The 144,179-nt window shown below is 41.8% G+C and overlaps 1 long non-coding RNA gene across 6 annotated transcripts; it reads left to right on the forward strand.

Moving 5' to 3' along the window:
- Nucleotides 1–8,003: 8,003 nt before the first annotated feature.
- On the forward strand, nt 8,004–100,369 carry LOC120404708. Of its 6 annotated transcripts, none has more exons than XR_005598126.1 (7): nt 8,004–8,177; nt 10,891–11,093; nt 42,766–42,871; nt 96,003–96,134; nt 96,712–96,954; nt 97,070–97,149; nt 99,000–100,369. It is a non-coding gene; the product is annotated as an uncharacterized LOC120404708 (long non-coding RNA). The 6 variants fall into 6 exon arrangements; XR_005598125.1 differs by lacking the exon at nt 8,004–8,177 and adding an exon at nt 8,220–8,285; XR_005598127.1 differs by lacking the exon at nt 8,004–8,177 and adding an exon at nt 8,275–8,351.
- The last annotated feature ends 43,810 nt before the right edge of the window (nt 100,370–144,179 follow it).

Raw genomic sequence — 144,179 nt, forward strand, 5'->3', positions numbered from 1 at the left:
CTGACTAATATGTGTAAACAAAGGACAAAGACTGTGTGTATGTTGTTTCTGCCAAGCCAGATGGGTTTGTTACTATAATGGAAACCGATAAGAACAATTAAATTGTTACTGGGCATGGTGGGAGTATAATATGAGTGCACATTTGAAGACTGCCTCAACTCCTATTTCACGGCCAGGTCAAGCAACCAGTTGGGAGGGATAAGGGGGGATGAGGGAAAGGTATAAAACACTAAAAGGCCAAAGAAAAGCCTGGCCTTGGCCGGTACACAACCTCATTCCTTACCCCTCCCATGGGGCACAAAAGAGGTGGGATGAAGACTGCAGATTCACGACCCCCCAAAACAGAACATGATCATAAATTATAAGAGATGGGACCGAGGGGGTGCATTTCAGGTACAATTATGCCTGCTAAGGATGGGGAGAATGGGACACTGGGAAACAAGGCTCTGCAGCATCAGAGCTATGGATACACTTGCTTGAAACTAACCCCAATAAACACTGAATTGCCTCGGACTTCTGGTCTTCTGCTTTCTGTCTGCATGACAAGAACCAGGGGAAAGGGTGAAGGGAACGCCCTGTAACAGTCTGTTATCACCGTAGAAATGCAGAAAGTAAAAACATCATAACAGTTCCATTCAGTTATATTTCAATATCTTTGGCCATAAACCTTCATGGACTCTAATTAAAATATGACATTCTCACCAGTCTCTTTTGCCTGGTTGGGGTCTATCGTTTAAGCCCATTACTTTGCTTTCTTCATTCATGTAGGGATGTCCCTGCTGATGGATAATCTCAGTAAAAGAATCCATAAAGAATTATTAATAATAATTAAGCCATAGATGATCCATTATAGCGAGAAGACTTGTTCCTGCCAAACATAGACCAGATTCCACACTCCATGATACTAGGTAGATTGTCTTCACTGAAGTGACTCCTGATCTATTCGGGTGTTACTGAGAGCAGAATGTGGCCAAGGTTACTCTACAATGTGATGCATTCTCTGGTGCTGGCTCGACACTATTCTTTTAACTTACAATTAGAAGCAGAAAACCATGACGCCTGGTGCTCCATGGTTGAAGTACCATGTAACACAGAAAAATTGTGAGAAGAAGGGGGTACAGGAAGTCCATGTACTAGTGTTTCATGTCTAGAAAAAGAGAGACCAGTCTTCAAGTACTATTAAGGTCACAAATAAAAATACATCAATAATTTCAGTGCTAGCACCTAACAGTAATTCCCCACAGTATAAATGCACCATAATTTAGCATGATTTCTATTCTGCTCTCAGAGGCTCAAGACTTGAATAAAGAAGGTGCTTCAGATCAAAACTGAGGAGCAGTTAACTCTAAACATGGAGAAATACTTTCCCATCCATTGTCATTTTGAATAGCTTCCCACTTACCTTTCTGGGGTATAACAAAATATTGGTGATATTTCTGGAATTGATACAATGGTATTAGCCAGCCAGCAGTTCTGATATAGGGCCTGATCCAAAGCCCATTGAACCAGTGGAAATCTTTTTATTGAGTTCAGTGGGCTTCAGATCAGGCCCTTAGTATCATTCCTGAAATTGTCATCTTTTGGCTATTAAATGTTAAATTCCAGGAATTACTATATGGCAAGAAATATTTTGTCATATGCATGTTTAGGTAAAGGTACAGGTAAATATATATTACTAAACCAACTGTTTTTTCTCTCTCCTCCTTTTTTCCATATTCCTTCCCACTGCAATGAGGAGCCAGTAATGTTTGAGTTTCAGGTGACCCATAGTGTTCACGTGTGTTTTAAATTACACATAACAAGTTTACTCATGTCTAAGGAACGAATTGACAGAGCACTAGCTGAGTAAGAATATGATTAACATCAGAGAGTTTCTGATTATTCAGAAGTCTTTTATAGCTAGTGGTGGTAGGAAAACTTCAAAAAGTTTCAAAAATTGGATGAAAAATGAACCATTTCTATTTACTTATTTGTTTATTCATTTATTTTGCAAAAAGGCACACACACCCATTTTTCAACCAGCCGTAGCTATACCTGGGACCCACATCACCATGCACTTGTTAAGTAATTTTCCTCACTCCCTCTTCTGTCTTTAGAAACCTGACTTGACTGGATGCAAAGACTTCTCTTCCTCAGGGGGTCTGCTGTAATTTCTGCTATGGTTGCTATTGAATTTGTATGGCAAGCTACTTTGCCACACATCCAAGTTCTACTGACAATGACACTTAACATAACTCCCGTGTTCTTTCACTTCTGCCACGACTGTACCTTTGCGCATACTTACTGTAATTTCCTTTAAAACCCCACTGATCTTCTGTATTGTGACTACTGGAAAATATTTAGTGTTGGGACAAACAAATCTAGGTGGGTCTGAAAGAGATGCCCAGTTTTGGGGAAGGACGTTCCTAAGCCAAGAAGTTGAAAGAAGATCCCCTAGAGAATCATGAATGTCTCGAGAAAGGGCTCCTGGTTACCAATAGCGTGTAGTTGCTCCTGCACATTTCCCCAGGCCCGGAGAGGGCAGGCAGAGCACTGTATCAAAAGATAGGTTGAAGAAAAGGGGTGACTTGAGGGGATGCCTGTGAAATCTGTAGGAGCCATGGTCAGTGGATTAAATCCAAAAGTAGAAAGTAGATTGGCATTGGTACAAGAGAACAGGACCTCAGTGAATTCAAATAGTTTTGCGTGATACAGAGGTAAAATAGCTTTTGTGAAATCAAGTGATGTGTGTCTGCCGGCCGCATGAATTACCCTGCCCTGGACTACTGTGGAGGCTGACCTGTTTGGCTATCCAGGACTGTGAGTTGATAAAGAGCTTCTTTTATGTACTGGAGGATTATAGTCAGTGTTTTCATTAGCCCATGTTATCTTTGAAAAGCATACGTGCAGAATCCCGGAGAATAGATTGGGGACAATATTGAAACCAGTGAGATGTAGCAGCTGCAATGAGGAAAGGGTGATAGCTATGACAGCATCACACAGACATTCTGGTTGATTGGATACAAGATATTTCTGTATATGTGTATTTAGGAAAGGATTATGCTTAATTATCAGTATTTACTGTAGGTATTGAGTAAAGATATAATACAAGTGGAAGGTTTGCAAAGACAGACAATAATGTACTTCATGGAGAAATATCTATACGAAATGAGATTGAAAAGATTTTGATGGATTAGTTTAAGAGGAGACAAATAAGAGGGGACATGATAGAAGCACTGGGTACAAGAATACAAAATTGGGTACTCCCATTTACCTTTTTTATAACTCAATAAAACAGATTTTTAAAAGTGCATTTTTGAGTCATAGACCTCTTTGCCACAGTATATTTTTGAAGCTAAGAGCTTAGTAGGACTCAAAAAAGGACCAGACATTTATAGGCGAAAGAGAAGATCCACAGTTACATTAAATAGGATAATTTTTTGTAAGGATATAAATTCTCATGCCTCAGGCTATAAGCCAACCACTGGGTGACAGGGATTGAAAGCCATTCCCAATGAGCAAGTTAGTCCATAACTGTCCACTGAGGAGTTTCTTGCACCTTTCCATGAAGCGAGTGGTGCTGGCCACTGTCAGAGAGAGTATACTGGACTAGATGGACCACCGGTCTGATCCATTATAACAATTCCAATTTAAATTAATAGGGCAAGATTCAGCTCTCAGTTACATGAGTGCAACACTATTGACTTCATCAGAAGTGACTTCTACGTAGAGCAGAGTTTGACTTATATTTTAAATAATTTGTACACAAATACAAGTTGGCACTAGATTGAAAAAATAGCAGCCTGCCTTCTTGTAGCCAGAAGGTTCCAACAATCTCAGCCATTTGAGTTTACTATGCTGGAGGGCAAGTGTGCAACTCATTAGTGTTTATTATTTACACTGCAATAGCACCTGGAAGCCTCTGCCATGAAGCAGGACTCTGATCTGCTAGCCAGTGAATAAAAACCTAGCAAAAGGATAGTCCCTACCTCCAAGAGCCTACGATCCAGTTTGCTGTATTGCTCTGCTACCTCAATGAGTGATTTTGGCCCAGCTGCAGACACATGCTTCTGATTTTATCCAAACCAGGCCAACACATTTTGGGAGTGTTAAAAATATTTCCTCATTTCCAGAACAATAGCCGATTAAAATAAACCAGTTGGCTATTCAGCTACAACAAAAACCACCAACCTGTCCTTGTCCAGATTTTATTTCAATAACCCATTCACTTCAAGAGTGAGTAATAAGAAGATTATTTTTAAAAAGGAAAAGGAAAAAAATTCTGAGCCTGAAAGAACCACTTTTGTTAGTGCAACATGTGCATTGCAGCAGGGTTAGTAATAGAGTTATCTGTGTCGACAAAGGAAAGAGTCTAACAACCGAAAAGAAATCCCAATGGGTTTGAATTCCTTGCATAATTGTTATTTTAATTGCCATGTTCAGAAAATTCTTCTGAGGTTCCCCAAAGCACCACTACCCTCCAGGTGAGACTTTCCACTGTACTACTGTTGAGTCTTCTTTCCTAAAGTCACTTTCTTGTTTCATCATGTTTACAAAAACTGAAAGTGAGAGCCAGTTATGAATCTTCTGTTATTATTTGAGTCGATGGCAGATGCTAGGATGGCTTTGCTGTGTGGTACAGAGTTAAACTCAGTGGGAATGATTACAAAGAAATTCCATTAGCAATATTTAAATGCCAGCTTTGAAAGGCACTCAATAATATGTGTGTTGGCGCTGATCGAGAATAGTACCTTTTAAAAATGAAAAAGTAATGTGACTGTTAGTTTAACATGAAAATATCAAACTGTGGGCAGTCTCTTGTCAATTAAAGAATCTGGGCTATTCCTAATGGGAACAAGGCTGATGGGAGAAAAATGTGGGTACTAAAAATTGTAGATGTGCAGAACTACTCAGAGATAATTTGTCCTGGCAAATAACACTGCCAGCCAGTTTGGGGGTAATACAAGAAGCTTGATACCTGTACTGCCTTGAACCATTCTTAGCGGAGGAGGAGGAGGAAGAAGCAGCAGCAGCAGCAGCAGAGCTCCTTAACAGCTTGCAAGGCTTAATGGCAAGCAGGGCTGCATTAATACTGTGCTCAGTGGAGGCAGGTTTAAAGAAAATACTTTTGCAATCTCAAATACATTAAAACAGAAGAACCCCTTGTGACGGTTGGTACCTTGGGGGAACACCCTACACCCCCATGTTCATCCTTATAAAATGATTGTGTGGTATCCAATGGAAAGCTTGTCATGTCGGGTGTCTTTGGAAGGCTCATGATGCACTGAGCATGGTTGTTATAGTGATGTTATAGTAACTGTTGTTACAGTAATGTTATAGGTTGTAATTTCATGTATATAGTTATGAGGCTGAAAATGTGTCCTCATGGCTTAAAACAGGCCCAGGCAAAACTCTCCAAGAGCAGAGAGGCAGTTCACACCTCATCAGGGCATGTATGGGACAAACCCAGCCCAGCCTCACAGGAACAAAGGACGCTGGCCTAGGCAGCAACAAAGGATCTGTTGGACTCTCGAGTGAGTCACCCCCCTTCCTTTGGTCAGATTGGGACTGCAATGAGGTAATGCTCACCTGACACTGGGTGGGGGCAGGGGGAGAGGGAAGGGGGCAAAGCCAAGAGGGAAGAAAGAACATGATAAAAGGGAGCGATGTTTGCCATGCTCTTCCTCTCTCTTCCACCTCCATCAACAGACATCACCACCAAGTGACTGAAGCATTGATCGAATGGAAGAGCCTGGCTGAAGGGCAACCAGCCAGCCTGTGGTGGGGAGCATCTAAATTTGTAAGGGCACTGAAAGTGTTAAGATCATCTTAGAATGCGTTTTGCTTTTATTTCATTTGACCAAATCTGACTTCTTGTGCTTTGACTTATAATCACTTAAAATCTATCTTTGTAGTTAATAAATGTATTTGTTTATTCTACCTGAAGCAGTGTGTTTGGTCTGAAGTGGGTCAGAGACTCCCCTTGGGATAACAAGCCTGGTACATATCAATTTCTTTATTAAACTGACAAACTCATATAAGCTTGCAGCATCCTGTGGGCATAACTGGACACTGCAAGACGGAGGTTCTTAGGGTTGTGTCTGGGACCAGTGTCATTTGTTGTACAATCCAAGGAGCAGCTTACATGCCAGGAGTGGAGGTTCTCACAGCAGAGCAGGGTGAGGCTGGCTCCCAGAGTCAAGGATTGGAGTGACCTAGCAGATCACCGGTCCAGATAACACCAGGGGAATGTCAGACCCCTCCTCCTGGATTGGTGATTTACCTGTGAGAGGAAGCAAAGTCCTAGAGAGAGAATGCAGGACAGAGGAGGGAATGGATGAATGAGGTGCTGTCAGGCCTTGTTAAGGGTAGGTCTAGATATAAATAAAATACATCTCTGTCAACTGCATCCCTTCCTTCACCTACGCAGGTTACAGTGAAACAAAAGTCTAGTTAGAAGAAGTTCACTGAAAAAGATCATCAAATACAACTGTTTTCTGTTGGATGAGAGACAGGTTTATTGCTTGCATTTAGCAATGCATATTTCTCAGGTTAAATTAGTAATATTTCTGTAACACTGAATTATTAATAATAATGATAAATGGGAGGTAGAAAATGAAAAGAAGAACAGAGAAGGGAAATCTGAGGCCCATGCCCTTGTGATGGCATGCCTTCATTCCTGCCCCCCACCTACCTTGACCTTAAATCCTCTCTTCTTCTCTTCCATCAATCAATCAACCAGACAGCAGCACAGCCTGACCAAAATGCTTCAAATCTGAATAGACTAGACAGACAATGGGTGGAAGAAAGGAAGTACTGATATCTTAATTTTTTTATTGAGAACTGAGGCACACACCCACCACAGTCACAGCATGTGCTCCTAGGGCCCCTCTCAGGTCCCTCACCACCCCCATGGTGGGTGCCAGCCCATCCAGCATGGGGCAGGAGTGGTGACTGTGGGCGGGGGCCCCCTGTGCTGGTGGAGGGTCCCATTGGAAAATGAAAGGGTCTGAGAGGGAAGGGCAGGCTCAGAGTCAATCTGCCCGGGCAGTCGCGATGGGGGGTACTAGGACCCTGCGGCAGCAGTTGCTGCAGGGAGGCAGCATGGAGCTGCAAGGAAGAGACAGGGACTCTCTACTCCGGGGCTGGGAAGGCGGAAGCAAGTCGGGACCAGGGGATACTTGGGGGAGATCACCTGGGTTATAAATATCTCTGTGCCAGCGGCTTTTTTTTTCTTCACCACTTTCTACACCCCTTGGCTTTGTGTGCCCAAGGCAAGTGCCTCACTTGCCTTGCCCTTGTTACGGCACTGCTGCACCTTCTGTGCTGCTCCTCTCAAGAGACTCTGTCCCAAGAATTTTCTGCCATTCTGACCAATACTGCACTTTCCCCCCTCTGGTGATGTAGCCCCATTAATGTGAGTTTTCCATGGTGTATTGTTGATGGTCCACTGCCAGGTCATCTTCTGTCCCATGGTCACTGCCACTGAAAGGAGAATGTGGAGGAAAACAAAACACCTTTGGCCTCAGGAACCAACATGCTGCTGATCTGATCCCTTAGTTTTGGAAAGAAAGATCTGAAAAACAACCATGATAAAATTATGACTACACTTTCCTTTTAACTGCAGTAAATGCACCTGCAGGCTAATGCAACAGGAATACCTCTATAAACCTAAATCTAGCACATTAGATTTCTCAGGCTTCTGCTACAGTTTTGTGCCCAAATCTTGATGCACAGGAAATACGGGGATTTGTCTCTGGAAGACCAAATGCTATAGTGTGCAAAGATAGCTTATTCTTGCTGAGGCATGAGCCTCTGTGTTCTGGAAAGGGCAAAGTAATTTACTAGATTAGGTATGATAAGTGGTTGCAGTCAGGCAGTTCTGATTGGGAGGGCCACAGCTGTCTTGTGCATTCCTTATGGTCCAGGAGGTGTAGTAAGCATTTCAATAATTAGTAAGGGTTTTTTCACACCCCTCTTTTATTTTGGAGTCTGGTTTTACTGAACCAATTTGTTAGGGTAACTGGACCATCTCCTGATTTATTCAGCAACCCGGGAAGAACACAGTCTGCATCTGAAAGCAGCTGTGGCTTAGTTGTAGGAGAACAACAAATGCCATTAAAAACCAAACAAAAAAACCAAGCAAGTTGCACTTTGCAGAATCACAGAGATGGACAAGACCTACAAGATCACCTAGTGTAAGGCAGGTTTGTTAATTCTCAAGCCACCTGGTTTCAGATAAAATGAATAATCTCTAGATCCAAAATGGAGTCTGTGGGAAAGCCAAGGCCCTGTATGGCCTTTTTGTAAGTAAATATTATATGTTTTTTATTCTTGCCTTTGAAAATGGAGTGGCTCCCTTTCAGGCATTGGTAAGTAGAGAAGGCAAATAGTATGGTCCCCGCTCATAATATAAATTAGGGTTAGTAGGTCAGGAGGCTTTGGAGAGTCTAAACTCCAATAAATCAACATGGAGAGTTTGAGTCATACAGATTCAGCTTCCACTTAGTGTTAGAAATAAATGCTACACTTTAGTGGTTGGGGTTATACTTCCTTAGGAGCAAAGTGGGTGGAAGAGTGTAACTGGGTAACTATCTACACCTATCCTGGGTTAAAAAGAGTTTGTTTGCTAAAAAGAATGACATGTAGTTGCAGTCTGAGTTCAAAAACACTGGCTCTTAAATGGGTGGGAACTGAAAAATGGAGAATTCATTTAGCACCTGGAAGTCAAGAGCAGTTTTACAATGAATCTCTGTCCACACTAGTTTATATATAATATATTTAATATCTTGACCTCACTGTTGCACTAAAGTACATACCTGGTTTAATCTGCCCCCCAACTTGAAAATCCAGAGACCCAGACAAACACCAGAAACATGAGTTCTAGGCATTGTAACTTGTATGGATGGTAAATAAAGGGATTTAGGTGGTACTGCAATCCACAAAGCTCCCACTCAGTTGCAGACTAACTCTGGAAGTGCCTAACCTCACCCAATACTTCAAGTTTTACTATAAAAGATCCCATGGAAGCTAACTTTCTGCTTCTGGTCCTACACACTGCTGCCTCATGCCTGTCTTCCATCTATACCCCACTGTGGTCCTCAAACTAGGGGAACACCTATCTCATTGATCTAACTCCCTTATAACTGTTAGCCCAGTGAGTTGGGTACTGAGCCAGGCAGTGAGAGACCCTGGTTCAATTTCCCACTCTGGGGTTTCCACTGCTCAGGAGAGTTCCCTAACCACCAAACTATGGGCTATTCTAATGTGGGCCTTTCTCAGTCTCTCTTGTTGAAGCCATTCCACTCTGTATTAAATATTGAATGAGTCAGAGAAAGAGTGAGAATGACTCCATAATGCAGCTTAGTAAGCTAAGCACAAACTGTCAGGGGAAACATATTAGTGATAATACAGAAGAATGGAAACTTTAACTTACAGTCTTCCAACAAAACAGCTGGTGGAACAAGCATTGATTATTAGAGAAGGTTGGGAGTCATGATGTTAAGATGCAAATCAAATTTCCCCCAAGACTGAGGGTGATCAGATCCACTCTCTCTGGATCATTAGAGAAAAAGGTCAAAGATGTATCACTGAGCTCTGACTCCAAACTTACCCACAACTGAGGGGCAGAAGGGTTAGATCTGAGTTCCGGTTTGAAGATACCTTTATATTTTAGCAAACTCTGTGCACTTAGCAGAAGAAAAATTATTACTTTAAGTTGCAGAAATTTTAGGCAGACCAGGAGAAGCAAAATATTCCTCATTAGCTTGCTGGGGTGTGTGGAGCTCTGTAATTAGAGGTGCTCTGTTAAGGGCAGCAGCAGAATGTCACTAGTGTATTTACTGTGGAGAAAACTTGTCCTTCTGAGTTTTAGGTATGCAGATTTCCATTTTATCTTTTTAAAAGAGGGAATGAGTGTTTTTCAACCATGTAAATACATGGTTGTATTTACCCTCAAGGCACCACATTAAGCATGTGTTCATTACAAAGGAGTCTACTTTTTTATTAGCATGTACTTCATTAAAGCAGATCTATTGATCAGAAGTGTTTCTAAGACACTTAGTTTTCATTAGAGGTGGAGTAGATTTGGTGTGGTGTACTGTGGTTTTATTAACAGTGTACTAGATGTGTGTGTGTTTCCTCCAGATGGTATTGCTCACTGTTTGAACTGTAATTGCATGTCTGGCCTGTACCTGAGACCCAGGCAGCCATGTGGGAGGAGAAGTTATTGGGCCAAAAGCTTGATTGACCTGCCAGGATAATCAACCCCACACCTAGAATGCCCCACCTATGGCTGGCACTGCCCAAACAAGCACATTGTTGGGAGGAAAGTAAGGGAATTGTCTCCCAGCAGTAGAAGCAGATGTAGGCATGAGCCCCTCTGTGGCTCTCTGGAACAAAGGGAAGAGAGCTCCATTTTGCTTTTGAGCAAGAGAAGCCTGGCCAACTAAAAGCACACAGCTGTGCAGTAGGTTCCCCTCTCAGACGCTGGCCTCACAACCAGGGGCGGCTCTAGACCCAGCGCCAAGCAGGGCGCGGCGCGGGGCGGCCTTCCGGGGGGGGGCGGCTTGGCTCCCGCCCGGCATGCCGCCGGGCGGGGGGTTCACCGGAGCCCGACGACCGACCGACCGCCGCGGCACAGAAGCCGGCGGCCCTCCCCCTTCCCGCGCCCGCTGAGCGCCGCCAGCATGGTCGCGCAGCCCCCGCCCCGTGGCCGGGGACCTGCTCAGGCAAGCGGGCAGTAGCTCAACCGAGCCGGGGGGGGGAAGAGGGGACCCACCGGGGACCGCGCGGAGCGGGGCAGCGCAGCCCTCTGCAGGCTACTTACTTTCTAGCCTACTAGCTCACAACAGCCATGTTGGAGAAGGCATTGTGGGTAAAAAGGATTCAGCTTCTTACTCTCTCCCCTAGCATTTAGCCAGAGCTAATAGGGAGAGACAACAGGCAGCCTGCCCTGGACTGGACAAAGGGTAGAGGAGAGAAGGAGCCCTCCAACTCGACTTTCAGACCAGCCCTGGAAGCCAAGGGAAAGCCAGGGTTTGAGCAACTTGAGGGCCTTTTCCATGCCAAGGGGTGACCTTTTTCCCTCGCCACCCTGAGAGGACAACTCAACAGTGAGTACTGTGTGTGTTACACTTAATAGCTAGGCATAGACAGCTCCAGTCTCCCCATACTGGGGGGACACAATCAAAAGGGGAGGACACATGACTGCCCAGCAACCCCCCGGCACTGCACCCAGCCCGGGGCCGCCGAGCTCTCTTCCTGAGAGTGTGTCCCCCCTGGGGAGGCGGCAACAGGCTGCCCCCTGCCTGGACCTGCCTGCTGGGGACAGGGGCCAAGCATGTTGGTGGGCAGGTGCAGCACGAGAAGGGTAGAGGCCCTCTCCCTCCCTCCCGGCAGGCCAAGCAGGAATCTGGGGAACACTTGACCCCGCATGCCCGCCTCCATGTTACCTATGTAGCTATGCGAGGGCTCTAGGCTGAGTAAAGAGATGGTTTGTGTGTGTGCACATATAGGTGAAAGCTCACAAGGGGCTGTAACTGTCAGGCCTGCAACCTTTATATGATTACACGTTGCCAGCTTACCTTTCAGTCAGCCCCCTGAGGCCCCTGCACACCCGGACCAGGGGCAGGCTCTGGGCTGGCACCCCTCTTACTGTTGTAGTGGGGTAGTATTTATGTTGTTAGCGGTGACAATCTGAGGAAGGGAGTGTTTGTTGTTTGGTTCTCAAGCTCCCAGATCAGGGATCGGCAACCTTTGGCACGTGACTCGCCAGGGTAAGCCCCCTGGGAGGCCGGGCCGGTTTGCTTACCTGCCGCGTCCGCAGGTTCGGCCGATCGCGGCTCCCACTGGCTGCGGTTCGCTGCTCCAGGCCAATGGGGGCTGCGGGAAGTGGTGCAGGCCGAGGGATGTGCTGGCTGCCACTTCCCGCATCCCCCATTGGCCTGGAGCGGCGAACCACGGCCAGTGAGAGCCACGATCGACCGAACCTGCGGACGCGGCTGGTAAACAAACCGGCCCGGCCCGCCAGGGGGCTTACCCTGGTGAGCTGCGTGCCAAAGGTTGCTGATCCCTGTCCCAGATTGATACATGTATAGTTTGGTGCATGCACTTGAGCAAAGGATGTTTTTGGAAAGCTATTGAGTTTTTAACAAACAGATAATTGTTATTACATGGATCCCTGTCATGGGAACCAATATTTAAAAATATGCATGTGGAATATGTGGCATTTAAAAGTATACAGGTGGGTTTGGTTATATGGCATATACATAATCAAATACATATTAAATACCTGGTACTTAAAGATGGTAAAAATTATATATTTTTTTCTTTTTTGGGTCACTTCTAGCATTCAAAATTAACACAGTGTAAACTAAATCCAAATGTTTGAGATTTTGGCACACCTTGATGCACAGACTATCTTATTAGACTGTTAGTTTTGAAACAAAAGTTATTTTAAAAATATTCATAGACTAAACTAGTGCAATTAAGATTTAATTGCCAGATGACTGCATTTCTCAATACCATTCAGACAGCACCTAAAGTTTTAGATACTTTGGAAATGTAGGCTTGATTTTTTTGGATACCCAGCTTGAGACACTGCAAAGGGACCTGATTTTTGGAGGAGGAGAGGAGCTCAGTTCCCTTTAAGGTGTCTCAAAACTCCAGTCACTTTTGAAAAATTGAGGTGAAGTGCTAAGCACTTAACTGTGTTCCAAACTTACTGAGAGCTGTGAGACACAGCTGGGTGGGTTCTATATGGGAGGATATTGAAGCTGATGGGGGATAAGAAATCAGACTGGAGGACAAAGAAGCCTTTGGATCTTCTCAGGTCTGTTAGGTGTTCATGAAGTGGTTGTTTGAATTACTTGTGTAACCTCAACTTGTGATTTCCATAGTGTTTAGTGTTTGGGCTTTTTTAAGGGATGTGTTCCATGTTATGCTGTCTCTTGAATGGCACTTAACCATAACTTACTTAAGTATTCTGTTTAGAAACAAATAACTAGAGAAGCTTAGTTTCATAAATGGCAGGAGGACACTCTAGACTGGCAGTGCAGGACAGTTATTGATGAACCTTCCTGCTGGGCCCCAAGCACAGAGACTGCTGCTCATCTCCTGTTACATTTTGAAAGTTCCATCTTTTGGAACAAGTGTGTGTGTCAGTATCCAGAAGCAAGTTGTCCTCATCTTCAAGGCTCTGCCCTCAGCTGCTCTTGTCATCTCTTACTCCCCTTCTTGGGCCATATTCTGTGCTCGCACCTCTGTTCTTTGACTCTGCCCTCTTGACTCTGCCTTTTCTCATGCCATCTTGCCCATTTGGAGCGGTCTCCCTTGCCTTGTCTGTCAAGCAACCTCCCTCTTCTTTTCCTTTAGCGTGCTCCACCTCCCTACCTCACTTTGGCTAGCTCTCCATCAATAATCCTGCACCCCTGTGCTTTCTGTTCCTGTGCTGGTGCCTGATCATTAAACAGAATCAACTTGACTCCCATGGCAACAAGAAAGAAATGCTTGCAGGACATGACATAACTCCTTCATCTCCCAACCAAAGATGATGGCCATCTTTTATTGAAAGAGCTCTGTGCGTCCGACTGAAAGCTGTTTAAGGAGAATCCTTATCTTATTTGTCTGTATAGGCCCCTGCACACCAATGTTGTTGTGTTAGTAAAAATTCATTCAGACTGACAGAGACTGGGGACTATACCGCCAGTTTTGGGAAGATTTTAAGGCCTCAGTGCAGCTCGGTATGCATTTAAGTACATGAGTGGTTGCATTGGTTTAACTACTTGTGCTTAAAGATAGGTTTATACTTAAGTACTTTGCTGAGCTGGGGCCCCACTACTGGGTACAGGGCCTATTTCTTTAACTCCTGCTGCTTTTTCCATAGAAAATATTTGGCCCCTTAGGAGTCAATGGTGAAGGCCTGAGGAGCCTTGCCCTCCAGTCCCTCAGGTCATCTCATTTTAACTATCCTCTTCCCTCACCACATACGTCCTCAAGACCTCCTATTATGGTCACTCACCTTCTGAGTGAGGAGATCTAGATTTCTAAGCCAGTCAGTTCTCCTCGACTGACTTTAAGGACTGTCCTTTCAGATCCCAGCTATGCTGACCCTGAAGTGCTTGCTGGAGGCATGACTGCGTTAACAAAACAACTGGAGCTGGTAGGAAAAGTATACTGAAGAGGTTTTAAAGCCTGTATTTTATTTTGATGCGGCCAGCAGTGATGAGTTGACATGCTGTTTTTTATGATTTATAACTAAGAATGTTCTGAAGTTCTTCATTAAAGGGTTAAAAATACAGGGTCCAATCCTTCAGTCCTGATGTGGGGGGGAGGGGGGCTCCCATTGACTCCTGGGTGTTCCTCAGACAATGGAATAAAAGCCTGGTGGCAGAGTGTTAATCTACCTGAGCCAATGCATCTGGAACATCTGGGAGAAGACAGCCTAAAGAGAGGTGCCAGGTGCTTCTCTTTGTTTAGAACCTTTGCTATCCACTTGCTGCGTATTCATTTACAGGCAGCAGGAGTTGCGAGTGCCACAGTGGTGTTCTCCTGGGACAGACAAGGGAGCTGGTGATGGCACCTTGTCAATGACAGCTATAAAGAAATAAAACTTTATACAACAGCCCCACAATGGTACTAAATTTATAGTGGGAATACAAAATACGTGTTTAGCTCATTGAACAAAGTTAATATCACTTCTCTATCTGGCCTATCTTTGTTGATTCTTAAATTAAGTTTCTCTTTCTAAATTGTTTTTGAAGATTTAAAGTTCTCTCCACCTGTGTGTGTGTGTGTGTGAGATTGTTTTGAGCTGTAATTACAGAGGCTTATTCTTCTCCTCTGTAGGCTGAGGGGGTCCCTTAATAGAAACAAGCACCACACTGAGGGCCAGAGAGCAGACAAGAAGAAAGGCTTCCTTTTGGCAGAAGTGTCTTTTATTCCACAGGGAAACAACATTTCTTTGCAAAAGACTCTTCTGACTTTAAAATAATACATAATAACTATAAAATTACCAAATGTCGGGTAAACAAAGTTATTAAGGATGACCTTATTAGTTCTATCTGCAATTCACAGAGCGAGGTAATTGTCAAGTCTCACTGTTATTAGGTTGAAATAATAGTTTGGGGACCATCAACATTAAAATTTCATTATGATGGGACAAAAAGGCTCATGTATAATCAATAGTAAGAATCCATTATTATTGACTTGGAATGAATGAAGCATAAACGCATTTGTGCAGATATGAACCGTTAGCAATCTTTTGAATAATAAAGAATTAACACTACACAGATAATGTCATTCTGGGAATTGGACTCTACCTTAAATTAGTACTTGTCTTTTTGTTATAGTCTGAATCACATCCCTTGGTACCCGCCATTAAGCTGTTTCTCAAAATACTTTGTGTCTACGATTTTGTATTAATCAGATTTGGATTGCAAAGAAGGTAAAAGAGGAGGGGAGCTTAGCAAATTGGGGTTGGGAGGTGCTGTGTTGCTGTAGAATGCTTTGCTGTTTATGGCTGAGCCCAAGTTCAGCAATGGTCTTGGGGCACTGAGGGTCTAGGCTGAAGGATGTTAACAACACTGTGAAAATAAAAAAACATAGGTGAAGTGGGAGGGGAGGGTGGATACGTGTCTGAATTATCTTCTGCCTGACTTTAAAGGTGGTACTTCAGGCAGGTAGCTTATGTGAAGGAATAAAATATGTAGGGGATATAGAATGGCAAATGAAGATGAGAAGTGTAGTGCCTGTGGAATACTTCAATTCCAGGGGAACCTGCTAAAACCATAGACCTCATGTACTGTACATGATGTGCTGAGACAGGCTATTCCCACCACATCCTTGTGCATCTCTGTGGGATGTATAGTTACACAATATTTACTTTTCTTCTCTCTCTCTCTCTCTCTCTCTCTCTCTCTCTCTCTCTCTCAAAAACAAAACACCAGCACCACAAGTTTTGGCCATTATGGGCTAAATATGTGTGTGTCCATATATATTCAACATTCATTTGTCCTACACCCAATAAATAACATGTCCCTGAAAACTTGCTTTAATCTATATTTAAACCTCCTTTAACTTTGCTTAGATATTGAGTATAATTCAGAAGAGCAACAGCTGACACCATCCAGGAGAGGTGACCCTTGCAGATGCATTGGGCTCTCACCATAGCCATCCTATGACTGTAATGATTTACCCTTGACTGACCCCCTAAATTCTTGACTATAGGGTTCTACCTCTCACTGCCAAGACATGTGATGTAGTCTGGGGAATCTGAACTGCTTTTGACTGTAAGTCACCCCTTTATTTTGATTTGTTTTTTTCCAACTTGAGGAAGAAGAGTAGTTATAAGCCGGATTCTAATGGAACAACAAACCACAGTAGCAACTTTCTGTAAGATGGGAACAAAGATGGATTTCACTCTCCTTCTCCCTCCCACTTTCAGCCCCTCTGCAGGGGCTAGAGAGAAGAAGAGAGGGCAGTGAGCTGCCCATCATTTGCTCAGAGGAGCAGAGTTGCTCCCACTCAGCAGCATGCACAGAGGGGGATGCTAGTCCGAGCAGGGATGCTAGGAGTTTTCTTCCTGCTCACTGCACTGCAGAGAGGTGGAGAGAGGAGATCTGGCAGATATGGCAATTTCCTGGAATATCTGCGAAAAACTTTCATTCGTATCTTTGGAGTCCGTTGTATTAAATGCAAAAGACTATGTATTATTATGGATCAGGATTGTATGTAATCTTTCCGGTGGGGAGATAGGATATGAACCCTGGGAAGTGTCATGAACTGCAAAGGACTGTGCTGAACAATGTGTCAGACAAGAATTGACTTTTGGGACAAACATTGTCAAGTGGTTTGCCTGGGGAATCTGTAGGGCGAGGTGAATGCAAATTACCCACCTTAGCCTATGCAAAAACCCAGCTTTTGAAGCGTCGTCCTGAGAGGAGGACCATTATCTGGTGATTATCTGTTAATGGAATCTGAAGATCAAAGGCCTATGCTGTATGAAGGAAGGACTAACTGGTGGTGGTTCTGGTTCTGGGCTAAGGCTGTTATCACTTGTGATCACAGAAAAACTCTCTTGTGGGGTCTGAAGGACTGACTCTTTCCAGAGCCCTTGCTGGAGTGTGAGGTAATCTCTGGTAAGCTCATGAGCATGCATATAGGTTCTTTTATTGTTTTTAATGGTTTTTTTTTTTAGAAATGACGTAATTTTAGCTGTGAGCAATTACACTGTATATAATGTTCAGTGAGAAAGCAAAGCACAGACACTGGCCTGTTTAGGCAGCCTGACTTACTGGGGACATCACAGCATAGACAGGTTAACTGTGCAGCCTGGAAAAACCCTGGCCAGGAAGCGGAGAGATGCAGACCTCTAACCAAGAGAGGTGATGGCTGAGGAGCCAGGATCTTAGAGTGAGTGCTCTTGAGGGACCACAGAGTGGGAATATAAGTGCAGTTGCCCTGAACCGTGACAGGAGGTATCCCAGACCTTAGCTTATGCACCTTCCTGGGAGAAGGAAGTCTATTCTGGTTTGTCTGCCCCCATCTCCTCTAGCACTAAGAGAAGGAAGACAGGAAAGGAAGGCCTTAGATCCTCCAAAGTCAGGAAGGAAAGGTCCTGGGATAGGATAGTGGAGAACTAGAGATGGCAAGTGGGGGAGATCAACCAGAGAGAGGTAAAAGAAGAAATCTGGTACAGAGCGAAGGGATCTGAGGAGAACCAGAGAGGAGAGGAGGCATGGAGGACGAGAGGGGAAAGATTCTGAGGGGAGAGAAACAGGGATGGCAGGGGGAGAGGGAATTGGCCTGGGAAGAGAATCTGAGAGCGTTCAGGACAGAGAGAAATCTGGGAGGAGCTTGATGCTTTGGAGTTGGGATAGGATCTTATTTTCAGGGGGAACAGCCTAAATCATGGTCTCAAGGTCAATGAAGATGCATTTAATTCGAGTAACCCAAGCCTGTTTGTTCAAGTGGTGGTGTCCTATTTCAGCATCTACCCTTCTTGTGAGCAGGGAGTTGATCTAATGGTAAGAATGAGGTATCTTAGCTGATGGAGCTTGAGGTGAAACAGAGTTATGAGAAACTGAACATTTTTGTTCATCTGCATTTTGGAGGTGTGAAGTCTTTTGTTAATCTATGATGTAAGTCTTTGGCATTTTCTTTACTTGCCTGAGGTGAGACATAAAGGACACAGTCACTTTAAATGCATGATGATATGAAAAAAGAGGGATTTTATGTGGTGTTTTTAAATTGTAAGTCATGTCTGAAGCTACAATTCTTCAATTTTTTTAAAGTAAAAGGTGCATGCAGGGCACATAAAAACATTAGAAGTGATCTAAGGCGCACATGCCACAAATCAATGAATAAGTTGTTCAGAATAGCACTAACAATGAATATAACTGAACATGTATAAATTGAGGAAGGAGGGAATCTTTTTTCCTCATCTTGTCAAATCCCCTGCTGATTTATAAAATAGACAGACCAGTTGCCAGAAAAATCATCAAAGTATGCCCAGAAATTATACAGTAGTTTAAAAATGCAATGCTATTGTATCCACAACAGAGTATTCATCACAGACACAGTTCTATAATTACAATTGTTAAGCATAATTCCCCAAAACCAAATCTCCTACTTTATTAGACTGAATGATCATCACTAAAGAGTCTATCTCTACCCAGAAAAATCCTATTTTTCTCCCACTGAGTTGCCCCAATCTGTTTTCCTTTTAGTGCTAAAACTAATTTGAAGTAATCCATTTCAAAGCTTATATTTTTGAGCATAACTTCATTCTCAGTTAAAAACTTGCATATATAAACCCTGAATCTCCTGAATTACTTTTCATATTTAAAGCTAGAAAACATGCATGCTGTAAAACTTTCAGATCTCTTCTTGTGCTTCCTCAGGGTGCCTGCTTCCCTGCTGTGTTGTTTGATCCCTGTTGACTCCTGTGTGAATGTTTGTTTGCATTAGCATGGGAAAGTTCTCCCTGTACCATTATCAAGAATAAGTAATATCTGGGATGAGAGACACATACCTGAATTCTTTTCATCGGCAAATATATTTCAGTTCTGCCTTTCTTTTCAAATATTTCAGAAACTTTCAGGCAAATGATGAAGGCACAGAGCTTGCCATAAAAATGTAACATTTCAAGTAAAAGCATTTACTGGTAGGTCATAATTGTTTTTAAGTACTCTATGTAAAGGGGGTAAAAGCAATGCAATTTACAATAGTTTCAACCAGCCATGAGGATATTTTTTGTTCATAAACTGTATTTCAGCGCTGTTATAAATACCCAAGAGACAATGGCTTTGCACACGTTTGTTTCAAAACCTATTTTTCTTCCCTTTTTGTGGTACCTCTCCCCTCATTGTATTCCTAGTCCCATGCCTCTGGGACTTGCTTTCTGCCAACTCACCATTCCTGCTTCTACCCCCTCTCCCCCGGATGGTTACACTAGGCAAGGTTACACTGTTTTCCCCCTTATTCTCATCAGATGATTGCCCAACTTCACACCCTAATAGCACTGTTATCCCTGTTAAACAGGTACAAAGGAAGGCTCCTCTTCCTGCTGACAGAAGAGCCTAATTGAAATAAATGGAAAGCCTCCACTGACTTTGGATCAGGCCCCAGCTCTCTGGCCCCTGCTGAGGGTGACATTAATGCATCTCTGTAGATCAGATGGCAGAAAGTACTTCTACAGTAAAGCCTCCCACTCATGGGGCAATTGTTATCTCTGTATAGGGTGACCAGACAGCAAATGTGAAAAATTGGGATGGGGGGTAATAGGAGCCTATATAAGAAAAAGGCCCAAAAATCGGGACTGTCCCTATAAAATCAGGACATCTGGTCACCCTATCTCTGTAAAATACCCAGTCTTCCATGGGGCCAGGGAGTGTGAGACTGGGGGCCTCTATTGAACCCCAACACACCAAGACAAAAACAGTAGATGGGTTGAGTCGGTCTGTATTTGTAATTTCTAAGTATTTCTCCATATCATTAGGAATATGCATTTCGTTCTCTATATGCCAGCTATGATCACAAGAGTTTAACTGTGCTGCCACACCAATATCTTTAATGCTGATTTTGATAGGTATCTGGTTCTCCATAGATGGAATAGTACTTTAGATGTTGGATGGGGAGAATAAAAAGAGAAATACAAGATGTCTTGATAAGTAGTTCTGGTACTTCAGTAGGCAACACTTTTCCTTCTGAATCATTACTCAGCCAATGCCCTATCATTTGTAATGGGGCGTTTTTTGCTGTTAGGGGCACTTCTGGATGAGATGCAGAACCAAGATTCTGAGAACTTTAGATCCTCAAACATTCCATGATGCTTCTTCGCAAGAGTTTCAGTGGGATTTGGTGTTGTGCTATGTTACTATTTGCCAATTAACACCCGCTGACTTCACCACAGAAGTGGCTACAATTCAGTGACTGAATTGAAGTGACCTGAATATAGTTTGCAAAGTTATTTTGGATTCTTCTGGGGTGAAAACTTTTTATATTAGAGAGATTATAAATTATTATTATTATTATTAGGATCTCTCTCATTAGTTGCTTGATCCTGCTTAATGGCTAATAAAATTGATTGCCAATTGATACTAATTAATGAGCTGGGGTAACAGGGTTCTTGTCCCAGAATCAGGCTCCACAGAATTAAAACTAACAAGTTCAATATCTTGTAGGGAACCTTGGGAGGGTGGGTCAAAGACAATCACACTGAAGGCACAGTGAAGCCTTGGCAATTTTTTATTAGAACAATTAGTAAAGACAGAAAAGTTCCAAACCACTAAACAGATAGGAGTTATATAGTACTAAGGACATATTTGGTAGTATTCCCTGCATATGCTTGTATACTTATATACTCACTCCCTTCCTTCAGGACCTGGTGGTGAGAGACAAAGGACCAGCCCTGCCTCTTTCATGCCAAATGAGTCTGATAGTCCAGATTCCCCAATGCCCAAAGTTTGGTGGTAGATAATAACGAAGACCTGATGGAAAGCTAACCCCCTTTACCAGGGGCGGCTCTACAAATCACGCTGCCCCAAGCAGCGCGGAGCGCCGCCCCTCTTCTCCCGCGGCGGCGGTCCGGTTCCCCCCTTCGGTTTTGAGCTTGCCTGCATGCCTGTGGGCAGGCCAGGCCCACCCGGCCCGGACAGGACCAGCCAGTCCTGCCTGCGGGAGCTCAACCGGAGAGCGCGGAGACGCGCGCCGCGCGCAGTCATGACTGCGGCGCAGGTCCGCTGTCCGGGCCCGGCGGCCCGACGCGCCCACGAGCGAGGAGCTCAACCGGCTCAAAACCGCCCCCGCCGGCCGCCCCCGCCGCCTGCGCCTGGCCTGCTTGGCGCTAGTCTAGCCCTTTACATGGTGGCTTGGCCTGTTATAGGGCCTGAGCACTATCATGAATATTCATTCTGATGCCCAGCCTTCTGTGTCTAAATCTAACTTCCTCACTCTACTAATATTGAGGCGCACTTTCTTATAGGCTAACATATTAATGCCATTTAACTCATTCTCATATACATCATCTATTGCTCAAGCAAGTTTATGGTTAGACACCTGCCAACAATTCTATCCTAAAATATCCAAGCCCCAGTATTTGTTCAGTGTTCCTGCGATTGCCTGGTACCATAATATACCAACTCTCTCTGTCTAAAATCTAGGGCAACTGTCAGGCCATTTTATCTATGCTAAGGGTCACAGGCCTACTATACTTAACTATACTCATGCTAACTTGCTTAAGCCAATGTCTTACAAGATACAAGCCTGTAAGTTCATTGTGCTATGGCTGAGTAAAATGAAAGGCTAAGCTAGCTCTGTGGGCTACAATAGAAGGGAAAACCTAACATTTACCTGTATTCCAGAATCCTACGTGGGGAAAAATATAAAAAGCTTGTCTATTCTTTCTTTCTTTAGGCAATTGATAGTAACTGGTTCTGCCCACTGAAATGAACTGAGGCTACCAGACTGATCTAAACTAGTTCTAGTTCTGCCTGGACTCATACCAGATCAGAGTTCTGTGACCCTGGTTTTATTAGTCAAATCAAGTTTGTTAGAAATGCAATCTTAATGTCCTTCAAATGAAAGAGGTGTGAGCTGTTGAGAAATGGAAAACTACAGTCTTCAAAAAACAATGTTTTATTTGTATAAGTACAAAAAATCTTAAATTTAAACTTTATATCTTTTATCACTTTTATAACTCAGAAATGCCAAACTAGGTGTGCTTGAATTTTCAGACACTGTCTCCTGAGGCTGAGACTTTGTGCTGTATGCTAAATTTTGACTTTTGATGGGCAAAAATCTGAAGGCTGAGGGAAACACATCTGCTCAGATTAGCATCCAGAAGTTTGTAGGTCCTTGTCTAAACTTATTCCAACCTCTTTGACCTGGCAGTTGGTCTGGAAATCTCATGAGGTCTGGCTATCTTTCTGATTTCAACTACTTCAGAAACATTTCTTATGCAACATCTTTTCCCATCTGACACCAGTAAGTGCCTATGAGTGGTCATTAAGGACCACTGACTTCAACGGGACCTGGATCAGGCCCTACAACAGATGGCAGAGGGGACCTTAACCCCAAATTAACCAAAAGTGCTTTCAATCTGAAAAAGTTCCTGTCTGGTGAAGTTTGAACTTTGGGTAATTTTATCTAAATTGGTGTATAATTTTACAGTAACTCAGAATAGCGACTCCTCAAACATACTACATTTGTTTACATTTCTCAGTTAAATTTTCATGAAAAATGACTTCACGGTATTTCATAACAGCTATTCATTCTCCCTGTCATATTTGAACTCCCAATATGATATTCATTATTTTGTGTAATATATTGAGTTCTCAGACATTTTGGACAAATAATCATTCATTCATTTTATATCCAATAATCTGCCCACCTTTAAATCCTAGTTTCTCTATTGCTGCTATTATATTATGTTTTATGTGCATTTCTTATACTTTTATAAGCGTGATTTTTAGGAAATGTACACGTGCCACTGCATGTACGAAAAAGCAAGTACAATTTTGTATCTAATTTGTGTGCACAATTACCATAACTGAAGGTGGAACTTGAGTAACTGCATGTGAAGATGGTCAGAGGCATAATTGTGTGTGTACATTGCTGAAAGTTAGTCCTAATGTCTTGATAGATGTACACTCACCAGTCATTTTATATAACGATGTCTTTATGTTTAGACTCCCAGTTTTTTGGTTTTTTAAACTGAAAACTGTCAGGTTAAAGTAAAGTATCGGAGGGGTAGCCATGTTAATCTGGATCTGTAAAAGCAGCAGAGAGTCCTGTGGCACCTTATAGACTAACAGACGTATTGGAGCATGAACTTTTGTGGGTGAATACCCACTTCGTTCAAGTAAATGGGTTAAAGTAAGTATTTTAAAGTATTTTAAAAATTGAGACTGCTGTACCTACTATACAAACATCACCTGCAATTTTGGAAACGGACACAATATTAAAACAAATATTAACGTTCATCATTTTGTGTGATTTTTTTTTTTGTTTAAATTTTTCATTTATCTCAGTTTGGAGAGGGACTACATTGTAGTCCGTTTCATTTCTGTTTCTAGCCAGGTTTTCTTTTGGTATATGGTGCCATAGCCCAATGTGACAAGGTTGGAGTTGCACCTATGTCTGCAAACTGCCCGCAGAAGTTGCTCTGAGGGTTGTTAGAAGGACCCTGCTGTGCTGAGGAAGTGTTGTGATCTTATGGCAGTTGTAAAGTCATCAGAAGCCCTTTCTTGGAGGATATTGGGAAAAGATTTATGACAGTTTTCAGGGGATCATCTTTGGCTGGTAAATAGGGAATGTGTATTAGCCTTAACTTGACCCACTGGATTTTTTATTTTTAGATTCTGATCTTTTTGCCCAGTTTTGTTTGAACCCTGGTGGATTCTCACAATTATTGGTGATGTGTACTCTAGAAATCAATTAGTAAATATGTAGTCCTGCTGTGTGTGTGTGTGTGTGTGTGTGTGTGTGCGCGCGCGCGCGCTGTTTGGGCACCTGTTGTGTAAGAGCACTGCGTGTTTCAAACTGACTGAGGGTGAGTGACACTCAGTTTGCTAACTATCCAGGATCATAGTTCTTGGCCCTAAAAGGAATATACAGCTGAAGATAAGACAGTGTTTATACCTAAACTTAAAATGATGGCCAAGTTTTGAAACTGGCCATATCACTGCATAGTAAAGGTCTACTCTACATTTGATTCCCATGAATATTAACAGGAGAAAATTGCCCACATCAACAGGAGAATAAAACTTTTATAAGCACATAGACTACTTTGATTTGTGAGTATTCTGTATACATATAGGGTGGGATTTTCAAAGATGTCTTGGGGATTAAGGCTTTCATTCTTTTCTAATGGGAATTGGGCATCAAATTCCCATGCATGGCTCTGAGTGGTGAGGATTAACGCTGCTAAATGTTCTCACGTTTATTTTGGAGGAAAATTGTATTCTGGTGGCTTCTTCCTTTTTATTTTTAGACCAGTCACTTTTCTTCCCTCCCTGATCACCTTTCACTCTTCAGAGCATAAGTGAGGCCCAAAAGAGCTTGTAGAACTGACGCTTCTTTGTCCGAGCCTGAGGGCCACTGAAAAATTCTTTGGGTTCAGTACTGTGCGTGCGCTTTTGAAATGTCTTTGTTCCGTAGAATCAACTGTCTGAATCAGCTGTGTCCGTTATATTTATTTAAAAGCCAGGGGAATATTGTTAACCAAAATATCAGAATTGGAATACATTCAATCCAAAGAGAATTTTTGTCTCTGCATTCAAGGCATCAAAATTATACTTCCATCAAAACATAACAATTGTTATGAATGATATCATAATACTGTGAACTGCTTAAGAGCTTCCACTTTAAAACTGTAATGGGCCATGCAGACAGAAGGGAAAAAAAGGCTAAAAGCATAAATTGAAGATAATCAATGTGAATAGACCTTACCCATTGTGCAGTTTGAATAGGATAAGCACACATTATCTGGCATAATTGGTTCATGTGATTTTTCTAATTGAAGAGAAGAAGTAATTAGAGCCTAATTGAAGCAAAGTAACACAATGTCTGTCAGCATTTCTCCTGCTACCACACATTATATTATTACCTGTCATCTTTTACTTTGGTTGGACCAAAAAAAAAATTACAATGAAAAACCTTGGATTTCTACTAGCCGAAGCAAAGATACAGATAAAAGAAACTAAATAAAAGCAAACAAGATTGGGGTTAACTGTCTACAAACTGGCCTTGTGGACATTTCCAAATTGAGTGCTCTCAATTTGGAATAATTAGGAGATGTCACATTTTACAGAATTCCAGTTTTAAATTTAGGCTACTTAAATCTGCCTCCTCCCCCATAGTATTATGTTCTTCACTTGGCTCAGGGCTCTGTGCTCTCCTCTGAAACTTTTTGTTTTCTAATTAAGGCTATGTGAAAAGTTTTGCATTCCAAAATTAAAATGGCAACATTTTGCTGTTTGGGTGCAATGGTGGAAACCACATTTTCAAATTTCCCTTCTGTGATTTTTTTTTTTTAAATAATAACATTTTTTTCCCTCTCTGCATCAGTGGCAGCAGTAAGTGCTGGTCTAGATATGATGCCGTAAGTAGGAGTTGCCTGTGAGATGAGGGTTAGGGACGTATGTTGGAGGAGATCAACCCTAATGTTGTAAACTTTTTGGAAGACTAATGTTTTTGACTGATGGAACAGATCTTGTCTACTTCTTTTCAGAAACGTTTGGTTTAACTTTAAAAACCTGCACCATCCTTAGTCGGGTTGAGACTCCATGAGAAATTCCCTTGAGTAAAAATGCCATGATAGCCTCCCATACACTTCTTTCATGGCTGTAGGATAAAAAGAGATGTAACTTTTTTTTTTTTTTTTTAAATTACAGGTAACAACTCTGTTGTTCCTTCATTGTGGTAATGCTGCTGCTTCCCTTGACACTTATTTACTTTTTCAATTTTTCCCCTCAGAACCTAAATATCCCCCATAGCATTGAAATAATAGCCTAGTAATGAGTCCCTGAATATAAAGGTCTGAATACTGGGGTATTTCCCATTCCTATTTATATCACTTAGATATACGAAATGGAAAGCCAAAGATTTTCTGCATAAGCAAAATTCCTTGGTATGTTGGAAGCCTGCCAGTCACACTAAACCTGCATTTTGAGTCAACATGGGGTAGTGAATAACTCAAGTGCTTAAGCTGGCCACAGGTGGTCTCAGTTGCTGTATTCTCCTCTGGAAAGGGTTTGTCACTGCGTTAGCCCCAGTAGTCTCCCACCATTAATTGCACAGATTGAATTAATCTTAATAGTATTGCACTCCCTCATGGCTGTAGACAAAAGCCTTATTCTTTCCATATGTCCAGTTGCTCCCATAAATAGATCATTAACGCGTTCTATGGGTGGAAATGGCAGCTGCTCCTGTTTTCTCAATCCCTTTTTGAAATATTTTTTTTGGGTATTTTCCTGAAGTATGTTCAGCCTGAACATGGAACAACAGAAGGAGAAGAGATGGGGAAAGTGGTCAGCAGCACTGAACTTACTGACCCTTAATACCCTTTCTTGGAGGTAGACAGACAGACAAAACACGAGAAGTTGTTGCTTGTGACTACAGCATGGCAGTTAAGGATATTACAAAGCAGCCAATTTTTGGATCAGTATGTGGCGGAGATGGGGTTGAGACAACTATGGCCTGATTCAATAAGGTACTTACACTTATGCCTAACTTTAAGCACATGAATAATCCCAAAGTTAAGTACATATTTCAGCGTCTTGTTAAAGCAGGGCCCAGATAAGTGCACAGAGCAGCAGTGGAGGACCGATGGGAGTACAAGGTGACTCTTAAGAAGTTTTAGTTTTTTAATTGTGTATCTGAAGGCCTTAAATCTTCTTTGTTGCCTTTGCTTTAGTCCATAAATCAGCACTGGTGGCTCTTGTTTTCCATCTCCCAGTGTTTTTCTTAAGTGTGTCTTCCAAGCTGATACCTCTTTCAAAGCCTTAAACCACCTTTTTCTGAGTCTTCCTCAAGGTCTTTGTCCTCTGACTATTAGTTCTTGTATTGTCTGGCTAATGTATCCTGAATCTTGTCGTATCACATGATCTGACCATCTCAGTTGATACTACCTGAGCTTTTCCATGATGTGGGCTACCTGCATCATGGCTTGTACCACTTCATTGCATAATCTATGCGTAGGGCCCTACCAAACTCATGGCCATGGTTCACAGACCGTGAAATCTGGTCTTTTTTGTGTGCTTTTACCCTATACTATACCAATTTCACGGGGGAGATCAGGTTCTGACCCCAAAGGAAGTTGCAGGGGGGTCACAAAGTTATTTCAGGGGGGATCATGGTATTGCCACCCTTACTTCTTCGCTGCTCTCAGAGATGGGTGGCCTGAGAGTGGCAGCTGTTGGCCAGGCACCCAGCTCTGAAGGCAGCACCCTGCCAGCTGCAGCGCAGAAGTAAGGGTGGCAATACCATACCATGCCACCCATTTCTGCGCTGCTGCCTTCAGAGCTGGGTCACTGGAGAGCGGTGGCTGCTGACTGAGGGCCCAGCTCTGCAAGCAGCAGCACAAAAATAAGGGTGGCAAAACCATACACTGCCATCCTTCCTTCTGCGCTGGTACTGGCGGCAGCTCTGCCTTTACAGCTGGGCTCCAGGCCAGCAGCCACCAATCTCTGGCCACCCAGCTCTGAAGGCAGCACCATAGCCTGCAGCAGTGCAGAATTAAGGGTGGCAATATCGCAACCCCTGCCCTACAATAACCTTGTGACCTCCTCCATAACTCCTTTTTGGGTCAGGACCCCTACAATTACAACACTGTGAATTTTCAGATTTAAATAGATGAAATCATGAAATTTGCTATTTTAAAAATCCCAGGACTGTGAAATTGACCAAAATGGACCATGAATTTGGTAGCACCCACCTGAGCATTTTCATTTTCATTTTGGCAGGGGGAAATAGTTCCTTCTCACTGACCGGCATTCCAACCTATACATCAGAGCTGGCCTACGCTTGGTCTTGTACACTTTGCTCTTTAGCATACTTGGCATATTCTTGAGAATTCCTGTCAAGTCCCTCTATTTGCACCAAGTGCTTTTCATGTGGCTCCTAACGTCCACATTCCCATTTCCATCATAGCTCACCACTGAACTGAGGAATCTGAATTGTTGCTCAAACTTTCTATACCATCTAGTTTTACTTACTACTTGATGTTTCTCTCAACAAAGCATTGCATGTAGTCCATCATGTGTTGACTGATTAGGGAAAAATGGTTTACTAAGGCAACCAGTTATTATTTATCTTTATGGCTCAACATGATGTCATGGGCAAAAATCATGCTCCATGGAGCCTCTCTCCAATCCCTTGCATCAAGGTGTCCAGTATAATTGCAAATAGGACTGGGCTTAAGGCTGATCCTTGATGTAGATCTACCCTCACAGTGAATCATTTTGTTGCCACAGCTGCTTCTCACTACTGTTTATGCTACCTTCGTACATATCCATGATAATCTGCCCATATGTCTCTGGCAGATTGTGCTACCGCAGGCATCACCATGTAATTCTCTATGAACTGTCACTACCTTCTCTAAGTCCATTTTTGGAGGTCCTAAATCTATTGTGGAGGTCCTAAACCTATTGAATTAATATGGTTTCGCCCTGTTGAAGTTTCTGGAATGCAAACAAGAGGTTTCACAAGGTCACCGCTGAATTTCTCTGCAACTGTTTTGTGAAACACCGATCCCTCTGAAAGACAACTATAACATGGCTCTGTTGTAAAATGTACCCAGCAGGCACATATCTTTGGGGGCATGGGAAGTAGTATTGTGCCATTGACCTGAACTTCAGTTGAGAATAGTGGTGACCGATGGTGGAAAACATCTAGAGAAGAGCAACACAATGATTAGTGGTCTGACTGATTTAAATAAAAGAGAGTATGCCGACTGTGAGGATTTGCCTGGAACTGGGAATAGCAAGAGCAGAGTTGAGTGAGGTGTGCAAAGAGAGGAGTATTATGAAACTTGATCACTCCTATATCAAAAAGAGAATGTAGTGCTCATGTGCAGTGGTTGAGTCACCCTGCTGGAAAATGAACACCTGCATTTATTTGCAAAACATACCGGGGCAGAGCCTCAGCTGATGTAAACGGGTCTAGTTCCACTGAAACCCTTTGTGAAGTAGTTTTGTCGGTGAGAGCAGACCACCATGAAACTCTCCTGCATGGCAGCTTGCATCCACTTGTAATCACAACTTACTGTGCAGCTTCCCACCATGCCATGAAAAGGATAGAGACATGTTGACCAAAGACATAGTTCTGAACCAATAGAACAAACTGTATGTTCTCTTTTTCATTCCTGTGGCAAAGCACAGAAACTCATAAGGAACCAGTTCCTCAGCTGGTGTAAATCAGCATTGTTAAAGGATCTATGCAAATCCTTGCACTGAAACTTTCTCCCAGTTTGCTACAGGGGAAAGATAAAATTAGCCTCTACAAACTGTTGAACAGACTTTGAATTGAGTCTGAATATATCATTCAAATTTAAAAAAAAAAAAAGCATTTCTCCCATGAACTCTTTCTTCTCAGCATGACAATAATACAAAACCTGGGCACTGCGATGATGATCAATGCTACCTTTCAATCTTTAGCATTTGTGCTGTTTCACTTTCCATGCTGTGGCATTGTAGGTGGAATCTGTTACTCTCCCATCTGTTGTAGATCACCACTGGGGCTGGGCTCATTTACGAAAGTCGCATTTGCTATTTTAAAGTACATGTTTTGCAGCAAACCTGTAAAAATGATTTGTTCCATCATGTCACTTTTTTCCCCAACACAGGGGATAGTTACTTTTTTATAAAACGCATTAAACAAAGAAAGTATTAAAACATTGATGCACCGGATGTGAGCATGTCAAAAATGTGTCCATTTCATTCATTAGTCTCTTAACATGACAAATTTTCATTTTCATTGCTGGGCAAGTTGCAGTTGTCCTGTACAAGAATGTATCTTCTCTACATGGAATAAAACCTAAGCATGCTCTAAGAGCACTGGCAGTCTTGCGCTGCCTCAGGGGCCCAATGGGGTTGAAAAGAATCATGAGAGGGAGTGCTCAGCAAGCATAGAGCTAGCATACCTGGGCCTGATCCTGGGCCAAATCCCACTTGGTGTTGGTGTAGGGGGCCTGCCTGGTGCGGGGACAGAAAGTACTGTCCCCCCACACTATGCTCTAGCTAGGCTCAGTTGGCATATGGTCTCTAAGCAACCCTGGGAAGTTGGCGTAAGTTAGAGCACCATTCAGACTACTTTAACTTGAGACTCAAGGAGCCATAATCAGCTCCTTGATAGTCAATAGATCCTTTTTTACTTTTGCTTTGTTCATGTGCTGTCACAGAGATTGTTAATTATGCTTTAGGGTACTGTAGTCAAACTTTTAGTAAGTTTTGTTTTTCCACTTATTTAAAATCTGGATTGCAATGGCAATAGACGTTAATGGATTATGTTGATGTTTGTGTCTATCCAGGACATACTTGAAAACGAGAGCTCTGTCTCAGTATATTTTTTGTGGCTTAAAAAAAAAACTTAATAGAGCATCTATTTCACATCTTGTTATGAAAGATACTGTTTTCTTCATTGACAATATACACAATTACCTCAAGTTATACAAAATGAAATACAGATTTCAGTGAACACTTGACCTTTGAGTCCTCCATTTAAATAAATAGTTAGTGTTCAGGAACACTAAATATGAAAAGTTTGCTAACAGAAAACCCAAGGCTACTCTGTTTTATTATAAAGTCTATGAACACTGCAAAGAAAGACTCTGATCTTTGTGTGTATTCTTCTTTCTGTTTGACAGTATGTCTCAATGAGGTTGCCCCACCAATGCCTCAGTCAGTTGCCCTTGAGGCATGTAGCGCAGATGTTTTGAACGTGTACATATTTAAATATTTCTCTGCCTGGCTGGCCTTCAGTGTGGGTGGAGGTGGGAAAAAGATCAAATAGATATTGTCTGTGTTCCCTGAATGCTTTTCACCTAGTTCTCCCAAAGCTTGCAAGAAGCCTTGTGGAGTATATTAATGTGGAGGAGTAATCTCGAAGGAAGTCAAAGGCCAGATTGTTTTTATTTTTAAATACAGTGAGCCTCATTCATCTGTAAATTGATAGAAAATTAAATTAAGTGTTTGCATGCATTGTAGGTTGATGGAGGTCATATTTAAACTCGCCTTTACAATTACTTTTACATTGCAGGCTTCCTTACAAAGCAGATACCGCAGGTGATCTTGCTTAGGGATAAATGTGGCAAGGATAGTGAGTCTGTGAGGATTACTGTAGAGAAGTTGTAATTTTTTGATGTCTGATTATGGCAAAAACAAGAACCCTGTCTTGAGCGCCATTCAGGTTCTGCCGTGTATTGTGGGGAGGGTAAAGCTTCACTTACCCCACAGGAGGTTTGGAAAGGGATTGTGCCCAGCTCTCACAAGAGTAATACTGGGAATGGGGAGGGGGAGAGGGAAGTAAGAAAAAGAGCCAGGCCCTAATGTCTTACTCATCCAGAGAAGCACCCTACTTCCCCAAGTAGCCCATTTCACTTCAGAGGGTGAACTTGTGGAGCAAGGCGCTACTCAGTGCGAGTGAGGGTATTGGAATCTGGTGCAAAATAAATGAAGGTAAAAATGTAGATCAGCAACAGTTGATTAACAACTGTCCTAGAAGGGCATCACCAACCAAAAAGATACTTCTAGCGCTGGCCATATTCTGTGGTGCTCCTCCTTTTAGAGGCTTTCAAAACCACCTGCACTGGGTGTGTTATCTGTGTCATTATACATAGCCACCAGCTGTTCTGCAGGTAGACAAATTACCAGCTCGATGGTTTGTGCAACTACAACATTTAAAGAAAAATGCCTTCAGAAGTGTGGGAGAAAGACTTCAAAGGGAGCAATGTATAGCTTGGGCAGATGGTAGGATGCATGCACAAATAGTAAAACTAGCTCAGCAAAACCTACTTAGCTTAAGAGGAGGTGTTCTGCACTGAACATAAAGTGGGCAGAACCTGGTCAAGAGGCTGCTGTGAAGGTGAACCCAGGAACGGGGTAGGGAATTTTAAAAAGGGAACCCAGGAAGGAAGGTCTCCTTCCATGTCCACACTGAAGTTTGCAGTTATGATTTTTATAACGTTAACCCCCCCACCCACTTCCCCGACATTGTACCCAGCACAAACTTTCATGATAAAACAAAATGATTTCAAAAGATCTATTGTGGTCTTCAAATTCCTCCTTAAAACTCACTTCTGCCTACAAGGTACTGCTGGGTAACAACGGCTCGCAGGTGGTGAGGCACAGCAGTTGCCTCTGGGACAAGATGTGCTGGTTCTACTGTTGCTTCTCCTCGACCTCTTCTGCCCCCTCCCGCACCTTCTGTTTTGTCTTCCTTGTTTGTTTACAAAGGCCTGGTCTACACTAGGACTTTAATTCGAATTTAGCAGCGTTAATTCGAATTAACCGTGCACCCGTCCACACCAGGAAGCCATTTAATTCGACATAGAGGGCTCTTTAGTTCAAATTCTGTACTCCTCCCCGACGAGGGGAGTAGCGCTAAATTCGACCTGGCTATGTCGAATTAGGCTAGGTGTGGATGCAAATCGAACTTAGTAGCTCCGGGAGCTATCCCACAGTGCACCACTCTGTTGACGCTCTGGACAGCAGTCCGAGCTTGGATGTTCTGACCAGCCACACAGGAAAAGCCCCGGGAAAATTTGAATTCCTTTTCCTGTCTGGACAGTTTGAATCTCATTTCGTGGTTGGACATCGGGGCGAGCTCAGCAGCACCGGCAGCAATGCAGAGCTCTCCAGCAGAGAAGTTCATGTAATCTCTGAATAGAAAGAGGGACCCAGCATAGACTGACCGGGAAGTCTTGGATCTGATCGGTGTGTGGGGCGAGGAGTCTGTGCTTTCGGAGCTGCGCTCCAAAAAATGGAATGCAAAGACCTACGAGAAGGTCTCCAAAGCCATGAGAGACAGAGGATACAGGCAGGATGCAACGCAGCGCCGCGTGAAAATCAAGGACCCCAGACAAGGCTACCAAAAAATCAAAGCAGCAAATGGACGCTACGGAGCCTGCCACCACTGCCCCACCAGTGACCGTGGACTCTGACGATGGGACAGTGTCGACGGCTAGTTCCTCGGCGATGTTCGTGGAGGGGGGAGATGAGGAAGGGTTTGTGGAGGACGAGGCAGGCGACAGCGCTTACAACGCTGGTTTCCCCGACAGCCAGGATCTCTTCATCACCCTCACGGAGATCCCCTACCAACCCTCCCCGGCCGTTAACCCGGACCTTGAATCAGGAGAAGGAGTAGTTGGTAAGTGCTTTAAACATGTAAACTTTTATTCTTAATATAACTGCAATCTGAAGTATGTGAAAAGGAGGTCTCTCTCTCTATATATATGGGGATAGAACAGAAATCCTCCTGGGAGATCTCCACGAAGCTCTCCTGGAGGTAATCGAAAAGCCTCCGCAGGAGGTTCCTGGGGAGAGCTGCCTTATTGGGTGCTCCATGGTAGCACACTTTTCCGCGCCAGGCTTTCATGAGGTACTCAGGGAGCATTGCCTCCCCGAGCACGGCTGCATAGGCCCCTGGTTTGTGCTGGCTTTCACGCAGCATGCACTCTCTATCTGCCTCAGTGACCCTCCTCAGGGTGATCTCGCTCGGAGACTCCTGCATCTAATTAGGGGAATTACTGTAATGTTACGCCTGGTCCAAAGTATTTTTAAAAAATCTCCAGACAGACGGCGTAGCAGAGACTCAGCACGCTGCTGTGTGACAAGTGTAACGGAAAGCGAAAGAGTCAAATGGACGCTCATGGAGGGAGGGGGGACTGAGGATGCAAGCTATCCCACAGTTCCTGCAGTCTCCGAAAAGCATTTGCATTCTTGGCTGATCTCCCAATACCTGTACGGTCAAACACATTGTCCGCGGCGGTTCAGGGCATAGCTCGTCAATGTACCCCCCCTCCCCCACCCCCAGAAGGAAAAGGAAAAAAAATAGTCTCTTGACTCTTTTAAATGTCACCCTATGTGTACTGAATGCTGCTGGTAGACGCGATGCTGCGGCACTGTACTGTAGCATCCTCTCCCCCCCCACCGCCTCATAGGTGGCTGATGATGATGATGACGGATATCAGTCTTATTGCACCATCAGCCTTGCTGTAGATGGTGTAGTGCAATACGACTGGTACCCGTCCTCGTCATCAGCCCATAAGTAGATGGCCTGCTAACCATCTTCATCATAGCAACAGGGGGCTGAGCTCCATCAGCCCCCGCCCTTCATGTGTAAAGAAAAGATTCTGTACTGCCTGGACTGTCATAGCAGCAGGATGCTGTTTTCCTCTCCCCCACACTGCTTAATGTCCTGTCTAGACAATCATAGCAGCTGGAGGCTGCCTTCCCCTCATTTCATTTCAGTAACAAGTCACTGTTTCTTATTCCTGCATTCTTTATTACTTCAGCACACAAATCAGGGGACACTGCAACGGTAGCCGGGGAAGGCTGGGGGAGGAGGGAAGCAACAGGTGGGGTTGTTGCAGGAGCACCCCCTGTGAATGCCATGCAGCTCATCATTCCTGAATAATCTGACACGGAGCGGCTGTGCTCTCTGGTTTTCTGAAACACTGGATCTCTACTACACTAGCCCCATATTCTATGCAGGAATTATTCTATTTTTAGATACCATAAAAGAGGGATTGACTCGGGGAGTCATTCCCAGTTTTGTCTTTTGCACCCCCAGCTGATCTTGGCCAGGGGCACCTATGACAGCAGCAGAAGGTATAATGCAATACAGCTGGTAACCATCATCACCTTGCCAATTTACAATGGCATGGTAGATGGTACAGTATGGCTGATAACCATCTCTGCTATCATGCAAAAGCAAATGAATGCTGCTGTGTAGCGCTGCTGAATCGCCTCTGTCCGCTGCATCTAGTACACATATGGTGACAGTGACAAAAGGCAAAACAGGCTCCATGGTTGCCACACTATGGCGTATGCCAGGGCAATCCAGGGAAAATGGGCTCGAAATGATTGTCTGGCGTTACTTTCCCAGAGGAAGGAATGACTGACTACATTTACCCAGAACCACCCGCGACAATGAAATTTGCACCATCAGGCACTGGGATCTCAACCCAGAAGTGCAAGGGTTGGGGGACACTGCGATGGGGTAGAACAGGGGCAGAGTTTATGCTTTCAGGATTGCCTGCTGCAGGAGTGCAGACGAGATAGGTGCTGTGCATGGTGTTGTTCACAGACACAGACTAGACTGTGCTCATTGTTCGCAAAAATGTATCTTTGCAAGGAATTCACTCCCTTTTTCCCATCACACAGCTTCGACTGTCTCCAGACCTGCCACAGCATCCCCCTCACAGAGGCTGGCAAAGATTAGGCGGCGAAAGAAAAAGACAGGGGACGAGATGATCGCTGAAGTTATGGGGTGCTCCCGAGCCGAGGCAGACCAGCAGAGCCAGTGGAGGGAGACCCTCTCTCTGTACCAGCACTCACACAGCGAACGGGAGGAGAGGTGGCATGAGGAAGACAAGCAGGCGACTCAAATGCTGCTTGGACTAATGAGGGAGCAAACGGACACGCTCCGGCGCCTTGTGGATGTTCTGCAGGACCACAGCCAGGAGGACAGAGCCCCCCCTGCAGTGTATCTGCAACCGCCCTCCCCCGCCACAAAGTCCCATACCTCCCGTCACCCAAAGTAACCAGAAGGAGTGGCGCCAGGGGCCATGAAAACTGTCACCGCACCCCAGCAGAGTGCTCAAGTACCCAAAAGCTCTCATACCCTAATTTTTGAGAATTCCTTCCCTTCCTGACTCACCCAAGCCCCAATCCCAGTTTCATCCCCTGACTGTCTGGTTAATTATTAAAAATACTTTGCTGTTAATTACTGTTTCTGTCATGCTTTTTTACACAACGCTGTGTTTGAACGGGTGGGTGGGTGGGGAAGGGGGTAGGGTATTGCATAGGACAGTCACCTTTAGCAGGGTACAGAGACGGGGGCAGGATCAGCAGCAGGTCACACACACAGTGCAGTCAGTATGGTCGGTATGGGAGGTGGTTTCCAGGTTCTGTGTGGGTGGGGGGGTACGTGACTTTGTAGCGGGGGAGGGGGGTTACAGATCTCATGCAACGGTCCCTGTCCTGGACCACAGAACCACGCAGCAGAGGAATCTGTATCCGTCCTCCCCCGCCACAAGGCCACATAGCCCCCGCACACACGCACACAGAGTCCCAAAAAGGAGGGATGGCAGGCTCCGTTGAAACAACCAGTCCGGCACTGCAGACCGCTCTGGGAGCAGGAGCCTGTCATTCCTCGAGTTTAGAGGTGGTCTTTACATCACCGCACACCCTACCCAGCACAGTCCGCGTCCCAGTTTCAACCCTTTAACGCAAAGTCATCAATAAAGAAACCTTTGTAAAGTTACAGTGGAACATGTATTTTATTTTTAAACGTGTGTTGGAAGTGGGGGAAGTGGGGTGGACGGGGTATGTAACTGCAGATGCTAGTCAACAGTAACTTGGTAAAGAAACAGGGGCAGGTTCAGCTTCTCTGTAAAGAAACTGAACAGTCATAGGTCACGCTGCTCGCTGCTTGCTGGTACTTGAAGAGTTCCTTGTCGCTGTGCAAGGCGCCTGCATAGGGCTTCACGAGCCAGGGCATTAGCGGGTAGGCTGGGTCCCCGAGGATCACTATAGGCATCTGCACATCCCCAAGAGTTATTTTGTGGTCCAGGAAGAAACTACCTTCCTGCAGGTGTCTAAACAGACCACAGTTCCTGAAAACACGCGCGTCATGAACCTTGCCTGGCCACCCGACGTTGATGTTGGTAAAACGTCCCCTCTGGTCCACCAGTGCTTGCAGCACCATTGAAAAGTAGCCCGATTTCTCAGCAGCTGACTGTGGAAGAGGTGGACAATAAGGTGCGAGGAGGTGAAAACGGCCATAACTGCAGCGGGCTCCATGCTCGCAGTGCTGTGGTGTCCGCGCTGTCACTGACCAGAAAAGTGCACGAACAGATTGCCTGCAGGCGCTTTCAGGGAGGGAGGGCGTGATTGACGGTTCAATGATGACAGTTACCCAAAACCACCCTCGACACATTTTTTTCCCCAGCAGGCATTGGGGGCTCTACCCAGCATTCCAATGGGCAGCGGGGACTGGGAACTGTGGGATAGCTTCCCACAGTGCACCGCTTCCAAATTCGACGCTGGCCCCATTACTGTGGACTCACACAGTCGAATTAGTGTATTTAGTGTGGATACACAAATTCGACTTCATAAGGTCGATTCCACAAATTCGACTTAAGTTGATTCGAAATAGTCTTGTAGTGTAGACATACCCAAAGACTGTAAACTCTTTGGGGCAGATAGTATCTCCTATGCGTGTTGTACAATGCCTAGCACAGTTACCCCTGATGGGGGCCCTGTAGTAATAGTAATTAATTTGCTAGAGACAATGATGCTTTAATGACTCAAATATTGATATATATTTGTTAAGTCCCTACATGCATGCCCATGTGCACCATAGTGGTTCATGCTGTAGCATTTATCTCCCCTAGTCTTCCAGGGGCTAAGGGTTTTGTTGAGACAGCAGGTCAATTCCACAACAACATACTCTCTGGACTAAATAAGGCATTGAGGAGATCTGAAGGGAATTCTATCTAGACATCTTTAGGGATAAAGATGTTAATTGCAATGTCAGGCCTTGAGAGTTGGGGATGGCCTTAAACTCAAGAAAAGCAAGTGATTGGATTAGACTCCACTGGATTGCAGGGCCTGCCTCTCATGGAAACTTTGCATCTGGCAGGTTGGCCTTGCCCTTTTCTGCAGCAATGGAGCTAGAGGGGGAAGAAGAGAGGATACATCCATCTCTTTGCCAGATAACCCCTCAGATCCTATATGTGCACAAAGGGAAGGCAAGAAGTCAAATCTTAATCTTCTCTTCTGGCAGCTCGGGGAGCCTTAAATTGTAAGACTTTTTGAAGGTCAAGTGTATGATGGGGGGTGCAGAGACTCTTGAGATGCTGAAGAAAATCCCCTTATTTGGGTGCAAAAAGCTCCTGCAGTAAAAATTAAGACTGAATTTTCATCCCTAACTCACCCTTTTATGAACTTGAACCTGAAGGTGATATGATGTCTGACCTGTAATACTTAGTCATAATGTACCAACCTAGGTGCAGGAGGTCTACATTTCCTGGGTTTTTCAGATTTAAACTAGAACTTTAGAGCCGCAATCTGAGCCCAGCCTTTAATATGCCTCCATAAACTGTGGTCAGGTGCAATCAGATACTTAGACAGCTACGTGTCATGAATTGACAAAATGTGCCTGCAGATAATTGCAGGTGTGAAAACTGGAGGTCAGTGTTTGGAAACCTGGCCCTCTGTTGTTTTAAAGTAATTTTCCATGTGTGATATACGGTACTACACTAGCAACATACCCGACAAGCTGTCAATTATTTGGAGAAAGCATCAACATTTTGCTGAAGGTACCAAAATTGAATGGCTAGAAAATATTGTAGAAAAATAGAGGTGGATTCACTTTTTTTTCAGGTGATGAGGCTACTCAATGGAAAATGCAATTTACTGTAGACAAATTTAAAAAAAAAAAAGTCTGCGAGCAATGAACCAAAACAGGGAGTATGCATTAAATAGATCAGTCATGCAGCATATCGTCGAGGAAAGGGATTTAGAGGGTTTGTAGAAAAATCCTTGAAACCATCAGCTTGGTGTATGGTGTAAAAATAAGGCAAGAGGCATTGTATGAACAGAGGGATATTAGATGGATCAAAAGAAAGGATGATGTTCATCTGCAAGGCATTGGTTAGAACACTGCAATGTGTTTATGGCCACCGCTTTACAAGAAAATTGTTATTGCCATAGAAAAGGTATAATGTAAAGGAAACAACTGGAATGATTAAAGGTATTAGGAATACTTTTTGGCAGGGATATATTAAAAATATATTTTAAAGAAAGGAATATACTTGTTCTTATTGAAGAAAAGCTGGCCATGAGGTGACCCTGGCCAGGAGTATTAGAAATGACTCTGAAGTCAGAGGACAGTGTTGAACAAGATAAAATGCTTACAGGTTTGAAGTGTGGTTCTGCCCTGAAAAGTGACTCTAACAGTGCTATTGTAGCTGGGACTTACATCTGCTGAGGAACTGACTTCCACTGTATTTAGTCCAAATGTACTCTCTTCCCGAGGCTTGACTTTATTAGTAACTCCAAAGAACAGCAGCATAAACCTCAGCTTATGTTGTCTTTTTTGTCTTCTTCAAATGTTTGTTGCAGAAACTCTGTCTTATACCTCAGTTCTCTCTGGCCATATCTAAGGTGGACTTAACTAGTTACACCTGCTGGAACAATGAGTCTGCAGGAATTGGTCAATATCTCCCTGTAGAGTTCTAACTCCTGGTAACAGTGAGTCAAAAGAAGATCCCTACCACCCTCTTACTGGGTGATATTTTGTCTTTATGGAGAGTGGCAGGTTTCAATCTTAAGGTGATTCAGCAACTCACATTCTTTTGATGTGTAGTCATATTGTTTATAAAATTATCAAAGGCAATCCTATATATTTCTTTGTATTTCTTATATTTTAATTTTTTTTCCATTTTGCAGTGACTTGGAAATTCAAAAAGTACAGTGACTTATGAGTAAGGCTAAGATTTTGTCACAGTTATTTTTAGTAAAAGTCAGGGACAGGTCACAGGCAATAAACAAAAATTCACGGAAGCCTGCGACCTGTTCCTGACTTTTACTAAAAATATCCTGGAGGAGGAGGGGCGGGGACAAACAGAGTGCTGCCAGGACTTGCAGCTGCTCCAGCCCCGCCACTGATCCTGAGGCAGAGGCTGACTGCTGCTGATCCAGCCCCAGGGGGGTTGACCCAACCCAAGCCGGTGCTCTGGCGGGCCTGGGACTGCTGTTCTGGTGGCCCTGGGGCTGGCGGCCTGTCAGCTGCTCCAGCACTGCCCTTGAAGAAGTCACAGAGGTCCTGGGAAGTCACGGAATCCATGACCTCCGTGACAGAATCATAGTCTTGCTTATGAGGAATATCGTTTTATTTTAAAAAAATATAATTTCTGGTGTATGCTGAAACTTGCAGGTTGGAAGCCCAGTTTATGAACATTTACAATTATTGCATTTATAAACGTGGAGAGAACCTTAAGTATATTACACGTGAAATCATAAGAGAAGGGCTGATAGTGGTGATAGGGTCCATGCAGTGACTGCAAATTCAAGGAGAGGGAAAAATCAAGCTTATTTCACTTACACAGAGCTACTTCTGACTTGCAGAATTGTGAGGAGAATCAGGGTGCATGCTTTTAGCCTTACTGTAGTATACATTTAATGTCTCTCAAAATAAGATGAAAGGATGGTTAAAGATGTACGACTACTGGTGTTCTTGGGCCAAATTCAGAACTGACTCTAAAGGGAGAATTCTAATCTTTATAGTCATTCAAATCTGGAGTTAATGGGTTTATTCCTGTGGAATTACTCTGGATTTAGATTTACACCAAAGCAAAAGAGAGAAAAATCTGGCCCTAAGGGAGTTAAAGTACATTTGTAGAGGGATTTTAACTTTGTACGTCTACCTTCTTTTATCTCCTACCGCATCCGCATTACACCAATATGCTTTCTTAGACTTGCACACATTTACCAATATGTTGTTTACACGCCCACCTACACATTTATCTCTGAATTTAACTCGTCTGTGTCTTGGTTTGTTATTCAACAGCATTTCTTTTGCTCACCCCGCCATCCCTTCAGTCTACTTTCTTTTAAGTCCCTAGTCTCTCTTTTTTTTCCCTCTGTTTCGGTATTACTGACCCTGGAGTTTCCTGGATCACTGACTCTTCTTTCTACTCTTAGGTCTTGATCCAATTCTCCACCTTGCCTTAAAGTCTAGGTATTACAGGCAGTCCAAGTGATCCTTTTTCTCCTGTAAATCAGAGGTAAAGCCTCTGGGAACAGCCATGGAAATTCCTTTAGCTGGCTAATACAAATCCACCAATAGGAAAGAGATGTGGTACAAAAACAGTGCATAGAATGAGTCCATTTAAAAAAAATCATGAAGTCCAATATTTAGGAAAATAAAGCATTTTCAACAATATTTTGCCTTCGCACCAACCAAGAAATATATTCATGTAGAGCGACATAACATTCAGTGGAGTGTAAAATAGTTTATGTAAAATTGTCCTTCCTATGAAAATGTATCAATGAAAAAGGAAAGTGTAGCAAAAATTGCATAAACCAAAGCTGTTTAGTTTCTCCATTAACAGGCTTCTACATGTGACCAAATCAGTTCAGAGAACTAAGTAAAGACGCTAATTCTTTAGGATTGCTAGAGAAAATACAGTAGGTATAAGGAGAGATTACAAAAATGTTAGGAATGTCAGGATCTCATAAAAGATCAAGGCTCTGATCTTATGCATCATCTTGCTGATCTGGTATGAAATAGCTGTGTCTGTTTCTGAACTCACCAGGGACATTAACTTTGGGGAGAGGTTCCACTCAAGTCAGCATTCGTTCACAGTTACCATACAACAGCATCCTCCAAGATACTGCAGCCCCCTCCTCCAGCGGCTGCTGCTCCCAGAAAGTCACTTTAAAGAAATGTTTCCCTGTGTGCAGAGGTGCAGAAGAGTTAAACACAGCCCCAGGCTGAGGGTCGAGATGCTGTGTCCCCACCAACTCTACATACCAGCCACACACCCCCTTACACCCCCTCTATGACCTTGCCACCACATGAGAGAGGAGTGGACAAATATGCAGGGGACGCTCTGTGTATGAGTGATTTTGGCCAGATGATCTTTGTGGTAACTGTGGGTCATGAAATCCTTTCCAGTAGGTGCTAGGTAAAGGTGGGTATTGTAGGCATGTTCTCTGAAACCAAGGCTCATTTCCTGGGGTCTAGCATCATGTTGAATAGGTCTCTTGAGAGCATTCATCTAAAATGGGACGTTTTTGCCTTTGTGGTTCTAGATGTCAGTGTGTTTATACCATCAAAAATGCTTTTGTGGTCAGAAGAATCCTACTTCAGCTGTTCTGTTGCATCCACACCCAGCTCATTAACATCCCTCTCATCTTTGAAGGCCTTCCAATGTCTTGTTCTGCTGGAAATAACAATGAGCTTTGTGTAGTGCCACCTTTCACATCAGCTTTCCAAATTCAGCTTAAAAATTCTGTTGTATCAGTGACTGGAACAAAGAGTGTGCTAATCTGTTCACTGGAAAAAAAATCCTCTCCCCGTAACCAATAAAAACTGGTCATCCCTCTGGTGCCAATAACATTAGCTAGATGGTTTATGTTTAGTTTTACCAATTTCTTCATAATTTCTCGCCTTTTGTTATACAGATTTTTTTTTAAATTAACCTGTATCCCATCATGTAGTAGGTTTGGCAGGCATCCAATTCATGCTTCTGTAGCTCAGAGGATTCATGGAATCCAGCCTTCCTCAGCACAGTGAATGTTACAATGCTTTGATAATCTTGGAAGGATGTATCAAAATCCTGGATTTTAAGTTATTGTGTCTCTACCCCATATCCACATTTGCCTTGCTTGACTGACAGCAGAGCTTAGAATCCATACAAAAGTTAATTTTATATACAGTATCTCCAGAATATCTTCAAGCACTTGTCATTCAACCCCCAATGGGTTTTGCTGAATGCTGCAGTTGCTTACAATGAGTGTTAGGGTACTTTTTAATGCAAATTTGCCTTCACAGATTTCTAATGCTTGGGGGCAAATGTAAGAAAATAAAGCCCAGTGATGACCTTGAGGAAGTTGTGGATCTGCTGCATGCTGCTGACAAATGTTAGTTGCAGATTCAGGTGAGAAGAGTGATGATGTGTGCTGCAAAACCTTTTATTCCTCTGGGCCCTGGATGCTTTTGATATCAAGATTTGCTGGGTACCCAAGGATTGCTTTGGCAGTGCCTCTCCAGCTTTAGGTAAGGAGGCAAAGTCCAAAAAACATCTTGACACATGACCAATCCAAACCTGACATTGCAATGTCAGGCATATTCCATGCTGAATACACATTCTCAGTGCCCTCATTTTTCATGTTAGTCAGTAACATCATGTGCTACATATTCCCACAAAAGAGGTTTTGTCAGCATCTTCTAATAATACTGACCATATCCTTAAGTACAGGCGAGTCTCATCTTACCCTGGGGTTACGTTCTGCTGTCAGCGCGTAAAGCGAAAATCGTGTATAGTCAAAATTACATTGAGTGTAGTGGTGGGCGGAATCACCCGCACTACAGGTACAGTATTTAAATATTTTTTTTGCTGACTGCGCAAAGCTGAATTCGCGCATGTCAAATGTGTGTAAGGTGGGACTCGCCTGTACTGCCTTAAATATACTGTACCAGGCATTTTGTTCCAAAGGAGGTGGGTTTTAAACCGATAAATTGGTCTTTTCTGTAGGCTAATGTAATACCCGTGTTAGTAGCTGCTCAACAGAAGAGGTATGGAAGAGTTGACCCTATTGTTTCTATACCTACATAACACCAAATCTTGTGGAATAAGAAACATGACTCTGACTGCTTCTCTGAATGCAAATTTTGTCATACTATTTTCTAGGAAGCGGACAGTAAATACAGGACTTGCTGATGGCTTTGTGTAAATGGGGACAGTATTTGATTTAATAGAGGATTTCATGATTGTGTATATATATATTTTTTTCTGAATTCCTTCTTTCCTCAGTAGCTTGCTGGTTTATATTAAAGTTGTTTTTCTCTGTCACTGAGTTCAGCGCTGCACTTCTTTTTGTACACACTACAAGGAAAATGCACAATTCACTTTCCTCACTTACTCATCTATGTTTCAAACGATAAGCTATGACTTGAGCATATCCTGTGCTGGCTGAAGTCAATCTGAATTTTTGACTGGCATTTGATGCCCTCTGCTGAAGGCCTTGCTTACACCCCACCTGAAGGTGGTTCTTTGGGGGAGAAGAGAAGGAGTTTAGACTTCCAGTAGCTGCTTAGAGCATCTCTCTCAACATTTCAAGTGGTTAAAGCTTCACGAGTCCTGTCCCAGAGGGATGGGAGGTCCTGGAGTGGGGGTTGGGTGCTGCCCCCATGGGGTGATAGTGTGACAGATTTATGTTATCACCGGACACCTCAGGCAGATTGGTCAGGCTGAGGCTGTAGGATTCTTTGAGGAGGGGATGAAGGAGCACATGAAGTGTTTGTTTTAAAACGTTATTAATAAAATAACAGCAATGAGAGCAGGGGCTTCCCATGTCACTCAAAGGAAGGAAAGAAGTGTTAGTGCCTGTGCCGTAACCCACTTTCATACTCTCACACGCACAACCCAAGGCTGGCCAAGCCTGGGTGTAATGTAAGAAGAGGAAGGGGAAGGGTGGGCGAGAGTTTTGTCCTGTGCACGGGCTGTCCAGGGTCCGCTATTGATCTCCAACTTGCTTTACCTCTCAGGAGGGTTTTAAGTTCTGGGGTTTTGGGGGGTGTTTTGTTCAGGGACCTCTGTCCCCCGTGCTCTTTGTACTAGTCCAAACTGGCTTTTTGCGGCATCCTTAGCTTTCCCAAAACACACCAGCTTCAGGGACACAAGACTTTGTTTTTCCCCTCGCTGGTCTTTGCCATTTTACTTCTTTTTGCAGCCCCTGCAGTTCTGTTCAGCTGAATTCTCCCTTTTCATGGCTGGTTGGGGTTGGAATCCAGGCCCCCGTCTTTCTTGGCAGGCAGCTGAGAGTTGGTTGTGTGCCGTGGCCTTGGGCTGGAGTTAGTGTCTTATCTTCAGACCTAGCTGGAGTGTTGAGTTAACCCAATCCCTTCTCCCTTCCTCTATGGGAGGGGGAAACCTGCAAAGGAACCTTTTACTCCACATTCACACCTTTAACCCTTCCTGAAATGCTTTGCAATGCCTGCACCAGCATTAGCAACATACCATACTGATCTGCCGCCCCAGGGAACCCCCTCAGGGAGGGGGCCATTGGAGTTGTGACAGTCTCCCCCCGCCCCCCGAACAAACATTTTGTTGTGAGGGGTCACCATTTCAGTTTTTACCCTCTCTCTCTGACACGGTGGCTAAGGTCACCGTTGGCCTTCTACACAAACAACAATATAGCACAAACAAAATTATTAGGGTGGCAACCATTGCATATACCAGCCAGTGTAGTGGCTTTTGGCTTTATTAGTAACCTAGCAGAGCACAGTTCCTTGCTCGCATAGATGTTTTATTTGGATGGATGTGGTAAAGGCAGCTTTTTTTAAATTAAATGTGTGCTGCAACACTGTAAAGGAGGAGGCATTTGTTTGGAACCTGGTTCGTTGTTTTCGGGTGTGCATTAATGGAAGAAAAACATGGGGTGTAACCCATGAAGTGGTGAGTGCACCCTGCACTACCATGCAGTGGCAACTCTGGTGGCTCCTGTCCTGTGGGGTTGGCTTCCCACTCTGGTGTTGCAACCTGGGCTCTGGCACACAGGTCACAGCACTGCTCAGCTTTGGACCAGACCCCTGACGGGGGAAGCCAAGTCAAATTTGAGTGAGTGGTGTTGCAACCTTGTGTGCCAGGTCTCACACACTCAAATTTGGCCTCCCCCAATCAGAGGGGCCTGGGCCAAACCTGAGTGGCACTGAGACCAATGTGCCAGGGGCCAGGTCGTAACACCTGGAGTGTGGAGCCAAAGTCAGACAGGAGCTGCTTTATCTGGGACTGGGGGATATTGGAGGTTCAAAGTGTGGCTGTCCTGAGAAACCTGGGACTGTTGGGGGTATGCTAGAGAGGTCAGGAAGGATCAGCTGCTGGTAGAACTAACAAGTATTGACCGTCCAGCAGTTAGGACAGTGAGCAGGCAGGAACCAATCATAATATAGTAGGGAAGGTAAAAAGAGCTAGCTGCTTCCTCTTGGGGGCCAGCTGGTTCTGGGAAGGGAAGTCCCTGGCTTAAGCCCAGAAGCCTGGACTGGTCAGGGGCCTAACTCTGACTGTACCTTTTGGCTGAGCCAGCAAAAGATTTTGTTTTACATTGTGGAATTTAAAGCCTGCCTGGCCACTGTAACGTTAGCTGACTGATTACAAGGTGCTCCGCTGCTTCACGTGAGCCCATGACAGTTCAGGTATTTTTTTCCTTAAAGGCTCTCAAGCCTTAGGCAGCTGTATTACAGTGTGTGTGCCAGCAGGTAGGTAGAAGTGGTTTAGGATTATTAAAATGGTTGGGAGGGAAATCGGAATGATTGGACAGAGGGAGATAAAGGGGCAAAAATAATGGAGACATTACATTTATGTGCCTTTTCATGGGAATATTTAAAGGGCAGCTAGTATCTCTTAGAAAATAATGACAATATGATTGGGCTAGCATGGCATACTCACTGTATGTACAAAAGCACCACTGGAATGCAACCCATGATGTCTTGAACCTGGGGTTTGCAAGAGGAGAGCGTAAGTGTGAATTATTGTAGGGGGAGTAAAACAAGTGGTTTAAACAAAGGAAAAAATACTGGTTCTATGCCCTCCCCTGCAATTTGAGCCAAAAATATATTAGGCTCACGAAGATAATGAAGAGAGATCTGATAATCTGGTTATCGTAGCATAGGGCCTGATTTTTCAGAGATGATTACCCAGGGCTCTCATTAACAAATGTCTGCCAGAACCTCTCCCTTTGGATGATAACTAAACGTCTTTGAGTTTTAGGAGCTATTTCAGTCATTCTCAGTATTTTATTAGTGGTGTAATATCGATAACTCATTCTTACTCTTCTGAGAACATACTTAGTGAAGATGACACAGGCAAGGGTTTGATGTCACTGCACAATACTTGCTTTCAAACTTGCAAAGTGTGGGGGAACTAAAGCCCCAGACTTAACAACAACAAAATAGCTTTTTACAGCGTAAAAAGGACACAATGTATGAAAAGTTGTCCCTGGAGAAAAATTCAAGACTGTTTTTTCTTTGGCTTTAACCTTCTGTGCTGAAGGCAAACAAGCTAGGGTACAAACAGATTGGGAATTAATTGGTGTAATTAACATTTTGTGATTATAATGGCTTCTAATCAATACCCTATGCAAATAGCTGTATTGATGTGTTGAACAAAAGCTGTTAGTTGTGTTTGGATGAAAAAAGATTTTTTTTTAAGTCATAATGAAATTCAAGCCATTCAGCTCAGTTAAAGTCCTGACCACATCCTTTTCAAGGTAAAAAGCAGATCCTTTTGTGACCTTTTTAATTAAAATGGCTCTGATAGCAGCTCCTGACTAAACTTCACAAAATGAGATGAGTGTTGGCTGAAGCCCTTCCCTTCTCCCCCTCCCTCCTGGTTAACTCTCTGCATTTTATCAGGATGGTTTAGAAAAGATAAAGGGCCTGATCCAAAGCCCATTGCGGTCCATGGGAATATTTTCATTGACTGCTGTAGGCTTTGGCTCAGGTCTGAAATACAAATGACTTTTGTGGGATAGAGGGAAGTGTCTAAAGCTACAAAAAGCCGTTAGAAACCCATCTTCTGATGAAAGTCAATGGGACGTGGGTGCTTTTGAAAATTTCCCTCTTAATTGTTCCCTTATTTTTTACCTATGGAATTCTGGTCAGAATGTTGCGTGACTTGGTGCTCACAAAAAGGGCCAGAATGATTGTGTGAGTGACTGCACCTAACAATGGCAAAGACGGTGCATGTTTCCTCGCACTGCTGTGCTTCAACCTCACTTGGTAGAGGACCACCTCAGGCTCCATAGGAGAAATCCTGGCCCCATTAAAGCCAATGGCAAAATTCCCTTTGGCTTTAATGGGGCCAGCATTTCATCTCATTCAGTCCTGGCATATCTGCTGGTGCTACTCACATGGGTGCCTGCTAACTCCAGTTTTTATGCCCACATGCAACTGGAGTAAGGTCACCCTGGTGTTTTCATAGAGGCCAATTAACCGCCATTGAATCGTACCCACTTTCCATCACTGCAAACTTTTGACGCAGTGGAAAAAGGCTGTATATCAGCTAGATTGACACTAAGGTCCCTTTACATCACCTTCAATGTTTAAAGGGACCTTAAATGGGTGCAAATGTCACTTGTTCCTGTGGTGACACGTTATGACAGAGTGCTGGGCAACAGCAGCTGAACCAGCATTTTGATCACAGCAATTAGTTGCCTGGGCATAAACCTGATGATGATAGCTGTGCCTCATTGTTAGATTGGGGGATGGGCTGGAGAGAGCTACAAGGCTAGCTAACCTGTTACCCTGGAGAGTGGAAAAGGCACAGAAGGAAATGCCAGGAGGAGAGAGGGTGAGAAGAAAGCCAGAGATAAGGAGGCTTTCAGTGTTAGCCCTGAGAGAGATTGCCTACCTCTCCTATCCTTGACCTAGGGGACAGGATGAGATGCTGTGGTAAATAAGTTGCTGGATGATGCTGTAAAGGTTGTGGCGGAATTGTGTAAATAAGCCTTATGTGGTTTTTACAAGCAGAGTCTCCAAGTGGGCTGTGTGTGCAGAAGACGACAGGTGTGCAGGGCATGCCCTGTTACCATTACACACCTCTTTATACTAATAGAATGATATAAAGGGGCGTTATGGTCAATGAAAATCTGGCCCTATTTCTTTACCAGATTCTGTAGCCATCTGTCACCAGTTCCTTCACATTTCAGATAGGATTTGGAGAGGGGTGAGTATCAAATATATGGATATTATTACAGTTGTGGAATAAATCTGAAACACAGAGAAATGTTTTGCATGGATCATCTGTGTAGATGTGCAGAATAGTGATTTGGGGATGGATTCTGTGAGGTGTAAGTCTTCAGATTTCAGCGAGCTCAGTACCTGGCAGTATTGGCCATTTATATCTGTAGACCTCAGTAACAAGTAGCTTGGGTCAAATAAGCTTTGACATCTCAATTGGTCTTTGGTCACATCACAAAACAACCACATGATTGGCAGCCTCTGTTCAGGAGTGTCCAACAACTGTGCTGAGGCAGGACTGACAGGCATTGGCAAAGCTGTGGAGGGAAACAAGCATGCTTGCAACCCGGCAGCATACTTTGCAATAGCTAGTGCTATAACTCTTACTTTCAACCGAATTAGCATTAGTGTTTTTTTTTTTTAATGTGACTGCATAAAACAATCTGGCATGCTACTCCTGAGGTCTCAGACCCAGGACCAAGTACCAATCTTGTTTAGAGAGAGCCCAAAATACTTTCCTAATATTTTTGCATTTTCAAAGAAAAATCCACCTAAAAACCCTACTCATTTGAATGCCTTATTGGTTTAGGCATTCCTTTGGTTGTAGTGTTGTAAATTTGGTGGGTGTGTTGTTTTTTTTTTGTTGTTTGTTTTTCTTGACAGAGGTAGACCCGTCTCTTTTGAGGATAATCTGATAACCTCACTTCCCTGGTACTATGAAAGGAGGTGGATTATGCCACTTAGCCAAAAATAGCTGATTGGGATTTCACCCAGTAAATGTGTGTCTCATCAGCATTCAGCACGGCTGCCAAAATTTGCTATAACATGATGGAGAAAGAAGGGAAGCCAATTAGAAGAAGAAAAATTAACTATGCATTGGATCTGTTTTGGATTCCCAGTCAACCTAAGGATATTGTGGGGAGGCTGTGGTTTTTGGCAGCTGAGTAGGAGGTAGTTGAGGCTTAAGGCACTCACAAAGCGGGAGGAGCAGAGCTGGTTTAAGTGCTTTGCTAGACAGGAATAGGATTTGGGATTTAGTGCCTTTAGAAACTGGGGCCTTAGTCTGATAAAATGGCGTAGTTGCCCAAACTGATTGCAGACATGGAGCGAAGAATCTGAAGTGGTACAGATCATATTCCCTTTTCTTTCTCTCTGCCAAGCTAAGGACCTTGTTCTCATTTTATGATAAGGCCCCTAAAAGTCTGGAACCATAAAGGAACCTTAATGCAGTTGTAGGTGCCGAAGCAGTGAAAAAAGGGCCTTAGTTTAAATGAGAAGCCCTAAATGTCTGCTTTTAGTCTTATGCCACAGGATGCATTGAACAGCAAATGTACAGAAGAGAGGCATCTGAAGACACTTGCCAAAATAATTCCGTTTGTGGATACATTCGTTTTGAAAACACCTTAAATGTGCTACATGATATAACTGATAGCAATGTGGAGTAGGACCGCATACATCTAACATTTATTCATCATCTAGCAGTTATTACTATTAAGTTTTGTGTTACACAAAGCAGATCAAACTCCTTTCCTAGAGATAATACACCAAATGTTGTATCAGCAGAAAGCATTCCTTGCTAGTATGCATAATTTCCGAGAGAGATACTTCACCTTTTAAAGAAAAAATAGCCAGGTTTAGAAGTTCAGGAAATCAGCTAGTGGGACATGGATGGCAGTGTTTTGGTTTGTTTTATTTATTACATTTTTTTTAAAGCAAAGATGGCCTCAACTACTTCAGTGGTCCAATAAGCTCATCAAGATACAGCTTTATGATTCCACTTTTACTATTTCTTGGTGGTCTGGATTGTAGTCCCATTCTGAAGTGCAGAATTTGCACACACTCTGTAAGGTAGAATTCTGGCTAACAGCACTGTTTACTGATTCTAAAGCACTTATGCAAAAGTGTAGTTGTTCAAGAGCTTTCCCTGCTGTGTCCTTGGCACAGCATAAAGTCTCCAATATTCAGTAAAGTGGAAATATATTTGATGGTTCTACTAATATTTATAGCTTTTTTCCCCAAAGGAACTTAAAAAAAACCCTCCAAAAGCCTCTTTTCTTGAAGGTGTTTTTGGTTTGGATAAGGAGGCAGAGGAGGCTGACCTGGCCATGATCTTTATCTGCCTGCTACCAATTGAATGCTGCATTTGAAACAGATGAGACAAAATGCTGTTAATGGCTAAGCTGGAATGGGGAGACCATTATCTACTTTGGGAACAATCTTCTGTTCATTTACAGGATTTGTTCTGTATTTGGGTCAAGTGAAAGTAGCTTAAAAGTGTAGTAATTATTAATCATTTTCATTCTTAACCTAATAACTTATCATGTGTACATGTTGTGCTATGTACTTTTTATAGGGCCAAATCCTTATAGGCACTCCTCACTGAGCATCTTCTCAACTAGAATTAGTGTAACATCACCCCACAACTCTGGTTATTGGGTGGGGAATGTTTTTCGGAGACCATGAATTCTGCTGAACCAACGTCTATAGAAGACAGTGCCTAAGTGGGTATCCTCATGTTTAAAAGGTACCCATGTATTCCATTAACAGTGTAGTAAGTAATCCCTTGGGTGCTTTTGGAAATGTTGCTTGTAATGCTTTGGTTTATATTAATCTTTGTGGCAATGATCCTTGGTATCACCAAGGCTCTACTGGAAATAAAATATATTTACAGCATAAACACCTTTAATAAACTCAATTAATTTTTTAGAATTCTTTCCGGAAGGAGAATACCAAAACCAGTGTTGAGCATAAAATATAGCACATTGAAAAGAATTAGCTTGGGTCCATAAATAAAACTACTTGATCAGAAACCTTTCTTAAACAATACTGATCAGGTATAAATGTACGGTATTTTGCAACCCATAGAGAGCTGACACAGTGCAATGTTATTCTTACAATGCAGAACATGGAATGGCAAGCATACCATTTAGAATGTGGAATGGGCCATTGTTTGTGACCTGGCACAAGCCCCCCAGGACCTTGTAAAGGCAGTTGGATAGAACCAGCAGTTTTTTGTAATATATTTATATGTTCTACACACAGTTTGTCTTGCTGAACTGTGTAAGTGCGAGGGAACTGGGCAGGGGCGGCTCTAGGTATTTTGCTGACCCAAGCACGGCAGGCAGGCTGCCTTAGGCGGCTTGCCTGCGGGAGGTCCCCGATCCTGCGGATTCGGCGGCACGCCTGCGGGAGGTCCGCTGAAGCTGCAGGACCAGCGGACCCTCCGCAGACATGCCACCAAAGGCAGCCTGCCTGCCGCCCTCGTGGAGACCGGCAGAGTGCCCCCGGTGGCTTGCCGCCCAAGGCACGTGCTTGGCATGCTGGTGCCTGGAGCCACCCCTGGAACTGGGGTGCAGTGATTGAGACAATGCTTTATATACATACAGGGAAGACAGGCTCTGGAAATCCTAGAAATGCATCCAAAAGTTCTGGAACTCTGAATAACTAATTTTTGCATCCAGCAAATCTTTTAATTTTTACCCGGCTCTGCCACAGGCTTCCTGGACCAGTTGTCTCTTTCACTCACACAAACATTCATAAAATGGTATTTCTGGTGCTTCCTAGGAATTCACCCCTTGAGAAATACATACAAGAAACCACACTGAGCCTACCATGGAACATTGTGCAACAACACTCTTTCCCCACCCCCCACCTCCCCTTTGTTGACTTTTCATTATAATGAAAGTACACCAATTTGTTCCTACTCTTTTTGGAGTTCCCTTCCTGTGTTTTCCTTCAGTGCTGCCTTGTAATGTGTGTGGGGGCGGGGGGGGGGGGGCATCATACTGTCCTTGATTCCCTTTTTGGCTGCTTCACCAGTACATGGGGGAGGGGAGGAGGAGCTGTGGCCAAGGTGATGTTGCAGTGAGTGGAAGTCCTGCAGCAGCTGTAGTCTGCTTTTTTTTCTCTCACCATTGTCTACTTCTCAGTTGAAACCTAGATTTGAGGAACTGATACTCTAATCCTGGGGATGCAGCCCCAGATGTTCTTTAGAGCAGCCCCAGGGCTACTCTAAATTACATTGGCTGCAGGCATCCTATAGGCTGCTTGGACGTTGGCTGCTGGGAGACTGAGGCTCCTTACACCTGGCAAGGGGAGAAGAACACTAGTCCTACTTGCATGTGGCGATTCTACAGTATGAAGCACCATCTCTGTTAGGAAAAGATGTCCTAAAATATTTCCTTGATGCTTTTCCCTGTGATAATTCCATTGTTTTACATTCACAGTTAAAATGCTTTTTAAAAATTGTCACTTTTTAAATAAAAGGTCATGAAATACAGTAGACAGGGTTTTTTTGTCCTTAAGTGGTCAATAAATTGCTGTGTGCTTTGATGGATGGTTAAAAAGAGTGTTTTTGTGACAGACACATGAACAGATCACAGAAGATTAAGTAGTAAAAGCTTCCTTCAGAGCAAGGGGATGAAAAGCATTTATATGGTGGACAGCTTAGAGATGGATATCTACTGATTGTTAATGAAATTAGACAGTGCAAATCAAGTGAAAATGCATTAGAACTGATGCTTGGCAGACCAGCTGTTTACAACATTCCTGTGTATACCGTATATTTTGCCAAGACCTACTAAATGATGAAATTACACAATAATTAGAATTAACATCAGAAGAGGGATTTGCTAAAAAATTTCCATGTGTTCACCCAAGTGTGCTCAGTTAAAAAAAAATTACTTAAAAAAATTAATAAATAAAAATAATGAAAAATCAGGATATAAATGCTTCCTCTTGGATATGCTGGGAGATTACTTCCAGTTCACATTAAAAATTAAATTGTACAAACAATGGCCTCCATCCTGCAAATATTTATGCACATGAATAAAGTTACAAACGTGCATCAGTGTTTGCAAGTTTGGGGCAATACAGGTTGGGTTTAACCTTCCCCATTCCCTAGATCAGCACATTCATCTGAAAGGTTAAAAGTCACTGTCAGCCTAATGTATGGTACCACCACCATCAAGTATGGTATTTTTATGACTGTAATGCCAATTAAGCTCCCACTGAAATTTTCATCAAAATATTATTTTTTGGATGGCAGAAGTGCCCAATGGCTCCATTTAGGATTATGGCCCCTTTGCTCTAGGTGCTATACAAAGAAAGAGTCCCTGCTCCAAACCTAATTTGAATGAAGATGCAACAGGCGAGTGTGGCAAAGAATTGGAAGGAAGCGTGGAGAGAGGAAAAGGAGAATAAGATTGCTACATACTGTATTTAGGGATTATATGCTGCAGTCTAGCTAGTGTACAACTTGATGGTTCTGAGTCATCTCACATCACTTGGACATTGCTACCCACGCTCTGATTTTCAGAGATGTTGAGCTCCTGAAGTCCCCATTGACTTCCCTAGAGCAGTGGGTACTTAACTCTTTAGAAATTTAAAATCTGATTTGTAAAGTTTGGCACCCAACATTCAAGGATATATTGGTAAATTCAAGCCTAAATGCCTATGGTTTAGCACCCAAAATTTGACCCACTTTTGACAGCTGACTTGCCCAGACACTAAGCATTTGTCCTTTACAAAAGTGGAAGTTCAGAGCACATTTAGGTTGAGACTGTCAAAGGTGCCTACGGGATACCCAATTCCCACTTAATTTTAATGTGAATTGGACATTCAGATTCCTTAGGTGGCTTTGAAAATCTCAGCTGTAAGCCTTTGAGCAAGAAAGATGGAAGAAAGTAGCTGCATACATTGTACTATCCAGCAGTTTATATTTGAACAGGATAATTGCAGTCAAACTTACAGTGAAAGCATTTAAAAAAATCTGCAAACATTATTGAGCCAAATTCATCTCTAGCGTAACTCCATCTAAGTCAATGGACTAGTTACATCAGGGATGGATTATTCAGACGTGCTGGGCCATGAGGAGATGGATACTTTACCAGAAAACAGTTTTAGAGCAAATGGGTTACATAAGTACAAATATCCAACCACGTTTATAAAATGTCAAATGACAGAGGCAGTATTTTTTTTTAATGTTTTCCCAATTGGTTAAAACTTTACTAATGATTTTAGTTTCTGGAGAAAGTGTATAGACCTAGGTCAGAACTGGTGCAGGTAGTGGAAACCTTCCATAAAGAATTGCTAACAAATGGGATTTAACACTCAAGAGGCTCAGATGGCCTATTAATTCTGGTTCTGGCTTTCTTCCAAAACAACTGTGCTTCTCTTCTAATTCATGGCTAATTTCTATCAGAGGTACCAAGAGACCATTTCTTTTTTTGACAGGAAGCATCCACATTGCTTAAATGGATTCATGTGAGGAGCTTTAGCAAGCAGACATTGATTGGCTCGTCTCTGGGGCCTAGCAAAGGCCTGATGGGTAGTAGTTTGACATAGGTAGCAAATGAAAAACAACCTCCTATAAACAGGTCTGAACTTTCGGGCCTTTGTTGAATCCAGCAGCTAAGGACCTTTTCAATCCCTTTTAATTAATGTACTGATTTGACTTAACTGAGATTACATTTATAATAATGAATTAAAGTAGTAATAAAAAAACCTCCGGAACACACATGCAACAGAGAAGCCAGGACCAAATTCAGTATATTGTACCTTTTGTATCTCACCCTGTACAGGCTAAGGATTTTAAAAGGAGGGTCTTAATTTTCTATCCACTGATATCTACACTTTACATTTTTAGTGTAAATGGGGGCCAGAGTGGCAAGGGTTAAGATGATCTGTACTTCCTGTACCCCTAGCCTATTCCTTTCTCAGACCTACTGTACCAAATCTCTTTCCTCTTGAATGATTCTACCGCTCTCCTAAATTCTGATGCTACCTCACCCTTGTTGCATTCAATAAGCACTTGATCCTGTAGCATGGTTTATGTTTAAGCCCCATTAGAGCACTGACATCAGGGCAGCACTGACCGCTGATGGGTGCTTACCAGTCATTGTTACTTCTAGTGTGCTGACATTCAGTCCAAAAGTTTCTGGTGTTTGCGGGGCCTATTCACCAGATCAACTGCCCCACAAGTAAATGGGTTAGGAAGGGTGGGGAGTAGGTGAAGTCACAGCTTCCTGCTGCTATGTACCAGGTAGTGCACCTGCCTGGTGATTGGATCCAAACAGAGTGGGGAGTATGCTATGTCTGGTAGTTGGCTGGCACATTTCCCTGTTCTCTGCACAAAACAGAAGCTGCCGAAGAATTATGACTCAGAGATATGTCTCCAAGTAGTATTTCCATTCTGGGGGGCTGAGTCGTCAGCCTACAGTACACGGTCATCAGACTGCCAAGAGCTACAAAAGGATTTCTCAAAACTGGGTGACTGGGAAACAAAATGGCAGATGAAATTCAATGTTGATAAATGCAAAATAATGCATATTGGGAAAACATAATCCCAATGATACATATAAAATGATGGGGTCTAAATTAGCTGTTACCACTCAAGAAAGAGATCTTGGAGTCATTGTGGATAGTTCTCTGAAAATATCCACTCACTGTGCAGCGACAGTCAAAAAAGCAAACAGAATTTTGGGAATCATTAAGAAAGGGTTAGATAATAAGACAGAAAATATCATATTGCCTCTATATAAATCCATGGTACGCTCACATCTTCAATACTGCATGCAGATGTGGTCACCCTACCTCAAAAAAGATGTATTGGAATTGGAAAAGTTTCAGAAAAGAGCAACAAAAAACATTAGGGGTATGGAACAGCTTCCATATGAGGAGGGATTAATAAGACTGGGACTTTTCAGCCTGGAAAAAAGATGACTAAGGGGGGGAGGATATGATAGAGCTCTATAAAATTATGACTGGTGTGGAGAAAGTAAGTAAGGAAGTGTTATTTACTCGTCATAACACAGAACTAGAGGCCACCAAATGAAATTAATGGCAGCAAGTTTAAAACAAACAAACGGAAGTATTTTTTTCACACAATGCACAATCAACCTGTGGAACCCTTTACCAAAGGATGTTGTGAAGGCCAAAACTAAGAATTAAAAAAAAAAAACTTGATACATTCATGGAGGATAGGTCCATCAATGGCTATTAGCCAGGATGGGCAGGGATGGTGTCCTAGCCTCTGTTTGCCAGAAGCTGGGAATGAGTGACAGGGAATGGATCCCTTGATGTTTACCTGTTCTGTTCATTCCCTCTGGGGCACCTGGCATTGGCCACTGTCGGAAGACAGGATATTGGGTTAGATGGACCTTTGGTCTGACCCAGTATGACCATTCTTATGTTAACCTAGTGTAATTTGTTAATACAACCTCTCACTGTACTTCATTGCCACAAGAACACCTTCCAATTCTGACAGAGACACTGTAGCTTGGTGAGCACAATAGTAGAGAGAGCCCTGATCCAGAACAGTTCAGATATAGATCTGATTCGAGATCCGAACTTCCTGTATGGGGCCCAGCTGTATGATGACTTAGGAGAGAGAGAAAGGTAGATGAGAGCAGTAAGAACTATGTAACTCACATGCCAATGGATTTACATCAGGGATGAATTTGGCACACTGTAAGGTGTGTGTTTGCTTAGCTATGCATTGTACCACACTGCATATGAAAATAATATGCAAAAATTCAGCTTGGAAATGAGCAACTGATTTGTTGTTGGTAACTGGATGCAGAAGCACAGGCGTCACTATAATCTTTATTTTTGTATTTTCTATTATAATGATAATAGAAAGGAGCTAACAGGTTTTTTTTTCTTGATTCTTCAGTTAGTTCAGCCTCTCTCTCTCTCTCTCTCTCTCTCTCATTAACAATTAACTTTAAGAGTATCTTCAAAATCAACTTGGCTTCTGATACCGCAGACTGGATTTATTCTGCTGAAGTATATTTTGAAACTGTTCTCTCACAGATTGACTGGGTGAGACGGAATAGACATGACTGTTTTTACTGCTGTAAATAAAAAACACTGCTAATGTGAGCTTGGCGGGGGAAAAAAATCAGTGTGATTGCATTTGTCAGTATCTTTTTAAAAATACTGGATTATTTGACCGAGCGAGGGCAAAAGCTGAGTAGAGATGCTATATGAAAGTCTTGGGTGGGATCCATTGGGAGTTCATTAAAAAGTAGTTACACTTAGCTACCATTAGGTTTTTAGGATTAGGAGCATCTTTACATGTATAAAAAGTGGACGTTGAGTAGTAAACAACATGCATTAGTCTGGCAGCTGGTTATGTTAAATAATAGAAACATGATTTCTATTATAACTCTGGTTTGCAGTGTAGCTAAGATGCCATTTAATTGTAAAAATTAGGTTTGGGGGAGAGAAATGCCTATTTTAAATGTTAAAGTGGTATAAGAAATCACCATGTGCCAGTGATCTTCTAGTTTAATTTTTATCTTCTTACTTAAACATGGATAAACCAATTTACTGTCAAATGTATTTTTTTAAAAATCCTCCTCCTGCTGAGAGCTTTTATGGCACATTTGATCTTAGAGCTACAGTCAATTTTTTTTATATGTACACATTTTGAAGCCATTTTTATGTTAGAGAGCATCAATAAATAAACATGTACATTAATAAATGAAATTTTACTGGCTTTTGATGCTTATTTATTACTCCAAAATTGGTTGAGGTTTTAAAAATTAATTTGGAGAGGGGATTAGTAGGTTATGTAGACTACTTGTTTAAAGAAGTTTTATTTTAGGGAAAATTTAAACCACTGAGAATATGAAGTTTGAGTGGATGCTACAAATTTGCCAACTGTTTTAATTGAGGGTTTATATTTTTTATAATTAATGTATGGATTCACAATAATAAGTGATTTTTAGTTCCGAATCTGTTGTTGTCCGTAAAAATTTTCAACAAATATTGGTCAGTTTTGGTCCTCTATGTCTTATTTTTGAGCCTGATCTTAAAGGTGCTTCTTATGGGCCAGGTACCATGAATAGTGCTATTCACTTCATTAGGGCTAAAGGTAGCAAGCATTGTCTGGTTATGTGTTTGGAGGACTTCAGCCTAGCTTAAGGCTGAAACTCTATTGGAATGAATTAGAAGCAGGATCAGGCAGATGCATCCTCAGACAAAATCATTACGGTGTTTAGATCTGTATGCTTATGCAAAATGCCGCTCAAAACCATTTTCCAATATTGATGAATGCTAAGGTATACAGGAACAGCAGGAGCGTTATGGCACTTGCTCTGGATGTGTATGAAATATGACACTGCCCCAGATTCAGGGGCAGATAGTGGTGGCAAGTACCTTGGTTTATAAGACCCATGGTTAGAGAGGGGCCCAGAAAGAGCACTAAGACCGATGAAAAGCACCAGATGGCAGCACAACACTGGAGAAGGATCTGAGCCATGAAGTGGTATTAGGATCTGGGGTTTTGGTGCAGCCCATCATAGAGACGTAGGCCAGTCGTCAAGTCTGGATTTGAATCCTGATTGAAATTTCCCCAAATCTGAGGGGACTGAGATCTAGGGTTTTGGCTTGGGCATATGCCTTGCAGATACATACTTGTTGACTGCCAGGCAGCTGCCTGCTGAGAGAGGGCTGGCCTGTCTCAAATGGAAGGCAGATCAAGGATAAATGAATAGAAGGAAAACAAGAACACATCTGTTTATCTATTACTATTGTGTTGTAGCATCCACAAGATTGCTAGGTGCTTCAAGGAGAACACACAAGAGACAGGTCCCTGCCTTGAGGAGTTTACAGACTAAGAGACTGACTTGAGGGACAAATAAGGATGAAACATACACCACGATGAGGAGCAGGAAGATAGACATGAGTTATGGCTCATGCTCTCTCCCTCTCTATGATCTTAGTGACTCAGTTTAGCTACCCATATATCTGGTGGTACACATTTTCTTCAAAGTGTGAGCAAATTCATTTTCTGTAGGTGATGCTGTAGAAGTGATTTGTATTAGCTGACAAATCCATGTGGGAATGGCATGCCAAACCTAAGGGGCTGCACAGAAAAAGGCAGAGAGGTGTGGGAGAGAAGGAAATGAAAGGTGTATTGAGTTTGGCAGATCAAAGAGGGTCTGGGATGGAGAAGATGAAATGGTAAACCAGATCAAAGATGCAGGCTGGGATTGGATGATAGAAGTATGTGAAAGTGAGGACAAAATGTTTGAACTCTACGTACAGTGCAATGGAAAGGCAGCGAAGTGCCTCCAAGATATGAGTGATGTGAGTGAGACTACTTTGACTGACTGTAGCATTTTGGGCAGGGTAGACTTGGGAGAGTGAATTTGTTTTTGTTTTTCAAATACAAACCAGAGAAGAGGGGATTGCAGTAACCTAGGCAGCAGATGACTAGAGCCTGAGGAGCAATTTGCCCTCCCAAGGATAGGGATTCGAGAACCAAGAACAGAGCCTCAAGAATTTCAGCAAAAAAAGAGACAGAAGAGGCAGTGGAGCTACCAAAAGAGAAGCTGAAGAACACCCTGAGAATTAAGGGGAACCCAAAGAGGATAGCATCACAGAAATCAAGGTAAGGAGAATGTTCTAGGAGGTGCTGAGACATGCTGGAAGAATCTCTCTAATGATGCCCTAATTTGGAGTGAGGGGTTCCAAGATTTTCATGGATCTGGGTCTTCACTAAACTTCATCAATCCCCGTCCCACTGTAAAAATGGATGGACTTCAAAGGATTTTCAGGAGTATGGTTGGGAGAAGGATCCAAATGTTCAGATACCTGTCTGAAATGTTTTCTTTGTCCGCAGAATTCAAGGTGGATTTTAATGTGTGTCCCCTGACTGTGAACTCCTTACATCAAAGTACTTGAGTATCATTAGTGCAGTATTGTATATTATCGTTATTGATCACATCTTCACTGCACTAAGAGCACTTCCAAAGTCCTGTTTCAGTGTGCACTGGACTGAATATTCATCTGAGAAGTGACTTACAATCCTCTTCAACCCTTCCCAGAGCCGAAGTCCCCTGACACAACTGATTAGCCCTGGAGTATTTTGAACTGCATTGTCTAGGTCATCACAGAAACAACTTAAAGACAAAAGCAATGCATTCAGTGTGTGTGTCATCTAAGACCAACAACGTTCTTAGTCACAGCACAGCAGCCATGATGGGTCTAGTGAGAAAGGTGGAAGAACTTGATGGAATATTGGACTTTTGAAAGGAGATCCATTACAAAATCAAGTTGAGACCATGCTGCACCATCCTGTGTACAAACACCTCTACTAGACAGACCTTGGAAGAGCATAGCTGAAGATTTATGTGATTTCTGAGGACATCAATATTTGGTCATTATGGACTATTTTTCCAAGTATGTAGAAATAATGTACTTGAAAGTCATGATATGTCACACTGATATCGAGAAACTGAAGTACACTTTTGCTCACTTTGATATTCCAGAACAACTAGTGTTGGACAATGGACCACAATTCACTGCAGAAGAATTTGTCATTCTGAACAAAATATGAATTTGATCATATTACTAGCAGCCCATGTTACCTACAAATGAACAGAAAGGCTGAGAGAGCTGTACAGACAGCCAAGAAAATCCTACATTTGTTCTTCACTCTTCTGAGTTACAGATAAATACTAATAACAGCTTCTGAATATATAGCAACTCTGATGGGAACAGACAACTCAGAACTACTGTTCCAACTTTGGGAAAGAACCTACTCCAAAGTGACCTGACAAGAAGAGAGCAGCCAAATTGGATAAAAAGGCTAAAAACACTTAGGAACACTTTTATAACAGATATCACTGAGTTAGAGAACTCCCAGGTCTGGAACCTGGAGACTGTGTTCATGTCAAATTGGATGCAGAAAAAGGATGGACAACTCCAGCTGTTGTAAAGAAAAGAATCCAGAGCCCAGATCATATGTGATTTGAGACTGATATGGAGAGTTAAACAGAAACTCCCTGCATTGTACAGTTTGTTCCTCAGAAAGTACAATCGAGAACAAACTCTACAGATGGCAGGTGCAGATCAAGAAGAAGACTCGAGGGGCTGGTCTAGACTAAAGCTGTAAGTTGATCTAAGTTACACTACTTTACTTTACGTAACTGAAGTTGATGTAACTTAGGTCAACTTACAGTGGTGTCTACACCACGATGTGTCAATGGGAGACGCTCTCCTGCTGACTGGAGTCCAGAAGTAGATGGGGGAGCCCTCTGCCGTCAACTTAGCAGGTCTTCACCAAACCTGCTATATCGACACCGCTGCATCTATAGCAGCAGTGCTGATTTAGTCATAAGTATAGATATACCCAAGGATTCCAAACCAACCACAGTCAGTTGCTGCAACTAATGGACAGCTAGTTGTTATATGTTGGGGTTGTATAATTAGAAAATGAGTATATTAATTGTCTCATAAGAACGGCCGTACTTGGTCAGACCAAAGGTCCATCTGGCCCAGTACCCTGTCTACCAACAGTGGCCAATGCCAGGTGCCCCAGAGGGAGTGAATCTAACAGGTAATGATCAAGTGATCTCTCTCCTACCATCCATCTCCACCCTCTGACAAACAGAGGCTAGGGTTACCATTCCTTACCCATCCTGGCTAATAGCCATGAATGGACTTAACCTCCATGAATTTATCCAGTTCTCTTTTAAACGCTGTTATAGTCCTAGCCTTCACAACCTCCTCAGGCAAGGAATTCCACAAGTTGACTGTGCGCTGCGTGAAGAAGAACTTCCTTTTATTTGTTTTAAACCTGCTGCCCATTAATTTCATTTGGTGACCCCTAGTTCTTGTATTATGGGAATAAGTAAATAACTTTTCCTTATCTACTTTCTCCACATCACTCATGATTTTATATACCTCTGTCATAGCCCTATCATATCCCCCCTTAGTCTCCTCTTTTTCAAGCTGAAAAGTCCTAACCTCTTTAATCTCTCCTCATATGGGATCCATTCCAAACCCCTAATCATTTTAGTTGCCCTTCTTTGAACCTTTTCTAGTGCCAGTATATCTTTTTTGAGATGAGGAGACCACATCTGTACGCAGTATTCAAGATATGGGCGTACCATGGATTTATATAAGAGCAATAATATATTCTCCTTCTTATCCTATATCCCCTTTTTAATGATTCCTAACATCCTGTTTGCTTTTTTGACCACCTCTGCACACCGCGTGGACATCTTCCGAGAACTATCCACGATGACTCCGAGATCTTTTTCCTGATTCGTTGCAGCTAAATTGGCCCCCATCATATTGTATGTATAGTTGGGGTTGTTTTTTCCAATGTGCATCAGAATCAGACTGATATGTACTGAACTTCAAAAACAGCAAGACAGCATAAAAAATTATTGCAATAGTAGAACTTAAAGGGGAAGATGTAATGGAATGCTGAACTGCATTATACTGTTCAGCCACGAGGTGGCACCGTGTGTAAAGCACTATACCTTATTTAAGCTAATCTTAGCTGTACCTTGTATGTAGTGTAGTTGTAGCGTGTTGGTCCCAGGATATAAGAGACCCAAAGTGGGTTAGGTAATATCTTTTATTGGACTAACTTCAACTATGTGGGTGAAGCCAGACAGTCAGTACATTGTTGAATGAAAATGCTAAAAGACAAAAACACCATATCACTTGTGGGTGAACATTTTTCACAAAGCGATTACTCTATATCTGACCTTTCAATCCTCATCCTCAAAGGAAACCTGCACAACACCTTCAAAATGTGAACGTGGAAGCTTTAATTCATTACTCTGCTAGACACTAAAATCATGGACTGAACAGAGACACTGGATGTATGGCTTATTACAACAATCTGTAACCCACTAATCCCCTCTTTTTGTCCTATGACTGGAGAAGGGTTATTGGGCCACTCTTCCTTGAATGAACCCTTGTAGTATGTGCTAACTACTTACGTTAAACAATCTGCTCCACCTTGCACTTCGCTGTGCTGCTGGGAGTACCTTTACCAGACCCAGAGAAGAGCTCTTTGTGGCTCAAAAACTTGTCTCTCTCACCAACAGAAGTTGGTGCAATAAAAGATATTACCTCACCCTCCTGGTGGCTCTTAGGGTACGTCCACACTACCTGACGGATCGGCAGGTAGCGATTGATCCATGAACGCGCTCCCCGTCGACTCTGGAACTCCACCAGGGTGAGAGGCGGAAGCGGAGTCGATGGGGGAGGCGCAGCCGTCAATCACGCGCCATGAGGACGGGAGGGAAGTCGAACTAAGATACGTCGACTTCAGCTACGCTATTCTCGCAGCTGAAGTTGTGTATCTTACATCGACACCCTCCCCAGTGTAGACCAGGCCTTAGCTCTACCCAGCAGAGCATTAAGGATCTTATGCTGAACACATCTGGTATGTGTGTATAAGCAAGCTCCCTCACCAGTCCATGTCTGATACAGAGGAACATGACCGTCTCTCCCACATTGCTGTGTCCACATTATCTCTGTCTCGTGTCATCTGACCTACTCATGTACCAAGGCTGCTCCAGTATTGTTCATATAAACACAAGTAAAGTCAGCTGCTGAAATTGAGTTATTTTTACTGTTGTCATGTAATAATTGCAAGCCCTGCAGGCCTAATGCTGGCAAAACACCCCAGACTTGTTATTTAGAAAATGTTTGAGTTTTCAGTATAGTTCCCAAGTAGAATCTTGGTTCCCTCTGCTGCTCTGGATTTGTTATTGTCACATGTTTTTCTAACGAGTTGTTAATGAGCTGCCAACTACTTCTGTAAAAAATGGGGCTAGACATTGGGGGATTGTTATCAAGAGCTAAAGTGTCTTATACTACCTCAATGTTAGGAAATAAATGTTTTTTAATTTTGCTGGCACACAGTTTATATTTAATAATCCTAATAAGTTTTTCCAAATGATGTTAATTTGAGTCATTTTCTTATCAGTTCACTGGGTGACATTAACAAACAAGTCCTTTCGTTCTATCTGAAATGGCTAAAAACTAATATACATTATGTGTGCTAGCCTTAATTGAGTGATCTACTAGTAAAAGATCCTGTTCAAGACTATCAGAGCCAGATGTAAACATTTGTATTGCTTATTTAAGTGCAGGTTAAAAAAAAAAAGGAATTGTCAGTGCTTTGGCTGTAAAAAGGCATTTAGGAGCTGACATGCAGACAATTCCTGTTTCTATGTCTGCAATTGAAGGGCTCATTTTGTGTCTTCCAGTGCCAGAGCCACAAAGGGGTGCAGAGTAATCATAGAACAAACAATGGAGGTGCTGAAGGGAGCACTTTCTCTGTTGAGGCTCATTACGCCTTTTGAAAAGGTGCAACGTGTATTCACCCTTTGCCCACCACCCCCAAAAAGGCTTTGCCTCACAAGCTAGTGTGAAGGGCTTGGGGAGTCATTGCTAATGGGATCCCTTGTGCTCGGAGTGCAGTCAGTTGTATTCTGGGTATTACCACTGCTTTCAGCTGTATTATTTTCACAGGCACAACACTCCGGGGGAAGAGGGGAAGGCTTTATCAGCCATAATTTTAACCCTTAGTCAGTCAAATGGTCTCCGACAGCGTCCTCACTAATAGAAAATGCTATAAATGCTGACGTTCACACTGGGCCAAATTGTGCAGCCCTTACTCAGGCAAAACCCCCATAGACAGCAGTGTGAGTTTTGTCATAGATTTTGGTGTGCATTGCTTGAGTAAGGGCATGAAGGATTTGGCCCCATGTGTTTTTAGTCCTACTGCTTGTTTCTACTCCCACAACTCTACAGATGTCTTTCTCCCCAACCCACCCACCTCGAAAGCACTGTTGTCTTTTCTCCCTGTTTTGAAGTCTTCCCTTAGACATCAGCAGGCTTTGGGCCAGGCCACTGGTCTTCATATCTCCTAGCTCTTGTCTCTACCTCATTCTCTGACTTGTCCGTATCATTTTCCTGATGCCATTTCTCCCTAAGCAGTCCCATGCTCATTCTCTCTTCCTCCCACACCTTTTCTTGTCCTCTCACTTCCCCTTCGAGGGTTGCTTCCATTAACCATATTGCCATCCCTCACTCCAGCCCCCTTTTCCATTGCTGTATCTCCAATAAATTGGTCACAGTCCAAGGCTGATTTACCTCTCACTCCTCCCCTCTTTGCTCACCACAGAGATGTAATTTTCACTCTCCCTCTCTCCTGTCCCTTCCACCCTAAATGCTCATGTCATTGACTCTAGCGTTGCTGCATTAAAAAAGCAACATACCCCAGCTTCCCATTTAATGTCTTTTTCATAGTTGCTATTGGTCTCCTTACACCGGACTAGCCTGTGCCTTTGCCATTGCTCCAGAAACAGAAGAGAGACCAGATTGTGACTCATTGTCACTGCTTCCTCGCTTGCTCCGGACAGAGAGTGATCAGCCCTGTTCCTCCGTTGCCCAGCTCAGCTGGCCGGTGTGTTTTGGGAGGCGGAGTCAAGGCTTCATCCATTCCACACCTACCTGCATGAGTGGTGCTGTGGTTGTTCCCTGGAGGTTTTTCTCCCCCTTGACCTGTGACCCAGGATATATGTATCCAGTGCAGGGCAATAAAGCAGCACCTTCCACCCTCTTACTCCCCAGTGTGGATGGAATATAATGAGCCGTAGTCCGGCACATAGTAGAACTTTTTGGATTGCTGAACTTTGCAAATTGACAAGCAACTACACCACCGACACAATCAAGGCTGCTGCCTCACGCAATGTAGTTCAGGCCTTTGTTTGACAAGTGTAGTTTGGCTTAAATTATTTATGATAATACTTTCTAGTAGCCTAGCAAATGTTCTGTAGGATGATTTGTAAAAATATAGGAGCCTTTGGTAATGAGAGGTTTCAGAGTAGCAGCCGTGTTAGTCTGTATCCACAAAAAGAACAGGAGTATAATATAATATAATTATAATAGTAGTTCACCTTAACTGATCACTCTCGTTAGTGTGTATGGTAACACTCATTGTTTACACCGTGCATATGTATATATCTTCCTACTGTATTTTCCACTGCATGCATCCAATGAAGTGGACTGTAGCCCACAAAAGCTTATGCTCAAATAAATATGTTAGTCTCTAAGGTGCCACAAGTATTCCTGTTCTTTTTGGCAATGAGAGAGCTCAAGAACACACTTTGCAATTAAATCTTTGAGTAGTGTGGTGAGACCGCTGTTTATAGTGAGTGAAGTCTGGGGTGCATGGATTAGTATAATGTGAAGCAGCGTGTTGCTGCTGGAGTGTAGAGGGTTAAACACTGCCAACGTATGCACAGAACATGGTTAAATGTGAATGGCTTCTTTGACCTGATAGGGATGTTAAAAGATTTTGCAGCATTATCCTGGCACATGGTGAATAAATAATATAAAGATTGTTTTTTAAATCATAATTTTGAAAATCAAAAAGTAAATTAACCAGGAAAAGGTCAGAGTACTGTTTAAAAAGCTCTGGTATGTATGGCACAGACAGTTTAGAGTTAAGGCTGAAACTTGTTTCTGAATTGGCTTTGTTTCACCTATTTGCTGGAGGCAGTTCCCAGCGTTGGGTGGCATCACGTATTTGCCACAGGTGTTGCAATATTTGGGCACAAAAGGCTCGGCTAAGGATGAAGTTTGACTTGCCTCTTTATTCCATCAAACACTGTGAGTCTAGGTCAGACCCTTAACTTTATTTTTCAGTGGTTTAATGCATCCCTCCAATACGTCCTTAGACTGCGGTGAAGCAAGTTTAATCTTTTTTGTTCACTTTGTTGTTTGTCAAGAACAAGATCCTTAATGTGCATTCATTTCCCAAATGATTGACATTTGTGTCCTAAAAGGGCTGTAGAGACTCCCGTGCTCCAAAGTCAGTCCTCCAAAGAATAGTAACATAAAACAACGCTCCATTGGTGGACAAACTAATCCTCCACACTGTGTTTCATTCACATGAAAAATGCCCTAGATTGAAAGTAGTACTGCGTGACTGTGTTTTCAAGAGATTATTGTGAATGAACCATATTTTGTAACGAACGGTATCAGCAAAGCAGCCTCTGCTGAATCCCCCTTTAAATATTTCCCATAGCAACTTTGTCCCCAAAAGAATAAGAATAGGAAAATAAAACGTTTTGCTATGTTTCAACCTTTCTCCTTTGAGTATGTGGATAAAAGAGGTCACGAAAACAAAATGAACATTATGAAGTAAATTGATTTGATATTTAAGAACGTTCATCAGTTTAAAAGAGAGTGCAGGTCTTGAAGAAATTAACCCTGACTGTGCCTTGGAACCCAGGTTTGAAAACATCACTGAGAAGCAGGAGTTTTAAGTTCAGTTGTCCATAAACTTTATTTTCTTTCCAAGGTCTTTTAATTCTGATTGATTTTTATATCGTATAAAGTCGATATAATTCTCCAAAGCTGGAGAGATGAAATCTTTAGCCAGGTACTGTGGTATTGTTTTTCCAATACATATACAGACTACTGCAGAGTTCACCTCCTGTGTAGTATATTTTGTTAATAGGAATTCTAATGGTCAAACTCTGGCATTTAAGACATTTAAATTGGCAATTTTATGCCTAAAATGGCCCTGGTGCCCTGATGAGTGTTCAACTGCTAGATCTAGATGCCTATAAAGCCACCAGATTTGAAGATGAGATCTAATATATTATCTCGCATATCAAGAAAGAAAGGATAGTATGGTGAATACGGCACTGGTGGACTGAGGGAATCCCAGTTCAATTCCTGGTTGTGATGTACACTTCATGTATGACCTCGGGCAAGTCACTTGGGGTCTGATGTAAAGCCCATTGAATGGTATTTGGATCAGGTTCTTAGTCTCTGTGCCTCAGTTTCCCACCTAAAATGGGGATAATACTTCCTCTTTGATACTTTGTCTTGTCTATTTAGATTGTAAATTTTTTGGGACAGGGACTGTCCCTGCGATGTGAATATGGATCACCTACTGAGTAGTGACCTTGTTTGGGTCCTCTACTGGGTACTGAAATACAAATAACAATAGTGTAAATAGTCCCCTATCTTGTAATATAATACCATAATATGTACTATATCTGCCTTTTAAAAAAATCAGCTTATTGATCAGGGTAAGTAGTGTGTAGGTTTTCAAGCATTATAGCATTCCCTTAGTGCATGCTATAATTAAATGTGTAAAAGAGTTTCAGTTATAACCCCCTCTTTTCACTTGCTGAAATATTCTCCTGGGCTGAAATTGACGCTACAGCATGCACACTAATTGGCGGTCACAGCCAACACCCTTAGAATTAAGTGAGCCACAGAAACTGAATTAAGCCCTTATCCCGGAACAGTTCTGGGGCATGTTGGCAAGGCCACGTAGGAAAGGCTTGTGTTGACCTGTATCTATATTTTGATTACAGAGAGGACTTCAGGCTCTGGGATTGTCAATGGGATGCCTTTCACAAGCTCATGGTTCCTCTTTAAAACAACAAACAAACTAGTGAAATGAACTGAACAGCTAAACCAAAACCAAAGCAGCCAAGATATCTCCTGAAATCCACATTGTTATCAAATAAGCTGAATGACACAGTGACTGCTTTTATTACAGACGGCTGCTGCTTTATTTCTATTCATGTCTTACTGCTTCTTAGCAATTAAATGTTTTGTATCCAAGGTTCAGAGCCCAGCTTCATAGAGCAGAGGTGAAGTTTCAGTCTAGATTAAAAAGGTTTTTAGTGTGAGATGCCATCAAGTACTACAACACTACAAATGGACACTTACAGCTTATTAAACTGGAAATAACTCCACTGATGCAAGCCATCCCATTTGGCATTTTATATGACTGAGATTGAAGATGAAGAGAAAGCGAAAGGTGCAGTAATAACAAAATCAGTGGGATAGGGATGTGGTGGTGATAAAATGTCCACAGTGGTAATTGTTTGAGGAGGAAAACAAAAAAGAAAAGAAAAATTAATGAAACACCCAGTATATTTATGAACTAAAGTCTCCGTAAAGTGAGGGGAAAAAAGGGTCTTTTTGCCAGAGGAGGTCATTCCATGCAAACCTCTGAAGGAAAGAGGATTTTGTAATGATAAAAGCAGGGGAGAATACGCTCTATACACTTTAATGATTTCTTTGCTACACACAGATAGGAACTGGAACTCCACACTATTAGCCACAAATGGCATTTTGAAATGACTTTTTTTTTTTTTTGGGCAAACCCAAAAGACATTGCTAAGATTTACATTTTCAAATATATGCTGACCTTTTTTTCCTCCTTCTTTTAGTTCATTTGTCATCAGTATGTAATTGAATCAATATATTTCCTGATCAACCCAAAGATTGAATAAGGTCATGGGAAGCCATGTGTGGACATTAAAAATCATTATTTTACTCAAAATGAGCAGAGATGGCATAGACCATTCAGAGTTCCAAATGAAATTCTATTAGATTCTATTACACTTTTACAATTATAGAGACGTTCCAATATTACAAGGGGAAATGAAGTCATAATAAAAAAGCCCAGAGGTGTATTACAAAGAAATGGGCATACTATTTTTCTAGTTAAAAACTTGATGAAAGGAGCTCTGCTACTTTTCAGTTGCTGAGATGTGACCTTGTTCTTAAAAATACCACAAGCCAGCTTCCTCCTTCCTCACCCTTTTGCCTTTGTTTCATAGCAGATTTTTTTTTAAAAGGGACAAGTTATTTAAGCCGATGAAACATTTAAAAAAATAATAAACTGTTTGATATATGTATATATCATCCTGCTTGGAGGAAGGGATTTTTAAAAGCACCTGTTTCAGCACACAAGTCAAATAAATTCTCTCTCTCTCTCTCAAATACACTTTCATTTCTCTGCCCCCTTCAGTTACTTTTTACCCCCCTGCACTCCATTAAAATATATGATTGGCTAAGCCACAAAATGTGAATTTAAAAGTGACTCTTTATTAGAACTGTTTGGGAAAATATATCATCAGAAAAATCTCCCTGTTGTTGGGTCTCACCCTACAATACCCCCCTCCCACTCCGCCGCTGAGTGTTTGATGATGAGGTCTTTGTCTCAGATTCTTTTTTGATATCCGTTCTGAAATGCGGCCTATAGGGCTTTGTTTCTCTTTATAGCTCCATTCCTCCACTTGCGTTGTTTGAGTCTTTCCCCTTTTCTGGTAGTGAGGAGTCTCATCCCAAGGTCTGAGGGCCCTGTCATGGATCTCCAGCTGCTAACTCTGGCACACGATATTCCTCTCTCCTTTCTTCACCGGGGAGGAACAAAGGAAGTTAATGAAGGAACAGAAATAAAGTCAATAGTCTTGTGTTAGGGCTGCCAACTTGAATCTGGAGCTTCAGCAGCGCCTGCCCCCTTCCTTCCAAGGGGTGTTAGGGGTATCTAGGCCCACCCTCTCCTCTGGGTCCCATCCTGGAGACCTTGCATTAGGTAGTCACGGGCTGTTTGTTTAGGTTCCCTACTGCCAGGGCTGGCGCAACCCATTAGGCGACCTAGGCGGTCGCCTAGGGCGCTAATATTTGGGGGGCGGTGACTGGGGTGGCCGAAGATCCGGCCACCCCAGTCATCGGCGGTATTTTGGGGGTGGGACCTTCTGCCACCTCTGTAGGGGGAGGCATTTCGGGGGCAGGACCTTCTGCCGCCTGGGGGACCAAAAAAGCTGGCAGCGCTCCTGCCTGCTGCTTCCTACCTACAGCCTTTGAAGGTGTCATCTGTATGACGCCCTTTTCTGGATCCATCTGGATTCCCCCTGTCTGATGCTGTGGAGCTTTTTTATGGTGACTCACAGCCTCTCCAGCAGCCAGCCTACTTTGTCAGGGTTGCCGATTTTTTTATCCCAGCTCTTGCTAAGTAGCCATTCTGCTGTAGGTGGGAGAGTGGTCTCTTATTTTAATCACTTTGATGTCTGCTGCTGTGTAGGGTCTATATATCCCACTGCACTCACTTTATAGCAAAATCCATTGCATACAGCACCACACAGTAACACACAGTTAGGCTTGTGAGTGTTGTACACCTTCCAGCCATAGTGATTTAGCTGACCAAAGGGTGTATTGTCTGTGCAGTTCACTGCCATGGGGATCCAAGAATCTGGAACATTCAAAGAAGCAATCATGGAAAAAAGTAACCACTTTTCACCTTGCCACCTACCCTTTCTGAATGGTTAAAGAGTAGAGAATGTCTGGGAGCCCTACTAAGAGAGGACCTGAAGAGTCCCCCGTTGACTTCAGCGGGCTTTTGATTAGGCGCAGACGCAGTCAATGTCTCCTTTAATGCAAGGAATCTTCCACCACACCATAAAATGTGCAATAGTCTGATAACTAAAACAAATTGTGGCTTGATGCTAGGCACCTTGCAAACTAGCACCCTGGGGGCATGTCCACACAGTGTTTTGGAGTGCACCTCTCAGCCTGGGTAGACAGATTTGGGCTAGTGGGACTGTGCTATTGCTTCTAAAATTGCTTTATAGACAGGGCTTTCAGGTTGTGGCTTGGGCTGGAGCTCAGGCTCTGTAGCCTAGGGAAGAGCCTGCCTTTAATGCAAGGAATCTCCACCACACCATAAAATGTGCAATAGTCTGATAACTAAAACAAATTGTGGCTTGATGCTAGGCACCTTTGCAACTAGCACCTGGGGGCATGTCCACACAGTGTTTTGGAGTGCACCTCTCAGCGTGGGTAGACAGATTTGGGCTAGTGGGACTGTGCTATTGCTTCTAAAATTGCTTTATAGACAGGGCTTTCAGGTTGTGGCTTGGGCTGGAGCTCAGGCTCTGTAGCCTAGGGAACAGGGTGGGCTTCAGAGCCAAAACTGCCACTTCAAAGCGCTGTCTATACAGCTATTTTTAGAACATTGGCGCAAGCCCTATTAGCCAAAATCTGTCGACCTGGCCTGGGAGGCTCATCAAACAGTCCTTTGAGTAACTACAGGGGTGAAAAGACATCCCCTGAAATGGGTCAGAATGAACTCAGGAAGCTGTTTATAGGCATCTTTTCCTCCCCTTTCTAAAGGCCTTGCCCATGGAGTTCCACCAGGCTCAGTCCTCTCCTTCATGTTATTCAACATCTATAGGGAGCTGTTTGGGAAAGCTGGTGAGACAATACAGGGTGAAGTGTCAGCAATATGCAGATGACACCATCTCTGGATGAGGGACAGCTGGTTAATGCTAAACACAAGCGAGATTTATGTGGTGCTGATAGAAAGATTGAAGTGCTTCAAAGAACTTGCCTCATCCATTGTAGTGAACATCTTCCCTCAGATTGTTGTCAGTCCATGTCTTGGGTCCTCTTGTCCCCTTCCATACTATTGGATGCTCAGATAAGCAGGGTATACCTCAGCAGAAGTCATGGAAGGGACCACGCTTCTGAGGCAGCTGAGAGACCTCATTCCATGCAGGAGTGGTATGATCTGGTTGTGTCATCTTTGCACATGGATACCAGGGTTTATTATTTGGCCCCCAGGCTCCGTCAGTAGTGACCAAAAGCTGTTACCACCTCAGAGCTTTTTAGCTAACCTACACAAAATGAATTGGTTGGGTTGAGTCCAGTTCCAGGGGTTACATCACAGTTTGCACCAGTTGGCACCCATGTTGGTAGATCAGCAAGGACTGGGTGGGTCACAGAGAGGAAAATTTCCTTTCCTCTATTTGGCTGATACTGCCATCTGAGGGCTGATGCACATTGGTGGGATGATATATGGAAGCTTTCTCTGCTACCTGTGCTATGCCTATTCTGTCCATAAACAAGAGGACTTTAGTTTTCAAGGTATGTTTCCAGTCTCTTATCTGTGCATGAATCTAGGCAAAGTTCCTGTGGCACTGTCCACTGATATCTTCTCATGGCAGTAGGCATTGTCAGGTTTTCTGCTTGGTTTCCCCGCTAAATTCCTTGTTTTGACCCTATAGTAGGCGGTGGGCATGCCCTTTCCTGTTTTGTCCCCCATAATCAATTTAGATTCTGGGTTCTATGGGCCCTCCCTTACCTGAAGTAGACAGGCTTTTGTTCTGGGGGCCTCCCCCACAGTCCCAGGATTTCAATAGGATAGCCTCTTTTACAGGCGCTACATTAAAGAGAATCAGCATATGTTGTGGCAGTAAGTGTAGATTAATGCAAAACCTGCATTAATCAACTCTTTTCTCCTGGAAATAGCCTGTAGTGGGAACATTTCTGCACACCCTGAGAATCTCTCTTCTCTTGTGCAGCCTCAAGGACTCTTATCTTTATGAATATGCTTTGAATTGAGTTTGGCTGAATCTAACTAGCCTACCACAGGAGCCTGTCACAACCAGCCAGAGGGGGTCACTGCAGAGTCATATGTGGCTCTTCCTCTTCCTCAAAATGAAGTGTTGCCTGGATTGGTTCCAGCTGTTGCCAGCCCTGAAGCAAGAGACTGGCATTGAGTCTTGAGGCTGGCCCCCTGCATGGTAGCACTTTGTAATACTGTTGGTCTGCCAGGCCTGTCTCCAGCCAGTTATATAACTAACTATGTGCAAATGCTATGACATCTTAAAAATGGTTTAGTAATAATTAATGAAGCAGTCAATTTCAAGGATAAGTCCTCAAACCATTAGTACTGATTCCCATGGTGTATGCTGAGACAATAAACTAACAGAGATAGAATTAAGCTATCAAATGTGAAAGTGAAATTCCAGCCTCTCCCAAAGTTTGGGGTGTGTTCAGATCCAGGAATCGGTTTGGACCCATCTGTATAATAGAATAATACTGGTTGAAAAATTGTAGACAGGTACATTACTCATTGAAAACTGCCTTTTAAAAAAAAATTGTAGAAAAAATTGCATTTAAAATTTTTGACACTTGAAAATGTTTCCAGTTTTTCTTTCACCTCATCCTGTCTAACACTTTCTCCCCTCTATATATCTGCCCCCACTTTGACAGGGGAAAAATGGAAAACAGGTGAGGAAAAAGCAGAAAAGGGGGTGGCAGGAGGGAAATGAAAACTTTAAAATAAAAAAATTCAAAGCCAATTTTTAGAAAATAAAGTCACAAAAATGGAAATAAAGAAATCATTTCTTTTGGAAACTTGAGGAACAACAATTATTTCAAAATTCTTTACCCCTTGACTAGATCTGTGTGTTTCTCTTTGGCTTCAAAACACTTTCCATATGTTAACTAATTTGTTCTTGCAACCCTATGAGGAAGGTTGGAAGACTGTTTTTTTTTTTTTACCCCCAATTTAACAGATACAGAGAAACTGAGTGGCAGATTATATTGCCTTGCTCGTGTTGAATAGTACCTGCTACGCACGTCGAGGAAGGCTCTCAGAATCTGGTCCTACACGGTGTGTCCAAAGCCACAAAAGGAGTCATTGTCAGAGTGGGGATTAGAACACAGGAATATTTGCCTCCCAGTCTAGGGCTCAGATGACCAGACCATGCATCTGTTGAAATGAGAATAAATCCCAGATACTGCATAGTGTACAGCACATTTAAAATGTATTTATTTCCCCACTCCAGGGACTCCACTAGCTCCAAAATAAATCATTTTTTTTAAAATAAATTGTTTATTGAAAGATTAAGAGCATTTTATTGACTTTGCAGTTATGGCCAATTTCAGTGCATTTCTGTGACCGTATCCAGTCATAGATAGTCTCTTTCCTACGTGTGATGATTTCATTATGTGAAAGAAACATGTCTCCAGTATATCCTTCCATTGCTGTCATCCTCACACCTTCTGCCATCTATTCGTGGGGTGTCTAAATGGCCTCCTACTCTCAATTCAAATGCCTCCTGAAAAGAATTTTTTTTTGTGAAGATTTCCAATGCTGATTTCCCACCCCCCATGCCACCCACCCCCAAGATATCCATACTGAATCCAGGACTTTTATCTGTGTGTGTGTGTGTGTGGTGACACAATCTTAAAACCTAAAACCACTCTGTTCGTAATTTGTCTTGAAATCAAAGGGGAATTCTTAAAAAACCAAAAATAAACCCTATCAAACAGGCTTTCCCCTCCATTTTTCTTTTTTTCACTGTGTATTTCTAACAAAGAGAATCTTATGAAAATAAAATGAAAAAACAAGCGAATTCGTAGTATACAGGGGGGGATGAGGGCCAACTTTGCAAATGATTTAAATAAGAACCTCTCTTTTTTTTTTCTTATTACAAGCTTGTCATAGTCCCCCAAACACAGATGCAGAAAATACATGAATAAGTGTGTACCTAAGTCTTTGGGATCAGCTGACTCTCTAAATACCACTTGAACTTTATTCTCCTTGTTCCCATGATGTATGTCGTCATAAAATGTGTGTATAACTGACAGCATAGTTGAGCTGCCTTTTCTGCCATTGCTTAGATGGTACTTTTGAGGACTACAAGAGGGGTGTTCTCAGTGGAGAGGAGGGCTGGCTCTGGGCACCAGCGCTCCAAGCATGTAGTTGGGGCGGCCCTTTTATTTATTTATTTATTTATTTATTTATTTATTTATTTGGCTTCGTCGGTGGCACTCCAGGGTTTTTTTTTTTTTTTTTTTTTTTTTGCTTGGGGCGGCAAAAAACCTGGAGCCAGCCCTGGTGGAGAGTCCCCAACCGAGAGCTTGTTCCTGCCGAAGTCTGTCAGAGTCTGAATTCAGTGCCGTTCAGAGAGGTGCCAGGCTCAACTTTCCAGCCATGCCTTTGCCAAATGGATTAAATTAAAGTATTGCTTTTCTTTCTTCCTTTTTACTTAGTGGATTGATTTTTCTTCTTTCCTTACTCTCTCGATTTTAGGTTACAACGGACTAGTTTTTTAAATTAACTGGGGTGTATCCACATGTTGAAGACATGGACACATGAGTTGCTGAAATAAATAATGTACATTCGTGGCTGAGATTTAAAAATAATAATAATAATAATAATAATAATAAAAGACAGTCTCCTAAGTACAGATTTAGGCCTGTGAATAGGTGGCTTGATTTTCAAAAGCACTGAGCACTCAGTAGTTCCCACTGAAGATGGAACTGCTCCATTTTCAGCACTTTTGGTAATCGGGCCTGAATTTGATAATTCAAGTGCCTAAATACAGATTTGGGGACCTATCTTTCAGATGCCTATTTTTCTTAAAATAACAATAATTTTGGCTATATACACATGCTATAAACATATTACTGTAAGGCCGGCCAATATTCCTCATTTACACCCCAATTATGGCAGGATAGATATGTTGTAGTCTCTCAATCTATTTTTTGAAATGAGTTCAGATAAATGCCCTTTTTAAGATCATGGTGGACCATGCAAAAGTGTATGAATGTAATGGCCTAGTGTATGTGATCAAACACCCTCTACCTGCTGATCCCAGTTGCTAAATAAGGGTATGTCTACACTGCAGCTGGTAGGTGTGATTCCCAGCATGGGTAGACACACTCACGTTAGTTCAGCTCGAGCTAGTGCACTGACAATAGCAGTGTGGACGATGCAGTGCTGACCTAGGGCTAGTCCAAACCCAGCTGAGCCCCTGGGCTCAAGCTCAGGCACCAGAGTCACAATATTCACACTGCTATTTTAAGTGCGCTAGCTCGCGCTGAGCTAGTGTGAGACTGTCTAGCGCCCAGCTGCAGTGTAGATATACCCAACAGCTTGCTACTGGCATGTAGCTAAAGGCACTCTCCTGTAGCTCAAGTAGTAGTGGTCTGGTTTTGGTGCAGAAGACCCTGGGTTTGATCCCTGCTAATCATCATGGTGGCTGCATGCGTGTGTGTCCCTGATTTGTCATATAAAGTACATCTTAGAATATTATTTTCTATTCTAGGACACAGCTGAAATAAAGAATGTTTGTTTTCTTTAAAAGGGTTTAACATGATTTTGCCTGGTCTGCATCACCCAGATAAAGAATGGTGTTTAATGAGTCACTGAAAGCACACAAGCTAACACACAAACCAATGAGTGACCGGGGTGAGGAAGAGATTTCCTCTAAGAGTAGGTTATTTGATTATTGTACAGTATGGTGTGTGTTTGCACCTAAATACTGGTCACAGTTGAAAACAAAATGCTGAAATAGATGTACCACTGGTCCAATCTGGCATGACAATACCGATATCCTTGTGTTCAAGATTTTTTTTTTTTTTTACTATGTAATATGGGATATGTGCTGTAGAAGGTAAAAAATAATTTAAAGACAATTTTATTCTATTTTTTTTAAACTGACCATTTTTTCCTTTAAAAAAATGGTTTTTAATTCAATTTCATTTCATTGTGGAAAAAAATCTGACCCATAACAGTGGCAATGCAAACTGCACTGACTCTCAACAAAAATCCAAACCCAAGAGAATTTAGAGAAACTCAGAACTCTAGATATGGACATGGGGCCTGGGAGCTCTGAAAATCAGACCCATCTGAATGGAGACTAGTGTTTCTAATTACTACTTGCACTAGGACTTGCTTATTGGATTACTCTACCCAAATCCTTTAACAGGATATGTGTCTGTGTATAGAGAGTAAAAATAATGAATTATAGCTTGCTAGCAAGAAACTCTATGGTCTCTGTTCTTCCACACTAAAATCCCACATATTAGGTGGTATTGTAGTGCTTCAGATGATATCTGCACCACTGACAATTTACCATTTTTGAGTAGCCTGCACATTTCAATGCACACTTTGATTGTGGCAAGTTATATTATAAACCCAAAATTTGGTGAACCCATGAATTTTGGACTGACTCTCTTTTATGGGTGTCAGGGAAGGATTGATAGTTTTGGTTGAAAACTGTATCCAACTTGGTGGTATGTCATGGTTTCAATTCGAAACCTTTTTTTGGTCAGATGGTGTGACTACATGTAAACCAATCCCCTCCCCGCAATTAAAAATAAAGGTTTGCAAGGCCTCTGTGAACTGAAACCTCTGATTTAGCACAGCTCTAAGTGTATTGTTGACATAGATTTATAAACTGTGACCTTATTACAAATGATAAATCATTATTTCCAAACCTAATTGCCTCATTAATGTGCACCCACACCTGTCCCAACTTCCTAACTTCATTTTTCAAACTGCCAGTGAAAACAGCTGATCTCCATTCTGCACTGAAACAAAACAATGTTTCATGGCAGAATCTTCAATGCACAAAAACAACTTCATGATCTGTAAACCGGAATGGTTGGGAAGAGAAATATTATAATGAACCATAAAACACAAAAACATACAAATAGACTACAAAGAAATTCCACCTTGGAGGTAATGGGCTTGGACCAGTGTAAATGACAGGAGAATTTAGTGGCTGATGTCAAAATTCTTGTGACCTGATTCTCCTCTTATTTACACTGGCATAACTCCATTGACCTCTTTGATGTGAATGTGGAGAAACTCCAATGTTAGTAGTGGAGAACCAGGCCCTTGATCTCTTTCCTTATCATACTACACCCTGAATCCATATGTGGTTTTCACTCAACCCTAACTCAGGCAAACTCCCACTGTAAGTTGGGAAGAACTTGACCAAGTAAAAACTGAATAAGAATCTCAGGATTTGACCCAGTGCTTATTGCTGGAAATAAGGATTAGTGGTAAATAAATAAAAGTGCCTCTGTTTATTAAGGTCACAGTTTACATAAGAAACCTCCAAGCAACATTTAGGTGTTGTAGCAAGTGGTACTAGTGATTAAGTAGGCGGTACTCTTACTCCTGAGACACTATGGAACTAATGCCCAGTACGATGATCAAGGTAACTGCTGCTAGCAAGGCTAATTTTTGAATTAGATCAAAGTACCAATTGCTTGAAGTTACTAATATTCTCATGGCACTTCTTCCTTGGATGTTAGTCCTGTAAACCAGACCAAATTCCAGCTCCTCAAATTACATTCTGATGATATAATTCCTCTGAATCTCTCCAAAGTTTCAGTTGGATATGGTCTCCTTCACTTCTTGACCGGAGTCATTATGCAGTGGTGCTTTGTCCTCTGAAACGCTTCCTGTGTTTCTTCTCAGAGCTGTGTGAATTTCAGCAGTGGAGGTAAAAGTGTCTAGTTTGTATCTCAGTTCAGGTAGGCAAGGTGCTTTGGTTTGTCTTGGATGAAACGTGGTCTGTAAACACAAGATGTTACATTATATAATACAATAGTGCAGTTGGGTCACTTCCCAATTAATATCTCCTGAACTGCGATAAATCAGCGTGATTGTCGCCAGGTTAAGAGCCAGTATGTAGACTTAATGTCTTGCCATGAATTTTGGCCCAGGCATATCTCTAATTCCAGCCCTTATTTAAAAAAGCTAATAATCACTTGACAGTAACAGAGCTAGCTGGCACCAGAGGTTTCTCTTCACTCTTCCCAAACATATCTAAAAAGCAGCAGGCATGTACCCAAGACATTTATTTATTTGTTTATTTATATTTCAATTAAATTATAATTCTGCTGTTAAAATTCATTATTTACAGAATAACATGAAAATTGGTATATTTTCTACTTCTAAAAAACTAAGTGAAGTTGCAATAAGACAGGATGCAGGGAGAGAGCAGAAAGGGAATTCCCATAAAGAAATCAGATACATTTCTAGTGCCACAAGATGGGCAGCTTTAAAAACTGATATTAAAAGAGAGCAAGATAGCTAGAATCCACTGTACAAAAACCACAGGTAAGTCTTAGTAGACAGCAAATTAGCTAAAAGATTGAAGAGAGAACTTAGTTTTTTGTATGTGGAAATAATTACCCCTTCCACTACCCCATCCTCTTCATGTTTTCCTGCAAGTTTTGAACTATAAAAATTACCTGGAAAGTAGTGCAAAGAATAGCAAGATAATTGAGAATTAGGATCCAAATTATGCCAGGCACAATGGAATAAGTTCTGACTTTTCTTACTGATAGACATGTATATTAATAGTTGGCACTTATTGAATCAAATATGAATATTCATCTTCATTTATATTTCAAGGCCTTTCATTCCTCAAGGACCACGGTGCTTTTGACCAATTTTCATCCACATTACTAAAATGACAGCTTTCACTCCTGGGCCCTGACAGAGGTCTGCAGAATTCATTGGAGGTCCTGGGAGGAGGGAACCAGCTCCCGCTCCCAGCTGTCCACAAACACTCATTAAGAGAGGCAAATATCCAGCAGAATCTCTGTGAGAATTTTTAATCACGCAAAGGCTCTGCTAATTAGGTAGCTGATGGGGCATAGAGAGCACAAGGACGAATTCTTTAAACAAAGGACTAGAAACTTTAAGAGCTTTAATTACTTGGGCACAGAGTTCATTTCAGAACTTGGGAGCAAATTATTCTAATAACAATAAGACCAAGTGGCAGGCTGTATTAGTGAGAATTGTGTGGAAAAGTTCAATTTCCTTGGGCTGTCACAACCATGACTGGAGCTTACTGAAAACTGAAGGGGTTATAAAAATAAACCATATTGTGAAATAGGTTGGATACAGACAATTAATTTTGTATCCATGTTGTAGATTCTGCTTCTCCTTCCAGTGGACACGGCTTTGCCAAGGTGCATCAGACACAACTCTGCACCTCCAAATCTTCACCTCTCCAAATTTTCCCAGCAAAGCTTACCTTTTGTTTAAGGGGAAATGGCTCCAAAAACTGAAAACCAGGAAATATTTTGCTTTGCAGAAAATGAACGAAAACTTGAATTGTTCAATAATTTTTTGGTGAAAATGTAATTTTTTTTTAGCACATAAGAAAGGGGTTTATGTCCTCTGGCCTCTCTCATTGGGGATCTGGGCTAAACCAAAAAGATTTTCCAGAATGTCTCCTGATATGTGGGGTAGGCAGGAGAGGGGAATGCCACCAAGAAAAGAGAGTGGACTTTCCACCTTTAGAAGGGAATAGAAAATGGAGCACCTTGCTCTCCCAGCAGTCGAGTGAAGGCTAAAGTGCCCTCTTTTTCTCAAAAGCTAGGCGATAGGCAGTGCTCTGCTCTTACTCTCGCACCTATTGAGTTCCGAAGGCCCCTCCCCCAGCCTAAGGGGCAGAGCTACTGAACCAAGGACTTGAATTCAGGGGACAACACATGATAAAACAGGAATGGTTGTGAGGGTTGCAGGGCTTTTACTCTAGCAGTTGAGCAGGGGTGCTCACCTCCCAGCTTTAGTAGGAGGGCAAGGATGCGGAATCACCAAAGATGTATGGTGATTTCTAGTTTTTCATGGGGACTGGAATATTGCCTTTTGGTCAGTTTTTGATGGACTGAAAGGTGGCAGCTCTCACCAGAAATGGCCTTCCTTGATTAAGGAATAAGAACACATGACTTGTTACTGAGTGAATTTGCTGCAAGCCATGTCCTCAAGTGTTGAACTACTGCTAAGTGAGAGACAGCCTAGGCAATTGAAGAGTGAAAGGTTAATTCCGTAGCAAAGGGACTAGTTCCCCACTCGCTGCTGGTGTGGGGATGGGTCATAACAGAATAATTGGACATGCTAGAAGTTACAGGGATATGCAAAGGGGACAGGTGAAAATATAACTGGTGATAATTGAAGGCTAATTATCTTCAGCTAGCAATTGGCCACTAGGTGTTCTGATCTACATTAACGGAAGGATTCGGAGAGCAGGGAAAGGTGCTTTTGCTCAGAGGGGTTGGTATGAGATAAAGCTTTTAGGCTAGCCTTTAAAACTCTGACAAATACTCTGCTTCCTTTGGTTGTGGTGGTCACTTCTCCTAGGAGTTTTGCCCGACTGGATAGGAAAGGAAAGGAACTGCTAAAGCAAAGCAGTTGTGATTTGTCTGGCAAAGCTATTAGTTTATTCTCCTGTGGATTTTCTTCAACATGAACAAATGGGTCCAAATGGGCTAAGCATAGCTGAGTAGCACCTTTAGGAAACACCTCATTGAATAGTTCATTGGCTAACGCTGGGCTGCTTCATGTAACAAAACCCAGTTTTATAGGAGCAGCTTTTATTATGGGGGATGTTTTTCCCCCCTCTTATTTCATACCAAAAGCACTTTTAGTAAGTGCTTGGGGACTCTTCTCCTCTGTGTCTTTCACATCCTTAAAACGGAAATTGCTGTTTGGGGGCTTTCCTCTTCCTCCCTCCCTTCCCTTTCTCTTAATCTCTTGTGTTTTTTTTTATTTTATTTTATTTTAAAAGCACTTAGGGCACTTAGACCTCAGATATTCCAGGCTACTTTTCTCCCCTAGTCTTCTGGATGCTTTGGAGGAGTGGGAGTAAGTGTAATTTGGTGCTCAATTTATGCACTGTGCTGTTTGTGTCTCACTGGTTCTCTTACGCAGTCACAAGTCTGGTCTTGGATATGCTGTGCATAAACAAAAATACATTTTTTTATGTAACCATGATGAGCAATTTTGCTCTTTGTACATTACATGCCGTTACAGCTCTTCTTGAATGCCCATGGTGTGGCAATGCTGGGCAGGTTAATGTTTCAAGGCCGGAAAAAACTGGATAGAAATTTATATAAGGTATTATATAAATTAAGAGTTTTGTAAATAAATACTGTAGCCTGACTGCTCTTTAGATCACATAAGAGTACTAAAAACAAGTACTGTGAATTAGTATCTAAACTTTCTGTTCCTCACTGCCACTGAAAGTTACATATTTCAAGGCCATACATAGGAATAATTGTATAAACCCATAATTTGTTCATTGGATCATAGAAAATAGAGGTGGAAATGACTTGTTAAATCATCATGTGCATTGTCTTGCCAGGGCTTATAGGTATGAGTTGTGGAGAATTGTTTTTCCTTGGGTACTCCTAAAATCCAGGCTACATGATAAAAATGTACCAGAAGAGAAGTATGCATGATGCTGTGTCTGTATTCTTGTGGTATAATTTACAAATGTGGCAGACTATGAAACAGAATGTGTCCTCTCCCCTACTACTTTTCTTCCTTTCTCTTGGACTCTTGTTGCTGTGTTAATGCCTGGTCAATGCACTATTGAGGCTTGCAATGTCAGATTGCTACCAGTCAATGCTCTTTCTTTCCTAGGGGTTCTTAATGGGACAGTGCCCTGTTGCTACAAGACAATGCCAAACCCAGATGATGTGCCCCAAAACAATGTATGGGAGAAATATCATATGCCCTTTTCTGAAAATGTTCTTCTTTTACAATGCAAGCTCACAACAAATTAGTAGTTATTCCCCCAAGTCCCCCCCCCAAAAAAAACCCCACCACTAACCCCCAATGTGGTTCTTGATCATTTTTGCTGTAATTAAATAAAAATATATAAGATTCAATCCTTATTGCTGCAGGAAGTCTCTCAAAGTTGAAAATGGTAAACAGAGGTGTGACTAGGCTTCCATAAAAACAGAAAGCACAGTGCTATTAATAATAGGCTGATTTCAGATAGCTTTGCAGTTAGGAAGAACTGAGTGTGAATAGGGCCAGCCTTAGGGCACAGGCAGTGCAAGCGACCACCTGATGGTCTTATTCTTTTGGGAGCCCTGTGATACCCGGGCTTAGGCCATGCCTACACTACAAAGTTATGTTGATGCAAGTTACATCAGCATAAAGCCACCACAGTTGGTATGTACATACATGAGTGACATGTGCATACTTGGCTCCTTGTGTTGCTGATGCAAGTGCTCACCCGGGGTGCTTGTATCAATGCACAGTGTGGTGCACTCTGGGTAGGTATCCCATTGTGCAACTTGCCACCATCTTTTGGGAAGTTTTGGTAATGCATGATGGGCCTGAAACAAGTTGCGCAGGGTCGACTGGGAGCATGGAGAGTCAACTTCCCAGTTTACAACTTTCTCCATCCCATGATGTCATTGGCATCCCATAATTTTCATGCCTTTTTTTCAAAATCCATAAACCCGCACAGCCCTGTCCACAAAATCCAAAAGCCCTCTCTGTCCACTACCTCTGACGGAAGCACGAGGCCTACCCAGCTCTGCACTATTGTCATGAGTGTTGCAAGCGCAGAGCGCACAATCCTAAAGTATTTGCAGAGTCATAAGAAGAACCAAATCAGTACTGAAGATGATGATGATGATGATTTCTTGGAGGTCAGATTGCTGTGGGACATAGTGAGAAACAATTCAAGATTGCTGGTGGCATTCATGGAGCCTCTGCAGATGGTGGAATGCCGCTTCTAGGTCCGAGAAACGAGCACTGAGTAGTGGGATTGCATTGTAATGCAGGCTTGGGATGATGAACACAATTGCAGAACTTTTGGATATGCAGGGCTGCATTCCTGGATCTGTGCGCTGAGCTTACCCCCACCTCCTAGCACAGGGACATCAAAATGAGAGCTGCATTGACAACGGAGAAGTGAGCGGTGGTTGCACTATTGAGGCTTGCAATGTCAGATTGCTACCAGTCAGTCGAAAGTCAATTTGGAGTCGGGAAATCAATCGCCGGGGCTGTTGTCGTACAAGTGTGCAGAGCCATTAATTGCCTCTTGCTATGTAACTCTCAGTAATGTTCAGGACATAGTGGATGGATTTGCAGCAGTGGGGTTCCCGAACTGTGGTGGCTCAGACCACCTTGCCCCAGAGTAAGTCAAGAGAAAGAGCTACTTTTCTATGGTTATGCAAGCATAGGTGGATCACGGGGGACACTTCACTGACATCAATGTGGGATGGTCAGGGAAGGCGCATGACTCTCTCATCTTTAAGAACACAAGATTTTTCAGAGAGCTGCGAGCAGGGACTTTCTCGACTGGCAGATTAGTTGTTGGGAATGTTGAAATGCCAGTAGTGATCCTGGGTGACTAAGCCTACTTCTTGCTCCTTTGGCTCATGAAGCTGTCCACTGGGCATTCCGAAAGCACCATGGAACAATTCAACTATCAGCTCAATAGGTGCAGAATGACATTTGAATGTGCTTTTGGTTGATCGAAGGGATGCTGGCAGTGTTTACTCACAAGACTGGACTTCAGTGAGCCAAATATCCCAAGGGTTATAACTGCTTGCTGTGGCCTGAATAATATATATAAACTGAAGTGGGAAGTTTCTGCCATGGTGCAGGGTGGAGGCAGAGTATCTGTCTGTCTGAGTTTGAAAAGCGAGACCCAAGGGCTATTAGAAAAGCACAGCGGCTCAGGGAGGCTGTGAAAGACCATTTTAACAGTGAGTCCCAATAGTGTGTTTTGTTGTAGTGTACTCTACCTGGCCCATCTCTTCTAGAGTATATTAGGAATTGTGTGGAGGTAGCTGTACATGTAGGAGCATAACCTTGTTAATACATCTATTCATTTTGTTTGTAGCTTATTCTGTGAATTGTACACATTGTCAGTAATAAGTAATTGGTTGCTTTCAGACCTGCAGATGTTGCAAACTAATAAAGATGAGTTATGGTTTAAATCATAGAAATTTATTTTGTAAAAGAATTCAGTGCAACCCCCCCACACCCAATGAAGCTTTAAAATAAATACATTAAAAAACTTAATAAACGAAGAGAACAGAACTTATGAAGGGGAAACAACATTCATGTCCATTTCAGTTAAACATATACCAACCATGGCTTTCACAGGTTAGTGTACTTGAAGCTGTGATTGTCTTTAATGTCCCCTGGGGTCAAGTGATAGGGAGAGTGCAGAGACACTTGATGCCATGTGGAATGTTGAAGGGAGATATAGGGAAGTCCTGATATTGAGTTCTCAATGGGCTGCAGAGGGAGGCAAGCCTGGGCTTGTTGAACCTACAAGTCAACCTTAGCGTATCGACCCTGGCTCAACTCTGCTTGGGGGAGGTTGTGTTACTATGTCAGCATAATGGGAAACTTGCATCAGTGAGACAAATTTAAGTGCAGCCACGTGCATGACTAGGTTGATGCAACACAGTTTACGTTGACGTAACTTTGTAGTGAGTAGAGCAAGCCATAGCAACTCATGATCAACTTTTCCAGCAGTGGGACTTAATGGGGAGGAAACTGTCACCATAGTCCACATTCTCATTTCTAGATGCAGAACTGGAAGAAATGGCAGTTCATGGTTCAGTCTCCTTTCTGGCAGCTTGGAAATATCAAATGATAATTGCACCTGAATGTGCTCATAATTTAAGGGGATGTCTTCTAGTGGTAAGAATTGGGTTTGGGAGTGAGCAGATCTGTCCAGCTCTATCCTCACTGTATGAGCATGGACAAGTAACTTAGGCCCTGATTTTAAAAGTTGCTGAGGACCCGCAGCCATAGTTGCTGGAACTAGGGGTACGTCCACACTACCCACTGGATCAATGGGTAGTGATCAATCTATCAGGGATCGATTTATCATGTCTCGTCTAGACTTGATAGATCGATCCCCGAATGCTCTGCCGTCGATTCTGGAACTCCACGAGGGCGAGGCGGAAGTGGAGTCGACGGGGGAGCTGCGGCCATCCATCCTGTGCTGTGAGGATGGGAGGTAAGTCAGTCTAAGATATGTCGACTTCAGCTACGCTATTCTCGTAGCTGAAGTTGTGTATCTTAGATCGATTTTTCCCACCCCCCCACCCCAATGTAGACCAGGCCTAGGAGTGCCGGGGGTGCTGCCACATCCCCTGGCTTGAAGTGGTTTTCGTTATATACAGGATTTACAGTTTGGTTTAATGGCTCTCAGCAGCCCCACTATGAAAATTGTTCCAGCACCCCTGCCTACAGCTTCCATTGGCTTCCACTGGAGTAGTAGGTATTGCGGTAACCATTGGAAAGTCCCTACTGATCCTGCTCATGTGACATGATCAGAACGGCATAGACACGTATCAGAGACTGTAGCTCATTGGTTATTAGGGTTTTTTGTTTTTGTTTTAAAGGGTAGATGTAACGATAACTGTTAGTCAGTGGATTCTGGTCACTGTCATGTGACATGGGGGTGCTTGGCTTTCGAGCTTTGACATAGAAATTATGGCTGGGGGCAGGAAAGAGAATGTCAATTTCTTACAAGCACATCTGTATGTCAGAACTTTATCACAATTAGTTCTCAGGACTTCTGAAAACCAGGCCTTTAATCTCTCTTTGCTTTGGTTACAATAGGTATTAGTTACCTATTTCACAGGCCTGTTCTGAGGCTTCCTTAATGTTTATAAAGTTCATAGAGATCCTTAGAAGAGAGGGGTTATAGGAGTATAAAGTATTATTAAAGCATTCAAAGTAGTGGCTTGTTTACACCATTCTGAAGCTTTAAATTGATCCGTTCCAGACATACGGCAGATATACAGATATTGATATACACCGTTTTTTTACACCAGATCCAAAGAAGGTGCCTGTCAATGCACATATGCAACATTTGTCAACTGATATGTCAAACCGTCTATAGACAGCATTAATTCATCATGATCAACATAGTCCAGGGACGGGATCTATAACAACTGAAGTAAAATCATTAATTCAGACCTGTCAATGTAAGTGGACTTCAAAGATGCATCCAGCTCATCAGAAAGAAATACAAAGTACTCAAATAGTTATGCAAATAAGCTGGGAGGTAAGGCACCTTTGACATGCAACAATGTGTACTGGGAAATGTGAGCTAAAGTTGGGATAACTTTAAGGAACATTTGAAGGAGACTGGACATGATACTGCTATAGTCTGTGGCAAACTAAACTCAGAACTGTGCATATTGCTAATGAGTATTGAGTGCAGGTTCTTTAACCTAGTGAGGGAATTCATGCTTGCACAGTGTCTTGGTGGCATATTTCTTGGAATTGGGGGCTGACTGATGAGAGAGAAAACTCATCTGAATATTATAGTATTTTCTGCTGATGGAGTCTGTGTAAAGACCAGTCACGAGAAACTGCCATGATGCAAAAATAGTGAACTCGCAGGACAGAAGTAAGGGCTGAATTTATATGCATGTCCTTTTGGGAAAAAATCTTTAATACTTCCATGCCCTTAGTTAAAATCTGGAATTTTATAAAAAGAATATGTAGGAATTAATTTATGAATACTGACAATGTCAGCTTTTGACAGTAATGTTAGGCAACAAATCCGAGGATTGTATAGAGAGGGGAAACATGAAAAATCCCAACCTAAGGGTAACACATTCAGGATCCAGGTTTAGCAGAGCTTCTGCCCTAAATGCTGTGATAGTCCTATTATTATCTGTATTCTGTAGAATTTCCTTCTTCCCTGTTTGGGGCTTTGACTGGACCCTTTCATAAACCCCCAATTTGGCAATCTCAGACTTTAATGGAGACCCTTTTTATTTTTAATTGGGGCCGAGGGCCAGTTCCTTATGCAATTCATTGTTTGAAACAAGGGAGCGGCCCTAAAGAGTTAACTGCTTCCAATTGTAGGTATGTCAGTGGTGGGCATTTTACGAAGCCCTATACAATGCTTTAGAATAAATGGTGGACAATTTATTACAATTAGGCATGGCCATAATGAAGAGCCAGCAGAGAGAAAAGAGGAGGGCATGGGGAAAAACAGACCTTTGACAAATGTTTTACAAAAACTGAAATTATGTTTAAAAGCGGGACAGATAATTGGTTTAAACAATAGGTGTAATGCCTTCCGATTTGGAGAGTGCAGCATAGGACTTTTTTAAAGCATGGAAAATTGACAGGCTGTGAGCTGTTGGAATACAAGAAAAACAGTTCAAGGCAATGTTGTACTGGGTTATTTCTGGGAAGTAAGAGAGGGTTGGCTGTACTAAGTGTTATGAGTTCATGATCTGAGTATTTTTACTATTGCGAGACACAGTGGTCACTACTGTGTTTCATACAGGCCCTGTGAGCACCCTTGTTTTCATTGGAAAACAATTATATTATTGCAGGTCCCATTCACTTCAGTGGGAGTGGAGTTAAGCCAGCTCTGAGTGCCTTTGAAAATCCCACCCATAAAGTGTGATTATTTTATTATTATTTTCATACTTTGACAGTTGCGCTATTGATTGCCTCAGCCAGGACAGTACTTGTTCAGCTTTGTTCTCTAGCAGAACCCAAACCAACATTTCTATAACTTCCCTTAAGTCCTCTCCAAGTGAAAACTGCTTTAGCATTAGAATGTGTGCAAATAAAATGGATTCATGCCCCCAATTATATTTCTGCCTTGTACATGAACAAACTGCAGGATTTGAAATTTAAAGGATAAACTTGTCCATGACTTTCTAAGCCCTTTAAAAATTACACTTTTATAGGCACAAATAGAAGGAGAAGGGAAACCAAATCTAGAGGAGACCGACATGTATCTGATTGCTCAGGAGGGCAAATATATGTGCAACAGTGGTAAGCAGGATCTCAACTAGATTCATCAGTTCTTTCCAAAGCTTCCTTGTAACATTGGGTTTTGTAGATATGAAAGATGTTTTCCTACAGTAAGTTTTTAAAATGAAGCAAAATGACAATTTCTTTAGGCTCGTGTTAGTTCGGTTTTAATGTAGGGCAGGTGCAGGCTTTGAAATATCGAAAGGAAAAAAGTATTGTGCTCTGGTAAAAGGTTAACAGGCATATAGAGTTATTCTGAAAGCAACGTGTATTACTGAAATAATGTTATGTAGAAATAAACATTGTGAGAGAGGCTTGTGTGGAATTTCAGAAAGGATGAATGGGAACTTCTACTATGTTAATAAAATTTAAAATCTTAGGAAAAAGTAGATAGGATAAAAGAAAATGTTGTTGTTCTACTTTTGCAAAGTAAATCACTATTGGTTTCATGTCTATGTACAGAATACAGTTGCAATGATTTAAGCTGTTCAGCTTATGTTCAAAAAGCTATCGTAAGCTGTAAAAAAATCCCTTTAACCTCAGCCTTTTAAGTGGGTAAAGTTCCCATACAAAGTCATACCACCCCCCTTCAGTCCATGGGAAATAACCAACATCAGAAATAGAAAACTGAATTTTAACATAAGGAGTTCCCATCATGCTCATCTGTCAGGCAGGACATGGGGCAGGCTTTGCTCTCTTGTCCCAGAGAGTGGGAAAAGATGGTACCTAACAAATCACGAAATGTCCTACATGCCTAAAAAACGTCTGCCAGATCTCAGGACACCCATGAACGTGCATGGCTCCAGAGCTGCTCCCATGGTGGCTCCGTCTCATAGTGGGTGTTTTCACAAACTGAAGCTGAACAGAGCAGCATTATTTTCTGCAAGGAAATTCCTACAGGGCTAAGGGTGGGGGGTAGGGGATTATGGGACAGAGATCTCCTCTGGCTCAACCCCTGGCATGCTTGCTCTACAATAGTGGAGGTGTGATCCTACAGAGTGGAGATGGGGCGAGGGAGCAGTTCCTACACTAGGGATTGTGTTGTGGACCCATGCTGCTAGCCCATTTCTGCTTATTTTTCCCCCAATCGGCTCACATTAGTGGAAGGAAGCATATGAACTACCATAAAGAAAATCCTTTCTGTGGATCTGAATCGCTGCAGCTCGACATCTTGCACAATCATTCACACTTGAGCAAAGTGGGTGTAAAACTGACCATTCTGATTCATTACACCCATTATGCACTTACTTTGTACAGGTATGACTGAAAACACAAGCTAAAACATAGTGGCAAGTCAGACTGTACATATCTTGCAGAGTACTCCACTTGGATAGGTATGTACGCAATGAAAGACACTGAAAGTCCATCAGTATCAAAAATTAACTGGGGATTGTAAAGAGAGCTTGAAGTATTCTAGTCTAGAATGGGTGTTGAGTCAAAGATATCTCTCTCTCTCTCTCTCTCTCTCTCTCATATGTAATAGGTATAGTTCTGGATTCTAATAGATCTTTGTATCTAATGTGAAGGGTTTGCTTAGAGAATTGAGGGATAAGGTTACTTTAGTCACAGGAAAGTTGTGGTGACTACAGGGCCGCCCAGAGGATTCCGGGGGCCGGGGTGGCGGGGCGGGCCTTTTTCGACCCGGACGCCGCGAGTGCCCCGAAGACCCGTGCCGGCCCCCCCTCCACCGACCGCGCCCGCCCCGGACCGCAGCCGCCAGCCGGTAGCCCGGCGGTGGATCGCCGAAGGCCCCGAAGCTTCTTCGCGCCGGCAGCGGGTCCCGGGCGGGGGTAGGCCCTGGCTGGCGAGCTGAACCTGAAGAAGAACGGGGGGGGCGGGGCATCTTCGCATTCGGGGCGAGGGTCCTTCGCCCGGGCGGAAGGAATTCCCCCCCCGCGCGACCGGGGGCGAGCTCCTGTGCCCGGGCCCGGGCCCGTTTCAGTTCCCCCCCGGAGCCCGAGAGAGACCCCCCCCCCAGGGGCCCCGAAGGGGCTGGGGGGGCCTGGTGGGGTGGGGGCCTGGGGCCCCTCTTGCTGCCCCTCTGCACCCGGGTGACTAGCAAATCAAGAGTGTGCAATTAACCCATATTGTGCCAATGTAACATTACACAAAAATGTATTAAGATTTATGGCTTGTGCTTTCTCTGATACAGATGCTGAGCCTGTAATTCTGAAGTGATCATTATTTAAATATCATTTTCATTACCTGTAGTCCTTATTAGTTTCCATATTATGAGCCAATATAAGACTATTATTGATTTAAAGTCAAACTAAAAATACAGGATATAAGGGTACATTTCCTAAAGTATGTTCGTTGTTTCTTTGTGTAGTTATTACATGATTTCAATAATTTATAAATACAGCATATATTCTAGATTTAAGTTTAATCTTTATTTACATTTTTCTTGAGGGTTTTACATGTTTAATTCTTCAAAAGTCCCTCCCCATTTTGAGCTAGCTTTCCACAGAGAGAATTTTCATTTTGTATTTCAAACAGCTGTTTAAGAAGGCCATGACTCGCATAGGACCATAGAAAAGTAGGGCTGGCAGGGACCTGGAGAAATCATCTAATCCATCCCTCTATGCTGAGGCTAGACCAAAATAACTAGGCCATCCCTGACAAGTGTTTGTCTAACCTGTTCTTAAAACCCTCCAATGATGGGGATTCCACAACCTCGTTTGGAAGCCTATTCCACTACTTAACTATGCCAAAATTAGAAAAAGTTTCCTAATATCTAACCTAAATCTCCTTTGCTGCAGATTAAGCCATTTACTTCTTGTCCTTCCTTCAGTGGATGTGGAGAACAATTGATCCCTGTCCTCTTTTATAATAGTCCTTAACATGTTTGAAGACTGTTATCAGGTCCCCCAATGTTTAGTCTTCTTTTTTCAAAACTAAACATGCCCCCTTGCCTTTTTTTTTTTTTTAACCTTTCCTCACAGGTCAGGTTTTCTAAACCTTTTTATCATTTCTGTTGCTTTCTTGTGGATTCTCTCCAGTTTTTTCACATCTTTCTTGAAGTGTGGCACCTACAATTGACCTGTCATTTTGAATTCTAATCCTGTTCTCCAAAGTACTTGCAACCACTGCCAGCTTGGTGTCATCTGCAGATGTTATAAGCATACTCTCCAGTCTGTTATCCAAGTCATTAATGCAAATATTGACTAGTACCAGACCCAGCACAACCCCCTGCAGGATCCCACTAGATACACCCTTCCAGTTTGCCAGAGAATCATTGATAACAACTACTCTTTGAGTATGGTCTTTCAACCAGTTGTGCACCCACTTTATAGTAATTTAATCTAGACCACATTTCCCTAACTTGCTTATGAGAATATCATCAGGGACTGCGTCAAAAACTATGTTCCTTATTAAACAGATTCTTTTTTAAGTGAGTTCTCCACTAAATCTCTGAAGTGAAATGAGGAGTAAGAAGAAGTAATTGGTTAGTAGGGTTAGGCGAGACTCTCAGGTATTGCTTCATATAGATTTCACAGAATCCCTGTCAAATTGCACTAAAGTTGTGAGCGTTTTCAATGGTGAAATAAAATGTTGCCTCTGTCAGGTAACAACTGTGATGTTTTGGGGTTCACCGGGCCAGTAAGGGGTTTGGCCACCATCTGTCTTGTGGCTGGGGGTGTCTTGTGGCTGTTGAGCTTTGGTCCAGAGCTCTGAGCCCAGAAGTCTCACCCTGGCTTTGCCCAACCTGGTTACTTCTGGCAGGCTGACCTTAGGACCCTCCCAGCCCTGAATTTGCCTCATAATCATTGTGGGGGGAGGGATGGCTCAGTGGTTTGAGCATTGGCCTGCTAAACCCAGGGTTGTGAGTTCAATCCTTGAGGGGACCACTTAAGGATCTGGGGCAAAATCAGTACTTGGTCCTGCTAGTGAAGGCAGAGGGCTGGACTCAATGACCTTTCAGGGTCCCTTGCAGTTCTATGAGATAGGTATATCTCCATATATTACTGCAGGGGCCAGTCTCTCTCTCTCTCTCTGGACCCTCACAGAGAAATTTTTTGGTTCACTGCCTTTACAAAGACAGTAAAACACTGCAGTCTGTCAGCTTTCTACTAGCACACACTTTATTGAACTTACACAGCACTGATGATTTATTATGAAAGTAAAACAAGTTTATTAACAGAAGAGCAGGGATTAAGTGATACCAAGCAAAGGAGACAAAGATAGAGATGATTACTAGCAAATAAAAGTGAAAACACTCATCTAAAAGTCTAAAACATAATCTAGCAAGATGCAGTCTGTTCAAGGTGGTTTCTCTCACCCACAGTCTCCTTTCCAGCCTTTTACTGGCCAGCCTGGTGAGGGCCCATCACATAGTTGAATCATTTCGTTTCTTTGTCTCCTAAGGTGAAGGGTAAATATGGGGTGTCTCTCTTTTTCTCATATCCCCAAAGGGATATGATATTACAAGTCAAGAAGGCCTCCTGAGGATTCAGTCTCCTGTGTCTCTCTGGGGTGCAGGAGCCATGTTAATTCTCTCACTCTCTCTCGCTCAGGACTAGGATAGTCCATGCTGGTTTAATTCAACAGCTTTGTTCACTACTAATATGGAAATTGAGGTAAACCCACATTCCTTTTGTTTAGGGCAGACCTGTTTATCATCTTTACCTAGGCTAGGCTGTCTTGCCTTAAACATGTTCTAGTAACATCGTACAGAGGGAATTGATAACTTCACACATAGTGTTAACACACATATTTTACAATGATATTATTAAGCAGCATGGTATTCGTTTTTATATGATACCTTACAGAGTACCTTTTAGATAAATACCATGACAACTGTGTTAGGTGTAGTGAGTTGGTTGGGTCTGATGAGAGACAGTGTACTCTATGCTAGTGGGCATCTTAAGGTTACAACACCTTATTCTTCTTAACGGGCTACTTGCTAACTCCATCACCTGATCATCTTCCTGGCTGTGTTGCTGCTGCTGTTATGGTTAGTGATATCCTGGCATTAATTTTATAGCGCTGTAAATGTATATGATATTTGTTTAGAGACTGCTTGTTGATGGGCACAACCACTGTAGACTCCTGTTTTGGAAATCTTTGTCTCCTACCATGTGTACCATTTCCCTGGGAAAAAATACCCCAAAACCTACAGTTATGAAAACCATCTTTTTTTTGTCAAATCTAAACCTACCTAAATTATTTTTAATATAAGCATCATTCATAATTGAAACTCTGTAATATTTAATCTAGGTTTAAATGCTATTACATATGCCAACTTAATGCCACAAAATAGCCCAACAATATTCTTGACTAAGTGTCAGCGAAATTTTATTGTGGGCCCATTAATATTATCATTAAGCAGCTGACTAAAGGTCATAATGAATAGTTATTATTTTATATCACCCAGGAGGTACTAAGCGCTTTTGGATATCACTTCACTACTTGAACACACACACTACTCAAAAAATTTCCATCAGTTGATGTGTCCCTGTTAGCAAAGCAGTACTTCATGTCGGTACAACTATTTAGCAGTACCTCTTGTCGTCTACATTGCATAATAGACTCTAGAATTTAACAAATTGTTCTTGCTAGACTAATAGCTGTAATATTCAGGTACTACCTATAATTTGGTAGTCATGATGCTATTTCAAAGTCTTACTTAACTTTTTTTCTGTATAGTTTAACAAGGGGAAAAACAACTCTTGGATTTCTGATGCTAGATCCCATGCAAAATTATATCACTGATTCTAGTATGCCTTGTGCACATATTGCTGACATGTTTTATACTGTTCAAACAATTTTCTATCATCCTGTACCACTTCATGCTCTATGGATCATTGTTTTACAGTGTGAAATTCAGTTGGGGTAGGAAAAGATCCTTTTTTATTGTAAATCTATTTTACAACAGCTATAGCAAAATCTCTCTCCAGATGCAATGAATCACTTCCATATCATTAGAACAGCATTTGTTTTTAAACATTCATTGAAAAAAATCTTCTGAAAATCACAGGTGGGTTAAATTACAGAATCTATTTGAACTTGCTTAACTCTGCTTTCTTACAAGATGATAAATATTTAGAGCGGGGTCTGCAGGACAGAGTCATCATCAGCTCAGCTGTTGTTGTTCGTCTAAAAGGTCCCCATGTTTAGTGTCTTAACACTTTTTGACAGAGTTTACAGTAGGAAAGCCCGGCCTTGAGAATGAAAGTACTAGGTCATTTTGTGTGCTAACGTCTGCCATTCCTCACTGGGTTTTAAACCTCCCTTTTAGAAGTGTACATGGCCACAATGGACAAGGGGATGACCCCTTTGTGAAAAATGTTCTGCAGCCCTCTGGGTTTTATCCTTTCTTGCTACTGAGAGGCTATGAAATTTCACACTACATTTCATTTTCTGTTCCGTTTCAGCAACATCTATACTGCAGCCCGTGCACTTCTTACTGTGCATGTGCACAACATTATTTAATACGAAGCCACTCAGCAATGACTGACATCTGATCTAAAAGTGAAGGGTTTTTAAAAATTTCATAAGTAATCTTGAGAAAAATACTTTATTACCATTAATTTTCTTGGCATGTGTGTGTCTGAGTGAAAGTTGTGTTTTTCTTAAGTAGCTCTTGATTTGATTATTGCTCAAGAAGGGGTTCTTTGCCACTCTTCACATGCAACTCAGAACTGGAATTATATTAAAAAAGAACAAGGAAAATGAAGCCTTACCTGCTGGAATTATGTGACGGGGCCTTCAGGTGAATATATTTACTTTTCCTTTGCTTCCTAATCACAAATCTTTTTTCACTCTCCCTTTCTTTCTTTACTCCACATCTAGTAGTGGCATTCTCCTACCTTCAGTCATGTTGATTCCAATATAAGGAAGACCATAAAGTCTTGCCATTAAAAGTGTGCAGGGGGGGGGGCGGGGGGACCCAGTATCTGGGTTTCAGTAATAAAGGCTCCTGTATAGTTTGGCAGCCAGCCATAGTCATGCGGGGTCTTTGAGTCTGAGTATCTTTGTTGTCCCTCGTTCTTCAGGCTGGCTGGAGTTTTGAGTATAACTTAGGTAATTCTCTCCACTCCATAGTCTGTGAGGGCAATGTTGTTGATGTGGCAGTATCTCTTGCTGCTTAAAGAAAGAGAATGATGCTCTAAAGACCAGAGGGGTCTTGAATCTCAAAATCTGTTAGTAGGAGGGCTAGTGGTGAGTGCTTATTGGGCTTTGGTGGTGTGTAGTAGGGATAAAGGGTAGAATGCTGCTCTTTTATGAAGGCGGGAGGTTAGGCTATGAATTTTTTGCTACTTCAAACCAAAAATCTTAATTCCACACAGGTTGCCTCAAACTGGAATAGCTTCACTGTAGGGAGAAAATGAAGCCGGATTCTGATGGCCAGATGCCAATGAAAATTGGAAAAATGTAGACAGAAAAATGTAAATGAAAATTGAGAGCTGTTTAAGAAGGGTTTACAAGATGGCCAAAAAGTCGTCATTCTACAGTTGTGGCAGAAGATCTTCAGCCTGTCACCTGGCCTGGAGAATCGGCAGCATGGTGAACAGGAATTCGAGGGAGGAGAGGTAATGATTTCTAATCCTGAGTTGTCACAGAATTCCTGTGTGATGTTGCGCAATCTTTCTGTGCTTCAGTTTCCCCACCTGTAAAATGGAATAATAATGACCCCCTTCCTCACAGGGGCATTCTGAGAATGGAAGCACTAACGGCTGTGAAGTGGCCAGGTACGACGATGATGAGCACACCTGAAAGACTTCTAAGTAAATAAGATAAATTGTTGTTGGGGATATTTTAAACTAGACTGGAGGATTGCTCTCCTCAGAATACACACAGAGGGTATGCCTACATTGCAGCTGGGGGCATGCTTCCCAGGGAGGGGAGATGGACATGGTCTAGCTCTGCTGGAGCTTGTGTGCTCAAAATAGCCGTGTAGCTAACCCGCTTGGACCTTTTTTTTTATCTACTAGGGTGGCTAACCTGAGCTGCTGCCTGTGCTACCCCTGACTCTGCTGCTCTTTTTAGTGTGCTAGTTGGAGTGTTTCCGTCTGCAGTGTAGACATACCCAGAGAGAGAGAGAGGGAATTCAGAGTTAACAGTGGGGTTCTGCGCCATTACTAGGGCTCGTAGGTGCTGTGGTAATACAAATAATGGTAATGTAGATATTCCAATTGAATTCAGGTCTTGGGCTAGTTTAAAAAATATTTTTATTAAGATTTGAGACTTAGCTATGAATGTCTTGGCTTTTGAGTATTTATATGACGGCTTCCATAGTATTTAAATATTGAGTTTCCATTTACACTCAAGAATGTGTTGTTTCTTTATTAAATATACACTCTGCAGTCTTAGCACACTGCCTCGAAGCAGCAGTTCTGCATTCATGTAGACTTTATCCCTCTAAAACAGTTAGGCCCCTTGCTATCCATAAGTACCATGGCAGTCCATATATATGGCCAAAGGCGAGGAGAAATAGCTGTTTGTTAACACATTAATTAATATTTTAAAACTCATTAAACCTTTTATGTGGTACATTTAAGATGCCTTTATATTAATTGTAGGTCACTAAGGAACAATAAACCTAAGTATGTTCACAAAAATAAAGTAATCATACCTTATTTCTATGAGGATTAACAAACTGATATTTTATTTACAATTGTTTTTAGCATTTGAAAGTCTGACTCCTTTTTCTTTCTCTCAAGTAAAATGATTCAGTTTATTAATATTTTTCTCCAAAATTTGTTGCAGTTGTGCAGTAGTTAACGGACAATAATTAGCCTATTAGAATGATTAATGTTTATTCAGAACATTTAATTTGCATGCTATAAGTGTGTGTGGGACAGCTAATTTGAACTTATGCCAAATGCAATATTTAGTTTTTATATACTACAGAGTTTTGACTTTCCAAATGTGAAATCATTGACAAGAATAATCATAGCCAGGGATATTAGGTCAGCAAGTTTTCATTTCTCTCGTTAATAACAATGATGTGTTATTTAGTGAGCAAATTGCTAAGTTAAAGTTTACTTGCGTTAAATGTTCTATGCCAGTGATGAGCAAACTGGGGTGTGTGTGTGTGCCACATGAAAACTGGGGGATGGAGGGGGTGCAAAGAAATGGGATCCTGCAGGTCCCTCAGGACCCACTGCCATAATAGTGGGAGTGGGTTAAATATAGAGTGGATATTGAGGGTGGGATGGGAGCAAGATTAAAAAATTACTCCTCTTGCGCCACAAATAACATGAATGCCCTGGCCAGCAGCCGCCACTCTCCGGCCGCCCAGCTCTGAAGGCAGCGCCACCAGCGGCAGCAGCAGCGCAGAAGTAAGGGCTTACTTCAGATGACAAGTAAGGGAGTGGGGGTGTGGCAAATTATGTGAATAGTAAGGGTGGGGATGGGACTGGGAAAGTTTGCATTCCACTGTTCTATGCTATTTGAAGCTATCGAATGACCTTCCGAGGAAACACCATCTAGAGCTGTGGTGCTGGTTGACTTTTTTTTGTTCATTTTCATAATAAAAAAGTTGGCAAAAAATTGATATTTTGACCAAAGAAAAAAAGTATGGAGGGAAATTTTAACAAAATTTTCTCAATCCCCCACCCCTTTTTTCAAACAGTAATCCAGTCTGATGGATATGGATGGATAACTGGCTAAACCCACATGAGACAAGAAAGGTTAAAACCTCACAGACAAACAGAGATGAATAAAAGCATTTTTGCCACCACTGAAGAATCCAGCAGCTGTTGGAAATCTGGGATCGTTTGTAGATTGCGGCTTTTAGTGAGAAAGCATAGGCACAACAGCCCAACTCCATCCCTGGGAAGCAGAACACAGTCTTTGCAAAACTCTCTGGGTGCTTCCTACTGCCTACAAGTATCAGATTTGTCTTATCTGTATTATTATTATTATTTATTTGTATTAGGAGCCCGGGTCATGAACTAGGACCCCACTGTGCAAGGCACTGTAGAAACACAGAACAAAAAATCTCTGCCCCAAGGGGCTTACAATGAATGAGCTTCAGCCTACTCACTGTCATTCCTACTCTGGTCTCAACTAGGCAATGGGGAAGCAAGTAGTCTAAATGCGGGTGATGAATAGAGATGAGGAGGTAATTGTCGTCCTCATGCTCGTGATGTCACAGCCCAAAATATCTAGTTTCTTGAGTATGATCTTAAAAACCGTTAGTTGTTTGAAGGAAAGTCACAATTTGTGTTAATCTCTCTAAAAAATGGCCCCAACATTCTTCTCTGACCTGCTTTTAGTAGCCTGGGCCTATATTGCAGTTTATAGCTCTCCTAGTGCCACTGCATTCTCACAGAGTCCCAATCTAGACTATATTGCAGTTGCTTCTCTGCAACACAACCTCTTCACAGAGCCCACCAGCATGAGCTGAATCTAGCTGAAACAGAGAACAGTGAGAAACAGCTGATTCTCTTTTGAAGCAGAGTCATTTCAGAGTCACTACGGTATTATCACCCATTTAGGGCCTTTAGAAACTCCCATAATTTTTGTTAGCATCTCTCAAAACTGCAGAAGCACTGTTACAACTTCAGGGCAGTGTTAGGTGGGATAGGGCCCTCCTCAAAGCCCACTAAAGCCAATGGAAAGACTCTCTTTGGACTGCACTGGACATTGGATCAGAAGTGGGTTGTTAAAATGCTGGTGGCAGATCTACAATAGTGCCATGCTAGGGATTTAGTGGAATAGTAGGAGATTTTAGCAAAACTGCTGTTGTAGATTAGGCTCATGACAAGCTGAGAGTTCTGAGTGGGAAGCATTCCAGTTTTTTTGTTTTTTTTTTTTAAATAAACAGTTGTACTTCTTTATCCATGTCTACTGGGCTGTCATATACTTCCAAGACAGGGATGCTTGTGAGAGGTTTTTGGCTATGTTGATGCATCCTTTGGCTTTGTACTCTAGCTAAGCAAACCAGAGATTAATTTGCCTCTTAGTTTATTTGCTCTGTGTGTGTACACACACACACACACACACACACACACACACACACACACACACACGCTATTTGCTCTGTGTGCACACACACACACACACACACACACAAGCTATTTTGTGAGCCTACTTCTGATACAAATTATAGCAAGTTTAAAAAAAAAATTAGCCTGCTGGCATTGCAGACATACCCACTTAATGCCAGCCTAGTCATGCATTAGAAATACTTCTGATCTGGTATTATCAGGGAACATTACCTGTAAACTGAGAGAAAACATGGCACATTATGCTTCAGACTCAATCCAGCTCTTTCAGTTTAGGATTTATTCAGATCAACTGGATGATTAGCTTAAGTACATTAGTAAGGAACTCTGTTGGACTCATCCACAGGTGAAATCACAATTGTCTTAGTTCTGGCAGACATTTGATTCAAAAAATAGTTCTATCTAATGAAAGCAGAACTTCAGCAATAGCACGCAATGTTTTAAAGTCATTCCTTAGTTCTGTTCCATGCAAACAATACATATAAGGCAAATCTATACCCCAAATGGATCAAAGCAAGGAGAAACACTGCTGGGTCTGAAACTGATTAGTAAAAGAAAATTCTATATATTCTGCTTAGACCAGCAATATGAAAGGACTAAGAGTGCCTCAATGATGAATAATCAAACTGATGAATTTTTACTCAAAATTCATTTTTAAAAATCAGCTTTAAAATAAAAACTATTTTGAAGATACAAGAGGGTTCAAAATGAAACTGGTGTTTTTCTTATACACAAATATTTCTATCTTTTTTCTTCTTGTGATTTTGTGTAATTTGAACTTTAGCCCAGAGAGAATTGGTTATGAAGCCTTGAATAGTGCAATTCATGATACATAACCTAAACTCCAGTGATGCAAAAGGCAGTGTTATGATTGCCAATAGTCAATCACTTATGGTTTAGGAAACATTTTTTCCTATTTAGGTTGTGGTCTGCAACATTCTGCTCTTCTCTTTTTAAATACCATGTAAAGGTCCCTTGTTGTTTGTGCACCGCTGATACAATTTTTTTGCAATGTAAAAAACAAAAGAAGGCACTAGTGCTTTGAATAGAGGGTTCCTGATTGATAAGCCAGTTGCAGCCAAACCTGCTCTTGCTAATTGTCTTTCAAATGCCCTCATTAATCAAACAGAGGAGTAACTCTGACGGGAAGGCTGTCACTGTTTTCATGATTTCCTACCACTCACCTCACAGTGTGAGGCCTGGCTGCATACCCAAATCATGGCCTTTAAAGCAGTTCTAATGCCTGTTCACTGCAGAGCACACCTGGCTTTGGTGGGATGGGGGCCTGCCCAACTCTGAGGAATGATCTGTCCCCGGAGACCAATTTAGCAGTTATTTAATGATTCATAGCTTGATGTCTGGAAATGAGTGCTCCACATGATAACATACATAAACAAATTTAATTAGTTTCCCCTTTTTTGCATAAGTAGCCACTAGTGTATTAAGACTGCAAACAATTCAGGTAGGCTGCCTGAAAAGTCATTGAAGCTAGTTAACAGTGCATCTTTAAAAAATACCGTGGTGATTTCTTTCATCTGCTGATGGTCACTGATGGCTGTTCGGTGAGCTCCTGAAATTGCATGGTTAGCTTATTAAGGAAGAGTGAAGTGGATAGCACCATTATCTTCCATTGAACTACCTATTGTAGATGTATATAGTAATAGGAAAATCTGCAAACGTTGTACAATACTGCTCTTCCTACTCCACAGGACCATGCGAAACACTGCAGAATATACAGCATTTTGGAACTTGTTTTGTTTTAAAAGGACATTTTAAATTATTATTTCTCTGCAATATACATTGCATAGTATTTATTTTAATGGACTTAAACCTATAAGGCTGTGTCCTCATATAATTTTTGTGGAGTTAAGAGGGCTTTCTGTTTTTGCTAAATAGTTGTGAAAATTTATTGTAATAACATTTATAGTTGTGCATATTAAGTGAGGGGTAATAGAACTCATGCTTCCCAGTATAAACTGAAGGCTGCAGGGGACAAGAAGGAATTTTTACTCTCATCTGCTGCATTGCACAATTAACTGGGTGAATTATGATTTGTTCATTTTCTTCCTTCCTCAGAATCATTGCACACAGTCTGTGGAGGGAGGATCCTGGACTTGATAGACCATAGTCTGATCTGCTATGGCATGTTGTATCTCTTTTAGAAGATATTCTTATACAGATCAACATGTTTGGGAAGCCATTGACTTTTATTATTATTAGCACTACTCTAATGTCTAGAGGACCCAGCAAAGATGGTGGCCCTATTTGTACTAAGCACTATAATGAAACATAATCCCTGACTCAGAGTTTAGAATCTAAATAGACAAGACAGACAAAAGATGGGAGGGGAAACTGAATTATGGAGAAATGAAATGACTTGCCCAAGGCCACCTAGCAGGTCAGTGGTAAACCTGGGAATAGAAATCAGGTCTCCTGAGACCCAATGTAGGGCCCTATTCACTGGACCACATTCCATTGAGTAGAGGTGAGTGAAATAGATGAACAGCTTTTGCAAAAGTTAGTGTCACATTTTGTATAAAATCATTTCATGTGAAATTTGGATTTTTGTGAAATTTTGTGGGGCTTCAAATTATTTACAGTGAAGCACAAAGTATATAGAATCACAGAAGATTAGGGTTGGAGGAGACCTCAGGAGGTCATCTAATCCAATCCCCTGCTCAAAGCAGGACCAACCCTAACTAAAGCATTTCAGCCAGGGCTTTGTCAAGCCAGGCCTTAAAAACATCTAAGGATGGAGATTCCACCACCTCCTGAGGTAACCCGTTCCAGTGCTTCACCAACCTCCTAGTAAAATAGCTTTTCCTAATATCCAACCTAGACCTCCCCCATAGCAACTTGAGACCATTACTCCTTGTTCTGTCATGTGCCATCACTGAAAACAGCCTAGCTTCATACTCTTTGAAACCCCCCTTCAGGTAATTGAAGGCTGCTATCAAATCCCCCCTCGCTCTTCTCTTCTGCAGACTAAATAAGCCCAGTTCCCTCAGTCTCTCCTTGTAAGTCTTGTGCCCCAGCTTTCTAATCTTTTTCATTGCCTTCCACTGGACTCTCTCCAATTTGTCCACATCCCGTCTGTAGTGGAGGAGGGCCCAAACTTGGACACAATGAACATTAAGAACACTTTTGATGTGAAAATTTACACTTGCTAATTTAGAAATAAAGCTGGCAGGGTGGGGGTAGGGGAGGAATCTATAGTGTCTATATTTAGGAAGCACATCTAATATAATACAGCACATGTGTTCCGATTCAAACTTTCTAATTGATAATAAAAAGCCTAGTGAAAGAGAGGCCCATTTAGAGATTTGATAACCATAAAACTACAGTGTTGGAAAAGCGTTGGTTATTTAAATAATCAAGGAAAACAAGACACAGTTAAGGCACGTGTAGAGGCAGATCCTAGAAAAATAGTGAGAGAAGTGTAAAAGGACATGATTATGTTGACAAAACAAAGATAAATTGGCCTTTAGGTCTGAAAGAGATGGAGAGCTGCCTTGACATCAGCCAGGGATATGCCAGATGTAGGCATCTCTGTAAAGCTGACATAGCTAACTTCATGACACTTGCTCTCCCTGTCTACTCCAAGTTAAAGGGGCATTCCCTGGTGGGCTGAGGGCATGAAGGGGAGAACTAGAATGTACGATACTCTTTCCTCCTCCTCTCCCAGCTCAGGTCTTGTTTTGATCATAGCTAAGGTGAATATGGTTATTGGGTCCAAAGTATTGAATAACATAGATTTCTTTGGGCACTGGAAAACATTTTGTAAAGCATTTTGATTTTTTATGTATAACAAACGAATGTACACCCGAGGAGTATTTTGTTCTTTTAAATAATTTCATACCTCTATCAAATCTGACATCATGGTTCCTGCCTCTGGTGCTGATCATATAAACTTTCTGTGTTGGCTAAAATATGTCAATCAGATTTTGAAGAGAAAGTGGTTTATTGTCTTGAAGCATCTCTACTTGTGAGGTCTTGTAAGGGAATTTGTTGAAGTCCCAGTTCTCTCATGCTCCCCAAATTTAATTCAGATCCCATTGGGGCTGCCATGTCTTTGATGTTTATTGCCTGGAAAAGCTTTTTACAATGATAAACTACCAGAGAAATTCCCTGCAACGTGTTACACTTAACATACTTTATCAAGAGGTAATCCGCAAATTGCAATCAAGGAGAGCACAGTGCCTCCATAGTTTACTAGCCACTGTAACTAATTACCAATGGAAAACTCCAGCCTTCTGCAGGATTCAGTGAAATAAGGGTTCTGAGCTCTCTAGAAAACCTGTTTCAAAATTACCAGAGTTTCAGGGGTTTCTAAACCAGAGTGCCAGTTTTTCTAATAAGAAATCAGGGAAGGTAAATTTCTGGCTATTTCCTGTATCTCTGGGCATACAAAAGTACACTTGAGATCCATTCTTACGTTCTCAGGTTTAAGTGAGTATATTGTGTCAGTGTAGCATCACACACACTGTACATTGAAATCTTAGGGCTTGTCTTCACTACCAGGGTAAGTCAACCGAAGTGACGTTACTCCAGCTATGTGAATAACGTAGCTGCAGTTGATATAGCTTAGGTTGACTATTCCCGGTGTCTTCACTACGATGTGACTTATCTTAATCTTTTCAGGGAGCTGGAGTACTGGGGTCGACCGGAGAGTGCTCTGCTGTCGATTTAGTGGATCTTCACTAGACCTACTAAATCAACCCCTGCTGCATCAATTGCAGCAGCGTGGATCTCCCTGTAGTCTGTGTAAACATGAAAGCTTGTCTCACCAACAGAAGTTGGTCCATTGAAAGATATTACCTCACTCAACTTGTCTCTCTAATGGCAATTAACACATTTTAAATAATACGTTAAACACAGCTTAATACCTAGTGTAGCCAAAGACAATTGTGTAAATTAACAAGTTTTCTAACACAGCTCACTTTGTCAATGCATATAAGGTCTATATTATTAATTTAGGCCCTGCAAATCCTTATACCTTGACATATGGTTTATGTCTCTGATGAGTCCCATTAACGTAACAAGGGCAGTCAATTAGGTATGACTGAGATTTTAGACTGCAAACTCTCTGAGATAGAGACCTTGCTTTTCTTAGCACGTTTGTGAGTGCTGTATAACAAACACAGCAAAGTTACAGCATAGGCAATGGCAGTTCAGCCATCCCACATATTTTATTTTCCATGGGTGAAAAATTGGCTCCACTGAAGTCGATGGGAGTTTTACCACCAGCTTCAATCTGTTCACGATTTCACTCCATGTCCAGTCATTCCTTTACCTCTCTACTGATATTACTGATGTAGGTGCCAATTTGAATGGTGTTCTGGGGTAATTGAACCTTTCTATCTTTTAGCAATCTGACAGGGATCACTAACTCATTTAGTGTTGATCTCCCAATAACTATCAAAGGGTATTTTTTCTTAGTTTCCATTAATTGATATTAATATAACTTATTTACAGATTCCAGATATTGTGGTTAGAGTAGTAATAAAGATATTTATGGTACCAACAGTGGACTGGGAACTATACAGGTGCATGAAAACAAGGATCCTGACCCCCAAAGATCTTGCTGGGTGGGATTCAAACTGGTGACATAGAGTAAAGGTTGCATATAGCCCACTATTAATCCCCTGAACTATTCACAGCCATTTAAATTGTATTATGTTGGCACATCTAAGTACCTCTAATTACAAGTGTCGACATGACCATTATAAATCTCCATTTCCAGGCTTTTATATTTTAGTAGTAATAATAAAAAAACTGTTCTGGTTTGAAACTTGACATGAAGGTCTCAGCATGAGGGCAAAGGTTTTCTTCAACCATATTTGAAAACAAACCGTTCTCCTTTCCTTCAGATACAAGTTACTGTATCTGATTCCTTTTTGCTACTCCACAATTCAAAAGTAATATTTTATAAATTGAAATTGTGCGGGCCATCAGCTATTATTTTAATGGGGTAGTGGCGACTCATAGCTAGTTTATCTGAAAAGTAAAGCCCCAAGCCACTTTTATATTATTTTTTTCTTTAGAGGAACATTTTGATGGTGCATTAGAACTCAGGTAATCTATTTCCGCTTCCTCCCAGAACAGAAACTATACTTCAATAGATGTAGAGAAATCAGAAGCCAGGGCAAAGGAGAGATTTCACAGAGCTCGGTTGTTAACTTTAATGTAAACCATGATATACTACTTATGATTATTTATTATTAGGTTGGAATTCTACCATCCATAGGTCTTGTCTGGCTGATTGTGATCATCTCCAATAGCCATAGGTTAACTGGTCTATTATCTCAGTGCCTTGCCCGGTGAAAGGCTGTCTACCACAGGTTCCTGTGATTAAGATCAACAATTTCAAGCTTGGATGCCTAAAATTAGGCTGGCTCCTAAATGCAAAATTAGCGATCTAAATCCATGCCTTTCATCAGGAGCAATGGAAACTCAGTATCTCTAGATTAAAAATGGACCGATTTTCAGATGCCTAAGCATGGATGTAGGCACCCAAACTTTAGGCACCCAAGTTTGAAGATGTTGGCCTCAGTTTATAGAACTTAATAGAAAATTGCCATACTGTAGCAGGCCAGTGACCGATCTAGTCCAGTATCCTAACTCTGACACCCACCAGAACCAGAAACTTCAGAGGAAGTGCAAGAAACTATCTGCCACCACTGAGAACAGCCGAGCTCTTTGGAACCTCATCCTCTTTGGAACCTCCCTTTCAGGTTATTGAAGGCTGCTGTCAAATCCCCCCTCACTCTTCTCTTCTGCAGACTAAATAAGCCCAGTTCCCCAGCCTCTCCTCATAAGTCATATGCCCCAGCCCCCTAATAATTTTTGTTGCTCTCCGCTGGACTCTCTCCAATTTATCCACATCCTTTTTGTAGCTGGGGGACCAAAACTGGACACAATACTCCAGGTGTGGACTCACCAGTGCTGAATAGAGGGGGATAATCACTTCCCTCAATCTGCGAACAAGAAGAGAATGGTCTCAAGTTCCAGTGGGGGAGGTCTAGGTTGGATATTAGGGAACACTATTTCACTAGTAGGGTGGCGAAGCACTGGAATGGGTTACCTAGGGAGGTGGTGGAATCTCCAGCCTTAGAGGTTTTTAAGGTCAGGCTTGACAAAGCCCTGGCTGGGATGATTTAGTTGGTGTTGGTCCTGCTTTGAGCAGGGGGTTGGACTAGATGACCTCCTGAGGTCCCTTCCAACCCTGATCTTCTATGATTCTATGGTTCTAAACTCCATACTGGACAACTATGGAATAACCTGCTCATAGGGAAATTTCTGCCTAAAGTCCCTCCGGGTTATCCTCTGAAACACAATGCTTTATATCCCTTCCAGTGCTTTAAAACATTCTATATAGTGATCAACATTTTCATTATCCATATAAAAGTCTAATCTGTTCTTAAATCCCACTAACTTCTTGGCCTCAACATCTAGTGGCACTGAGTTCTGCATGCTAAGTAGACAGTCATCTAAAGAAAGATTTTGTTTGGAAAAAATGAATTTGTTAGTAATTACGTTTTATATGGGGCCACACAAGATACTTACTGGAGACATAAATAAGATCTAATTTAATTTTCACTTGCAAGGGAAACTCCATACCATCCCCCTTTGAAAGCAACCATTGGCCCTGATTCAGGAAAACACTGAAGAATGTGCTTAAAGTTAAGCATGTGCTTAAGTTATGTCCTGGATAGGATTGCTTTCCTGAATTGGGGCCAGAATTTGTGAAGAGCTTCCAAAATAGCCTTTAGTTTGAAATGTAGAGTCTGATTAAATATTTAAATTAAATATTTCTGTGGAAAGTTAATGTTTAAAATGTGTTAAAAGTTCAGAAAATTAAATTTTAATGGATTTTATTATAACTTTCTAGATGAAGTAACATTTTAAATTTATAATCAATGTCTTAAATAGAAGCTGATAGATGAAATAGGAATGAATTGAATACAGCAGCCTAACAAATTAATTGACATATAGCAAATGAATAAAAGCCTGGTTATTAAAAATAGGCACTTGACTGGAAAAATAACAATTCCTGTTTAGGATAGAGGCGAGCAACTTACAAGTGCAGACAGACAATCTGAATGGATCCCAGAGCGATAAAATTTCAAAATTGAATGGGGGAGGTTTAAATGGAGGATAACTTTTTAAGTGCTGATTTATAGCGTACCCACATTGAAGTGCCTCTCTTTATGTTGCAAAATATCATTTTAATCCTACAAAGATTTACACTTCCTCCTCATAGGAAGAAGGATTGAGGCCTTTAATTATGAACATAAGTTGATTTCAATGTGGCCTGATTAATTCCTAGAACAATGGTGTGTGTGTGTGTGTGTGTGTATATATATATATATATATATATATATATATATATATATATATATATATATATGGGTGGGGGGAAGTATATCCATTCCTTGTTCCTCACAATTCACAGGCAATGTGGTAAAACCACTTATGTCACATAAACTGTGAAGGAAACACACAACTGTGGCATTCAATAATTTTTTGGGGGGTGGGGTGGGGAGAGAGATGGAGAGGCATCTCCAAGCTCTTGGGAGTTTGATAGCAGTTCCATCATGTATCTCTGTTTGACCATTTTTTCTCTTCAGCCTTTCAGGACTGGTGGTTTCTCCATCTTTTGTCAACTGCCTTGACCACATTAGCAATGGTTAAACATTGGGCATCTTGTAAGAAAAGTGTATGTGGTCTAGTTCTTGTTGATAAATGGGAATGGAGTTCTGAATGCAAAACTTATATATCATTATATTACATCATATGTTGGCTAAGTAGATGAATAACAACAAAATAGCCAGGTATGTGATCTATTCAGAATTGGCAACTTTCTTACAAGGTTGGATTTTTGTATCAAAATATTACAAATGACTGAAAGAAGTGTGTGTGTGTGTGTGTGTGTATCAATCTATATACACACACGATAGATTTTTTTTTAGACCACAATGGTGTGAGAGAGTATAAAAATGCATATATTAAGGGTAATTAGGAATTAACAACTTTGTTTATTACAATGGTACCTCAGGGCCCTGCTGTGCTAGGCACTGTAGTAACAGAGTGATAGCTGGTTCATGCCGCGAAGGCCTTACAGTCTAAATAGACAAGACAAACACAGAGTGGGGGAATGGGTATAACACACACACACAAGCAGAGTGATGCCAGAAAATGTCATGTTTGTTAAATGATATTTTGGGAAGGGTGCTGGGAGGCAAGGCAAGGGCAGAGAAGGGAGGTGAGGGGAACACGGCCAGGAAGAAGAGAGGGAGGGAGGGTAAGAGGGGGCAGGTCTAGAGGGAAATCAAGCAATAAAACTGATTCTCCTCTCACATAAGTACGAGAAAAGAATCAGCCCCAGAGTTACGGAAAGAAAACTAGTAATTCACTGCGTAACTCCATTGGATCCTGCAGCAGTTTTTCTGAGTAAATAGAATGCTCTGGAGCTAATAGATACTATATAAGTGAAATTGTAGCTCAGCCCAATTATGCAATAAATAGATGGGATTGAACAAAACTTTCTGATTCATCCCACGATTGGCTAAAACCAATCACGAGCCAGGAATTCTTTTCTTGGTGTAACAAATTTATGATATATTTATTCTTTATCATTGTAAATCAGCTCACATAGAACAGCTCTCCTGATAGAAAATCCTGTTAAATACACCCATTTAAAATAACATGGGAATATTTAAGGATTATTTAAAATAAACACCACAGTAACAGAACACTGAAAAAGAGCATTTTGTGTTTGTGCGTTACAGAAATAAAGTTGCTAGTTTGGATCTGGTGACAGAGATGAGAATATGCCAATGGAAAAACACATACAGTGAGAGCTTGTCATTAAAGAAGAAACGTATAGGGCTGTCATTAAAGCTAAATGCTGATGGATCATGGATTAGACTCCATCTGGGGGTTCATTTAGCCTTAAGGTATAGTGCATATCAGTAAGTACAGTGGTAGTGCTGCACATGGTCCTAATGGATCTGTCCAAAAATAATAATTGAATGGAGCCCTCTCAATGTAGAACAGCTTCTCCCAGGGGAAAGGTGAATAGCTAAGAAACCTTATATTACAAAAGGGAGATACTTTGAACAATCGGCTCTCTTTTGATATATAACCCCATGTTTTAGTTGTGTGTCGCTATAGAATTTGTAAAGGCTTAAAGCTGAAAATTGAAATTCTATTTCAGACTGTCTGGGGAAAAAAACAACCCCACAATCACAGATGAAAGATGCCTGTTTCATTTGGATTTGTAATAACCAAACTATATATGCTGAAAAATGGTTCACATATGACTTTAGAAAAGAAGTTATAAAATGAAAGAAATCAAAGCTTTATTGCTGCAGAAAATAGAATTAAACTCTTTGGCTTTTAATTTTTTTTATAATGGTGCATCTTATTGGTTTTTAAATTAAAACTGAAGAAATAAAACCATCATCTTGATGAGCAACAGGATTTCACAAATTGGCAAAAAATAAATTGTTGGGTTGGAGTTTGAGACCTTGAACCCCAAGGAACTGAAATATATAATGCTTTTGGTTTGGAAAAAAAGAGCAGTGATTTCTTAGCAGCCAACAGATGAAAATAACTGATCATTATGGGCCAAATTCTGTCATTCTTACTCATAAATGATTAGCACGTCAGTCTATGAGTAATTCATTGTGGGTGGGGTAAATTGATAAGATTGCTAAGAAGGCCCCAGAGTCTGGCCCTTTATTAGCAATATGATCCCACAGTGACAGCATTATTCAACCTTCTTTTTTTTTTTTTAAAGTAGAAAGCACCATGCAATTTTCTGTGTGTGAGTTTCTCAGGTGAGGCCTTAAAAAACAGAGATCTTCTCTGTTCTGGGTGTACCTGAAAGACCCCATGCAACTTTTTGTAAGAGGACACATTCTTGTCCTTGGCCAAAAATTTTCTTCCCCCCTAATTTGTTATGTTGTAGCCCAGATGATTGCTACCCTGTTACCTCAGAAACAGTTTTATTTAAGAGGAAATGAATGTATGAAGAGAGAGATTTTCAAAAGCCAGTTAAACATACAACCTCCATGGAAGGTTGATGGGAATTGAGCACCTAACTTCATTTGTGCCTTTGAAAATCTCCCCCAGATTTCATAAAGCACAGTGGGATCCTCTGAGATGAAAATGCTATAGAAATATACCGTATGTTCTATTCAGTGTTACTGTTATAGTTGTATCAGTGGAATCAATCTTATCAGGATGTGATATTAAATAAGGTCTTGGAGGAGGATTACTGCGTTGAATCTTTTTGCAAAGAAGGATGCTCAGGATGACAAGAAAGAGTTTCCCCTAAAAAGGAACTAGTAACCATTCAACTGTCCTGTGATACAATATTTCCAGTCTGTTAGGTCACAGGATTCTTTTCATGCCAAACGAATCCTAATGCAAAACAACTTAAGCATTAAAGAAGAAAGACGGCTACTCACCACTGCTGAAAACTCCCTAGGTGGGATAGAGGGGGAAAAAAAATCATCCCCTGTGGTATCTACTGCTTCTTGTACCATTTTCTGTTGTTCTAAGAGCCCGTCAAGCATACCATAATTAGAACTTTGTGCCTGAGATCATGCAGGTTCAGTGGCTTTATACCTGAGATGATGATTATGGTTACAGGATGGATCCAGATTTTCTGACATTCACAGAATGGCTAAAGCAGTTACGTGTTCATTATGCCTCCCTCTCCCTCTATGTTTGTTTGTTTTTCGTATTTTGACAAACTTTAAAAATAGGACATTGTCTGTCCCAGAACTGTGAACACACTGCAGGCAGGGAGAGCCCAGACTTTTACTAACTTACCAAAACACAAATTGGTTCCTTCTGTAGGAAAGTTGGACAATAATCGGTGAATAGGGTTTTTGGTTTCTTTTAATTTAAAGGTTGATCATTATTGCTTTCTAGAAGAGAGATAGGTAAGCAGGTAGGTCTTTGAAATTTACATGTAGGCATGGAGAAATAGGTTTATATGCTCAGAAGAGGACAGATGACATCTTTTGAACTGAGCTTCAGACATAAAATTTGTCAGTACTGCTGATCCACTCTCTGACAAATTTACTTTCAACAAATCTCTGTTTAGTTTAAACTGGTGTAACAGAATCCATCCTTCTGTGTGTCACTGGTGTGCCATTGTCAGCATTTACCTTTCCCCAAAGTGACATAACTTGTAGCATATGCATGGAGTCCCATGCACCACAGAGTTTTCATCTACTAACCCAGCCATCAGAAGAAGGATGAATGAACCACCAGGATGCAGCAAGGGAATTTTGTCTTGGTAAGAATGCTGAACAGGGCCATTACTTGCAATGGGGCTGACAGAGCCTTAGGTCCTGTCTATGCTACAAAGCCTTGGCTGGTATAGCTATGCCAGTAGATCCCCCAGTGTAGATGCAGTGTATGCCATCAGATGGAGTTCTTTTCCCAGCATAGCTTCTCCACCTCCCCGCCCAATGTTAGCTATGCCAAAAGAAGCACTCTTCTGTGGGCATAGCTGTGTCTACCATGAGAGTTTTACTGGCAGAGCCATATTGGCTACAGGGTGTGAGCCTCCACCCCCCCAGCCAATATAGCTATGCTGGCAAAAAAAATTAGTGTAGTCCAGGTCTTAGCTACTTCTGATTTAAACCTGTGTTAAATGAGAGCAGCATTATTCTCCCAGGTTCCGCATCACTCCCATATTCTTAGGGTGACAAGATGTCCCGTATTTAAGCCCTCTTGCAGGTGTTCCGACTTTTTCTTTAAAACAGGCAAATTGTCCTGCATTTTTGTCTCTCTCCCCCCTCCCCACATGAGTACTGATCCCGGAGAACCAGCCACTGGTTGGAGCTCTCAGCTCACCAACAGCCTGTCTGGCAGGCTCTTCCTTCCCCCACTGCCTCTGGCTGGGCTGGTACCCCGGGAAATCCCAAAGGCACTGGCCAGGAGAAGCCGAGTCCTGCATGTGCCAAAGCCCTGAACAGTTCTGGCACGGGGAAGCCTCTCTGCCCCTCAGCTAAGTTCTAGAGTGGTGTTTTGGGGGGAGGAGGGAAGTGATTTCCAACCTGTTCATGCCCTAAACCTGCAGGGTTTTAGCACCCTCTTTACCACCCACCCTCCCGCCCTGGGTTCTGCCCCCAGGGAGCACGGGGCTGCTCTGTCCCCTAGGCAGCCTCCCCTGTTGAGCCACATCTGTGCCCAGGTTTGCTGAAGCCCCTGCTGTCAGGTTCCCTGCACCCTGTTCACAATGTGTCCATAGGGCTTAACTCCTTCCTGCTCGCATTGTCGGGGGACAGGCGCACTTGAGGCAGAAAGTGGTGAGGTTTGTGATAGTCCTTCATTCCTGGGGGAGCTCTCGGACTACCCTGAATAAAGTTCTGTATTCTGCACAAATAAGCTTTACTCTTCTTGTAGGGAGTTCCACTGTGCTAGAGGAGCAAAGATGTCGATCATGATCTTTGTCCTGGAGCTTTAGAGAAAGTTTTAGATATACCAGGCCCGGGCCATTGAGTGCCTTGAACATAAGGATTGAGAGAGCACATGAAGGCAAGCAACTGAATATTGACAAAATGTACAAATGCTGATGTAGAAATGCTAGAAGTCTAAATACCAAGCTAGGTGAGCTAGAGTGTCTGACAATAAATGAGGCTATTGATATAATGGAAGCTTGGTGAAATAAGGACATTCATTCTTACAGTGAATTAACCTACACAGATTTATGAATAAAGTAGGTGAGCATTACACAGCAGTGTAGAACAATGTTTTGTATGAAAAAGAAATCCGAGCATTCTGTTTTGAGAAGTTGGGAACTTGGACCTGACAAGGTTACCCTGAACATTTTGGATATGTATGGCAGGTGTACTGAACTAATTATCTCTCTGTTCTTGTTGAATTCAAATATCGTTCTATATTTCATTAGTAATAGACACTGACTGGATTACAGTCAAAATGTAAGGTGAAATAGGTTGCAATAATTTATTTTTGGTAGAAATAGTTGGCAAGGAGTAATGTGAAAAGGCATATAAACTACAAGTAGAAGTAAAATGTCCTGGATTTGTGTATATGTTGCCCCTACTGGAATCATTCCTCTTTTTGCTGATTCTCATAATTCTCTGTAAGAGTCCAGGAGGATCAGTCTCATTATAGGAGGAAATTTATAATGGGAAAAAATGAAGATCTCAGTTCATAATTATATTTGTCCCATCTATTTCCTTCAATATTTTACATAGCAAAGTGTCTCCCTATAGGAGATACATCAGTGCCTTTAGTTAGGTTAGATAAACCACAATGCTCCTCAACATTCCTTTTGCCTGACCGTACAAAGGGATGTCATCTTGTGTATACAGTGTAGCACTTGTGCCCCCAAAAGGAATGACAGAATCCAATAAGATTCTAAAATGATTAACTTACCAGATGCATTCAGATCTCCCTTACAGTGTTTGGTTGGTTTATCACATATTTCAATTCTCTCTTCTCTCTCCTCACCCTCCCACCATATTTTTATTTCATTGAAATGAATCAAATATATTCACAGGCGACCTGTTAAAAAAACATATTGCAAAGGAGAAATTTGACTGTGCTGATGTGTTGCAACACTTTCTTTCAACATCATTGCCTGCTTTCTATATAAAGAACAACACTGCCACAGATATTGCAAAATTATTCATTGCATTCTACTGTAACATTAAACGAAGAACTCAGTGTCTAGGATGTGATATGAGTGCCAGCACCATAGGAACAAAATTGGCAAGCAATAGATGCACAGAATTGAAGTAAATTTCCTAGTCACTTATTAGGAAATCCTAGATAATTATCAAGTAATCCTTTAAAAATGTATTTTTGGCATATTATGATCACATAACTACACTTTACCTGACAAATCTTATCCAGTGCTGGTTTGAGCTATTGAAAATCTTTACTATTTGTAGTAATTTATAGAAAGAAATCTTAATTCTTCTTTATTTGCCTATGCTTCTGTCTCAGCTGTTGTGGTTACAATTCTTGCACCAACTTAGCAAGAAAAGTACAGTAGATCTGTTCTGGTCATGATACAGATCTTTATCCTGTGAATAAAGTTCAAACCATTGTTTTGGCATTTTTATGCTCTATTGCCAATTAATGACTTTAATGGTGTTTCTAAAACTCGAGCCTGCAAGATTTTCACTTATTCTTTCACAGGCAAATGCAGGTGCTACTTAGGAAAGCACGGACAGAATAAAGCTCGGCTATGGCGATTGGCATTATCTGTCATTGCATGTAGACTTGGACCCTGCAAACACTTAATTTTCTGCACACGCGGAGTCCCGCTGATGGATTTAGGATATTGTGTGTATTATTTATTATTTGTTTCTAATACAGCAGGCCCCAGTTCCATTACGGTAGGCACTATGCAAACATAAGAGACCGCCCTTGCCTCAAAGAGCTTACAATATAAATATAAGGCAAGGGGTAGTTGGTGGATATAATGAACAGATTGGGGGAACAGGCTAACAATGAGGTAATACTCATGACATAAAGTTAAGCATGTGCACAAGTGTTCACAGTACCAACATGTGGAAAGGAGTCAAATTACTACGGTGATGGGAGACAGTACAAAGTTCTAAAACAGATAGATAGTGCAAACATACCTGGAGTAGAGCTAGGGCCGAGTCACAGTGCTCAGCTGCAGATCTGGAAGTGTTCGTCCCCACTCGGAAGTGTTTATCCCCAGCATTTTGGTCTGTGCTCCTCTCTCATTTGAATTGGCTTCACATCACTGAATAAAAACAAATCTGAATATTCTCATAAAGGAGTACAGGAATTTGAGTGGACGCTTCAAATTTGACTTGAGTCCCAGAAGAAGTTGTTTCTAGAGCAGCTCTGAAAGTTTTACATTGAAAATAAAATGTATTTTAATTTGCTGTGGGAAAAGTTGGGGAGGGGAGACTGCAGTTTGTCTGTGGCTTTTTCTCAGCCAAATCAGGAAAGTTTGCAACAAAATATGTTAAAGCTCAAAATGTCACAAATTTGAATTTAGGATCCTTTTTTTGTTTTTAAATGAAAGGTGAGATTCTGGAGGACAAAATGGCAGCCAGAGGTGAAACTATGATGAACTAGTCCAATGTGGCTGCTGCTAAAATCTAACCAAAATCCCAATTCTGAACACGTCATTTGTAAAATCCATTGACTTCAAAGGGGTCAGCATTTTTACCCACTATATTGGTAGTCAGATCCATTTCCGGAAATGCAGCTCAGGCCCAATTCTTATTCATTCGGATAAGGTTTGGGTAGATGTGAGCTTTATCTGGGATTCTAAACTTTTGAATGTTTATGTTAGTGTTTAATGTCACGTCATGTGTTTTATTGACTGCATTCATATAAATGTGGGTTACACAACTTAACATACTGTCCAGAGAGCCTTGGTAGCTTTGGCAAGGCAAGGCAAGGTTGAGAAGAGTGCAGTGACCAAGTTTCCGGGAGCCTGAGTGAGGTCAGGAAAGTGGGACACTGATGGAGTAACACTGTTATTCATTAGAGAGGTTAGGCATTTCATAAACCCCTGAGGAGCGATGGATGCTATGGAATTTAATTATTCCACCTATTCTACAGGCTGGAAAATTTCAGTCTTCTGCAATAATCTTTTTATGACAATTACGGGGCCAGATATTCAGCACATGCTGAATCAGTGTAACTTCTTTGACTTCAGTCGAATTATGCCAATTTACACCTCTGAGAATCTGGCCCATTCACTCTCTTCTAAACAACTTGAGATGTTGGGCAGGAGGCAGTGTAAATTGTCTGGTGTAAATTGTCATAGCTCCAGTCTCCAGCCGATAGCCAAAAAATATTGATCTGTTTTTATATCTCTTTGGTAAATCTGAATGTTATTACAAAGAATCAAAGTAATTAAAAACCACCAAATTCAAAACAACAAAAGAATTAAGGCAAGTGCTAAGTTTCTTATGGTATTTTCTTTGCCTAAACTGAGTGCTATAATTTCTAGATGCCTTATTAGTTCTCAAAGCCACAGATATCATTCATGCCTCTGGAGTAGAGTGAATCAAGCATTTCAGTCTGAAAGTAATCCCAGGTTGCTCAGTTTTTTTTTTAAAATTAAGATTTACTAATATGACTCATGCAGCGTTTCTGAGAAATGCAACAAATATAGTGAACTGGGTGCATTTTTTCTGCCTTTCTAGTCTATTCCCACTGAGCACTTATAATGGTAATGAAGTCCAATTACAAATGCATGTGACTGCCTGTTGTAATCTGTCAGTGTGTTTCTGAAAAACCTTGTGCCAGTTCAGTATTGGTCATTAGATAATAAGGATTGATAAAACGTAAGGGGTAAAATGTTAAAAATGCTACTATCGATTAGAATGCACCTTAATAATGAAACCATGGGCCTGGGGACGAAAGCCATGGATCATTTTGACAATTCGGCCTTAGATTGTGGATGAGACAGAGTAGGGACAATTAATCCCTCAGAGCCACAAATCGCAAATAAAGTAGTTGCAGCTCATTACAACCTGACCTTGCTAAATGGCCTTGAAAACATAAGTGACCTTCCAATATTTGTAAAGTTTACAATGCTCCATTGAAAAATAAGTATTACTTTTAGGTTTGGGAACCACACAATTTAATTTTAACAGAACAGTGCAGATGAAAGGAGCTTTTAACTACCACCTTTGATGACCCAAATTACAAGTGTATTATGGAACTGATGGCAAAGTTATAAAGAAATGTTGGGGAAGGATCTTAGAAGTCAAAAGTCCTGCTGTGTGCAATTAATCAATGTAACATTGCACTACTATAGGTTTAAAGAGACAATGGCTTCAATGAACTATCTCGTAATTCCAGTTAGGGCTTTTATAAATGAAGCAGCATTGTTGGAACACTGTATAATTACAGCAAAATACTCCACTGTCCACGTCTGAGTCCAGTTTTCCTATAGCAGAAGTTATCCTTTCTTTGGGCAAGTGGTTCCTGTTTTGCTTGGCTTTAACTTTGCCATTGTGGGAGGACAAAGTGAGTCTCTGTGGAGTAATTGTGTCACATGTACTAGAACTATAAGGCTGATTTCATCTGGAGACCAATCGTGGGGTGATCATCACTAGCAGACCATCTCCGGATTGGTCTATCAAACTAGATGGAGGGGATGGTGGGGAGAGAGATTGAGAAATGAGATCAGAATATGTGACTTCACACCCTTACAATCTTATCTCTTGCTCTTACTTGTGCAATGTTATTGCTCTCATAAATAGTGAAATAAATAAATTTCACCACCCAAGTGGTGCGTTCCTAGTTCCTTAACATCTTTTCACATTTATTGCTTTTGAGGTGAAAAGATGCTTCATCTGCCTAAATGCTAGAGCTGATCAGATATGATGGGCCTGATTCTGATCTCATTTACTCTGGTTTTACATTGGTGGAACTGCACTGACTTCAATGGATATATGTTTAATTTGCATCAATAACAATGGGAGGAGAACTAGACCATAATTGTGGAATACAGAGTTCAGCAAATTTGGCTGTTTTTCATTTACTAATTTACTTGTCCATTTTTTTCTTGCAGCATTTGACTAATTCTTTAGCTGGCTGAATATGATGTTTTGAATATATTGTTCAGTGAATAATAGCAACATTTATTGAAAATGTTTTGGAAGATTGAACCTTCTTTATCAAATTTCTCTTAAGGCTTTTGGTTCAAACCCCTCAGTGACGATACCAATATTAATTAATATAAGTATTAATATTTGTTTCGTCTTTTTTGTTTGCAGAACATTGTTTGGCGCCAGTATAAAAGCTAGTTGCAAAAATTCAAAAAGGTCAAAACCGGGGAAAAATTTCAGCAAAATTACTCATGGAATTTCCTCCCTCAACCCCCTACTCCTGTATTTTGACCATTCATGATGGACGTGATAAGGTACATTTTGTCCATTCACAAGTGCTGTGATGTATTTTGGCTAAGTGGAGCTGTGATTAGCATACCTTGCCATAGACTAATGCATATGGAATTAAGTAATTTGTTGCTTAACTAACCTAAGATCCTATGATAAATAGCCAAATTCACATCCCTAAATACTGTTAGTAGCAGATGTATACGTACATCTTGGATTGACTGTGCAGTGTAATAGTCCAATTTATATGCATATGTACCATTGCCCTCTACTGAATGAAATCAGATTTGCTCAAAAGCTTATACTTTCTTTCTACTAGCTGAGGTAGAATGGAGATGCTCCTTTAGCTCATCAGCTAAAGCAGTTGAGATAGGAGGTCATAAGTTTAATCAAGGATGATGCGTATGTATGCCTCTCCGAGAAACATGGTGTCTGCAGTGCTAAGCCTCCCAGTGACTTCAGTGGGCTTTGGGTCAAGCCCTTACGTGACTACAAATGATTGCATTTATTAGTCATTCTTTCTTTTGATGTGCAAAAGGAGTGCCTATCCTCCCAGGTACTAGATGCCCATGCTATACATTTTAAATTTTCTCCCCCAGAAAACCATATACCTCTCCACTGGACAAATATGATTTCCCTCAAAAGTCTCTATATAAACATATGAGCCTTGCAGCTTTCCCTGAAGGCCACTAGAGTCAGGCTATTTCAGACCAGGGGAGCATGTCTGTTTCAGAGCTAAGGACCCCTCACTGAGAATGCTCTACCACCAACCCTCTGTCCTTTAAATTGAGGGGGATCCAGCTCAGACAGCTCCACTGAGCACAACTGTGGTATAGACATCTGGAATGGGGGGAGTGTGGGATGCATCCCTGTGGAACTCCATAAGTTAGTTCCCTATGGGAAGAAGACCAATTGCCTCATGCCACTTTCTGGGAGCATTGAGCCAGGAAAGAAGTTAACATACCACATGGACTCAGAAGTTCTGATAGATCACGTCCTGGAAGCAGAGTGATATTTTCCATCAGTTCAGTGACTGAATCAGCCCATTTTTCAAGTCACTCTTCACCTCCTCACCGGGCAGTTGAAGAACATCAAGCACCAAGCAAGACTTGCTGGGAAGTCTCCACAAATGCTTGACGTGTAGTAAACATTTCACTGCAGCACTGCTCATGGCCCTGCAGCACTAGGTCAGCGCAATGGGGCAGGAGTGCCAAATACAGCCTCGCAACTGGAAGTGGGAATGGAAGTCAGGTGCAATAATATGATTTATTATAAGATAAAACCATCCAACCATTCCTGTAATGAGCATGGCAAAATGAACCCTGCTGCATGTAAATCAATACAAAGTGCATGACCAGGACAATTAGGGCTATTCTTTTTACCCCTTTAAACCTTGTCTTTAGTTTTACCTGTGAGCATTAAAACATTGCTTCTAACAGAACTGGAGATAATTTAGGACTGAAGAACAAAGTTTTCTCTACCTTTCTTACTGAGTAGCTCCACTTAGTGGCTAACTGGATAAAACACCATCATTCAGAGTCTGGGTGCTGCTCCAGCATCTGTTCTCTGCTCTGTTCTTTATTCAAATAGCTAGAGTTTTCCCAGAGAGACATAACGTATATATTGCAGTGGCTGTACAAGAATTTATAACTTACTAACTGGAGAATGGCATTAAAATCTTTACTGCTGCTCTGTTGAATAGAACAGCCATCATATCGTACGCTGTACCTACACATGCCTTTATAATGTAGGGGCTGGATTCATCGGCGCTGTTCCCACTGGTTGTGCAGCCAAGCGAGGCTGCAGTAGGGAGTTGGTACGCTGCACCACCATGGCCCTGTCACCTTTGTAGTTGGTGCTGCTGACTTACTGGGCTGCAAACTGTTGTCCTCAGTGCATTTTCTGCTGCTGGGGCCCCTATGCTAGTTTTGTTTTTGTTCTTTTTACCACAGGCTTCCAGGGATGAATTTGCAACTTTTCTGCAACAGCCTCTTCCTTCTGTTCCTTGTTTCACTACCGGGACTTAGTCCCATTGAAGATGATAGGCAGGATAATGCCATTTCAGTTTCTGGCCTTGAGGGAATGGGGGACACAAATTATTATATGTATGTGCGCTGAAGAAGGAAACTGGTAACTGGCTGACTACTAGTGGCTTTTCTTTGGGGACTGTCATTTTGAACAATGGAAGTAGCATTGTATGTGTAGACATGGGATCTGAACGCGTACTGTGCTTCACCCGCACTGTTAACCTGATTGTGCACAAATTTCTCCCTAATAAGGAACGTGTTCACAGCATGCTGACTGTTTTATGTGTAAAATGTCTGGATCCGAGAGACTCTGCAGCGACATTCAGAAAAAATATAACCTGCTATTCTACCAGCTGAAACCATTGCAAATGGGCAGATGTCCCACACTGTGAACAGATAGGCTCTTGGGGCTACATAGAACAGTGCTGAGTTATACGTTGAGCATGAATGTGATGTGTTGCTTCATTGCTAGTCCCATTGGTTCTTTTTATTGTTTTTTTTTATCCTGGACATAATGATGTGTCCAAGTTTAAACAAATTGCAGATTTTATTTTACAATTCTAATACATTGTGGCAAGAAGAAGAAATGGGAACGTGAAGAAGATGAGTTTCTAAGAGCCATGAGTTGATGACCATACTCAAGTTGATACTGTCTCTGAATATCCTGCATGAAAATCCTCATGTTACAGGACACTGCGGACAAGTCTAGTGCAGACAGTTTGAGGCCTTTACAAAATGAGAACACCCAGCCACTTACTTTTCACTGAAGGGCTAGATTAGGGTTAGGGTGGGGGGCAAGCAGGGAAGTAGGAGGGAATAGTGATTCCAAATCTCCTTTGCATAGCCATGTTAGGACTTCCTGATTCATGGCTCCTGTTGCTTAGAGGAGCCAGAGGGCTGAGCTGGAGATACTTCCCCCTGGAAATTAGTGGGTGGGACATGGAATACATGCCCTGCATACCAGCCAGCAAAGCTAGCTGGACCTGTGGGAGGAAGTGTGTTGTATTCCATAAAAGGATATAAAGCAGATTATTCTCTCTTCAGAGACCCTGTGGAATACAAGGGGGAGTCTGTGTCTGAGGCACATCTCTGATATACACCTCCTCCCAGTACTTGCCAGTTACCTGCTGGAGCCTCTCTTTCTTATTTGATGGATGCATGCTGATGTGTACTTAGCTGTTTTTCCAAACATAAAACCTCTATTTCCTCCTGGGTGGGTGAATGTGGCCTCGGTATTTCCCTTTTGGTTCTGCTTATTACATTAATCAGTATTATGTTTTATGCTTTTCTCTCACTGCAATACACTTCAGCATTTGTGCATGTGGGATCCTGGTTTAGCATGGCTCTGTCTCAGCTAGTACAGGTGCTGCATGCTTTTGTGAATTTGATGCACCCTATTTTTGGCAGTTTTTTCCTATCCTTCTGTCATAGTTGTGCGATCCGTATAAAGAGAAGTATCTGAGTGCCTAAGTTCTGGGTTCGGCAGCTGCATTTGTGGCTCTGGTTGGATATTGAATTTGTCATATTTCCTGCAAGTTCATGAGCTGAGTTGAGATGAGACTTCAGCGTCAGTGCAGTGGCTGCCTGCAAACATTTCAGAGAGATGTCTAAACACTATTGCTAGTCTGGCTGCTCCCACTGGAAATACAGTTTCTTTACTAGAGCTAGCTGAAGTTTTTTGGGGGGGGATGCAAATAATTTCAAGTTAACTGAAACTGTATTATTCTGTAAATAAACTATTTTCAAATTCACACTGAGTTCACTGAATAGTTTTGACCAAATGACCAAAACATTTTATGTTTTCAATATGAAAACAAAATTTTTTGTTTTGACCTGACTTGAAATGTTTTTCTTTGATTTTGGGCATTTTTCCAAAAGCCAAGTGTTAGATTCACAGAAAGCTGTGGGGAGGGGAGGAGCTCCTGTATAACCTTTAACGCTGTGGTTAGGGTATACTCTCCTGGATGTGGCAGACCCCTTCTGCCTGAAAAGGAGAAGGGATTTGAACTTGTGTCCCCCATATTGCAGGAGCGTATCCTAGCCTTTGTGCTAAGATAGTCTGGTGTGAGACTTTTTCAATCTCTCCTCTTGAAGCTGTTCCACTTTTTATAAATAATTAATCATTGGAGCAGGGACTTGAACCTGGGTGTCCCGCATCCTAAGTGAGGCTAATCACCAGGCTGTAGGGTAATTCTTACTCCGTTTCCCTAGCCCACTGAAAATGAGTACTCATTCTAAATGACAGCAAATGTGGGTGTTGGCAAATTGTTTATGTGAACCAGTCTTAGCCCCATCTAGTGCTGGTCCACATAGACAGTAACAATCTACTACAGCTAACAGTGACTCCATTGGCTAAAGCGGCAGAGATCTGTGCTGTGGATCTAAAGCAGTGGTGGGCAACCTGCGGCCAAACAGGGTAATCTGATTGCGGGCTGTGAGATATTTTGCTGATGTTGACTGTCCACAGGCACCCCTCCTCCCCCCCACCCCAGCTCCCAGTGGCTGCAGTTCACCGTTCCTGGCCAATGGGAGCTGCGGGAAGTGGTGGCCAGCACATCCCTGCGGCCCGCCGCTTCCCATAGCTCCATTGGCCAGGAATGGCGAAATGCGCCCCTGGGAGCTGCGGGGGGCACCTGAAAACGGTCAACATCAGCAAAATGTCTTGCGGTTTGCCAGTGAATTACCCGGATGGGGGTCGCAGTTTGCCCACCGCAGATCTAAAAGATCCAATGCTGAAGATGATCTTTGCGGATGCTAATATGATGTTACATTGTAGAATTTCTGGTTTTTCAGTTTGCTTTTTAAAACAACCTAGGACACACATACAAACTATATTAAAAGAATGTTGTTAATGTTGTAAAGTCAAACACTCAAAAGTTAAGAAATACTAGAATTAAGGTTACTTGTGCAAACTTAATTTGATCCCCTTGTGTATATGCATTGTGAGACTGTTTTTAATTACGTGATCTCATAATATTTTTCCCACAGGACCCCTGCCTCATTTGGTGCATAAGGTGGATGGTGCTCACTTAATGAGCAGCTATTCAGTATTTTGTTTCTTCTCACTGTTCAATATGTGGCCCCATGTCTTGTCTAGTACATGCTATTCACACTTTGCTCTGAAGACAGAATTAGTGATTTCCTCATGGGCCTTTCTGTTGTGCTCATCACTATAGTATTTGAGATCTTCACAAATATTAATGAATTTATTTTCACAACAACCTGGTGAGATGAAGGGGTATTATCCCCTTTTAACAGCTGGGGAACTGAGGTCCATACAGATTAAGGTCCAAGGTATTCACTAATTTTGGATGCCCAATTTGTGACACCCAGGGCTTATTTCAGAGTACTTTGCATTATTAGTACTTTATTTGTTCAGAGCAAAACTCCCTTGACTTCAGTTGCAGCTGTGAGTGCTCAGCACTTCTGCAAATCAGGCCCCAGGTGTTTCAAGTTGGGTACCCAGAAAATGAGAAATGTATCCATCTATGGTAACAGGTTGGTTTAAATAACTTGCCTATCCTCGCTTAGGAACTCTGTGGCTATGGCTGAGGCAGAGATAGAATCCACTTTTCAGGGCAGTGTTCGTTTGCCTTAACCATGAGACCATCCTTTCTCTTTCCGCAATCCCCTGCTTCATTTATTAAACGCCTTCCAAATTCTGCAGAAATATTACACACCTTCAAACTTCTCTAACAAATGAGGCAGTGTCTTACAGACAACAATGTCCTTCACTGCATGACCCTGATTGTTCCCAAAGCAGGTCCATCCAGTACACTGAATGAGGCAGGGGTCCTGTGGAAAGAATAGTGTGCAATCATGTAATTAAAGATCATAATGTATACGCACAAGGGGGGATGAACATTTCTAAACTTTTGAATGCTTGACTTTGCAGCTTTAATGTTCTTTTAATGTAAGTTTTTTTGGTGTGTAATATATCTATATTGGTTTTCCACTCCTGAAAAGATGCTAACAGGCTGCGCTCTATAGACACTTTCATAAAAATTCTGAGTTTAGCTTTCTGAGCAGGTTTTTGAAATCAATACAGAGAGAACCACTAACAGGAGGTAAACTACAAACCACAAACACTTTCAATAGGATAGCTCTTTTTATATAACATTTGATATCATTTTCACAGCATGATCTCTACTTTCATACTGTGATAGCTTTTACCTGGAGTTTAGATGATTCATTTTTGTAGTGGATACTTAACTTTTATATGAGGAAAATGCAAGAGAAGCCAGCACAGCATTAAATGAACTATAGTTGCAGTATTAAATGAACTACAGTACGGTAATAATGTAGAATGCTCAGCTCCTTGCAATCACACTGGGCTGGATTCATGAATGCTCTATTGATTCATAAGTGAGAAGATACACAGGCTTGGCATTTTTTCTTTCCACTTTTTGACTTATCCACTTTTTAATTGGATTGGATTGGGCATCAGGACTCATTTATGAATTGTTAGAAATCCTTAAAGGAATTTCTACTTGAGAATTAAAATGATGATTCCTCATTTGCAAGGGTCTTTGAGATTCACACAACCATATTAGCTCTTTCTTCCTTTCCCTCCCTCTGTCCCTCCCTCTCTCTGTTTCAAAGCAGTATTTTTTAAAACACTTTTCAGGTATAATTAAAAGAGAAGACAGGCTAGTTTATTTTAAGGAAGACATCCAGAGATTTTGCATTGGAGGTGTGTAGTTATGGAGAAAGTATCCTGAACCCAATTTTTTTCCCCCTCCTTCAGGTAAAGGATGGGCTATTCCTTATAGTTGGACCCATGTTTGGACTGTTCAGCAGGTATATGGGATTGACACTATTTATTTTGGTTTTGCTGGGCAATGAAAGCTGTGGTTGAGATTGCACTGGACTTTCCTGCAAACCCTTTCTCAGACCAAAGCTCTGTTTATTCTTTAAAAAAAAATCTGCTTGCTGATTTCTGAATAATTAACGAAAAGGTAGGGAAAAATTCTATCAGTTTGATGGTTAAAAAGGTTATCTGAAGGTATCGAAAGCTGACACTAGAACCCAAGAGCTCTGAATCACTGTTGCTGCTCTAACCACTCATCCACAATCTTCTCTCCTTAGCCAGTGCATCGGTATTCCATATCATTTCATCACCATTCACAAAAAGATCTCTTCCCTATAGCCTGGCTGACCAGAATAAAAAGGAGGGTTAAGTCACCTACTCTCAGAAATCTGTCAAAACCAGAACCATTTATCTGAAATCATTCCCTCAATGCCTAGAGTCACTGAAAATAAGGAAAATGAACTAACAACATGTGATAAACGTTAACAAAGGTTCAGAGGGATTGCAGAGTTGGGTTGGCTGTTATTTTATCCAAACTGTACTTTTACCCTCCCTAATTCCAACTATTAATTAAAAAACAACTCTCTTGGTCTTTTCTATAAACTGAGGACTGACCTGACCCTACCAAGTGCTCAGCACTCCCCAAGAGCTGCACAGTGCTCAACTTGAGATGGAAGTATTCGATACCTCATTGGATCATAACTAATAATTAGGAATGAATGAATTAAATAATTGCTTGTTTGGGGACTGCGAGCTTGCTAATAGATAGTGAAGTGTGCTAGGACAGGGTTACATGCATCTTTGCTGCTTATCTCCAGTACTTTCCTGTACTGAACAGCATACTGTGCAGAATCAATATTTCTACAGCTCCCTGAGGTTCTTAATTCATACTTCCATAAATCTTCACATTTTGTATTCCCTGGGACATACACAACCCAAAATAAACTGTTAAGGGCTTCAATTTGCACTCATATCGTCATGAGTTTATCCCCCAAAGGTGATTTAGTTGAGGTTTGATTTGGACCAAAACTCTTAACGTGGAATCTGTAAGATTCTGCTCTCCTTCCAGAACACGAGTATCTCCTGATCTGATGGCTTCTGTTGTTTCTCCTGATGGAAGTCTAGAAAGACTTATTGTTTTGCCCTAAAGGAGTATTTTTATTACGATGCATGACTTATTCTTGTTCTGCAGTCTAAAGAATTGCCGTTCTGAACTCAGTTCCAGCAGGCAATGCTATTCCTAACTTTAGGTGGAAAAATTTACACTCCACAGCTCCCTTACATAATCTTTTTGGTTCTATTATGGTAGTTTCTAGAGACCTTCATCCAGGTCACAGGCAGCCTCATTGCGCTTGCTACTGTACAAACACATAATACAGGAGTTGTTCTTCAGAGAAGAAACTATACCTCTTAGGAAGATGGTTGGTTGTGTATGGTTTTAATGCTTGCTAATGTAAAGGCTTCAAAGTAAAGTTGGGGCCATGGAGCTATGCTGCTTTACACCTGGTGGGGGTCTGGCCCTAACACTCAAGAACCCTGTATAGAATTTGGGATTCCCTGTAGAGAATTTTGGTTCTGTAAACAATAACAAAAATACCTCTGTATCTTACGACAGGTTTTAACCCTGTCTTTGTTTCATGCTCTTCAAAGAAAATTTTCCCTCAGACTAGCACTCTGAAATGTTGTATGTTCAGCAATCTCTCTCCATAGGAATAAATTCAGGCATATATATCAAACATAATTAGGCACTGATTATTTTTAAAAAAATCAGATTTCTGGGTTGAGCAAAATGGTTACATTCACAACACCATGTTTGGAAACGGACCAGAATGCAAATTGCTTATTCAAAACATTAGACGGCATAGCAGAGTTAATGTTACCGCTCTTCATAACAGAATTGAAAAATAAAGTGAAGTAACAGTAATATTTCCCTTGGTCACACACTGAATCTCCATTCTAGTCTGACTCTTTGGCTTCCTGACATTCCATCTTGAAATGTATCCAAACTGATTGTGCTAAAAGCATCTTCGTCTCCTGCTGCTCTGGCCATGCCCCTATCCTCTTTGGATCCCTTCACCTTCTACATCAAACATTACCTTTTATACTCACTTTTGTGGCCCGCACAGCTCCACCCCAGACTATAGTGAGCAATATTAAAAAGCCAGCATTTAACAGTAGCCACCACACTGTGTTATCGGAGACACTGCAGTTATTTCCTATACTTAGATGTTTTAATGGTGACCACTGTACATGCTCTGATTTCATTTCCTCTTGCTATCCATCTTGCTGCCTTTATTCCTCTCTTAACCATGTTTTTGGTATCCTTTTGCTACTGTTACTTCTGTGTCTTCTTCCATGCAGCCCTTTGTACTTGGAGCTCCTCCTTCTTGTACACCATGTAGCCAGCCAGCCTCTCTCTCCTCAAATCCTTCCTTAAACCCCCAGAAGTGATCTTTCTGAGATCTGCCCTTCTTTTAGCTGAAATGTCACCCGGTGATTAGAATGAACAGTCTTTGGAGCCAGGGTTGTGTCCAGGCTCAAAAGAAATGATAAAAGTAATAATACTTTTATTAATTAATAATTGTTTACTCCTTTAAGTAAGTCCATTGTAGTTTTTAATTGTTACTAAACATGTTTGGAGTTCATGGGTGTGCATTAATGAATCAGAGGGTGTGACTCAATGGAGCTTCCCCATATTTCTAAAATGAGTCTTAGATAACAGATATCTCTGGTATATGACTGGAAGTAAATATAATCCCCAAATAGAGGTTTAATAAACATTTAAATGCTTGAAGACTTGATTTCAGAAAGCTAAAGTATTAAAGAACGAAGCACACGTATTAAGAAATCAACCAGATACTCCCTTCCACTGTATGGGATGTATGTGAATAAGAGTACAGGGGAAGTGGAGGAGATTGAACACAATCACAGGTATATGGGAGCATCATCCCACACTGACACTGCTTGGGAACTTAGCTGATTGAAACAAAGATGAGGGACAAGGTCTTCAGTAGGCCAACATTTATTTATACCTAATGAAGATCTGGCCCAAGAGATGGATTCTCAGGTACATCTGCTCTAAGTGCTACATTGCCCTGTCAGGGAACAAATAAAGCAAAGTTACTGCTATTGGAAGCAACAGCATAACTCTCCTCTCTGAGTTTTATACAGTGCAACAGGAGTGTTGGATGGGAGCTAGCATGCCCATGGCAATGGCTGTATATCAATGACCAGAAAAGTGCTGGTGGTGCTGTGGAGAACCTGAGCGGGGAAGCATACACAGGATGAAAGCTGTGGGAACTAGCTCACAGTCCTGCAGACTTGGCCTTCCAGTACACACTGATAATATATGGAGATATACCTATCTCACAGAGCTGGAAGGGACCTTGAAAGGTCATTGAGTCCAGCCCTCTGCCTTCACTAGTAGGACCAAGTACTGATTTTGCCCCAGATCCCTAAATGGCCCCCTCAAGGATTGAACTCATAACTCTGGGTTTAGCAGGCCAATGCTCAAACCACCAAGCTATCCCTCCCCCAGCACTGCTCCTGCTCTGGCCTCCCTCCCCCCGGTGGACAATTCAGCCGAGCAACTTCCCAGTAAAATCCACTCAACTGTGTGGCCAATGCTCGCCTTCCATGTCGCTTTATGCATGAAGTGGGGGAAGCCGTACAGTCTAGTGAGAATCAACGGTGCCAAGGGAGAAGAAATCAAAGCTTTCAAATCCAAGAATCCATGTTCAGCCACTTCGGTCTTAACAAAAAAAGGAATGGGTCAAGTATGCCTCCATTAAAAGCTTCTAATTGAATTAGGCTTCTTCTTGTGATTAAAACTACCTGTTGATAACCAGGTGCAATCCCAAATTAGCATCTTGCTTGCCTGAATAAATTAAGACTTGGCCATATCTGTGTTCTGCCAGGAAAGACTTTAAGTGAGTCTGCGACTTACTGAGCAACAGTGGAGGTTATGGAGTAAATTAAGCCTCCACTTTTGAGCTTCACTCAGGATATTCACTCAGATTCGAAGGGCTAAGTTCTGTTCTCATTCGTGTACAAAGCTTCTGCTGATTCATGCATGTGCATCAAAGGGCAGAGTTTGCCCCTGAGTGTTTGTCTTCCACTGTGAACACAAAGAGATGCCTCAAACAAGAGAACCCCAGCCACACGTGTAGCACCATCACTAGGATGCCTTTTATTAACACTAATTTAAAAATCCATCACCAAAATGCCAAGTTAAAATAATGCTCACAGCAGGAGCACAGTTAAAGTTGATGAAAAGCCAGTGAGTTTAGTTTAAGATCAGCAATGATCCTGAGCCACAAAGTTGAGGGCTAGTTCAACTTCTGAACATTTCTAAAATTGAAAGTATGTTTGGAGCTAAGGGATTGACTAGACACATTGAAGAGACAAGAGCCAGCTGAAAAATTGAACGCTGGATCCATGTACAATCTTGCTCCACATTGAGGGTGTTCAAGTGCAGGGTTTTGGTTTCAGGCCCATCACTAGTACCCAATATTGCGATCACTCTGTGCTGATCCTGGGTAGAATCTGGCTCTTCTAAGTAAGTGGTCCACACTGTTGTATGAAGTGGACAAAATTCTTCCCTCAGTTACACCACTCAGCCTGTTAATCCAGTTATAGGGGTGTAATTGCAAGCAGAATTTTGCCCGGTTTCCAAAGTCCACCCTAGATAATATGCCTGGTTAATATGTTTGCAGGAGTTCTGGCAATACAGAAGCATGAGATCACAAGTTAAGGACAGAATTTCAATCTCCACTCTGAATTTTCTGCCATTTGTTGGCTCCATCCAAAGACTCAACATTGATTTCACCTACAGGAGGAGTTCTGCTAGTAAATAATTAGGCTTCTGAGCTAGCCTTAATGGCAATACCCTGAGCACTGATAATCAGACTGATTTCCAATCAGCATTAGGGAAGTGGTCATTAGGGGATTCGTTTTTCTTTCTTTTTTTTTAATCAAGAGCGGTCCCTTGTCTCATCATAAGGAAAATCCTCCCTCAGGCAGAACAGCTGACAGCGACTCCTTAATCTGCTGATTCTGATCCCACCAGCGTCCTGGGTGAAAAAAGGAACAAGAGTATCTGAGCATTAACAATCTGAGTTGCGGCACTTGCCAGGATTTAAAATAATTGTCTTTCAAAAGATTTAAGCATGAGCAGGTGTTTATGTAAATTATGATTCTTTGATTTGCCTAATAGCGCCATTTTTTCCTCCTCCTATTATTCGTATTGCTATTTAGCTTGTGGCTTCCAGCTGTGATTCAGATTTACAATCAAACCATTGTTCTGAGTCAAGTTCATGTGAAGGTAACATTTTATCTAATAGACTCCAATAATGACATCTGCATTTTCTTCACCAAAACTTGTGAGCTCAAGTGAAAGAGTTCTGCATTCATCAGGAAGAATGAAAGACTGAAAAAAAGTAACAATAAAGATGACCTAATTGGCTCAATATGTTCAATGGAATAAGCAGCATGACATGCTGGAAAGCACAACAGGCTTTGTACAAAAGGAAACTACTGTTAAGAACATTTCTTGGAAGTATTGTTAACTCTATTTACATTCGGCCCGAGTAAAGACTTGGGGATTTGTCACATATGTTCTAAGCTATACACTCAGCTGAATGTGTTCACATGTGTCTGATATTATGTAATATACGGGTATGCTGGTAGATGTGATATTATGTAATATATGTGCATGCAGCTTATTGTTGGGCAGTGATTTTCGTGATGACAGAGGTAGCTTGGGAATCAGCTGATGTTAGTTTATCTGTGTAGCAAAAGACTGGGCCCAATTCATGGATCTGGCCAAGCTCCATGTGGCACAAAGGCCTGGGGCTAAAGAAGGGTGTATGCTGCCCTTGTAGACCTTCAATCTTGAGGCCAACCCGGTGCTGACTCAACTCCTGGTGCAGCTTTGTTCTTCTAATTTGTGCCCAGCTTACTACGTATGGCCCAAACAGAGCCATTCTGGTCAGGGCCGGCTCCAGGCACCAGCTTATCAAGCAGGTGCTTGGGGCGGCAACTCCGGAGAGGGGTGGCACTTTCACGTATTCGGCGGCAATCCAGCAGAGGGTCCTCACTCCTGCTGAATTGCCGCAGATCGCGATCACGGCTTTTTTTTTTATTTTGGCTGCTTGGGGCAGCCAAACCCCTGGAGCCGGCCCTGATTCTGGGAGTTGGGAGTTGCTGGAGTGCAGCAGTGCCCTGGCCAAGCTCCTTTCCCCTGGTCATGCCCTTACAGTTGTTAGGCAGGGTGTGGAATTGAACAAGCTATTTAGCTCTTCGACACCTGAAGATTTCCATATGCCATCATAATATTCAGCTGGCCAGTTAGTCATTTTGATCTGCCTACACAATGCAAAACTGGCCAGACTAGGGGAGAAAATTGGGCCCATTTTCTTTAAAATTAGAGCTGGTTGGAAACCAAAATCAGACTGAAACCAAATTTCAAAATGTCAAAATTTCCCACAAACCAGAAATTTTGAATGTCAGCCAGTCAGTGTTAAAACTCCCAGTCAGTGTTGTCCTGGGATTTTCTCATGCTTTTGAAAAGGGGCTGTTGTGTGACTGGGGTGCCATAGGGTTGCATTAAATAAATGTAATATTAAAGATTGTGGGTAAGATTGTGCTGCTAGGTGCAGCCCTGATCAAGAATAGCATTCATGCACACAGTGACCGAGTGGGCACATCCTTCTGAGGAACAGTTCCCCTGCTTTCTCCTTGCTCTTGCTACTTATCCTATACCAGCAGTAAACGACTGTCTCTCCCCCAGCATGTGCTGGCTCAAATGCCCATGACCAGAGAGGGTGGATCCCATTCCAAAAGCCAGTCCCACTGAAGCCAATGGGCCAACTTGTGTGAGTAAGGGGTTCACAATCTGTTCAGAAAGAGGGACAGGGAAATGCGGAGGAGTGCCAACTTGCATGGGGGTGATAGTAGAGAAGGAGAAATGCATGGCATGAATAAAGTGCCTGCATCCTTCATCTGTTCAAAAGGATTGTCACCCTTTTAAGACAGTGTTTTGATGTAAAAGAAGTATTCCATGGAAATTATAACATGATTTTTTTGTGTTCGGTATGCACACTCCACAGATGCACACTTCCAGCCCCAGGTATTTCTTAATGATTTTTATAAGATCTTTGTGGTAATATTAATATAATTTGGGTTTAATTAAATTTTCTTTTCTTTTTTTCATGACTCTGGGTGACTTTTGTATAAAATGAGGCTGTACAAATCTTGGTAGCTTCACTTCAGAGGTTTGTGCATATGTTTTGGTTTCTGTGGATTCTGTGCCCATGCTTCACCATCTGTAAAATGGGTATAATAACAATTATGAATCCCTCCATTATGCAGCTGGTGAAACTGAGGCACAGAGCATTTAGTTAATTGCCCAGGTAACACAAGAAGCCTGTAGCAGAGCCAGGACTATGTAGAACCCAGGTCTGTGCTTTAATCACAGTACTCAGCAAGACTGGGGCAACCTAAGCACTGCAAAACTGCACTGCAGAACTTTAGTAATGCACTCTGTATCCTCATTTGCAAGCCCAATTTCTTATTCAACTGGACATTATATTACTAATCATGCCAAATTGTACTAAAGGGTCGCTGCAGAATGTTGACAAACATCCATTATCATATTAGGGAAACTCTTTGGGCAGGGACATGCTTATTCTGTTTCTTGTATAGTTCCAAGTACAGCCAAACTAATTTTCACTAACAATTTCCAGGGATATTTCAAAACTTTTGTTTTCCAAACACCTAACTGCTGTAGCCCAGAATGATACAGAATTCTACAGAGGATATGACCTTTCGGAACGTTTTCTTATCAGAAATCATAAGTACTGCATGTCCCACTAAGCTGCTTCAATAGAACCTTGTCAAGTTATCACATTACTTGACATGTTGCTGATAACGAATACATAAGAGCTTTAGATATTGAAGACTCAGAGGAAATAAATAAGATTTACTGCAAAACTGCTCAACGTGTATCCCAGGGCCATGTTTTTTCCATGTGGGTTATCGGCTGTCTTTGGTCCAATGGATAAAAACAATGATTCAAGAGCTTCCGCTTCTTGAACAAGTCAAGTGCTGGTTTGCGTGAGTAACAGAAAAAAAATTAATTGTGATATATCTCCTTCCTTGAGAACTCAGTGTTCTCAAGGAAGGAGATATGGTATTAACGCAATGGTATTATCAGTCTTGTTCTCCAGAGATGTCTGATGCTTTTTCTTTTCTTGCATGACAGTGCTGCTCTAGCTCTGGTTTGATCTAATTCTTGAATGTGTTCTGGGTGAACTTCAGTTTATTTCACTGGAGAGCCAGGTGTTGTTCCTTACTGTTAGCAGAGCTGAGCACAGGGGGATGATCCACAGTCACCTTTTTAATATTAGGCCAAAAATAATATTTAGAAATAAATATCAGCTCTCATTGCTTTAACTTGCCAAAAAATAAAAATTGTCGCTCAGACCTGGCAGCCTTTGTGGACAGAACTGAGCTCAGTAGTATTAATTTCTATTACTCTCTCTCTCTCTCTCTGGAAAAAAAAACAAAACAAAAACCCTTTGGGGCTTGTGCTACTTGCTGAGTCATATCATGCATTTGGAGTCATCCTCAAAAGCTCCCTGTGTCCTTACTATACTGTTTACTGGCTTGGTTCATTTCAGGAGGTGCAGTGATGAGCCGATAGCCCTCTGTCCATCTATATTGCACACATCGTTATGGTATGAGAATGCCTATTGACTTTGGTATCGAGTAACACTTGTTAGAAAGACCTTGGCAGAGACTGAAGGCTGTCCAGTTGGTTGACTGGAAATTTTAAGTTGACTCCTTCCCAGGCAGTCAAGAGCCAGCTGGACAGTATAGGAAACTTCAGGGTCATGGGGAGAACACGACCAACCATGAACACAGTAACACACACAACTTTTTAAAAACATCTTTTGGGCTTGGAAATGTGCAACTTCACCAAACCATCATGATTTTTCAGATAGGGACTCTTCATGCCAGGTAGGGCTTGCAGGGAAGGGGAGGAGAAGGGAGAAATGGGGTACCACCTTGAGGACAGAGGAGATGTTCTGAGCTTTTTTTTTTACTTTTCCAGGCAAACGGAGGACCAGGCTTTGTGTAGTATTTTGAGAAATGAGGATAGGTAGATTTTCTGTTCTGGTACGTTATTAAGAGCTGGAAAGGCTGCAGTAATTGTGCTGTCAAAATATTTGTGTGTTGATTTGTATTCTGACTTTATTTCTATTTTAATAATTTTATACAAAACTAAAAACTGAGCTTGATATTTAGTTTTGTGATTATTTGTAACAGAAAGTAATTTGGGTTGATCATATTCAGAGCTGGACTCCTAAGATTCTAACTGGTATATCCTTATATGCATCCACGCAACAGACAACTGAAGTACAAATTCCTGTAACTAATGAAACAACATAATCAGACAACTCTAGTGGGGGGGGGGGGGGGGATGATTTATGAGAGAATCCATGTAGCTATTTGGTTCAAATCTGGATTCTGTCTCTCACTTTTGAATAATGTAGACTCCAGCAGCTATGTATTACTGTTCCATATTTTGGGAGATCAATTAAAAAATAAACGTTCACCAAGTCTATGCAACATTTATGTCCCAGTTAAGACCTCAAAATAGGGTTTAAGTGGAGATTTAAAGAGTGATACATTGGCTTCATGTTAGTCATCTACACAGGGGTGAAATTTCACTCATCATGCACTACCTTCTGATAGTATATTGAAAGGGTTTGGCATTTGTATAGTTTGCATTATCCTTGTTAGTTCATCTTATGCCATATTTGATTCCACAAATCAGAGTATCTCAAATCTGCCCTAAATTTAGCATTTTTGTTGATATTCACTTTCACATGTTTACCATTAGGTGAATATTTTCTCACCTCTATTGCTGGCCAGTAGTACTTTGTAGTGCTAATGTTACTGGCTTTGGTAATTAGTTGCAGTGGAAGTCTCCTGCACTTTGCACATACAGTTCCTGATTAATATCAAGAATTCAGTCAACAAGAATAGTTCCTGTGCTATTGATTGTAGCTTGGCCATTTAATATAACTCCTGAACTTGATCTCCACAAACTCCAGCCCAGAAGAGCTGTAAAATTCTTAAAAGTGAAGTTCTTTACTAACTGTCTACATGTATTTATGGGTCTCTCTCTGCACTTCTAAAATGCAAATTATATTATGCTTTTTGCCCCTGATTCCTAGTTGTCCATATATCAGACTAAATTGATTCAGTCCTCACATGAAGCTGAGATTGAAACTGTTACATAGCTGTAGTCTACAGTCTGTTATATAAAGGAACTACATCTTCAGTTGCTAAATGTATTTTCTGTTTTTTAAAAACACCCTTAAATGTATACTGTTGTATGTAAGTTATCAATCAGAGAAAAAGGATCAGTGTATGTGAATTATTCTGCCCTACGATGGTATTAGTCTGGGCTGACCATAATAGTATGTGAATGGACAGTGTTCCAGTCATATTTATGGCATATTTATGGCATTCCTGGACCGTAGAGGCTATTTGCATGTTTATAACAATCACTTGAAGGCTACTGTATATGACTGATGAGGAGAGAAGTAGGAATCACTATTACAGCACAGTGGCTCCCAGTGGCTATAAGCAATGATATCTAACAATGCCCTAAGGAGCTAGTTAAAAAGTGCCTCACACCCTCAGAAAAGGACTTTAATGTAACTGGATTAGAAAGCTGTCAGTTGCTTGTTGAGCCAAACAGACTTTTTGCTCGGTGAGGATTATTGAAACATTTGTTACATGCTAATTTGAAAATTGTAATAAATGTTTCTAATTTTATTTTCCCCAGCAAACTAATGGGACTAGTGTATAGAAAATTTAGAAAGTGTGCTATGGAGTTTTGTTCATTAGCCTAATTGGGAGGGCAGAGGATGAAAACTGCAGCTTTTCTAATAGAGTTTTCAAAAGAGGAGGTAGAAAATAACCTATTCATATCTTCGCTGCTGCCTCAGGTAGTTGGTAGGTTGGGTAAAATGCACTGCTAGTGCTGTTCCGGGGACCAGCTACATCTCCTGAAGAGTCAGTGCTCCATTAGAATGTTAGCACTTCACAGAACACCGCCACCTTCTGCCACTGAACAGAAACTGTGGCTAAATGGTTACATTTCAATAGAGATTAGCTTGAGTAAAGACCAGTTAGGTCCTAGAGACCATCAACTGGCAAAAACAGAATTATTCCTGCAGCGGATTCACCAATGCTTTGTCCAGTCCAGGTTTTAAATAATGGAAGAAATACTAGTAGGACTTAAAAAAGGCAAACACCTTTGCAATTCCATTTATTCTAAAAGTTAGTTATATCTTTGACTACCTAATGTGCACCTTTCTGAATTCTTTTATGAATTCTTGTTGGAATTTCAGAAGCGGAAATAGGATTCAAAAAGAAGTTTTAGTGGATGTTGAGCAGTAGGGGCATAAAAGAGCCTGACTAGAGCAGGTCAGGAATTTTTAAGTAAAATCCTTTTTCATCTGAAAATGTCAATTCGCCAAAACCAAAACTTTTTCCTGGAACATACCAGTTTAATCAAAAGTGTCATTGGGAAAAGTTTCTTGTGGCCAGGATGGGACAGAGACAGGGAGATGTACAGAAAAGTATCCCAGAATAACCAATAGCCTGGCGGTTGGGGCATTCACCTAGGATATGGGAGAACCAAGGTCAAGTCCCTGCTCTGAATTAGCCTTGGCTATTTTGGGGTGGGTTGGTCTCTTTCTCTCTATTTTTTCATAAACTTCTTAAGGTCTTGGGTTCATCCTAGTTTAGAATGGTAAAGTTTTTGAAATCTCAAAGTTTTACGTGACGAGAGCACCAGAGTCCTGACATTCAGATTAGGAAGTCTTGAAATTCTTCTTGATTGGTTTTAAAATACCAGATCTACCATTTTTTAAAATAGTATGAGATCCATGAAAATAAAAAGGAAAGAGGATAGTAATACAATGTGACATCATCACTTAATATAGGCTAAACTCAAGATTAGACCTGGTCAGAATATTGGTTCATATTCTGTTTTGGTTTTGATTCAGCCATAAAATCATAGAATTGTAGGACTGGAAGGGATCTTAAAAAGTCATCTATGCCAGTTCCCTGTGCTCAAGGCAGGACTACTACGTTGACACTCTTTTTATTTGCTACTCACGAACATGCATGTGATTACTCTTGTTCATGCATAAAATCCTAACCCTCTGAAAGGAAAATACAAATAAAGGCCAGATCCTCAGCTAGCTTAAATGGTGAAATCAATCGAGCAACCCCAGCTGAAGATCTGTCCCAATAAGTTTACAAATGGAAAACCAAAAGAAAAGACTCATAAAAAAGGAGCATGGAATTTGCGTTACCGACACTTCCAAAATTCAATAAGAATGGAACATTTGCCCAATTTTTGGCGCTTGTAATTGGAGTCCAGATTGGTAAGCTGCACTGTGCGATATAAAGGGTAAATGACATTTATGATTCATTCCCCGCAAAAATTCCTAGCGGAGGTGAAGTTCCCCCTTGAAAAAGCACCAAATGTTGTGACTGGAAAATTCTCTCTAATACAGGTGATGTACAAAGCATCTGTTTGTACACAAGAACCAATTGAGAAAGTGATTGTATTATTATCCCATATGATGCCAACTTGCACTTCCATGCAAGCTTTCTATTTTGAATTCTGAGATAAAGATGGAAACTGTGTGATATTATCTATCATTGCAGAACAGTTCTTAGTGAATTAGATCTTACGCTGGTCAGACTTGGACGTTGGATGAGCTGTAGAAATGGCAGAGTCACAGGCCTTGAGAATGGAAAATGATGGACAGCTTGTGTGTATGCAAAGGGAACACAAGCCATCAGCCCCAGCAGACCAAGCCTTAAAATTTGTGATTAAAACACTTGCAAAAGATGTTGTTGGTACTAACTCTATTCAAGACAACACTTAGCTTGCTCAGCATTTGGAAAGGAATTTAATAAATATGGCAAAGTGCTTATCCCACAACAGAATTCAAATCCAAGTCTGGAAAAGGAAAATCCATCTGCTGTTGACAAGAGTTGTACAGCCAAAGTTCCTGAATTCTAGGTGGGTCAAGCAATGGCTATTGTAGGAGACATGCTGACTCAGAGTGGAGCACATCAGTGTGATTGAAGGACAATTTATGCTTTGTCAGAACTTGTGTTCTCAAAGCAGAACTGAAAGAGGAAACAAGATCTCCAGAAGTATATCTGCCCTTTGCGGCTCCCATAGGAAGCTGAGTAGTCACAATACACCTTGCCCCAAGACGCAGCAAAGTGGCAGGAAAGGAGCAGTGAAGGTAGGTCCTTCTAGCCTGCCTAGAGAGGCCTTATCGAAGCAGCCAATCAGAATCCAGCAGGATCAGCTAAAAGGAGCTTCAAGGCCTTAGCAAGTCAGTTCCTGGCTGGGACCAGAGGGTCAAGTAAGGATGTTCTTCTCTGGCCAAAGGAATTTGAGGGAGAACCAGAGTTTGTTTCTGGCTGCATTTGCTTAAGCTGAGTTTGCAGGGAGAGAGAGAAACTGAGAACCTTAGCCCTGAGGTAAAGGTGAAGCTACAAGGGGCCAAGTTGGAAGAGGCTCAAGGAAGAAACAGTAATGAACTCAAATTGAGCAGTGTGTAGCTGCTGTTGATAGCATCCCTCAAATACTGGGCTGGCCTGGGTGCCTTTACTGGCCACCATGACATAAACCCCAAGAAGGGCACAGGTGTGAGAGCCTGAACCAATGGCTGAATTTAAGGGAGCTGGGGCTGAAGACTCTAGTAAGGGCAACAGGGTCTGTTCGTTTATTGGACTCTTCACTATCCTGGAAGGGGTTCACTTGGACTTTTGTGACTCTGCTGGAGGGCCACACCATGGAAGACCCACCAAGGTTGGCTGACTGTCTCCCAGGGCACCAGGGGTGAGAAAAGGATTGCAGTACCACACCCAGCCACTAGGAGTTGCTCGAGATGTGAGTGGCCCCATTACAGTGTAACAGCAACATCACTTGGCCTATGCTCAAGAAAAAGAACAACATACAAAAAGTGCTGCTGAGAAAAGGAAAATTTAAGCCAGAGAGTGAAGAAGCTAGAAGACAATGGAATACAGCAGTATCAGCACTGTGAATCATTGCAGACTGTAAAGAAAGTGCTTAAAAGAATTAAAGAAGGAGTTGGAACATGCTGATGAATTTACAAAAGGGAAAAGTGGTGTGAAAACAAACAAAACCTCAGCATGAAAGTGAGCCTCTGATGAAAAACATTGACAAAGGAAAAATCTATCTGCTGTTGGAGGAACTCTGGATGTGCACTAATATTACAATGGAGAAAAAAGCAGAAACAACCATACAAATACATCACCAGGGTCAGGGCCGGCTCCAGGGTTTTTGCTGCCCCAAGTGGCGGGGGGTGGGGGGAGGAAACCGCGATCGCGATCGGCGGCAGCTCTACTTCGCCGCTTTCTTCTTAGGCAGCAATTCGGCGGCAGGTCCCTCCCTCTGAGAGGGACCGAGGGACCCGCCACCGAAGAGCCTGATTTGCTGCCCCTTCCCCTTGGCTGCCCCAAGCACCTGCTTGCTTGGCTGGTGCCTGGACCTGCCCTGACCACAGTCACTCAGCTATCAGAGTAGAAGGTATGCAAGTTCATTATGGCCAATGGTAAAGTGTGTCCAAATCAGAGCTGTCCATTGGAAGCTGTTCAAAAGCAGACCTCCTTAATACCATTTCAGATAAAAGGGACAAACCATCTCTTAGATGTGACTATAAGAAGGTGACCAGTGAAGATGGTCCATAGGACTGTATAACAGTGGGAAGTAAGAGAACTAAGCTATAGAGGTTTACGATTGATTAGTCCTTGGTGGCTTTGTACAGAATCAGGGGAGAGAAGTAATATGTCCCCTTTTAAGGCTACCACATTGTAATGGGAGAAAAACAGCACTGCTCTTAGAGTTCTTAGAATATAGAGCAGACTGATGAAGTTCTTCTAATAAAAAAAGCATGAACCCTGTACTTGTGTGCATGCATGGATTTACTTCCACAAGACATTACAGGACCTACGGCAAACCAATTGGGAACTAAGGTACATCAAATAACATTTAACCAGTTGTATGTTCTTTTTATGACTTCTATTTGTGTGAGAGACAAATGCATGTCTAAAGCAATAGAACATTTCCCCTGATTGTGGCAAATGGTGTGTTTCTTTTCCCTCATGGGATGTAATAGGAATATCAATGTTTTACATTTCATCTAAAAACCCAAGTTTGATAAAAGATGAAATACATTTAGTATAGTTGTTATCCCAGTTATGGCAAAGCACCATTGCAGTAAAATTCATAGGCACAGAATTGTAAGTACTGAGGATTCACTTGCTCACTATGAATCCAATCAACTCTGTGCATTGCACATCCAAAATATATTGGGAATCCAGGGAGACTGGCAGTCTGGAGTTCATAAAGCCCACTAAATCTCTAAGCAAAGCCAGGTGATGCCTCTGATCAAGGGTTACAACTCAAAAATTCAGAGGATGCAATATTAAGTCAGGATAAAAATGTTATATAAGAAAACAAAAAAAATTAGACTGAGAAAACAGCAGGGAACCAGTTCAGGAAAAATAATCCTGGAAAGTGTCCAATTTTTACAACTGGGTGTAACTGAAGGCAGAATTTGTCCCCAGTAGGGTTTGAATAGTGTTTTAGGCAGATTTTTATTTCAGGAATGTAAATATGTAAAAAACAGATCTGATAAAGCATTTCTTTGATGTGGGATAGGAAAATAAAAGGAAAGCTTCCAGGACCTTTCCTTTCCCCTCTTTTCAATAAGCATCAGTTCTGCTTTCCTTTCAGTTTCTGCTGGTTTTTGGTCCCTGTCTCTTTACAGCGTGACAATACTCCCTGAGAGATGGCACGCAATGAGGAATTCAGAGTTTTCTTTGAGGTGTTGTGTGTTTGGGTTTTTTTTAAGACTGAAAAATTATCACTTTGTGATCAATTTCCACACTCTTGTCATCAATGGAAATTTCACCATGTACTTCAAGGGAAGCGGGATCGGGTCCTAAGTTTCAAAAATATTCACATGTCCATTAATTTATCAGTGTTTGCTACTAGACTAAGTCTTGCTATGGATTATTACTATATAATCCCTTCTCAAAGCTTCAAGAATTCCACATATTCCGAGTGTAATTTCACATGGCTATAAATAATTATTGAATAATAAGTAATTTGAAAACAATGACTTGATACATGATATCATATTTTGAAATGTCCAAGAATTCATGGTGGTTGTTTATAGTATGGAACTGGGGCTTCAGTCTGACTACAGGCAGGAAACTCTACCTAGTAAAGTGTGGGTAAAAAAGGAAAGGATTATGTTTATTTCCCAAGTATGGTATCTGTCATAGTATCACTGTATGCGATTAGTTCTTCTAAATAGGCATCATTGTCTGGAGAGTGTTAGTTCAGATGAAGAGATTGACAACTGGCTTCCTGTTAAATATTACACCAATTAGCATTTGTAAAGTCTGTAATGAGTGAGTTAGGGCTATGCAGAAGCCCTGGTTTCACTCAAATCCATTGAGGCTGATGGGACTGCTCACATACTTAAAGTTAAGGACATGCTTAAGTGCTTTACTTGATTAGTTTCAGAGTAGCAGCCGTGTTAGTCTGTATCTGCAAAAAGAACAGGAGTACTTGTGGCACCTTAGGGCTGGTCTACACTACGGGGGAAAATCGATCTAAGATACGCAACTTCAGCTACATGAATAACGTAGCTGAAGTCGAAGTATCTTATATCGAATTACCTACCGTCCTCACGACGCGGGATCGATGTCTGCGGCTCCCCATGTCGACTCCTCTACCGCCGTTCGGGTTGGTGGAGTTCCGGAGTCGACAGGAGCGCATTCGGGGATCGATAGATCACGTCTAGATGAGACGCGATATATCGATCCCCAAGAAATCGATTGCTACCCGCCGATACGGCAGGTAGTGAAGACGTACCCTTAGAGACTAACACATTTATTTCAGCATAAGCTTTCGTGGGCTACAGCTCACTTCTTCAGATGCATAGAATGGAATACACATATCTCTTGTCTGTGTGTTCCATTCTATGCATCTGAAGAAGTGAGCTGTAGCCCACGAAAGCTCATGCTGAAATAAATTTGTTAGTCTCTAAGGTGCCACAAGTACTCCTGTTCTTTTTACTTGATTAGGCCACTCTGTTCAGCTTCTTTCAGGATTGAGTCCTTTGCATGGTAAAAGCTGCTCAGGTTCACAGGAGAAGGTCTTGTGCTTGCAAATCTCATAAGTTGCATGGAGTGCAGTGGCCTGTACAGTCTCAAGTGCATAATAAAATCTTAATAAAATATATATTATTATATTGTACTACGTGAGATAGTCGTCAATTACATCATCACATATTCCTCATCATACACACACAAGGGGCCAGAGTTAAGCTGGCATTTCATGACTTTTGTGTTCTTTGCTTTACAATCTTAGGCACCAATCCTGCATTGCTATCCCTGTGCCTGAACTGAATCCAGCAGATTCTAATACAGGATGTCACCCTTAATGTAGTTTGTTAACATAAGTTTTAAAATTGAATATATATTATGATAGCTTTTTAATGGAATATGTATTTTATAGCGGATGCATAACATTAAAGAGCCAGATTTTCAAATGGTGTATATTGACATTATCCAGTTGATTTCAATATATTATGGACACACTGAATTCAGTATATTATGATTATATACTTTTCAGGCTAGATCTTTAGATGGTGTAAATTGGTTTATGGTATTATGCCACTTTGCATCAGCTGAAGATTTGGCCTTAAAGTGTAATCATAATATACTGTAGCCTCTCAGGTTGAATCATTCATAAAATGGGTTACTATTGAGAGTTCCATGTCCTGCAGATACTTCATTGAAAATTCGGTGTGGACTTGTGTTTATCTGGATTTTCCAAAAAGCAAAACAGTTATCCTTGTTTACCTCATATTTGTCATGTTTTCTGCTATGTTATCTGGAAGATTTTCATTGGCAAAA

The sequence above is a fragment of the Mauremys reevesii genome, linkage group 4 (assembly GCF_016161935.1).
Source record: "Mauremys reevesii isolate NIE-2019 linkage group 4, ASM1616193v1, whole genome shotgun sequence".
NCBI lineage: Eukaryota > Metazoa > Chordata > Testudines > Geoemydidae > Mauremys > Mauremys reevesii.